The sequence below is a fragment of the Phoenix dactylifera genome, chromosome 5 (assembly GCF_051530095.1).
Source record: "Phoenix dactylifera cultivar Ajwa chromosome 5, Ajwa_hap1_PhDact_Kaust_v1.1, whole genome shotgun sequence".
NCBI lineage: Eukaryota > Viridiplantae > Streptophyta > Magnoliopsida > Arecales > Arecaceae > Phoenix > Phoenix dactylifera.
The window spans coordinates 21,562,467-21,693,796 of record NC_143194.1 but is presented as its reverse complement, the minus strand read 5'-3'; the positions used below and the strand labels follow the sequence as shown (position 1 = coordinate 21,693,796).

The window sequence follows — 131,330 nt, the reverse complement described above, 5'->3', positions numbered from 1 at the left end:
TTTCCAGTTCTTTAATTCCCAACTAAACTAGAAGCTGGGCCATGCGGTTGTGATGTTCTTAGATATCAAATCATCGTCAGATTCATTGTTATCTAACTCATGACTCTAAAAAAAAATTATTTATAGCATTGCAAACTCGTAGGCAGCTAGAACTTAAAAAAATGAACCAAATCTAATTATAGAATGCAAGCCAATGAGAAAAGGGTTTGGTCAGAGTGGGAAAACTATCACCTACCAAGCCTGCCACGGTGCCCTCTTCTGCAGTATTTGATCTGCTGCTACCTGTGAAATAGCAAGAAATTGGACAGTGCCACACAAAAATTTTGTTTTCTCTGGCTCCCCTTCATTATACTACAATCTTTTTTTCCCACTATTTTATTGTCAAGTATGAAATTTTCCAGTTCTTTACTTCTTCGATTTTTTGATACTAAAAGTAATACAAGTTTGAAGAGCGGCAATTCATCTCCCTCAGGGGCACAAGTTTTTGTCTTTGGAGTGTTTAAGGGATTAGATTCTAAACTTCAGAAATACGTAAAATGTTATTAAAAAAAAATCTAAAATATGTGATTTCTTTGATAAACTTATATGCTAATGCCTCCAAAAACATTTATGATGAAGCAAAATTAACAAACAAAAAATTAAACCACCACCACTAACTGCAACTTAAAACATCATTGGTATATACAAATTTATGAGTCCATATGTCAAACATAATTCACAAAATTGACGAAATATTGAATAAGTCATGGATAGGTTTAATAATTTACGAAGTGTTTCGAATGTCGTAATTAGTTAAGAGTTTTTCAGTTTATCATTCCCACTACCACCTTCCAGTTTACTAACTTCATGAAGATTGTTTCTCATCACCTTCTAGCCTTTGGATATAATCCCATGACCCTCCATAGTTACATGCATTAGTTTCTTGGGATTCATCTCTTAGCACAGCCTCAGCTAGAGGATCATCAAATATCCAAATGGCAGGTCATTGGATTCTCTTATCATGTCCCAAATCAATACCTGCTCTTCAGCTTGTAGGTGCATTTGATGAGGCACGTAGAAATGTTTGGCAACAACATGAGGTTGACCCCCCAAGCTATTTGGCACCTTCTAATGCCACCTAGTGTTCAATATTGTTGCTGGAAATTGGACCCGGGGTCGGCCGCGAACCGAGAAAGAGGAGGAGCTTCGGTGGGAGAATCGACGGACGGCGGTTCGTCGTCTGGCAGCGTCCTCCCGGGGGGGGGGGGGGGGGGGGGGGGGTTGTGAGCGAGAACGGTGGGCGGTGGATCGTCAGCGTGCGGCTCCTTCCGGGGGAACCTGCAAGAAGCCGGTGGCCGGGCTTTCCGGCACCGGCCCTCCGATGCCTAAGTCAGAGGGAGCCAATGTGTTCTTGGAGGAAATAGTATGAATCAGAGTTTTTTTTACCTACCAGCCAGCCAGCCCCCTCTAAAATGGAGTGGTTCTCCTTTTATAGAGAGGTGCTGGATTACCTGTGAGATGATGGAGCGAGGTCGTCGTACAGTTTGAGCATGCCGCACGATCAGGCGAATTAATGCTGTAGTGGGAGACCACATCGGAGTCAGGAAATTGTCCCAGCTGATTGAACACTGCCGTGCTGATTTGCCATGGAGAACTGGAGATCCGTAGGCAGCAGGCGACGTGCGCATTAATTGTGGAGTAAGTTGGAGGTCTGGAGAGGCCACGCGTGATGATTGTTGGCGGTCGTAGCAGGGTATGGTCCCTGGTTGATATGCCATGGCGTGGCCGGCAAGCAAAGCATGGTGCGGTAAGACTGTTGCAGGGCATGGCCGCAGCATGTGGACGAGGTCGGCCTTTTGAGGTCAGCTCGGCCTTCTATGATTAGCCTTCTGTGCTCGGCAACCTTCTGGATGAGCTCGGCAGCTTCTGTGCTCGGCCTTCTAGGCCTTAGTCTTTTGAGCTCGGCAGCCTGGATGAGCTCGGCCTGGATGAGCTCGGCAGCTTCTGTGCTCGGCCTTCTGGCCTTAGTCTTCTGAGCTCGGCAGTCTGGATGAGCTCGGCAGCTTCTGTGCTCAGCCTTCTGAGCTCGGCTCGGCCTATGAGCTCGGCCTGGATGGGCTCGACAGTTTCTGTGCTCGGCCTTCTGGCCTTAGTCTTCTGAGCTCGGCAGCCTGGATGAGCTCGGCAGCCTTCTGAGCTCGGCTCGGCCTGGATGGGCTCGACAGCTTCTATGCTCAGCCTTCTGGCCTTAGCCTTCTGAGCTCGGCGGCCTGGATGAGCTTGGCAGCCTTCTGAGCTCGGCTCGGCCTATGAGCTCGGCCTGGATGGGCTCGACAGCTTCTGTGCTCGGCCTTCTGGCCTTAGTCTTCTGAGCTCGGCAACCTGGATGAGCTCGGCGGCCTGGATAAGCTCGGCAGCTTCTGTGCTCGGCCTTCTAGCCTTAGTCTTCTGAGCTCGGCAGCCTGGATGAGCTCGGCAGCCTTCTAAGCTCGGCTCAGCCTATGAGCTCGGCCTGGATGGGCTCGACAGCTTCTGTGCTCGGCCTTCTGGCCTTAGCCTTCTGAGCTCGGCGGCCTGAATGAGCTCGGCAGCCTTCTGTGCTCGGCGGCCTGGATGAGCTCGGCAGCTTCTGTGCTCGGCCTTCTGGCCTTAGTCTTCTGAGCTCGGCAGCTTGGATGAGCTCGGCAGCTTCTGTGCTCAGCCTTCTGGCCTTAGCCTTCTGAGCTCGGCTCGGCCTATGAGGTCGGCCTGGATGGGCTCGACAGCTTCTATGCTCGGCCTTCTGGCCTTAGTCTTCTGAGCTCGGCAGCCTGGATGAGCTCGGCCTGGATGAGCTCGGCAACTTCTGTGCTCAGCCTTCTGGCCTTAACCTTCTAAGCTCGGCTCAGCCATATGAGCTCGGCAGCCTTTGTGCTCGGATTTGGGTGCCTTAATTGTATTTGTAGGCTGGTCTATTTTTTTCCCAACACTATCTTCTGACTTCCGAGTTCGAGCTGCTTTTTGGCTCGGGCGGAGGAAGTAGGACAGTCGTCGATCATCCTGTAATATAGCCAAATATGTATAGAGATGTACGTGCCAAGTAGGGTGTACCTCTAATGCAGTTGGAGTTAAGTGCTCCAGGTTGACTCAGCGGCCTTCTTTGGCCTTGTCTGTTGGCGATCGAGCCGAAATCGAGCCGAGCTCGATTAGTCGATGGAGATCGAGCCGAGCTCGATTAGTCGATGGAGCAAGACGTTAATCCTTTAACTGGGGGATCCGAGCTTAATCGAGAACCCGATCTTGGAGACATACGGAAGATGGACTTCATTCGTTGGCGATCGTGCGCCCTTATTCGGAGCGGGGCTACGTTGGAGATAGGGATACTCGTAGGTCATTTTTTAGATTCTCCGACCTGAAAATAGATAAAATATTGAAATTATTTGAAGCCAAAGTGGCGTCATGTACCTTTTGGAAATATTTTGATGGCTCTCGAGCTTTGAAGTCCCTCAAGACTTGGTTCAGCACCGGCCTTCTTTAGCTCGATTTTCTAGGAGGTGTTCTGCGCTTGGGCTTCTGAGCTCGGCGGCCTGCTGAGCTTGGCCTTCTAGATGAGCTCGGCAGTCTTCTGAGCTTAGCAGCCTGCATGAGCTCGGTCTACATGAGCTCGGCCTGTATGAGCTCGGCGCGGGCTTCTGTGATGGCGTCGCTCTGAAGGGGAGCAACGTCGCGAGCGCTGTCCTGAGGACTTATGCCCGTGAGGAGGGAGTACATGCTGGTTTCTTGCTTGCTGCCGGAAGACAGAAGACTTGGAAGGACAATGAAATTTAATGGGGTTGTACCCTTTGTCACAGAGGCTTACAATCCTATTTTAAAGCTCCATAACTCTCCTTCTCAAGACCTCAGCTTTTATTTCTTTTTCCCTCCAACTCGTTGGCGTGAGACTTGGACTACTTCTCACTGGTTGCCCCCACATACGTCATTGGAGCGGGAGCCATGCCTGATTCGAGATGGCTCGGGAGAAAGTTTCTTCCTCTGCTTAACATGATCCCGTGGAGGCGGCACAGGAGGGGCCTCCACTTGTTGCAGGCTTTGGGTTGCAATGGCTAGCGCTTGGACTTGCTGCACTAGCGCATCGAAGTGCTCGAGTTGGACTTGTGGAACTTGATCTACCGGAGATCTTGGTGATGAATTCTGGATTGAGCGTTTGGGACTTGGAGCATGATGCTGAGAGGCGTTAAAGACTCCTCTGCTCCTTAGTTTCATGGCCGCGACTCGGACCCTTCCTCTAGTGCCAACTGTTGCTGGAAATTGGACCCGGGGGCGGCCGCGAACCGAGGAGGAGGAGGAGCTCCAGTGGGAGAAACGGCGGACGGCGGTTCGTCGTCTGGCGGCGTCCTCCGGGGGGGCCTGTGAGCGAGAACGGTGGGCGGTGGATCGTCGGCGTGCGGCTCCTTCCGGGGGAACCTGCAAGAAGCCGGTGGCTGGGCTTTCCGACACCGGCCCTCCGATGCCTAAGTCATAGGGGGCCAATGTGTTCTTGGAGGAAATAGTATGAATCAGAGTTTTTTTTTCTGTCTACCAGCCAGCCAGCCCCCTCTAAAATGGAGTGGTTCTCCTTTTATAGAGAGGTGCTGGATTACCTGTGAGATGATGGAGCGAGGTTGTCGTACAGTTTGAGCATGTCGCACGATCAGACGAATTAATGCTGTAGTGTGAGACCACGTCGGAGTCAGAAAATTGTCCCGGCTGATTGAACACTGTCGTGCTGATTTGCCGTGGAGAACTGAGATCCGTAGGCAGCAGGCGACGTGCGCATTAATTGTGGAGTAAGTTGGAGGTCTGGGGAGGCCACGCGTGATGATTGTTGGCGGTCGTAGCAGGGTATGGTCCTCGGTTGATATGCCATGGCGTGGCCGGCAAGCAAAGCATGGTGCGGTAAGGCTGCTGCAGGGCATGGCCACAGCATGTGGACGAGGTCGGCCTTTTGAGGTCAGCTCGGCCTTCTATGATTACCCTTCTGTGCTCGGCAGCCTTCTGGATGAGCTCGGCAGCTTCTGTGCTCGGCCTTCTAGGCCTTAGCCTTCTGATAGAGATCAAGGGGCTGGCCGAATGGTTCAAGCGGATGTCTATACTTAACTGTTATTTTGTTGATGGCTCGGCAATCCACACACATGCGCCATGTTCCATCTTTCTTTGGGACTAGGATGACAGGAACCGAACATGGGCTAAGACTTTCTCAACATGGGCAGATTTGTTATCCTTCCAATTAGACTTCCATGTGGAACTAGAAGCCAAACCCGATTTAGATCCTTTGGACTTGATTTGCTTTTCTATTTTGATGGCCTTGTGCAACAGCTCCTCCATCTCCACATAGTGTTGCAATTCAACCACATCAGCAACCTCTTTGTTTAAGCCTCCAATAAATCTTGCCATGGTAGCCTCTCGATCTTTCTTGGATTAGAATACAAAATTCTGACTTATCAAAGGGAGTGATCAACCTTTGTGGCGTCTTCAAGGATTAGGGTTTTAAGGACTTAGTTTCCTTAGAGTTCTAATTTGATCTCCTACAACTTGTTTTTCTAGCAATCTCGGGGCAAGTATAGCAAATTGATTCAAGGGTTCCTAGGGCAGGTCTCCTAGTGGGTTCTTGTCATTTTCTGAGCTCGGCAGCCTAGATGAGCTCGGCCTGGATGAGCTCGGCAGCTTCTGTGCTCGGCCTTCTGGCCTTAGTCTTCTGAGCTCGGCAGCCTGGATGAGTTCGGCAGCTTCTAGGAAAGGAACCACCTATTCCGACCGGGGAGAACAGGCCATTCTACAGGGTGATTTCGAAATTGTGGAGGCTTGGTTCGATCAAGCTGCTGAGTATTGGAAACAAGCTATAGCGCTTACTCCAGGTAATTATATTGAAGCACATAATTGGTTTGCTCAGCCTTCTGAGCTCGGCTCGGCTTATGAGCTTGGCCTGGATGGGCTCGACAGCTTCTGTGCTCGGCCTTTTGGCCTTAGTTTTTTGAGTTCGGCAGCCTGGATTAGCTCGGCAGCCTTCTGAGCTCGGCTCGGCCTATGAGCTCGGCCTGGATGGGCTCGACAGCTTCTGTGCTCAGCCTCTGGCCTTAGCCTTCTGAGCTCGGCGGCCTGGATGAGCTCGGCAGCCTTCTGAGCTTGGCTCGGCCTATGAGCTCGGCTTGGATGGGCTCGACAGCTTCTGTGCTCGGCCTTCTAGCCTTAGTCTTATGAGCTCAGCAACCTGGATGAGCTCGGCAGCCTTTTGTGCTCGGCGGCCTGGATGAGCTCGTCCTGGATAAGCTCGGCAGCTTCTGTGCTCGGCCTTCTAGCCTTAGTCTTCTGAGCTCGGCAGCCTTCTGAGCTCGGCTCGGCCTATGAGCTCGGCCTGGATGGGCTCGACAGCTTCTGTGCTCGGCCTTCTGGCCTTAGCCTTCTGAGCTCGGCGGCCTGGATGAGCTCGGTAGCCTTCTGTGCTCGGCGGCCTGGATGAGCTCGGCCTAGATGAGCTCGGCAGCTTCTGTGCTCGGCCTTCTGGCCTTAGTCTTCTAAGCTCGGCAGCCTGGATGAGCTCGGCCTAGATGAGCTCGGCAGCTTCTGTGCTCGGCCTTCTGGCCTTAGTCTTCTGAGCTCGGCAGCCTGGATGAGCTCGGCCTAGATGAGCTCGGCAGCTTCTGTGCTCAGCCTTCTGGCCTTAGCCTTTTGAGCTCGGCTCGGCCTATGAACTCGGCCTGGATGGGCTCGACAGCTTCTGTGCTCGGCCTTCTGGCCTTAGTCTTCTGAGCTCGGCAGCCTGGATGAGCTCGGCCTGGATGAGCTCGGCAGCTTCTGTGCTCAGCCTTCTGGCCTTAGCCTTCTAAGCTCGGCTCGGCCTATGAGCTCGGCTCAGCCTTATGAGCTCGGCAGCTTTTGTGCTCGGATCTGGGTGCCTTAATTGTATTTGTGGGGTGGTCTATTTTTCCCCAACAAATATGAATATAGAGGAAAAGATGGGTACGTCGCTAAGGAGGTTTTTGGGTTGCATGTCAGGACAATTTTATAGAAGAAAACTGATATAGTGTTACTTTTCATCTATTATAAGCTGCCATCTAAACTAAATCAGTTGTATAAATGTATCTTGTTGTCACATAAGGATTGCAAAATGAACAGGATAAAGAAAAAGGAAATAAGGAGTAATCTTTTGAAATCCACTTCAAACACGTAACCATGCCAAGTGAGATAATTAGTTTATAATGCTTAGATTCTAGATCCCTTTGCATTATCTCTCTCTGCTCACAAGTTATATGTAATCTCAAAAACATCAATACAATGTGGATTATTTGATCAAAATTTAACAATTTCAAAACATTCACGATAGATTCCTCTCAAACAACTCATTTAATTTGATCATAGGGTTTTCAAAACAACTGATGCGATGCTGATCATGCCAACAACTATTAGCTGAGTTGGTTGGCACCTCACCTCTAAAGGCTTTCCCTTTAAAAGTGCCAAGATCTATTCAAATCGTGGGTACTAATCATAAGATTGCCATACTCATCATGACTGTATTAGGTATAAATAATACATTGCTAATAGATGTGTATTATATATGTGACTTAATTAGTTTCTCAATAGTTGCTGCGATGTCCTAAAATGTTATATATGAAAGAAAAAAATGTTGTTTTCTACATTATATACGCTTGTTCCTCCTCACGTACTCTTGTTATATTCAAAACGAACAAACGTTAGAAATCTTGAAATTTTCTAGTGACGCGAGGGCTAATTAGTCGTTGTCTCAAAGAAACAAAAAATTTAATCAGAGCCGCGCCACAGGCTAAGCAGGCGTATAAATATGGCCATGGACTGAACGACTGAGGAGATAACTTGGGCCACCACTCCCCTCGAAGCAGGGAACGATGGGAAGATCTCCCTGCTGCGACGAGGTTGGCCTCAAGAAGGGCCCCTGGACTGCTGAAGAAGACCAGAAGCTCGTGCAATGCATCCAAAAGCATGGTCATGGCAGCTGGAGAGCCCTGCCAAAACTTGCTGGTACTCTCTCTCTCTCTCTCTCTCTCAAGTACAGACATTATATATCAAATATTTTCGAATATTTCTCGCAGATACCTATGTAAAAGTCTTTGTTCTACCGTATGTATAGGACTCAACAGATGTGGCAAGAGCTGCAGGCTTAGATGGACAAACTACCTGAGGCCAGACATCAAGAGAGGGAAGTTCTCCTCTGAGGAAGAACAAACCATTCTCCATCTTCACTCCATCCTCGGCAACAAGTAATTCTCTCACGTTCTCTCACTTTCCACCAACCTTTATATTCCAGCCTTAGCCTCCTACGTACATTCGCCATGCGACACCAGTGACCAAGGGGGAACTCCATTTTTCGCATCTAGCTATTCTTTCATCTAAAGCCCGGCCGGCCGTCTCGCTGCTTTTGTTTCCTCAGGTGGTCGGCAATCGCAGCACACCTCCCAGGCCGTACCGACAACGAGATAAAGAACTTTTGGAACACCCATCTAAAGAAGAAGTTGATCCGTGCCGGCATCGACCCGGTGACCCATCGCCCAAGGACCGACCTTTTCGCCACCCTGCCCCAACTTATGGCCCTCGCTAGCCTCGGAGTTCCTCCCATGGACTACCGCTCGTTGGATGACCAGTTACGCGCAGAAGCAGTTCAGTTGGCCAACCTCCAGCGCTACCTCCTTCAGTCCTCGGCTGCAATTAATACTAGTACTGGTGACAACGATCTTGGCGGCATCACTAGTGAAATGGATCCCACAAACTTACCGAACCTGCAACCTCTTACTACGATGATATTGTCTACAGATCTTTCTCGTAGCCCTTTTGCAGTGGTTGATGCTCGAACTCAACTTCACCACTTGTCTGAGATTTCATGCAGTTTGGAGCAGTCTCCGGGCAATGATGCCACATCTATTTATTTTAGCCAGGGAGAGAGCAAAGGCCTTGCAGCACCGATGGTGTCTCCTCCTCCTTCAGCTCTTCCTCCTCTAGCTGATGCCTCGATGGGCAGCGAAGATGCTTGTAGCTCTTCGATCTATGGCGGGAGTGTCGCTGCTAATTCATTCTGGCCTGAGGTCTTATTCGATGAGCCTCTTTTGGCCGAGTTTGCTTGAGTTTTTTTTTTTCTTCTTTTCTTTATTTTCGGACAGTTTAATTAAGAGAGAGGTGCACGTCGCTTTCTGGTGTTGTACAGTGTTCTTGCTGACAATAAAGAAATGAATCTCTTTGCACATTTATGTACACACAAAAAAAAAAAAAAATGCCACCGTATGGATACTTGTTTCTCTGATTCTCTTGGCTTCCTATAGTTATTGGTTGATATCTTCTGGGGTTGCCAAGTCCATTCGAGATCCCTTCTTAATTTCTTGTGTCTTGCACCAACAACTATAATAATAATTTAGCTGCATTAAAATGATTTTGATGAAGCAGTAGTAAATTTTGTAGTAGTAGTGGTAGCAGCAATGCTGATAAATGATAACAATAATGTGTAGTAATCATAAAATAACAAGAATGGTGGAGTAATCATAAGTTAAGGGCATGCTCATTTGATATATAAAATTCTTGCAAATTCCAGCAACGAAATATATTATGAATCTATAATACCGCACTCAACGAAACATTGATAAAACATGCGAAGTTTCTGTTTTCTTTTGTGATCACCTCAATGCTCGCATTGGTTTATAACGTGAGGGTGCCAATTGGTTTAATTGATAAAGTCTCTTGTGACCTGGGTTCGATTCTACCCTTATCCCTCAAGTTGATCTTCAACCAGCTCTCCGCCATTCTAATTCGAAAAAAAAAAAGAAAAAAAAAACATCCCTGCAACCTTCAAGATCCCATAACTGTCTCCAATACCAAGAAAATTAGGACCTTTTTGCTCAATTATGTATTGAGGTCAAAATATTGCAGGACTTGAAAGTTTTCCTGCAACTAGTATTAAGAGGTCTATGATTAAGATACTTCAAGAAAGAGGCAACAGTATTAAAGAATAAGAAGAGAAGAAACAGGCCATCTCAGGCAGTTAAGTAGTGAGTTCACCTAGTTTGTCATTTCAAGAGAGTGATTTGAGACCACAAGAAATAATATGAAGGGGCCATACAGATTAAGTAGGCAGATCTCATTTCCACCATCTATCAACACGATCAATCATAATCCCAATCAGACAACATGGGGATGTCTAAGAACTACTTAATGTTACTCCATCTCCTTCATGGAGAGCAATGGATGCACTTTCTATGCCCCTAATTCAAAAAGAAACAAAGTCCCATTTTTCCCTAGCGAGCAGGTGGAAAAGATAAACTTCACCTGCAAGGGACTAGCTACTAAGAGAGCCTTGCAAGCCCAGGAATACTATATTTACTTCCATTTTTTTTAAGCCTGCAGGAGGTTTCTTGCTTATGAAGTGACAAGCATAGCAACAAAGGAGCTGTCAAATGAGAAGGCCATTCAAGGGTAGCTTGTGCTTGGATTGAATTTGGCTTGCTACACTAGTAAACGAGCTCAGCTGAAGCTAGGTTTGGCTCACTTTAGCTCATCTCAATCAAACTCTAACATCTGAAAAATTAGTAAGTCATATATTATTTAGTTATCATTTATTACAAAAATGCTTAATCTGTTTCGATCATAAGGCTAATATATAATCACAGGAATTTAGCTTGAAGGGCATGTATGAATACCCTGAGGGACCTCAGGCTCTCAGCAGATTTCTTCAATGAGCTGGGAGCAGTTTATGATACCCAAAGGTATGGTGTGAAAGTTCTCCACATAATCGGTGGCGACAAGTAGGAAATGTTTGGATACGAGCTGCAGCACAAGGGATATTCTTCAATCTGTGAAGATTTAGTATTCATGCAATGGCTTGCACTGTAAGATGGTCTGATGGCTCCTGCTGTTCCACAGACCAACTCCTATTCATTATTTTGTGTAAGTCTTTGCATCCCTACAAGGCAGCAAAACAGCACATATACATGCGTACTGCTTGGGTTGCACAACACAATTCCATGATTACCAACAATGTCACACCTATTCACATACAGGATTGCTACATAAATAGAAGGTAGTATGCTACATAGTTAAGCCAAATCTTGATTTTTTTTTCCCCTTTTCCCTTTTTTCTGTGCTTCATGAATTTAACATATTGCGATGCCGCTGCAATATGATAGAAATATGGTCCATTACTGGAAATTAACAGCTTTTGTTTTGGCTATATGATAATGTCAAGACTGAGTTTTTTCACAAAAAGAAATGGTTCTTGTTCCAACTGAAGAAATAAGCATGTGCTTGAAGCAAACCAAGAAGCTGTAGATCCCTACGTAGTTTTACATAGTATCAAACATGCATGAGCTTGAACAATTGCGGCGGTCATGGAGGTGAAAATGATGATGCTCAATTCTAAGGAAAGAAGGCAATAATGGCTCAATTCCCATACCAAAAAATCAAGTATATAGTACAGCAAATACACTTTCCAGAGAGCGTAAATTATGCAGCTCTACAGCAGTTCAACTTATGCTTGGCAACTGCAAAAACAGAAGAATTAGAATTTGATCATTTGCAAGCACTTAAGAAATGGATATCATTCGATGGCAAATTAAATAGCATTTTTAAAGTTAAGGTTAGAGTAGAACAAATGAAGGTCGTCCTTCAAACTTTGGAAGACAACCATTATTACTTCTTAGTATCTGGAATTGATTAAAGGATCAATAATAAGCAGTTCCAGAATGTTGCTATCAAAGACTTGAAGCTAACCTCCCAGAGAGCTTGTTTGAGGCAATTGCATTTTGCCATATTAAAATATCCAACAGTGAAGGAGACAAGTAAATCTCTCTTCTCCTTCTCACTGAAACCCTCAAAACTCATTTTCACTTTATTATCAAATGAACAAGATGATGCATCAGCATCCACTATACATGACCACCTCTGATGTTGCATGCTCTCACTCCAGCATAAACTTTCTGAGCTATTCCAAATGGAGGGAGGAAAAATATTTGATATGGTGAGAAGAAATGAGCAGTGTAATTACCCACAACTGAAAAGTTTGTAAAGCCTTCAACATCCTCCACCAAGCCTCTCGTAGAACAAGATGTACCCATGGTCAGTGTTGCTCGAGTACTCCTGTGTAGACCCAAAGAAAGTCTGTATAGTGGACTCATCAATCATCTCCACATTTTCATCATCAAAGAACAGCCAATGGTTATGACTTTTGACCAGACTAACATAGTGACCATGGTTGGGCCCACTCCCAACATGCACCACAACTGCAAAGAGAGAGTACTCGCAGTCTGCATTGTCAATGGTGTTGCTAAGCTTCAGCTCCAGAGGAAACACAACATGATATGATAGCTTCTTGTACCGGCTAAGCTGCTCAATGTACTTGAAGCGCTTGAGATGGATCACTAGGATGTTTGGTGGCTGCTTTATCTTCATCCTCTTCTGGGCTTCTTGCAAACTGCATTGAAGAATAAACAGGGTTTAAGTTTAACGGGTCCCACTTGTCAAAACTGAGAAAAGTAGCTAGTAACACGCATGCATAAAAAAAAGGATTAGTATTGAAATTGGAAGAGTATCTAATGAAATGAACAATAGTTTCAAATCTAATATACTGCTATTCACTTTTATAAAATTTCACATATTATGGCCAATAGAACACAGTTGCAAACTTGCAATTAAACAATTTGGCAGTTCCACAAATAATATAGGAACTATAGTGCATGATGCATGATTAACTCAAACTCCAGGAAAATGCAGCAATTATTCTCTCTCTCTCTCTCTCTCGCACGCGCACGCACCCCACAAAATGCACGTATACATGCATCCACATATACATGCGCTCATTACATATACAAGCATTTTCAATTCTCATATAAAATTCAAGCTAAGGTTACTCTGTAGATGATAAGAACAATTAAAGCATCAGGGGAAAATTTGACATTCAAACTAAATCAACAATTTCTCTTGACCAAATTGACCTGGATAAATATAAAAATAATGTCAAAAAAGATGGAATATGCAAAAATAGGTACCTGCAACATTTGTCACAGAAGAACTTATCCTCAGCATTTAAAGTCTCTGTTGAGCTGAAATTTTTGAGACAGCTCGTGATTGAACTATTTTGCTCAATGTCAAGGCTTAGGTCCAAAAAAGTTTCATCCCTTGCAGTGACAGTTTCACACCGTAAGCATCTTGTTTCATTGGTCAGTATGCCCTATACATTTGAAAGTAAATGGTCATAAAAAAGAGACAGCTACATGAATTACATCAAAGCAAACATACAGAGCATCAGAACACCATAACTCAGGAACTAGGATGAGTTGCTTGATTCACCTGAAAACATTTGTGCACCCATGTAGAAACTGGCTCTTTTCGAACACCATTGCCTTGAGGATGGTTAAGCCCATTTGCAATCTTTTCTGATGATGATGAGGTTTCAGGGGAAGCTTTTGCAGCATTGGACTCTTTCTCCAGAATATCAACAAGCTCATTGAGCAAGAAATTTAAAAATTCATGAGCATCCTACAAAAAGAGGAGGAAAAGGTTCTGACATTAGCTGAGCGACTCTCAAAATATAACAGAGTAAGCAATAGGAGGCACCATAATGAGCCATAATATTCTAGTGTCAAACTTAGAATAAGCTAATGCTGGACATATGTCATTCCATGAGGAAGGCATTTTTAGAAGTCCTCAATAGATTCCATCTTTCTATATACTTTGAAAAGAAAGAAAAATGGACAAATTGCTGGAAGAAAAAAGAGACTAGAAGTATGAATGTCAGATGGTCAAAACAATTATAAGGGTTATAACTTGAGCTGGCTAAAATAAATCACAGGGGTCACTACCTCCATGCTACTTTAGACTGGAGACAGATGAGTTATCTAGTGGAATAACGACAATTAGGACAATTTACTACATGCAGGCATTTAAGATGCTATATTGAGGCTCCCATAAACTTTGTGATAGTATAAAGTAAGGAAAAATCAAAACCTTTATGACTAAGCATTTTGTGATTATTGACTATGAATCAGGAACAATCATTATGATCGTTCTAAGATATTCAGCTTAGGTCGCTACAATCAATATGAAATAGAGATAGGCAAGAATATTATTATTCATAGAAGCAAACAAATTTTGATCACCATGGGACATCCTGCCTTGTAAGAATATTCCGAAGACTGCTACCATGTCCATGTCCTTTTGTTTTCAAACTGGATTACCTGGTGCATATAGCTGCGGAAAAGCTCATTTTGTTTCTTCACTCTTTGCACAAAACGCTTTGGAGCAATAACGCCAGTTTTCTTCTTCTGGGAGCTAATCTGCACAGAGTAGCAGCCATATATTAATCACAGCAATACCTTCTACCTGGTTACACATGTCATAACATTTTCCTGGTAACACTACAAAACATCAACTGTGCATAGAGATGTCAAAATTACATCAGAAACTAAAAATTTTCATAACAATCTAAATGACAAGTTCAATTGATTGGGTCACCACTTTAACATGATAACAAACAATTGAAAATTTTAACTGTGCAACTTATATAACCTATTTGTGCAAATAAGGAAGCACAAGAGGATTGCAATAAGATTTTTCTTTTCTGTTCTTGTGTATCCATAACCAACACAAGCAGAGAAAAGGTAATGGGAATACATTAGAGAATAGTTCAATTTAAAAATACATGACTCTTCTATAAATTAGCAGGAAGCAACATCTATAATGCACTTCTTCTCATAGAGAAGTAAACAATTTTCTATCCTCATCTCATGATCCACAAGAAAGAAATATATGCACCAGCAACAGCACTGCCGTTCAGCTATTCTTTGATCATCTTTGACAACAGATTGTCCGATTAAAATCATTTTTTATGAGTCGAAATTTCATAGTGCCAATAGTGCCACAACAAGATATTAGCCAAACCATAATATGAATGCTATTAGTGAAACACGCTGATATTAGAATTTTATACTGTGGCTACATTAATAAGCACCCTTACTTTTACTTAAATACAAAGAAAAATCATTTTCCAATTATTACAGTATCTATAAATAAGAAATTCAAAAATTAGATTGCAAGCATGTCTAAAATAGCATCTTCAAACAAACTCTGATGTTGCCACACAGGTAATCTAAAGATAAATATTCCAAGCAAATAATAATAGTTTAACTGCATCAAAATGCAAAAAGCCGTTCTTCTAAATCCAGGACAAAGTACTGCAGAGCCTATTCAAATAAAGGCCCAAAACTTACTGCATTAGTTTTTGAAATGACAGAGTAAAAACAATCAAGAATCCACTAATTTATAACTTAACGATCCTAAGTGAAGGGTACAATCATTTCTAGCAGCAAACCGGTGCAATTGAGATTTCTTGACATGGAGCAGATAAATCCTGGATGAAGGAGGAAACACTAAGAAAACATGGAATAAACCTATGGAACAATTACCTGAGTGAATAGATCAGCCAAACATGTCAAAAGATTATCTTCTGCTTCTCCCCCACTTTTGTTGTTTGCAAAATACTCCAGTAATTGTTCTCGGAAAGGGAGACAAAAATAAAGTGCCTGCATGAAAAAAATATTGCCTTTGTAGTATATAGCCAATTGATCATCAAATAGAAACAGAATAAAGCTATACCACATAAAGATCAATATAAAAGATTTGCTGTGTAAGTCCTATTACAATTTTAAACTTCGCTCATTTCGATTACTCAAGTACTTCCTTCAACTAAGGGACACCACCCTTGAAAGCTGCTGATTTCAGAGAAAGAAATGCAAAGTTGAGATGGAATATGGTTTGTGGATATAGTTATGGTTATGATTGCGTTATGACTTCCCCTATTGCTTCAGGAACCACATGGAACATTTAAAATAATTTTGACAAATAATTTTTTCAAGAAAGCATGTGCAAATTTGTTGCCGATGATCACCCTTTCTCAATGTCTAGAGAGCTAGCTCCTCCACTTTTTCCTTTACCATGTCATGACTCACAAGTTTTTCCTAAAATCTCCTCATGAATGGAAATAATTCTCATACATTAAGACAAACCATCTAAGCCCAGAAAAGCAAATAGATATGACAGAACATGGCACACATGCTATGTGGATGACAAAATCTATACCTTAGGACCAGGTACCTTAATTCAGGACTCAACACATAGACAGGCGCACTATGGGGAAAATTACCGAGATTGCTACACTAATTTCCACTATCTTCAATCAAGTATACAAGAAAATAAATAAACCAAAGAGACAAGACAATTCTTAACATCTAGGGCAATGTGATAAAGATAGAGAGGAGCATCTGGGCTGTTGTGTGACTACAGAGCACATACCTCTGAGATAGAAGAAAAATTTATCAGAAAGCAAGAATGCCTACAAAGTTGCAGTAATCACAATGTTAAGCAAATAAAGAGAATCCATGCTCCTAAGTCGAGTCTCATGGAGGTGAGAAGGTTGAGGTAGCTTCATGGTAAAACAAGGAAGAATAAGATCAGAAACAAGTAAATATACTATTGGTTGAGGATAAAGGTGTTGAAAAATCAAAGAGACAGTATTTGCATGTTCTACGAAAAGTTGAAGAGGACCTGACAGCAAATAGGACTCGCATATGTGTTAAGGGTCAGGAAAAAATGTACTAGAGAGTAGTTCTAAGGCAGGTTTGTTTGAAATTATGAAAAAGAAGTTGAATAAGTTGCAGCGACATTGCCATAGCCCTAAAAAGAAATGTGTGGCAAAGAATATTCATGGAATTGAATAGAAACAGTTGGCATGAGGCTTATAAAAGTTACAATTGCATCTTGTATTACAATCATTTATGTAGATTTACTATGCCTTACTCAAATATGAGGTATTCATACATTGAGAATCTTAATACAAATGTTTAGCAAAAAGTTTCCACTAAATTATTCACCAGCTACTCCATCATATCAACTTTGATCATTTTGTCATTATGAAATTGCAATTGCATCGACATAAAACTTGAGGATCTATGTCATGTATCAATATATCAATATCAGCAAGAAGTGTTATTGCAGCAACTAATGAAGGCACTAAACATGGGCGCAAGAACAAGAAGAATACTGTTTCCAACTTCACTTTTGGTGGGACCAGACACTTGTGCTGCGCTTAAGAGCCATATTGCAGTAGGAAAATGCACTGGAGGCGCAGTTTTGGCTACTTCACATCAATATAGAGCTTCCATATGCAAAGGCATGGATAACATGTGTCTCAAGGCCATAAATCCGAGCCAGAAACATAAAGAGCAGACAAGTTACATGCAGCGCTAAGAAACAGGGGAATGCAATGCTGATGCTGAGAAACAAATTACCAAAAAAAAAGGATAAGGGTGATCATTTTTAATATCATCAAAAAGACCACAATCATAACACGAGCTCCTAACAAGCTCCACAAACATCAACAAGCCTATAGAGAAAAATATACCAAATCTCTAACTTCATTTCCTCCCAGAACATTTTCACCCCAAATTCGGCACTTTCTAAAGCAATTCCATCAAACGCAACCACATGCAATGAATCCAGAGAGCAGAAAAATCGGGGGGAAAAAAAACGAAACTTGATCAGGGTCTCGATGTCGCATGACGAGGAGGGAGCGAGACCAACCTGCAGGACGCTGTTGCAATAGCAAGTGTTGCCGAAGTTCTCGAGGCCGAAGTAGCGCTCGCCTTCGGGGAACTGGTCTCCCAGAGCCTTCTCGAGCTTGGAGCCCGCGGCTCCCATCACCATCCAAGGCCTCCTCAACGCCGCCAAAAGCTCCACCACCGGCGCCCGATCTCGATCGAAACCCTATCCCTAGACGTCTTCCATCTCTCTCTCTCTCTCAGCGGCTCCCTCTCCGTCGACGAAGAGAAATGAGGGAGGATTGTTCGGCGATTCTTAGGGTTTCACGGTATATTCTTCTTATCTGTTGGCAATGGCGATCGGGAAAAAACAAGAGAAAATAATAATGGAAAATGGAAAGTGCTTGTATGTTCGCGAGAATACACCGTTGGATCACCAATCACACAGCTCTTAAGGCGCTTCGAACCCGCCATTCATCCGCCTGCACATATATCAAAGCAACAAGCGGATGATCCAACGGTAGGTTCGCTCGAAGGAAGGTGAATCAATTAAACCGAATGAGCGGCCGAGGGACTGGCTGCTGACGCGGTATCGGAATTCAAGAGTCGGTGGAATAAAACCCTAATTCAAAAAAAACATTAAAAAAATAATTTTTATTTTTTTCAGTATTTCTAAGTGGCTGATTTGGACGGTTCGAAGCCAGATCTACTCATATAGATGGTGATTGGATACTACTTGGATTAATAAATATGACATTGAACTAACCCATATAGCATTGGGTTCATAGCCATAGGTCAGAAGGATTGATTTAATCGATACATCTAGATTTTAAAGTATTATTCAAAGTATGCATGTTATAGAGTAAAGGAATAACTAGAAAACATCTATCAATATGTCGATATCATATCCATCCATATTTCAAAATTTATTGGTTTATATCAATCCAGACATCAAACGATCAAAATTTTTTTACAGATTAATAAATCAGTGACGGCCAAATGCCTCTTACGAATTCGGATCTTGCCCAAGGGGAAAGCCATGGCTCCGCTTCGGGGAGTACTGGTTTTGACCGGAAAAAAGCATCCCCTTATTCCTGTTTTAAACCCGTTTGGCCGGATAAAAACTTATTCTAATAATCCAATCCCTATTCCCGCTTTATTCCTGATCCGGAATAGTTTTTTTTTTTTCGGTTTCCTATATTTAATGGAGGCTCCGCCGCCTCCTGGTTCCCAGGGGAGATCGAGCGAGCGAGCGATTGAGCGAGAGAGATCGAAGAGATGAGGCTTTTGACTCACAACATGCTATCGTGCAACATAAAGGGGGTGAGCAACGGATTCCCCCTTCGACTGGAGGCGGAGAAGTGGGTGGAGAAGGAGGTGGAGCTCAACGCCGACTTCCTCCGCGGCATCTTCCCCAAGATCGAGTGGAAGGCCCTCGCCGGCGCCGCCCGTGCCCTCGGCTACAACGAGCTTCCCGACGAGGCCGACGCCTCCATGCTCGACGCCGACGACTTCCTCCGCCGCTTCCACCACGCGCTGCTCGAGCTCCATGTCGAGGAGGGCGCCCTCGTCTGCCCCGAGACGGGCCGCCGCTTCCCCATCAACAAGGGCATCCCCAACATGCTCCTCCACGAGGACGAGGTCTGATGATTTCCTGCGCCGCTGGACTAGGGTTAGGGTTTTAGATTTCTCTCTTGTGCGAGGAAAAATTGGGTCCAAGTTCTGATATTTGGGGTCATATTTCTGCGTAATCGAATCTCTGGTGAACCGTATTAAAGGAAATGAAATCTGGTTTTGATCTCCAAATTTGATCCATCTTATGCTGTGTATCTCTGATTTCTTGGAGAGTGTGGCGGTCTATTAACAAAAGGAGGAGAAGCAAAAAACCCTAGTAGAAAAACCCAGCGTTATTATTGTTATTATTATTTCTTCTTTAACAAAAGGAGGAGAGTGTGTCATCATAAACTTTGATGAAAGTCGCAAGCAATTTTACTGCATACTGAAGTCGCAAGAACATAATAAATAGGATATCAAAAAATTTAGTGAAGAAAATCACACTAATTATAATCTGTATGTCTTCATGTTATGGTAATTACAATGAAGTTGATAATGGATAGGCATTAACTATATTTTCAGTGTTCAAACAAAAATTTCTCTGCTAATTAAAAACAAGCTCTGCAACAAATAACCACTCTCTCACACTCATCACTCTCTAAAGTCGCATAAAGAGCAGGTTCTCAGGGTGATTGCAGGACTCCTTCCTTCAAGAACTTCTGTGCAGATGGCAATTCATCAAGCACCCTCCTTGGCTAATCAAAAGAGCTCACTGGTGCAGAGACTCTGGAGATATATATTTTGGATCAGATACTGAGCCTGATATTATGATAAGGGCTTGAAATCAAACTACTTTTTCCTACTTCTTCTGCCCTCTTATATGCTGCAGATGGAAGGACTGCCATAATTCAGACATCAATTCTTCTCTGTTTAGTGTATTGCAGGCCTTATATAATAATGATATCTGGCTACTATTGGGTCATGCTCTATAATCAAAGCTGGCTCACACTACCAATCATATAAATTTACAGAACTCTTCTCTGCTGAACTAGCAACGTTCACTACTTGGCATTTTATATCATGCTCATCATCAGATGCAGGGTGGCACACCAAACATACAGTCAAGGATGTTCGAGTATTTGAAGAAGAACACCGACCGCTCTTTCCCCTGCATAGCGTGCATGATGATGGCTGATGCGAAACTAAACACAACTACATCATCTCGCTTTAGCTTTGATGCTCGAGGGCAGAGTCCAGCATCTACCATGCATGTGAAACAAGCTCGCAGTGGCTCGGGCTAGGCAATATAGAGAAATCTCAATACCCCTACTCTTCTTCTCAATTAGCAATGCCAGGCCAGTAGGAAACTGTCATAGAACAATTGCTTCAGAACTGAAAGAATCCAGGTTTGATGCATGAGATAAATAATTTATACAGTTATGAGGCAGCTTCTTACCGGCCCCATTGCAACCAGTGGAATATTGCATCTTTGAAGAGTTCTGAAAAGCAGGCAAGGCCAAGCCTTGCAAGCAAAATCTGGAAGTATGATTTTCCTATATATCTACAACCATCAAAAAAGAAACTATAGCACTGAATGATAGCTAACTAGACTTCCAAATTTTGATTTAATACTGCATGCTTTTCACTACAAAGTCACTAGACTTTCTAGGTCGGGTGGTTGCCATGCCTCTAAACAATTATTCCAATTAACTCTCTTGCTGATGGTACATTAGGAACCTTTGTTATAAAACCAGCATGATTGAAAAAGATGTTTGAAAATGGTAAATCGGAAGGTGGATTGATGAAATAATTTTCTAAATAAAATGTATTTGCTTTGTCTAAATGGTAAATTTCATTATGTAAGATCCACAAAATTATTGGTGGTTGGAGGCCGTGCCTTTTGTCTAGCATGTAATGTAAGCTTATGCTTGAGAAGCAAAATGCATACCTCATTTTACTTTCTAAATCATATATCATTGATATAGTGGTGAGTTGAATTGTAACAATCCAGGACCTCACCCAAATAGCTAGCCGGAAGGTATTTTTTGGATTCCATAGACCTGTATAAATACCGAAGATCTCTTTGGTAAATAACTGATGTGGGACTAAACACACGCCCGCACGAATCCTCATATATTCTCTTTGTTGAAGCCCTGACGTCCTCGTCAAAATAAGGGTTCAAATCCATTAAAATTTAATCACAAGTACCACGATCGGCCCATGATCAGTCTTCATGAACCCGTGTTACAGTGTCTCCTAATCCACAAAGGTTAAAGGCCAAGTTCGCTCTGATACCATATGTAACAATCTAGGACCTCACCCAAGATGGCTAGCTAGAAGTTTTTTTTTAACAACCCAGAACCTCACCCAAACTGGCTAACCATAAAATATTCTTGAGTTTCTTAGTCCTGTATAAGTACCCAATATCTCCTTAGCGAATAACCGATGTGGGACTAAATACACGCCCGCACAAATCTTCACATACTTGCTTCATTCAAGCCCTGACGTCCCTGTCAGGCCAAGGGTTTAAATTTATTCAAATCCAATCACAAGCACTACGATCGGCCCATAATTAGCCTCCATGAACCTGTGCTGCAGTGCCTCGTAGTCCACATAGGCTATGGGCCGAGTTTGCTTTGATACTATTTGTAACAACCCAGGACCTCATCCAAAATAGCTACCCGAAAGGTATTATTTGTAACAACCCAAGACCTCACCCAAAATGGCTAGCCGGAAAGTATTTTTTGGGTTCCTTAGTCCTATATAAGTACTCAAAATCTTCTCGGCGAATAATTGATGTGGGACTAAACACACATCCATACGGATTCTCACACAAATAACAATAAAACATAATTCACAATGTATCTCAGCTAGGCATATGATAAATATCGCAGGCATCTAGATACATCCCTTTGTTCTCCAAAATTTCTAGCTGAAGAACCAGTGCTCAAACAAACCAAGCCTTCCTGAAACACAAGAAAGCATTGCCAAATGGAATGCTGAAACCTAGGACTGCAACTTCCCTAATCCATGAAGGCAACACCTGATTGAGATAAATGTACAAGTTCAAATGAAGCCTTTGGTGAAGAAAGGAATTCATGTTGATATAATGGACATATATTTGTAATATTCTTTCATCAATGTAGTTTCTGTTCTTTGAAAAAAAAATCCATGGTGGTATTGATGAACACTGAAGCCGTGGATGTAAGAACTCGTGCTTCCCAAGGCAGGTCTCATGTAACCAGAATTGAACATTTCCAGAGTTACAAGTTGCTGACTTGAACTATATTTCCTATCAGGGATTTGTTATTATAATACCTAAAGAAGAAATTGCGGAGATACATTTGCAGAGTCACTACATTCTTTTTTAGTTCAACCAATTCTCAGATTTCCAAAAAAAAATGAAGAAAATTGACTACAGGTTACAGTCATATCTTCTGCTGTATTCAGCAGATTAACAGAAGTCTGATACAATGTTAAATTTTAAAGATGAAACTTACGAGTTCTTGCAATGAAGCTGTCTCATTCTTTATAGAAGCAGGCATAAGCTGCACTCGAGACTATTTTCATAACTAGTGTTCAAAGGTAGAGTGAAAAGAACTTGTCAACTAAATATGAATTAGTCAATCATGCAACAAAAATCACATATAAATGTTATGGATTGATGTCCACTGAATAGCAACTATGAAACTAGTTCCCAATCCTCAAAGCATTCCCTAAAAAAGAAACCAAAAATAGTTTTCTACCTCTTGCATAATCATCATTTAAATCACATATTTCCCAGATAGTTGTTTCTCATCATAAAACCGCTGAAAAAGGAAAAATTGTCATGTAAATAGCAAATGCAAGTCATAAATATGAATAACTGGAAAGAAGTTTAAGTAAAGACCAACCAGGCTAATGAACAGTGTTGGGGGAGTGCAGCTTCCCCCCTAGTACATGAGAACCTCGTCGTCAGAGGACCGCATGATGGCCGACCTTGGGCGGCCGAGCTCGGCGTCCGACCCCGGAACATCTGACCCGAAGAGCTCTCGACCTCGGAGGTCTGCCCTCGTCGCCCACCTTCCGCGGTTGCGCCCTTCCGAAGTCCGGCCAGGGGCCATACCCTCCCACCGCCTCCAGCATTTAATACGCACGATCTCTGCCAACCCACGGCTTACTCAACAATTAATGCATATCTCCGGCTTACTCAACAATTAATGCATATCTCCGGCTTACTCAACAATTAATGCATATCTCCGATTCACTCAACAATTAATGCGCGTGGCTCCTATTACCTAACGGATCTTCAGCCTTCCACGGCAAATCGGCTCGGCAGCGTCCGGTCGGCCGTGACAACTCTCTGATCCCGGCCTCACCTCCGACATCAAGGCATTAATTCACCTGATCGCGCACCAACTCAAGCAACGTGCTAAGTCGTACGGCGACCTCGCCCTATCACATCACAGGTAATCCGACCCCCCTATAAAAATGGGACCCTTCTATCCCAGAGGGGGTTGGGCTCAGAAAAAACTCAGCAAGAATATATCTTCCTCCGCTCTTCTTCTTAAATTAAGCCCCCCTCTGACTTAAGCATCGGAGGGCCGGCGCCAGAAACCCCGGCCACCGGCTTTTTGCAGACCCCCCACAGAGGACGCCACTCGCCGACGGATCGCCGCCCGCCAGTGTTCGCCGGAGCTCCTCCTTCTCAGCCGACGGCCGTCTCCGGTCCAATTTCCAGCAACAAACAGTATATGGAGAGAAATAGCCTAGATCTTGCAGTACCCAGAAGACTTTTCCCAGAATTGTATACGGCCTGTAAAGTACGTCAGGAATATGTAATTAACACAACTGTCATTGAAATAGTGTTTATTTACCACCATTTTAAGTGTGTTGGGTACTTTTTTCTTTCTCTGTCTTTTTTTTAAAATTTTGCCGTTCAATTTCTGAGGGTACTCTGAGTTGGAGGACATCGCTATAGCCCCCAGGCAAGCTGGAATCTTGATGGTTGGTGCAGCAACATATAATAGGTATTTTAATTCTCCTATCACTTCATATTTGAGACATATTTGATTGAATAGATTGAAATAGAATGCATTTAGTTCATGACTTGATTAAAATCAAAATCGAAATCGAAATAAGATTTGATTACGAAAGAAGAGTAGGGATTAGATCCCCTGGCTCCCGAATCAGAATAGAGATGAAATTCTCCCCAACCAAATAACTACTGGAATGGAACCATTCCTGTTTCGAATTCGACTCTACTCAACCAAACAGGCTCTCGAATCCTAGTGGCTGATAGAGAAAATGCTAAAGCATAAACCCAAAAACCTTTGCATGATCAATACAGTATCCATCGGTAATATAAAAAAACCAATTAATATTGGCGTTTGCCGAAACGTCCGGGTATGGTCACACAGGAGGCATGCATGCGAGCGATCCCATGACAACCAGTTACCCCTGGTACGTCTCACACCAGAAAACAATGGACTCACTCGGCGGGCAGAACGCTGATAGTCTGTTGGTGAACCCTCTTCAGCGTGGCACATTGTTAAAAACTTGATTTAGAGTCGAATCCAAACATAACAGCTCTTGGAACAGAGTGAGCTTCTGCAGTCTCCAGTGCCTTCCCGCCCCACTTCAATTCACGGAATTTAGCGGTCGTGTTTCTTTCGACCCAATAATAAAGTCAAAGAATGATAAATGATTACTGCAAACAAAGACCAGACAGCGAGAAAAATTAATCCAAAGCATCCATATCTATAAATAACTTCATCCCTAAGTTGCATACAACTAGTGCACGTATATACAGCATATTATGTCGATCGTCCGTTGCAAACCCACGAAGCAGATTATTTACAGCAGCAGTTGGAAGGTATACAGATGCAAGCCTTCGGCGTATGAAGCCAAAGAAATCTCCGCCACACTAAGCCGTGGGCATGAGCGTGTCATCCTGCCAGAGCTCTTCCAGTTCAATCATGAAATCATCAGCAGCGGCCTCCTCTGACTCCTTCAAAATTCTATCTTGCATGGCCTGTACAAATAATTGCGAGGAATGTGAAGTTTCCATAAGGCGAACCACAAATAATAGATAAAATAGTTAACCTAAGATAAGATCAATTTGTAGGCAGTAAAGTCATCACTAAGCATATTGTATCATACTGATTTAATACTGATGCACAGTACAGGGGTATACCGATATTCGGTATGCCGAATCGGTCTTTGTACCGGACATACCGACAAGATGGCACCGGTACAGAACTCGGTACCGAGATGGCGTACCTTGCCAACAAATTGGTCCACCAGTTGACAACCCTCTACACACAGATGCCGGGTAGTATTCTCATCATATTTCTCCAAAAAAAAAAAAAAAGGTGCAGCATATTCGGTGACTAAACAGCTACCAGACATTCTGAACTGTAGTTGCAACACTGGCAGGTAGAATGGGTTATACAATAAATATTGTTTATATAATATAAAGATCTTATTAACCATACAGCACTGTTGTTATAATACAAACATTAATTTTCTGTATATAAGATACAGCAATATGTTGATATATTTAGTATTATGCCATTAGAACTGATTATACCATATAACATTCAGTTGATACATGATCTTATAATGATAAGTGTATTATAATAGCATGATTATATACAACTTTAATCATATTGGAGATGATATTTTATGCCATTGTAATTTTATACCTTGACATATACCGACTACAATATATGAACTACACTACAATATAATAATAATAATAATAATAATGACACTATGCTTTTGAGAGCATTTGACTGTAAATAATTTCTGGTCAAAAACAATGGACCTCTCCAAATGAAAATCAGCACCATTGACCATAATTTAAGATATATAAAATACTTAGAAACAGAATTTTTTTATTGCAAAATCTCTTGCCTAAGCATCAAAAAAAAAAAAAAAGAATGGTAGAAATATACCTAGAAAGAGAAAAAAATATAATCTATATATTTTCCAATTCTAAACCATTGATTTTGATCTAAATATTTTAAAACATATACGAATTAATTTTTAGATTATTTGAATGTTTCTAAATTATAGATCAAATTGAAATATAATATCATACTGTTGCAATAGTCAATTTTGTTTCTATTTGACGCATGGGTGAAAGACCTCGAAAGATATGTTACCTGGACGCTTATGCTCGCCTCCTAGAATCCATGTTGGACATGTATCCAAGTAAAATACACATCAGATACTTGGACACTTATCAAAGTTTATTAATTTTAGTTTTTAGAAATTGGTACAGTTGATTCCTCCAACAAATAGTTTGACCCACTATAATAATGTTTAAAGTAAGGTTTTTTTTGTTCATTTTAGAGTTTGATAAAGAATATATATATATATATATATATATATATATATATATATATATTAAAATAATCTTACAAATTATCATTTTTTAAAAATTCTTAAGATAACTGGGAAGTTTGGATAAGGAACATGTATACCGGAAAATCTTAACAAATAATATCTTTAATTTTTTTTATAAAATAATTAAATGTGCATATTTTAGTTAAAGTTATTTTTTCTATGCATCTTCGCATCTCTTTTTTCCCCTCTTGCCAAGTTGGACACTCGGACACTTATCTGAATCCAATTCTCGTGTTCATATGAATGCAATACTACTCAAAAGTGCAATACTACTCAAAAGTGCAAAATTTTTGGTTTCTAATCAATTTAAATGTTGTAAATCATGATCAATGGTACCAATTTTCATTTTGAAAGGGCCTTCGTTATTTTTGACTTGGAAGCATTTGGAGCCAAATGCTCTCACAAGCATCCCATCCTCCCTTACTAATAAAGAACCTTACCCTTCTTATAAAAAAAAACTCTTATTAATAAATTAACATTACTGTATTATTAATATTAATACACATAATTTCCACTACAATAGAATGCTATATCACATACTATTATCTTGATTTAGTACATTGATGAACTAATAGTACATCAGGTAAGATATTTTTATGAAAATATAAAGTATAGCAATAACAACATATACTACAACATTAATATGAAGTAAAAGAAAGTTATATCGTTCTCTCTCTTTAGTTACATATAGCCAAACAATGCTATTCTTTATTGCACACGTACAGTTACGAATCTGATATGTTAAAAAAAATACTAGTTTTACAACCAAAGGTAGCTGCATCTACACGATTCCTAATACTGCACAGTGAACAGTCCCTATTGGAAGCCCAGATTGCACAGAGACCAAGCCAATACTTAAAACAGTACAATCTATAATTAGGCCCAAATCCATAATAAACTTAATGGAATGGAAATTACATGAACAATCCAAAGTTCAATACTTAAGGAAATAAAATAGCTCAGGAAATGAGAGAACAAAATGCTACCTTGGACTCCTGGAGCTCAGTGACAACATTTAGAAGCCTACGGTATTGATCTCTTGCTTCAGGATATTGAACCATGGACTTAACCCTTGCAAGTGCTTTCTGTAGCCTGGCCTCAGTCTGTTTTCTGCCTTCTTGCAAGAAGTCATAATCATCCTCTTTAGCTCCTTGGTTTTGCAAGGTAGGACCCTCCAGTTGTCCTTCAGGCCGGAAACCACGCAATCCGCTTCCTTTCCGCCTCCACCGCAATATAGCTTTCTCCACAATCAAAACAGACCAGACGATCTTTTTGTACTGTTTCCTCACTTGGTATCCTCGTACATGGGCCTAGTCAGCAAAAGGAAGTGAGAGTCTGAGATGAAAAATATTATTGACAAAAAGTTAAATATATTTTGATAAAAACTTATGTATTCTGTGTGATAATGAACCAGAAAATAGGGCAGATAAGAATTATACAAACAGTATTAGGTACCTTGTGAAAGCACAACAGAAATTTTCATTGAGTTGTCAGCAATCACAAAAAGAACACGAAAAAAATAAATCACAGTTAGTATAAAAGGAAATTTAATTTAACATATAAGGCATAAAATAGCTACTTAATTATTTAGAGCTTCTGATATTTCAAGCATTCTGAAGACCACTGAAAGCATGGCATATTCTGAATATCATTCTATCAAAAGCTCCAGTTAAAGGAACATATTTTAGACAATGATATTATAAAATTAATAAAATAAAAACTAACCTGTTTATAATCATGTGTGAAGCTAATATTATTATGATTAAAAAAAAGGCCCTTTGATCACATTTCATGGTAATACAAACAATAAAGTAAAAATCATGATCTTCATTTCTATCATTGTTTCCATGAATAGTTATAGCTGTCAAAAGGAGGGTGATGGCAATAGAGTTCAGCAGCACTTATGAATTAAAAGTTCAGCAAGGGTGGTGACCTTGGTCACAACTGGAGAATGTAATGGATTTTAAGCTCAAACAGCCATCCTTGTCAAAAGGTTATGTTCTAATAAAATGCAAAATAGATACAAGGCACGCGTAAATATAACGCATGGCCCATACCACCTGGTAAGATGAACCAGGCTAACAAAATCTTGTTTGCATGGATATCCAAACAGCTAGACAAAGGAAGTACATCTTTCCTGAGTAATATAGGTGGGTGAAGGGATGAAGTTTTGATTTGCAAACCTTTCTAATTACTTCAGCCAATCAGATGATATTTTAGTCATGAAATCAATATTGTTGCATGAAAGAGGCAAGAGCGAAATTCCTAATAAGAAAGGCATAAATATACTTATGGCAGAATTACAAACTTCAAAACAGTTAGAAGCCCAAATATCTAAAGATCTTAAACTAAAGTCAGCAAATGCCCCACATAATCAACAACATAAAAAGATGAGAATTGCTGACCTACAAGAATGTGGTGAAGGCAATCAACAAATAAATAGAAAGAGTCAAGAAATAAAAACAATTGCAGAGACTAAAATATGACTATGGTGGAGACGGAAGCTCACTGGATGCAGTTCTTGTCCAATAACATCAGTGCAAAAAAGAAACAGTGACAGTGGTTAATCAAGAAGGTTTGCAAGGGGGACCAATACATATTTGACAGCCCAAGATACTTGCATGACAGGAAAGTACAACTTGATTCACCTTCCATCGACCACAGAAGCAATACATGATGACAAGTTCTATTTAATTGTACTGGCAATACAGTTAGACATGGATATAATAAAGGAAGCATGATTGCACTGCCTATTAGAAACACTTACAAATTAGTCCCTGACTTACCTATCGCTTTATGTTGATGACATGTTAATTGATGTGACTTTGACTTTGTTGTAGTCACAGGTAAAAAACAAAACTTTAGGAGCAACAAAGAAGATTTAGGAACAAAAATATTCACAGATGTAAAAGAAAAGAAAAAAAAGCGAGCCTAGTGCGTGAGGCTCCCACCGTGGCGAGGTCTAGGATAGTTAAATATATGCATCCTTACCCCTATATGAGGAGAGGCTTTTTCCATGTTCCAAACCCTTGACCTTTAAGTCACAATAGAGCAACCTTACCACTGAACCAAGGCTCGCCCTCTCGGGGATGTAAAGAAACAAAAGTTATAATCATCCCATACATATCACAAGGTGGTGGTTGTTTTCTTTTTGACTAAGGTGATGATACGAACTTACGAAGGGTACTTTTACCATGACAAGAACAATGGGTGTCAACTCTGTCAAAGTTTCGACAATGTTGGTTAACCATACACTAAGTTATTACATAGAATCCGGGTTTGGATTCACGTTATAAACCAAGGTGCATTATTTGCTCCAAAACCATGTGTTAAATATTAATCATTTCCTGTTGCATTTTCATTAAAAGAAAATCTCCAAATAGTTTCATAGTCATATGTAGGACTTCATCTCAGTGGTTCCATGTGTTTCGCATAATCAGAAACCCCCTCCCCGCAAAAAAAACAAAGGTAAAATTTAAATATATATATATATATATATAGAACAAACAAATATGCACCTATTATTTATCCGTGATTTTTCTAAATGACGGAAGTAGTTGATTGTGATGCAGCTGGCTCGAGTGTTTCCACCATCTGAAGCCTTAGCAGGCACCAATAATCAACAGTAAAACTCCACAAAAATATGACTAGTTGAGTTTCATGGGTACAGATGGTTACAATTAGATCTATTGCTGGAACCGCCAATCTTATTCCAGGTATACCAGTATGCACCATTAAAAATCAGATTACCAACCAAGTTAGTAGAAGATATAAACCATCTTCTGTTCATGAGTTTCTGAGCATCTAATATTTCAGAATACATGAAAAACAACTCATATAATTATTCCAGAATGTTACTACAAAGAATATTCTTCAATGTGTTTCACTAACTTGATAATTTTAGCAGAAGATAAAAAAGGCTTCTCGGGTAACAAAAATGGCAAGAAACAAAATAAATATACAATATACAGGAAAAGGAGACTGAAGCACAGAAGACAAACTGAAAAACTTAAAAAGAATAGTTTTATAAGCAAATCGAGTAGGTGGGTCAATAACAATGCACCTGGATCTTAACAATACGCTGCCGAATGATCAAAAACTCCTTTCTTCCTTTCCACCCTCTAAACTTGTTTTGTATACGAATTGCAGCAGCATGCAGAGGCATATCATGCTGTCCTGGTTTGGCTGTTTTCAGAGATATGAGAGAAAGAGCACGCTCATCTGATATTCCACATTTGTCATCTCCATACTCAATGACCTTCTTTCGGTGGAATGAATGAACTCTAAAAACTTGATAGATCCGAGCTGCAGCTAGAGAAGCATTGCGGACAGCACTCAATGAATCCTTCAGTGAAAGTCCAGCCTGCACATCTCCATCAGCAACCTGAATAGCACTCTTTGCTGCAACATCTTCAACATCTGTAATACCAGAAATTTCTGCTACATCACTGCCTTTTGACTCTTTTAAAGTGAGAGTCGAAAGATGGTTAGTCAGAGAAGACTCTGCCAGAAAGCCAGCAATGCCCTTGTGCCCATTTGCAGATGCTAGATCTGCAGGTGTTCTCCCGGTTGGGAACTCAGGAGTAGGATCTGTTAAAGCTCCAGGAGCTGCATCCAAGGCAATGAGGGCAACAACTGTCCGCTCCCTGAAAATAAAAGGAGAATAAACAGTGTTAAATATCAATATACACCATACAGCAAGAGTAATAATGACAATGACATTTCAAGGGTCCTTACCTGCCATAGTTTGCTGCCCAGTGAAGGGCAGTCCACCCATGCACATCTCTGAAGTTAATACTTACACCTCCAGTTATCGTTGGTCTTATAGCCCAATCATAACCAAGGGCAGCTGCCAAATGAAGCACACCCTGTCCCTCCTTATCCAAAACATTGGGGCCTTTACCCCCTTCCACTACTTTGTGAAGAAGCCACGAATGCAGTTTCTCTTTCATTAATTTTTCAAGTAACTGGTCCTTTGCATTGTCAGGAGAAAACCCCTCATGAGTTAGCTTGACCAGATTGGACCACTCGTCGTTAGCTTCCATCATCAGTGAACTAATTTTATTCCTTAAATGAAGATTCTCCTTGGCGCTATCAGGTACAGCTTTTTGGTGGTCAACTGGTCCCAAAGTAAGCAGCTTTTCCAAACGTATATGAAGACACATTTCATTTGTATTGTAACCATAAGAATCTGAAGCTTCCATATATTGAGCATCATTTTCCCGGAACTCAAATTCCCGCACTTCACTACAAGCCAATCTGTTGGAGCAGGTGACATAAAAAGGAACCCTTCCAGATTTATGCAATGGAGCATGGCAACGAAGAGTTCCATCTGTTAAAATCTCAGCTGGAACTTCAATTTCCCCAAACATGCATGACCATTGACATTTTTCTACATCTTCTTTATTCTTCAAGAATGTTCCAGTGATTAAAACCTGTCCAATTAACAGAAGACAATAATTAGGAGAAAGTTAAATGCTATTCTACTTTTACAACATCTATTTCCTGCAGAGGATCATTTAAAATTTCAGGATCTATTAGATCATTCGGGAAGAAATAAAATTAATAATAAATTTGAAAGATCTGAACGGACATACCTTAGTCTCCATGCCAGTGTATGCCCAATTAGGAGTGAAATCAATTATACTGAAAAGTTGGTCTTGGGAAAGTGAGGGGTTCATTATATATGCATCAAAGTGCTCACGATTAGACATGCTAGAATCTTCAACAACACTTTCACTTTCAACAGTGTTCCAGTAAAGCCCGGAACTGGGTTTCATATGCGAGTCATCTACTTCTCCAAGTTCATTGCTCATCCATCTTGAGAAACTGTCATATTTCTTTAGGCCTTCTCCTTCTATATTAGAGAAATCTAATGATGCCTGTGTTATAAGGGAAGGGGCATTGACATTTTCCTCTATAGACGTACCATGTTGCAGATCCACATTTGGTGTAACAAGTGGACCAATGTCAGCATTAGAAAGCTGTAATAGAAAATATTTTTGCATCAGATACTTGTTAAGGTCACAGTCGTTGATTACACTCAACTACAACAGTAAATTTCTCAAAATTCATGCAAAGACTATTGCTGAGCAACAATGACTATGCCATGAGGCAAAGAATCATACAGTGCATGAGAATGTTCAGTGAAGTACATGCAAAACAAGAGGCCCCCGTATGTCTTCTTTAACACCAATCTCAAATCTCAAAACCTTAGGTGGGTTATTCCCAAGATATCTCCACAAGAAAAAGGCAAACCGACATAATGCGAACAATAATCCAATAATAAAAGGGTGAACAACGAATTTGTAGTGTAACAATATAATGAAATGCTCTGTTGTTCCAAAAAAGCACCCAGAAACAGCTGTAAACCATGGTTAGGATAGCCAATGGGACAAAGTTGGAAAAAAGGTAGAGATGCTCAATTCCAACGTGAGATGAAGATGCATAAATGAGGGAGCACAAGAAATAGGAGGAAGTGCAAGCAACGAACAAACAGATCATAACAAGGCGATTCTATAGGTCCAGATGTGTGCTGAATTGGTACTAATGGAAAATGACACAAGGTGCCAGCTTATCAAGCTGGTAAAGTCATTTGGCAGTTGGACCAACCATGGGATTGAATCTTGCCTTCACCAGGGTTTGGTATAGGTATTTGCGGGAGGGCTACCCTACTATTGAGTAGCTTATTTCCTATGGGCTCTTCTACCACACAGGAAAAAAAAAAGAAAGGACAAAAAAAGGCCCTCACCAGGGAAGAAATACAGTTATGGAGACAATCCAATTAAGATTGTTGCAAATGTGGTCTGACTTATACAGGTTGCAAGCTACAGAATAAATAACCATGCCAAACTTGGAAATAATGACCTAAGCAGCATAGGACTAAGGATTGATTCAGTTGGTATCTCACTGAAGTTGCAATATGGACAGGTTATTAACACCACTGAAAGTAAATAAGGCTAGTCATCAACGTCAGCTGACAAAGTAGTCAGAAGCTAAGAGGCATGAAGTGGCATTATAGTGTTGCAGACAAATTATACTAGATACTTCATGACAGAAATGTTACAGATGCAACTTAAAATATGGCCCAAACCATAGGAGGGCCAATTTAAGTACATATCATAAAACACCATCAGAATGCCCAGAGAATAAATTCATAAATTTGACAGTTACTAAATCTTGATTCTCTCTGTTTTACTCAAATCCTTAGACCCCCCTCGTGCATCAGTGTGTGCTGCTTGTTTTTTGAAAACAGTTTGCATCTTATTAGTTGAGTTTAGTGTTGTTTTCTTCTTTTCTTTCACCGGCATGAGCCACCTCTTCTTTTGTCCGGAGAGCTCAGCTCCGCCGAGCCAAAAGGAAAGAACTGCACTGGAGCTACCAGCATAAGCATTCATTCCTGCTGCATCCCTGTAGGAGCGGCCAGCTCTGAGTCCAGAGTGAGAAATTTGGGAAGACAATCCTCCACGACCAGGAAACCTGCAAGTAGGTGTATTCTGAGAACTACACGAGCTCTTTTGGCAGAAAAGCAGAAAAGTCTTTCTTTCGTCCTCCACTCGCTGGAGACTATGGGGATCTGGGATTTGAGAACACTGACTGACGGCACTCAACTGAAGGGACTTCGAGGCAGGTAGATAGTGAGCCATATGAATTTCCATTTGATGCTAGTCTGATGATGGTGTATCACTGACCACAATTTCCATAACAGATTTCATTTCTATCTTTGCATGCATTAAAGAAAGTCAAACATTTCTATTATCTAATTTTTAAAGTTCTGTGGTGGCTTCTAAACCTTTGATGGTTCAAACTGACATCCTTATTTAATCTGAAGCCATATTAGGGCAAACTGGAAGTTTAACCTTATCAGACATAAATAGCTGAAGTACCTGCCACAGTGATTTGTCTTGAGCACTGGTAACATCCACTTGCTTGAACCCAAGGTCATCCGTGTGTAGTTCCCCAAGTGTTGAAGTCTCAAGTCTAAGATTGTCCTCCACTGTGGCAGACTGTGTAGAAGCAACTGCTGGGTAGAAAGATGGTGCTTGGAACCCTGTTGTACAATGTTCCAGGACTTCATCCCATGATGTCAGGTCAAATTGTGTTCTGGGCCCACTAAAGGTTAATCCAAGGCCTGTTTCATCAAAAACTCTAGTTATATTCTCTTGAAGAACTGAATAAAAGTCTGATTTAGGTTCTGTAGCCTTTGTTCCCTGAATATCACCTGAAAGACAAAAAAATCCAAACCAAGGCATTCTGTTAGTATGCCATCTATAGTATAAGCCTTGAACTGAACGGCAACAATGCTTACTGTCATTCTCACATTGGTTATTTACGGAATCAATTGGAACATGAGGGTTCAACAGACGAACATCCATCACAGGTCCATCCCCATGCTGCTGCATCTCAAGGAAAGAGTTGTATCTGGAACTTGCTTGATAATTATCTGCTGCATCGAATTTCGCTTTAGATACACTGAAAGAAAGGGTGCATGATTGAAGTACGAATCAGTGAATCAATAAACAGTGTAAGATGATGCACGACAGATTCAAGAAGGAATGAGTAATACCAGATTCAGCATCTTCATATTCTGAAGTGTGTGTACTATTTGGGCTTTCAGCACTTGTAGTTTGTGAAGGCAGCTGGCTATGATTTGTGAATGAATTAGAACAGACAGGACTATCCAGATTGGCAACTTGAGCATTTTCGTCGACATCTCTAGCACGACTGAAACTTGGTTTGTTACCCTGAAGAGCAAAATTCTACATCATGGCATGATCTATGAATGAATCAAAGTGAGTCCCTATTACATAAAATAAATGCAGACAAATGTATCCTGCTAAGCCAGCATCACCATAGCAATATCGGCATTTAACATTTTGAAATATCCCACTAGTTGAACACTATTACCTAAGGTTTTAGGTTGGAATAGTTTTCATTTCAAATGAAAGATAGCAAATATAATAACGAAGAGAAATTATACGATAATATAAACATCTTCCATTAACATGACAACCAACACTTTTTACAAAATTGGATGGCATGTAAAAGTTCTATAATAGCTTTTCATAATCCCACTGACATGCAGCCTGCTACAAATGTTAATAAATTTTAAAATTTATTTGTGCGCTGAAAGCCAAGCAATTTGCTATGACAAATACTTGATTACGAGAGTTATCAAGTGTTCATCTTTTTTCCCTTTTGCAGTTTCACATGTTACAAGTGGAAGATGTTTGGACCAAGAATCCACTGATATCTAATGCGTTTTCTGCTGCCAGCTCGCTCTGGCTCTCCCCCCCCCCCCCCCCTCTCAACAAGAAATGTCACCAAAACGATTAGTCAATTGATTTGACAACATTGCTTGGCTGCAAGATCCACCGAACCGGTACCGAGACCCATGCCAGTCGGCTACCAATTTAGTATGGTACCGGTTCAGTACAAGATAAACCAGGCAGTTCACTCCAGTTCAACAAACCATGATTCAAGCTTTTTAAAGAGGTGGGAGGATCCGAACGGTTCAAACCAGTGCGAACCGAGCGGTTCGAAGAGGAGGAATTTCGAAATTTAGGGCCGAACTGACCTAGTTACCCACCGGTTCGGTTTGGTACGGGGTGAACCGAGCGGTTCGGCATACCTTGCTTGGATGCTTGGTCCATCAAAACCTAGGAACTAAAAAAATGTTAATTTGAAGAAAGGCCATCAATAAATGGGGTGAATCGAGCATGTCTATACATGAAGACATTATTTATTACAAAATTATTGATCTAGAAATGGAACAAGCTAAGTAGCTCAATAGTAGAACTTCTAAAAAGAAGTTTGCTAAATATGAAGAGTTAAAACCCCAAAATAAGCATTCAAAGAGGCATTCTAGTGACAGGTTAAAATAAAAGTTTTATTTTATGCAGAAAATGCATGAGATTAGCTAAAAGATATCCCATCAGATACAAGAAGCCTCGAAGAGATCAATGTTTATTATCACAAAATTAGTAGAGTAGTGGTTCGCATGCAACACCATATGAACAAATATATACAACCTAAGGGGCTTGGTGAAGAATCCATGCAAAACAAAAACAATAAGGATGTGTTTATTTCCAAGGAAGTGAGAGAAGTGTGACAATTTTAATGTGTTAAAACTTAAGTTCTGCCGGTTGTTTTGTTGAAAGTTAGTGCATAGCAAGTGTAATATCTAAACACTATAATTATCGTTAATTATTGCCAATGATTTTCACTTAAATATTGCTTAAGTCGTTCATCTATAAGGAAAAATGAGTGAGAGAGAATGAGTGGCATAAATCCTCTGCCTTTTCACTCAGAACTTGACTTGCAAGTCCCCATCCATCCAGAGTCGAGTATGGCCTTTTTGGGGGAACAGTGGACTGGGAAGTTGAGTTCCGAGTTCAAGCTTGTTACAGGAAACAAATAGTTGGAAGTGCCCACTTCCAACTGAAGTTAGAGTTTGGGCCCCTCAGTTATCAGTAAACAAACACACCCTAAGAACAAGAAAATGGAAAGAAGACCATGACCATGGAACTCAAATTAGTTTCCTTAGGCTGTAAAAAAGATAAATGCAAACGGAACTTGTATGATATCAAAACTGAACATGATAACATGCAAAAACTGAAGGAGAGGGAACTTAATTATAACCTTGACTTCAAGATAGTGTACGAGAACAATATGCATGTAATCCCTGCAACACAAGATAAATTAAATGATTAACGTTGTCAAAGAAGTAGGATAACACTCGGAATAAATAGGTGATCATGTGCACTAGATGTCATTCTGAATATTTTGTCTGTATGTATTTTCATATTACAAGAAATTAATGTAAATAAACACAAAGGTAAATTAGTCGAGAGCTAATTACAAACATGCACTAGAAAAATAATAAAAAATGATCGTGACAAACTCTTTTGCTTAATTTCAGGGCCAACAGGCCTTAAAAAGGAACATGAAATTTTTTGCTTAACTTCTGGTCAATACCAACTCTCCCACAAACTACTTCATGCCACTATTCTAGGTTTTATGCCATTGGAGGAAAACCTAGAATAGTGGCATGAAGTAGTTTGTGGGAGAGTTGGTATCGATCAGATAGCTTACCATAGATATCTGTTCAATTATTATGTGAACAATGCAATGCTCACTCTCCCACACTTATCTACATGAAACTAGTCCATCAAAGCCTGCATCAACATGTTCTCTCAGAATTAACTTGAACATGCAAACAATCAGTATCTGAGGAGGAACCAATGAAATAAAGCAAAAGACAATTTACTAACCAGTTGCCAAATAAAAATATAAGAAGACCTAAATTTATAATAGGAATATATAATAAGCTGATCCATTCGTCACATCATACAGCATTCTAAGGAACTGATGTGGTAACAATAATATGAATTGTGAAAGAGAAAATTATAGTAAAAAAAGGGCAATTGTTTGATTAAATAGAACGACAAAAGTTACAAGAGATAGTGTACAAGGAGGTAATAAAGTGATTATAAGTTCCTTATATTAAAACACTAAACAATATTGCCTCCATACTCACTCTTCCAACATCCAATAACTCCGTCTTTGAAAATTTTCGTTTTCTTCCCCATGAGCATAGTAGCAATGTAGAACATCAATACTTCCAGCCTGAAAAATGTAGACCATATCAGCTTTCTTGCATCCATTCATGACACTTGTACTAAAACATCAAGAACATAATCTAGGATAAAAAGCATATATTCAATCACAGAATCTTGAAACTTAAGCCATATTTGCATAATTTGTCATAAAGCAATTTGTGGCAAATAAATATTTGACAAATGAAATATTTATACCAGAATAGCATTATTTAAAAAATTAAAAAGATAGAGTTAGATAATTAAAGACTTAAACTGCTCACACCAAACAATATGTGCATGCACCATGCGCAGACACATTAATACTCAGATGTGAATATGCATGGCAAATGCATGGATTCCATGACCTATGCAATGAACTTCTAAGGACCAAGGACAATGTTTCAACATCAATGGCCATACAAGACCCCCAAACAATCAAGAATATATCTTTATAGAAATACACAACAACAAAGAATACAAACACTCATCTGTTCAATAACTATAATCAGCAAGTTTTCTCATCTGTTCTTCAAGCTAAGCATGGACAAATGCATGATTCAGAGTTTACATACCTTTAGTCTTTCATGAGCTTCTTTCACAGTTTTTCCATCTTTTTTCTTTCTCCAGTTATGGCCATCCTTCCGGAAGTATCTCAATACTTTCCGATCAAAAAGAAAAAGTGAACCACCTAGTGCAAATACATGCCAAGTGAGGATCTGCCTGAAGCAAATATTTGACCAAATAACACACTGTAATACATAATTCTTTAGTTGATAATCATTTCATATCAGTCTCAGGAGCATTTACCCTTCAAATACTAATACGTAATACCTATTCTGAGCTTTACCAAGAACAAGAATTTAAGCAATATAACAGCACGTCTAACAACAGATAGACAACTTGAGAAACAAGAGAAAGAAACCAAAAACAACCATATCCAAAACTGAAAATACATAGCCTTTTATTAGATTATGGTGAATAAATTTTGAAACGCTGAAAACATTTGAATTGGCATAAAGCATTTGCTTTTCTTTTATATGTATCAATTCATTAATGCGTGCAATTATTAGTACAAATGCCCGTACTCGACTAATGCCAGCCAACTGATTACAGAAATGGCCAGGATGATGCAAAAGGTGCAAATAACCCTGAAATGGTGAATAATATAAGAGGCATCGACATTCAATAAAAACACAGTAACCTGCTGATCTGCCTCGTAGAACAAAACTTATAATCAAATCCTAAACAGCAAATATTTTATTCAAGTGCAAATGCTGATCACCATAACCACTTCTAACGAGTACTGACCCAAGCTTCCAGCTAATAGACATAGGCTCTACCAATAAACAAATTGTGCCCAATCTAATAATATCTACAAGTAGAACAGAAAACAAGAATTTTTGAAAGGGGGGGCAGGTTGAGTACAAAACAATCATAGTACATCTGAGGAAAGTCAAGTAATAAATTAAGTCTAAAGATATGCTTATATAACCAGCATAAATACATTATATGCCTATATGCATACAACTATATGACTGCATGTATAAATGCAATTGTAGATGCATGTGGATGCATTTGAACAGACAGATATATAAATTTAATTTTAACATCATGTATATGCATCAACAAATATGTAAAAAAAAAAAAAAGACCAGAGGACTGGATATAATACATAGAGGGCTAAAAGTTTTACAGGATTCAGGAGAAGGTAGATGATTAAGGATAAGGAGAAAGGGAGAGGAAGAAAGGTTGGGGGGAGAGAATATAAGAGCCTCATAAGCAGGTACAAGATTCTAGAGAGCTTTTGAAGATTTTGGCTACTAAGCAGGAAAAAATCATGTTTTCCTACTGTTGCAAAAGCGTCAGCAGGAAAAATCTAACTGAAGTAACAATGTTCTATAATATTCATAGTAAGAAACAATGAACCTCCAAATGTGGAACTTTGTTTTGTGATTTCAATCATCCAGTCATGTAGCCAAGAAAAAATAGTGATTTTTCAAGCATAAGTAAATAAAGTTCATCTCATGTTTTTCAAAATAGATGATGCATGAATTTAGATCTCTTAACAAGTAACATAACAGAAGCTGAAATTAAAGGTCATACTAGAAGGTTTATTTGGCGATTCTGGGGCAATGCGAAATTTCTTATAGTTTCGAAGAATTTCACAAATTTCTGCAGGGCGTAACCATCGATGTTGTGCTTCCAAAAGTATCTGCTCAATATCTGTACATCCACAGTCAGTTACCAGTTTAGTGCCCAATAAATAGATGTTAAATGAGAGGCCTAAAACTGAATGAAAATGATCTATCTGCATGGTCACTACAGACATGACAGAGTCAAAAGAATAAAATATTGACTATTAAGCAAAATAGCAAATGATTCTTTACAACTATAGTGGAAACTTTATATAATCACTCATCAAGAAAAGCTAACCTAGAATGGAGACTTTGGCAATGCAACAGATAATAATTGCTCATGCATGAAAAACGCATAGCAGCAATTAAATCCTGAAAGCAAGGTTATATGCGTATAAAGAAAGAACTTTTTAATGAGGGAACAAATGCAGATATTATTTATATCAACATTAAAATGTCTTCATAAGAGGCTCTTTTATCAAACTAGTCTGATGTGAAGACCACTTAACTCGTGCTTGTCTGAACCAAAATATAAGCTCCCGGCTTTTTACGTCTATATGTCAAACAACAATAGAACAAAACATACAGATTAAAATTAGAATGCAAGAATAAACTTAGTGGCAGTTCTGTCACCTAAAAAGTTCTGCCTCTAAGCACAAAACACACACACACACAGATTCTAAAAGCTAGCTCTATTTTGTCATTCCATTGGAGTGGGGAAACCTATTATGAGGTTTCTAGGTTCTCACAAGATCTTAGAAGCATTGGTATTACTCCATTTGAATTTTCAAGGAAACAAGAGTGCAGATTTCTTAGATGATCAGTTACATGAGATAAACATGTCGATGTTATGGAGACTGATAAGCCAATACTATTAAATGTGTAATGGTAGAGCATTTTAAATGCTCATATAACAGTGATCAAAGGAACATGTAATCTCCACTGCAAGACCATAAAATGAAAATTTACATACAACCTAAACATGAAGTGTTATGTAATTTCAAAGAAATATCAGTACTGTCATTATCAAGAGACTTAAATATGCATGCTTAAGTAATGACAAAAGAGTCATTAGGAGGAAAAAGCCCCAGCTTAAGTATTATAGATATAAAGGCAGCAACAGTGCCAAAACTTGCACAAAAGGATAGAGTGCTGAAGCTCAAATTATATTACTTGAATAGGTATAACAAATTTTGAAAAGCATAGTTCTGAGACACATGATCCAGTATATAAACATGTTTCCATGGGCAATCACGTGATACAAGTTCCAAAAATACATACAAAAAGATTATTGTACTTGATCCTTTATATCTATCAAAGGACTATATCTTACAGATCATTAATCAAAATTTATCTTCATACTGCCATCCATTGCACTTTTCAGAAATTATTTTCCATCATTCTTTCCCTCATGAAGGAAACTTCTCTCCTTTTTTTCAAGAAAAAAAAAAGAGAGAGCTAAAACAGCAAAATCATCATGGCTTCTCAAGGTTGGTCCGAATCCAACCTGACTAATAGGATTCAAATCATTGATGTTCAGCAGCCATCAGAAATACAGTTCTCTAAATGATAACATAACATCTTTCGTGTTTTCACTTACTGCAGAATTTCGGCCTCCTCTAGTAATAAATGTCAATAGAATGCAATGCTGACAACACTTTAGGATGAACAAGCATCCAGGTTTTACTCCATTCAGACCATCATATATACTGCAAAACTCATGCTTGATCTAATCAGCCATTCCATCCAGACATATTCATGTTGGTTAACAAAATACTCATCACAATTACACTTAAGTTTTCGTTAATGATTTTTTTGACGCCTTCAGTGCGATTCAACCATGAATACAGGACCTTCTAATATTTATTTTTTTAACATGAAATCACACTCTACGTCAATAATCATACTTATAAACTATTCTTAGTTTGAAACTCCAGATATCTCTCACAGACTTGCACCGAGAATATTTCATAACCTCTACAACATACTCAACTGCATCAGTATAGTTGATTATATTATTAAAGATACAGATGCAAGGTCTTGTACACAGATTTTGAATCAGACATACAAATCTTTGCATCAAATTTATATCAGAATATATTAACAGCAACCATAACTAACATTTTGTCTCATCTATTTGGCATCTCTATTATTGTTTCTCCATCAGTTTTTAGTTAACACCACTTCCTCCACCATAAGAGATTTCCTAAGCTCCTCTCATACTACTTCCATTAAGTCTCTGAAAGGGTGAAAGTGGATTGGATAATATCCGTCCGGATCCATTTTCGTATCCGAATATATCCGGATACGGATAGAAATTTGAGCATCCGACTAATATCCATATCCGTCAAAGAAAAATGGATATGGATAGACAATAATCCGATCTGTATCTGAATATCCGATTCCATTTGTAACCTATTTAATTTTATACAGCACTCATGAACTTTTAAGAAAAATAAATGGATGTATTAATATGCTATTAACTTGATTTATCATCCACTTAGTACTATATTTAATTTTGTAGTCATAAAGTTTAATTATCCAATTTATATCCGTATTTATATTCATACTTTCGATATCTGATTTGTATCCATATCTGTTTAAAACAAATATGGATATGGATATGCTAGTATCCAATCCGATTTCAGCTCTAGATCCGATTTCAGCCCTAGACTCTTTAATCTGACCTCCATACAGAATGAATAGACCATGTAAATGAAAATTCTTTTACTACATAATATATACACCACCAACATGTCCGCTATTTTTTGTTCTCCTCAAAAAACCCATCGCATAATGCCAACCTGAACAAGCTCCTAGAATCTAATACATATAATACTCCTAACTTCTACCACTAGATATGTGAAAATGATCACAATGAATGACTTAGATTTATAACTGTGATTCCAAAAGACCAAAAATACATAAAACAAAACATCAACCCCACTAATTGTCCTTGCACGTAAAAAAGATCTCATCAAAATATCAGCATGTAATATTTAATTTTTGACATATTAAATCATCTACTGCCGTGTAAAGGAGTCACACTACCAAAGTCACTGATTTTCCACAATAAATCAGTTCGCTGCTACACCTACCGTTCCTTTTCAACAAATAAGAAAGAAGAAACAGATCATCAGATCACTCCAAAAACACTACTATAAAACACCAACTAAGAAACGTCCGCACAAGATACGGAAACAAAGCAAGAACAAATCACCGATCCCCCTAAAACCACTACCAAATCCGTCAAAACCGATACGAAAGCCCAACGTCAAGATCGAAAATTTCTAACCTCAGAGCAACAAAAAAGGGCAACTAAAAACTAGCAGAATTTTCCTCCAATTCTCACCTAACTGAGGAGTCAATCCATACCGCCGAGCATCCGCCATCGTCTCACCAACAATTAATCCCAAAACCACGACTCGATCTCAAAACCCTAGCTCTTCTCGCATCAGAACTCGAAGAGCCAAAGCCGAAGACTGCAGCGACAACAGCGCTGGATCAAGTAGAATTCCAGGCTAACTTGAAGGAATCGGGATCGACGAATCTTCCGCGAAGAAGGAATTTCAGGTCAGAGATTTGGAGAGATCGGTATTCTTGTCAATTTCGGAAGGACATATGAGAAAGATTAGAAAGGGGAACCTTCGAAGAAAAGCCGAGAACAGCCGCCGAGCTGGACTTCGGGAAGAAAAAAGAAAATCGAGACGAGCACTAAAGACGACATGCTGTGTGCTTGACGAAACTACCCTTATCGCACCGGCGATATTACGATCTCCCCCCAATCTCGTCCTGTCCGCTCGTCCATGGCGTCAAGGAGCGACGGGATTTATGGGTGGAGGACATGTGGTTGGGGGTGGATCGAAGGGTAGAGATGGAGCCGCATGGAGCGAAACACGGCGTGGGGTTTATCGGGATAAATGCAAGGGGTTAGTGGTTCTGGTGACCGGACAAGTCGTTATTAGGTGACGGGCAGCTGTTGACCGAGACCGAGAGCATCCAATAGCGCCCTGCCGTCTTTCATCCGATTGGATGCGGTAACCAGCGGTGAGGATAAGGTTGTTATGGTCAAGGCGCATCGCCGTCCATCCAAAAGACTGGGACAGGCGGCCGATAAATGTACGCCGTGATAAACTGCCTTCCGTAAGAGAAATGGATACACTATTCCTAAATTTCTGGGATGATATTTCTTGTTTGGTTTATGTTATCCCCGAAATTAAGGGATCCCGGAAGTGGAGGGCAAGAGTTTTCCTTCATCCCAACATCGTTATCGCATTTCTATTGCCTTCCTTCCCACATTGCCCACAGCCTACCGCATGAGTAATGGACTAATGGGTGCCGGTCTCTAAACGGAGTCTTTGACTTGTTTACGGGAGTTTTATGGATTATGATATTCTTTGTGGACTTAGGATCCACAGTACGTGCAGCCTTCTAACAAAACATAAGCCTTCTTATACCCAAGAAAGACAAAAAAAAATAATAAAACAAAAAACAAGACGTGGGCCTTGAAAAAAAAAATTTGCTATTCATTGCCAGACGTCCCGATCGGTCTGCCATTTTGTGTGGCAGTTGAGAATACCATTCATCAAGCCTCATTTTAGTTCAAGAAAAACATGGCATAACACAATATTGGATAGCATTTTTCATATAGTGTCTACCAAAAGGAGTAGAATATAGTAATCATTTTTAGGAGATTAGGTGTAGAGGTCGCTATCTAACTAGGGATGGCAATGTTTACCTTGATTCAACTCATTAGAGATTAGATTGAGTTATCTATTTAATAAAATAGTTAGGCTTTGGTGTGAATTTTTGACCCATTTAATGAAGATGTTGCATTTGGGTTGACAGATTTCTGATCTATATATATTTATATCCGAGCCTATTTGTATCTAGCTTGATCTGTCCTAATTGCTACTCCTTTATATGATATTTCATTTTTTCTTGGAGGGATGACTATTTGATAGTTAGGAAAAACAAGCACAACTCAGTTGACCCTTCATAGTTATGTTGGCAGATTTGTTCTCCTCCAAGGTTGAGATGGACTTGGGTTGTATCTTTAGCACAAAAGAATGATTCTTTTTTTTTTTTTTTTTTTTTTTTTTTGCGTGAATCCACTATTGGATCACCTATTACATAGATCTCAAAACACTTGGAACTCTAACATTCATCCACCTGCAAAAATCTCAAAGCATGCAATAGGCGATCCACACAAAAGAAGGTGAATCCTTTTTTTGCACTAAAGATATAACCCGAGTCCAATTGAGAAGACTTCCACAGATGCCACCATGTCTCAATTGTTTATTTTCATTTCTGCAACAACTATGATTCTATTGCGAAACAAAGCATCCAATTTGAAGTGACGGAATGGCTGCAGTCAAAAAATTCTACAGCTAATTGCACTGTTTTCATGAAACGGGCCCTGCACCAATCAAATACATATATAGTTCTGTATGAAATTCTCCAGCAAAGTTGTCCATAGAATAAATCCATATATCATTATAAAACAAGGGGGTTCGATTCCTCTACAGTGCATAAAAAGCATAGGGCAGTGCAATTGTGAATGAGCGCCTTCTCATATTTAACATTCTAGCAATAGTTAGGATTAGTTGTGAAATGTAATAGAAGGAAAGTTTGAGAGATAGAGGTAGGACGGGATGGATTCAGTTTTCTCGTATCCTTGACGTACTCTCTTCCTTCTATCAGGTAGAGGTTGTATCATTTGCATGAAAAAAAGATAATCTTCTAGACTCTACAAAGCGACCAATGAGTGATCCAATGGCAGGTTCATGCGAAGGAAGATGAATCCTTCTTTGGCACGAAAGATACAACGCAACTCTTCCTCCAAGATTCTTGGGGAAGTAAAAGGAAAGGAAATTCCGTTCTCAAACCTGCCGGTTTTATCCTAGAGTTCAGCTCATGGAAATAGAACAAATTAGATGAAAAGTTCTGAGAGTAGCAGGTAGAGATAGAGACTCCACTCCAGCAGTCCAGCTACTCATGCAAACAGCTGCTGCCGAAATATCATTGCAGGAAATCCCTCAAAGAGCTCTCATTCCTCAAAAAAATCCATTCTATTTCCCTCTCCGTCTCCTCTACCAAAACAACCAAGATCTAAGGAACTGACGAATAGAAAACTAATAAAAGAGGAAAATCTTTACAATTCCATGAAAAATTTTGCTCTCTTTTCACATGTTTATTTTCTAGCAAAATGTAAGAACCCGAGGTGCTGGATTTGGCTATGATTCAAGTTTTTGCAAAAAATAAAAAGAAAAAAATAGATGAGGGCGCCACGAGAATGGAACTGTCTCGGGGAAGAGGAGACCCTTCTGTAACTGTTATTTTCAAGGAATCCTCGTTGCTCATCAGGAACTTTTTTTTTTCGATTGAATCACCGCTCGTCAGGTTACCGGCAGATATAGGAGCCGTTGGATTAAGTATCCATGCGGTGGCACTCATCCATGGTTGCGCTAACTTTTTGCAGTGCAAAATGACCATAGAGGATCCGATCCCTAAAAAAGAGATTTTGAGGAGATATTGCATTCTTGAAAGAGACTTTCACCACTAAGGAATGAGCTGGTATAATATAAATCATCTTCCAAAAGTTATATAGCATACCAACATGGTGACCAGAAAAATCTTAATGGACTGATGAGATATACTAAAAGTTGCAGAGCATACCAACATGGTGACCAGAAAAATCTTAATGGACTGATAAGATCTACTAAAAGTTGCAGAGCATACCAACATGGTGACCAGAAAAATCTTAATGGACTGATAAGAGCTTCTAAAAGTTGCATAGCATACCAACATGGTGACCAGAAAAATCTTAATGGACTGATAAGATCCCCCAGATTCTTAGCCATGGGCTGTCTGAATGGCAACTCAATGAAGCCGTCTACACTTCAACAGGCCAGGCCATCAGGTGGGTACGGTTTGACCACTTGCTCGCGCATTTGGAGCAATTAGAGAATATCTTTCTTGAAACTCATGCTTCCGAGATAGTTGGCCTCGAGAAAGTATTGGAGGCTGTGATGGCAGGGAACAAATTGCGCAATATATGTAAAATATGAAAATGGTCTTTGTGAAATATGCATCCAAACTTAATGTTTTACATTAATTGTCCTGTGCATCAGCTGAGCATTCTTGCTGACATCCATTAACAAAACTAGCTTAATAAAGAGCGAAGAATTAGGGGGCCAGGACTGTCCTCACTAATAAATGTATGTGCAGGTGCAAGAATGTAATCGTGCAGTAGTGACTCCACCATATTCCTCTGACATTAAAATTCACAAAGGCAATGGAGTAGTGCTGACGATTTCATAAATGTTTATTCAAATAAATCCCCACAGAGGAAGGAAACAGTCTTCGGTAAACAATTAGCTGCTCAAACTACACCAGCTAGAGCAACTCCAAAACGCTTTATCTGTGGAGGGCAATTAGCCGGTGCTCATTCTACTTTCAGAACTATCTTCATGAACTCGTATACAAAGTAACTAATGGAAGCAGAGGGCAATACCTGAAAGGAGAAGAGGAGATTAGTTGAAAACCTAGAAACTATCAACTGAAAATTTATATAGAGATGATAGAAAACAAATGAATCAGTATAAATACCTGTAACAAGCTGGGAATCAGGCCAGCGTACAGTGCAGGGATGCCCCCTTGCTCAACTATTTTTGCAGCCGTAGCAAATGCATTTAGTTTTGTTGCCTGAACCTGCAATTGCAGCTGTCGCCTGACCACCTCAAAAGGATATGTAGCAGCCTCAGCACAAGCACCAGCAATGGCCCCATACAGTAAAGTCCTCAGGGGACCCAGCTCTAGTTGATCCAAGGCATTCACATCTTCACCTTGATGTTGCTTCATCAGAGATATCCGCATCTTTCCTTCAGGTGAATGAAGATAAGATGACTTCAATATATCGTAAACACCATAGAAAACTGCACCAGAAGGGGCCATGCTCATAAGAGAAGGTACCAATCCCTTGTAAAGAGAAAAGAACCCTTCAGTTTGCACCATGTGCTGGAAGACACCAATAACACCGCCTAAAGCTTCCCCTCCAGGTGCTACCATCTTTGTACGGATCTGGAATTGTAAACTTTATGTAAATAGACACATTTAAGAGGGGCAAAAGAAAAGGGAATCGCAGAAAGAACATGCTACCTCTTAAACCAATGGTAATGATATTGTTCTCAGAAGAGACTAGCAAGTTTCAGATTGCGCTGCTTCATGAGATTATCCCCAATATTATTTAGCTAATGCTATCTAACAAATAACAACCAGGGCAATTTTCTACTAATAACCTGGTTACTTCTTGTCCAAAATTGGGAACAAAGTGCAACAGTTAATCCACAATCCTGACTAGGTAAATACAACCAAATGAAACATACCGTGTCCATTGGCAGACATAGTATTGTAGCAGTAATGCCAGCTGCAGCGCCTGCAAGGAACCTTTCGAAATTTGTTGTTTCTTCATTTCCAGACATTTTGAGAAGTTGTTTCCTATATGTATCATATGCATAGAAATTTACTGCCTTAAATGGAGCAGTACGAAGAATGTTGACAAAATTGCCTCTCCAGAAGCCTTTCAGACCTTGTGTGGTTGCAATTTTATGGACAAGTGCAAATAAATTCATCTGTTCACCACGAACTATATACTCCAACTTTAGTCTTTCAAGAGGAGCAACAAAGGTTCTGATACACCAGAACAACATGTTCAGGAAAGATAATATAATGGTGACATCAACCAAAAAGATGTCTTGGTTTTAATATCATTAACACATAGGACAGAGCAGAAATTCCTTCAAGAAGTAAGTGATTCGGTTCCACAACTAAATAATAGATACATTATGTAATAACCGCGTCAAAAGCTCAATCCCATGGAAAATTTATATATGGAACAGAAAACTTGCTAACATGTTACAGAGTCTAAAAAATATCCAGAACATAGGGTTCAAAAAAATTTCTAAATTTACATGAAACAAATATGCAACCTACAAAATTGATTCACTCAATGCCCAGCTAAACATTTAACAGTTAGTTCATGAAAATTGCAATTTTTCTAACTAGAGGAATTCTGTTAAAAAATGAGGGAATCACATGCAAACAGTATTTTGGAGAATTGGTATCAGAAAATATCATGAAGTTGTTTCACTAAAATGATCAAATAAATGTAGAAAATGTCATATATTTACAAGCCTAAACAAACATCTAAGAACCTGAGACATGGGAGCAAGTATTTGCCTGTATAGCTCTAGAGATTTCGCATACAGGACCAAAGTTCATCTACTACAAATATTTTGAGTCTTAATGACTGAAAAACATGTAACTATCGTAGCTCTGCCTATCATTGTGCTCACTCAAAGCACATACAAGGATTCATTGTTCTCTCTCTGAAACAACTGGATCACTAATGATCTTCATGACTCTAAAAATAATATGGTATCACATCCAATAAAATATCCAACAGATTGAGGAGATGACTTCTTGTTAAACTTTAATACATGCTATACATCTACCAAAATCATCACAATCAAGTTTTTGAAATTTGGTTTTGTTTTCAATTCCCCTGCATAAAGTTTCTGTTTGGGCAGTTTTCAGCGGTTTCACTCAGTTGCCACTGCCAGAACCAGAAGCAGATGCAGGAGTATGTGCTGGTGCAGGTGCATGGAAGCATATATTTTAGGAACACTTTTAGCAAGTAAGTGTTTAGGAAGCAGGTGCAGGTTCAAGATTCTAGGAAGATTCTGAAACAGAAACATTACCCTAGGTGGAAAATTCCGGCTACAAAGATTTTACTCATTCAGAATTTCAGTCAAAAAAGTCAGAATAAAATCCAGAAAAAAGAAAATGAGAAAAAAAAAGACACAAGCAATTTATTTCATATCATTTTATTGTATTTTGAATTATCTAGTGTCATAATCTGTATAGTTCAGAAAGTTTAGAGTAGAAACTAAATTGTACTGAAGCCAAATGAATTACTTTTAACAGAAAAGTATACCAACATAACTAGTGGAAAAATTCAAAGGACTCTACTTAAAAATTAGGAAGAACGGCCCCATAGATCTTGCTTTCTTTTACCATTTTTAATCACTTAGCAATTCTTTTTCTCAAAAACAAAGATAAAGTAGAAAGGTTAGATTTCTTTACCCCTTGAGATTTTGACTCTTGTATTCATTGTTGATTTTTGTCAATCTACTAGAATTTGGTAAACAATTCTTCTTCTACAACTAACTTCTTTTTTTTTTTTTGAGGAATAGGATGGAAGAAAACCAACTGAAATCGGGGCAAAGGTGAGATCAACTTAATTCACTGGCTTCCAACTCCTAGCAACTTTACCAACTCAACCTATTGGTACCATTTTTTGCAAGTCATTTTGTGTGCGCTACTTCTTACAAAAGTAACAAAATGTGCCTTTCTTTTCCTTGAATGTGTATTAAGATATATTTGTTCTCCCAATGCTTCACATAACTCTAGTAAAACAGCAACCCATCATTTAAACCATTCCTTCTAACAAACTAAGAACTCGATGAAAACTGTCGGGACATAAGCTTCCTCAATATTCGGTGTTATTGACACAACTCCTCTGGAGTGAAATAATGCACCATTTGGGTTTGTCCTATTGAATAAGATTGCATATACAAAATTATATGCAATGAAATCCAAGTCATTTTCAAGATGGCAATTTGATAGCTGTCTGGACAACAGAAACTTAGAAGTCAAATGGCTTTGCTTTTTAAATACTTCCTTAACTTGAGCTAAGTAAGAAACGCACAAGGGTTGAAAAGGGAGATTGTTGCATTTGTACTTCTCAATCCTGTTGTTTCTAATAAACCATATCAGTAAGAGGATGAAGGAATAAAGTAGCTACCACCAGATAGTTGGCAATATGGAGTCATGGAACTCAAAAGAGAAAAAAGATGGAAGGATAGAGAGGATCAGAAAGAATAGTAAAAAGTTGGGTATTTATTGCAATAGCTAATATTCATAATGGAATCCTTTTGTATTAATTAAACTAATACCTGAAAGGTAGTTATGAGAAACAATATATGCAGCAAGAATTCACAGAGAAACAAAAAATAACTTGCATCCAAGAGACAATTTCCTCCAATGTATTTGTATACAAAATATAAGAAGAAAATTGAACTATCAGCCATATTACAAGCACTGAAATACCAAGGATCAAAGAGACCAGGGATGCTCACCTGAATACTCTTAATCCTTTTATAGTGACTAAAAATTCTTATGTGCTACACAATCACTAATATGAACTTGCACAGACCATGACATACTTGTCAATTAGGTTTATCAATTCTTGATGCAAGTACGTCAAAACTTCTTTAATATAAAAAGCCTAATTTACAATGCCAACAGCAGAACATGACACATCTGCTACAGATTCTCAGGTTACAATTCTTAGAAAGTAGTAGAACTCTTATAGTTTAATTGTACATTGGAAGGATCCTATAGTACTCCAACCTTTTCATTCCTCCTCGAAGAAACCCCTCCTTAGACCATTCATACAAAACCTCAGACTTGCAATCGAAAAAGGTAAATGCTCAAAAGATGCAAATGTCCACTAGGTTAATACTACTAGAAGCAAGACTGACTAAAGACAGACTCTTTTGATCATCAGGAAAACATGAATTATCTAAATACGATGCGAAATGCAACTGCGACATTGCAGCCATCAACAAACACAAAATGCAATTCTTTTTTAGGAACAAATGCTGACATATTAAAAATAAATGTGCAGCAAACTACAGAATTTCTTTATGTCATCCAAGCTAAATAATGGAAAACATTACTCAGCATCCAATAATAGCTATAACAGGATAAGTAATGATAAAAACCACCAAACAGCTATCCCATACCTCGAAACCATTGCGGCCACAGCCCCCGCCCACAGATGCTTGGTGGTGTTCATGGCGCCAGCTCCGGCCCCCTGCGTTCTAACCTCCTTTTTCTCCACCTCCTTTAGCACCACCTCATCCACCTCCTTCCCCTCCAATGCCTGCTCCTCCGAACTCCCCACCCCATTCTGCCCCAAAAACCCCTCCGACTCCCGCACGAGCCCCTCTCCTCCCTTGACCGACAAGCTCACCGACAAGAACTGGCCCCCACCCACCCTCCCACGCCGGCACACCCCCAGAACGAACTCCCTCCGGCGAGAAGCCACCAAGCTAACGACCGAGGCCGCCGGATTCGCGACCGAGATCGAGGAGACGATGGAGTTGGGGACGGAGGAGTCGAGGAAGAGACCTCCCACGACGAAGACTGCGGGGTCCTCGGCGGAAAAGGGGATCCAAGAGGGGATTAGGGCGTCCCGGAACCAGACCTCCAGCGGCGGCATCGCGAAGGCGGGATCGAAGAGACAAGAAAGCTAAGATCGATGAAAGAAGGGAGGGGGTTGGAGTCGGAGCAGGAGAGCGTTTATAGGGTTAGGGTTTTTGGAGCGGAGGGAGGAGTCGGGAGGCATAGAATAGGAGGGAGGGGAGTTTGGGGGGAGAGGACAAGGGAATGTGGCACATATTCTCAATTCTTTATTTCTCTATCGGGAATGTATTGTTCTTTGATAGTGGCGAGGATGCCGCATAGCTTCCATCGCCCACCTTGTGTATGTGATTATGGCTTTCGGCGTCTGAGACAAGCAACCGGGCTGCCGGCGGGCGCTAACGTGCGCAGGGATGTGGCGGAGTGCCGTGGTAATTGGTCTGGATTCACTAATGGCCACGGTGTTTGACTGTTTGGTGGTTGGGCACGTGCGGTACACGTGCGAAGTACATACTTATCCGGCAATTAGTGAGAGGGGCACGTTTTATTTGTGATAAAATTGTTGCTTATTTTTTTAAGTAAAGTTTTCTTCGAGAAAAAGTGTTATAATGATATATGTTTAAATATCTTTAACCAACTTGTTAGGTGTTTCAAAGCCCAATCCTGCTAGATATAAGCAAATAATTAATTAAGTTTTTTTTAACTAATCTTATTTCTCTAGAGTCATAATCATTTACATTCCTGAATGCTAATTTATATGACAACATTGTCTCTATTACCTTGTGTTAGTAAGAGGTTGGTGCTTTATTACAAAACCCCACCATAAATTGTACCAACATCATGGATTGAGCTAATCCACTTATATTTTATGATTGATCATAGGCAACCATAATTGGAGGACTGGCCTTTCCCAATTCAATCTAAACTGGCCCTCCCTTGTTCAATCCAAACCGGAGAGGATCCTAGCATTATCTAGAAAGTCTTTTTTGATAGAACATTTTATTGAGGGATTATTCGTTGGGCAAAAATGTTCGGATGCCTCGAATTACAATTACAAGTTGCAGTTCAAATGCCAAAAAGTCTCAATATTTGTAATTGAAATTGATCGCAGTTTGAATTACAAGGAATCTTGCAATTGAAAAAGTTCTTTGGAAAAAAAAAATAATTCTATAGATGTATATAATGCATGATATAGAAGGTTTTTTCAACACGAACCGTGATATAAAAGTAATTTGACAAATAAGTTGAGGAGCATCTATGCGTTGTTAATCCCCGGTGGATAGGTTTATTTGGGCTTTGGAAAAAGAGTGGTGGGAAGAATAAATGGGAAGAAGTATTCCTATTAGTGACAAACAAAATTTCATGAAAATTTAGCTGCAACTTTGTGGTTATTTAATACAACCTTCTTCTCTACCAGGAACCCTAGTTAAGAAATTCCATTTCCATCTGTATGCACAAAATTTTCAGACATTGCAAAATCCTGCAGAGCTAATCCTGATATAAACAATTGAGATTGGCCATGAAAACAGATTGCAGCATCAAATCTTCTAGCCAATAACAAAAAAAAAAATCTCAAGTTGTTGAATTAGTGCTAGCCGATGGTAAAGCAAAGAGAAAAGCAGGTTTCATATTCTGTTTGCCTGCCATTCCTGGCTTATCAGATAAAAGAAGAGACGTCCAAGATACGTTGGTATAGGAGTAGTTAGTGATGTTTGAAAGAATGGGTGATTAGAAGAGTTTCATCTTTTCTTACATCCAGTTTCCAAACAGGAATCGGGAAATTCTTTTTGAGCAACACAACACTTCTCAGAGAGGAATCTGAGATAAGAAATTGGAAGACTACCCTAACTACACCAGAAGTTGGAGGCTAATTGCTTTGCATTTTTATCTCACCCTTATTAACATCTAGAAACCGCTTGCATGGCTTTGGGAAGGCATGAAAAAAAAAAAAAATCGGAAACAATCAGATCTAACATATACAGGGACCAAGAAAACCAACTCAAAGCCCTCGGAAAGAAAATAATGCAGATTTGAGGCCAAAAAATTGCTTTTAATCTTTAAAACCTTTACAAGCTAACCAATATTCGTTCCATCTTTTAATCTTTTATAAGAACCAAAATCTCTCTTTTCCAATCATCCCAGACAATTCTTCTCCCTTTTCCATCAATTTCACATTTTTTCTCACGGTAGACAGTTCAAATCAAGCTCAAGAGCAAGAAGAAGCAGAATAGCCCCTCATCAAAACCCTAACTGAAATCTCTATATCAGCTCCATCCAGATCAAAACAAGAAACAAAGAGAAGCACAACATCATCGCCAGAAGTCCAGCATGAAGCATTACCTCCTTCCCAACGAAGCGCTCCAATCGCCGCCTCCTCGCACGCTCCAGGACCAGCTCCGTCCTCAGATCCGCCGCGTATCTCCACAGATCCTCACTCTCCTGATAAAAATATTGGGTGGTTCCAAAAGAGCGCAAAGAAACACTAGAAAAGAGGAGAAAAGGGGGAACCCAAGGGGGTTCGGGGAATCACCGGACGATCCGCCGCCGCCGCCGGAGGCGGTCCGACGATCTGGCGGGGGGACGATCGGAGCTCGGCGAGCATGGAAGCGACCCTCGCGCATTGGATCGCGGTCTGGAGCTTAAAACTAAGCTCTGGTTCGCCGTCCTTCTTCCCCATCTCGCGCCTCTCTGCTCTCTCTTTCTCCAAGGACGCCGCTAGCGAGGTTCGACCCTGTTTTAAAACCTTTCGGTTCCCGCGTCTTAGTTTTTATTGTTTTCACTTTTTTTCACTTTTAGCTCCAAAAATAGACCGTAAAGTTTTTGAGTGTTTTTATCTCATATATCAGTTGTTACTGATCGTTACAGCCATCATAATAATTTTTAAATTTTTGAGAAAACAATACTTTCAAGTTCTTCTAAGAAGTTGTATACATAACTTTTCTATACTATGTTGCTATGTATTATAATAGTTAGTCATACTAAAAAATATTCTCAGTGCTCGAAAGCTCAGAATTGCTAACTTGCCAATCTGATAATGAATTGAGTGACCGATTCATTGTGGTTAAATTGCACCAACCTCTCCTTGTCACCTAGAAATAGTATTATTCTTCTATACTTTGTGGAGCCTTATAGTATTACTAATGAAAATAATCAGTTTATAATGGGAATGGTACCCTCTATTTGATAGTTTCATCATTCATCTAATAATACCATTTATTGCATATGACTTCTGCTTTTAAATAATAGTTTTTTATAAAAACTTGTGTGTACATGGCAATGGTTCATCTTCCTTAAAACCTTTCAGAAACATGTTCGATTTATGATTTTTGTTTCGAAACCAAGGGGCGGTAAAAGTAGCATTTTCGCCGTTAATTAACCACTAACCTGGTATATATATATATATATATAGCGCTATAAAAGGGAGTTCACACTCATTCTAGTGAGATGCTTATGCACATGTAGCAGCATCCTCTTGCATAATTTAGTCTGACATTAAACCATCATTTTCATTGTAATTGGAAACAACAGTCCTTTAGTGGTGTTTCTTTCTCTCTCTTTTTGAGAGGTTTTATTTTCTTAAGGGCTATGCAAGACTACAACTCACCTTAGGCTTTCTCTTATGGCCACAAATAACCAACCTGATCTTTTCTCGGTAATCTTGAGACAAGTCCAATTAGTTTCCTAGGAAACCATGATCATGGCAACTCAAGCAACTTGCAAGTGTATCCTGTCTCTTGACCAACTTCAAAATCAAGAGGTGCTTATCAAGAGTATAAACTGATTTGCATACAGGTCTAAATTCTACCAGGTTCTGCCACCAGCCTTGCATTTCTTGCTTCCACCTACATGACATCCATGACGAGCAAAATCCTATCCACCTTTTAACTATGCCAATTTGAGAGTAGATTATAGCTCATCTAAAGATTATTTCTGGAAGACAATCCCTAAGGCGTTTCATACTATAGTGTGAATACATCCAAGAAAATCAAAACACAACATATCCCTAAAAGCTCTAAGCATTTGTGTCTCAGTAGTCCAGAGTACTCTGCCAGAGCTATCAGCCATAAAGGAGGTCATTCATTTCGCAGTCCGTTCGCCTCTCGGTACGTGTTTCACCCCAATATTTTAATTGCATTAGATAGAGTCATGCTTATCATTTTTGGACGAACACCGGTAGCTTGGATAACACAATCAGTAGCAGTGGTTTTAGAGGAGCCACGAGCACACTTTGTTAATGATCTCACATGCATTCCATCTTTCCGCCCAAGTTAGATGACTTAGTCATTCACGTGAAGGCATCAACTTTAATCACAATGGTTTTCTAAATCTCCATGTTTGGTCAATTCACTTCTAAAATGGATTACCCATAGTTACATATCAATAATTTCCAAATGTTGCCCCGCTCAACATCATTAAGATCTAACATCTGATTTGCAAGTTACTGCAATAATTTATCTTTCTTAATTTCACGCTGAAACTTTCTTGCATTATTTTTACTAGTCTTATGGAAATGAAGAAGTTCATATAAGTTATGTATCTTGGCTACAACATCAGAAAAACAGCAAGTCAGTTGAGATGCCATAATTAGAAACACTGACTACATCATAATGATACCATCCAAACTAAGCAGCATTAATTGGACTGCTCTACCTCACCTAAAAGATTGAGAACTCATTACTCCTACATGCAGGTGCAAATGGGTCAGGTCGGATCAGATCTTGAGTGACTCCGACCCGATCTGGTTTCTTATTCAGATCCTAATTTTGGACTGAGACCTGACCCAATTAAAAATTGTGGCACCCTTTAATAAAAGAAAATGGGGTTGCCACAACCCCCATGAATGAAAGTGAGCTTAAAAATAGTGGTACAACTTAGTACACTGCTGATAGAGCTCAGATTCATCGCGCAGCAAGCCGACTTGCATTCAGATATCCAAAATGAAGGCTTACTCTTATGGGAAAAAAAAAAAGCTATTGGAAAGAACAAGGGAAACCAACCATATTCTACCAGTAAAAAAGCATTTATAACAACCAAATTTGCACCTTTATGTCAGAATAAAAACCTTAAGTAGACATTGTTTTCAGCATCAACCATCTGTTACCTAAAAGTGGAAGGTGAATCTATTACACAGACAATACTTGATATCTAAGCTTACCACTACCAAACACATTTCTATTTGTATATTTACATCACCCTAGGAAGCCCCCACTCTTTACATTTCTTTATGCTCCTAGTTTCATGTCTTTCCTTTTTCCTATTTAGATAAAGGCCATGAATTCTCTATCTTAATCCTTAATCCTTGCAGCATAGAAGCTTAAACCCTGGCTTAAGCGACCTCGATGAACTATAACTTGGTGGGTGCACAAACTTGCAATTCGGGCATGATGGGGTGGCCTTGGACATCATGACCAACATGTGGCACCGCATGCACACCGCAGCCACCATCTCCTGCTGCTCTGTCTCGAGGGACGTCAAGGACCTCGACAAGCTGCCGGAATTATCCCTGGAATTGCAGCCCTGTTTGATTCGCTCTTCTCCACTGATGTGGCTTCTTGGGGGCTCAAACGTGAGGTTGAGCTCGAGGTCTAGGCTTGGACATGAAGCTGGTGGCTCTGTGCTCTCTCTAGGATCTCTATAGGTCCTCCTGTGTGTCCTGGTGTTATAGAAGTGAATCTGGCCTGACTGCAATGACAAAATACTACTTTATCCCAAGCACGTTATCCTATGCTATAAAGTCGAACAAGAATAATGGATTTGCACTGAAGTTAGAATCTTCTAATTGAATTCTGCTGTTAAGAGCTGTATGTTGGAAGATAGAATTATCGATCTACAGTACCTTGATATCAAGGCATCGTTCCCATTCCAAGGGCAAGGGAGAGTCGAGATGGAGATCGACGTCCTCGGCTTTCGACGACTTGAGCTCCTTTGCGAAGAAGTTGTCGTCGCTCTCTTCACTGTATTCCCTCTTCCTTTTCATCGATAGCGGGTTCTCCAGGTTGGAGTATTCCTTTTCCTCTGAAGAGAGGGCTGCTTGCAAGGACACCATGGTTTCTGATCAAAAGAACCGAGCACTTCCTCTTCCAAACTCTCTCTGTCTCTCTCTTCCGTTGTATGTAACCTTCTACCTTCTCTGTTTGTGTATGTGGTGGTGGATATTGGACTGCTTTTATAGACTATATTAGGAGGCCCATTTAAGAACAGAGAACTGCAAGCAAGTATCCAATAGAGAAAGCCATAAAGAACACAGGGACGGGCCCACAACCCCTTCCTTCACACCTCTAGGATCCAGTCACCACCCCTTTCGCTATCCCTTCACATGGTTCTCAATGGATGCAGGGACTTTCTAGTTTCCCATCGTATCACATGTCGCAAACCACAGGCACCCAAAAAAAGAGGGGAGTGACAATTCCCACTTAAGCAGAGCCATTTGATTAAATCAGAGGGGGATATTGAGCCTCTTTGAGCGAGAGGGAGGAGGGGGTGAGAGAGGGTGCACAAATTAGAAGGTGACACTAAATAAAGGAGAAGGGTATACGGTTGTGAGTGGATTGAATGCTATGGCGCTTCCATTAACTCCAACTTCCACATTCGCATCGCCTAAAGAACCCAACTTTAAAGCACCCCAACATCCCCTTTAAACCCTAATTTATGAGAAGCACGCCCCGTGAAATAAATAGACACCCTCCCCTTCTCCTTCTAATAAACCCCCTCCTTAAATTCCTGAGGGCAGATTTCCCAATTGCCCCATCTAATTAACGTAAAATTAATGCTCATGCCATTGATTGCCTTAAGTCTTGTTTTTCCCCCTCAATTCAACCCTCTCACCTTACCTATTAGATATGGCTGACGCAAGAGGAGGGATTTTCTAGGATGCATTTTATATTTGATTTTCTGATGAACGATTGTGATGGCTTTGTTTTTTCCTATAAATATCTTTTCTCAGGCAATCATGTGAGAGATGGATGCATGCATGGATGGATTGGATATACAGAGAGAATGCATGCATGGATGGATATACACACACGCAAAGAGAGAGAGAGAGAGAGAGAGAGAGAGAGAGAGAGAGAGAGAGAGAGAGAGAGAGGAGGTCAATGTTAAAAATCTATACCAAATTATTTGATTGGACCAAATTTCGGTTCAATTGAACTAGGCGTGGCTTAGGTAGGCCAACACCATGAATGTAATGGAATTGAACTTGATTTTGAATCATCTAAAGAATTTGTTGATTTGAATCTAGATAGACATAATCTATACCTATTAACTAAAATTAATTTAAATATGAAATAAATTCAATTTATGTTAGTCAAAACCTCCGTGAATGCCACTAATGGTATCCATTTGCAAACTAGACTGAACGGATAAGAGCAAAATATAAAATCTAGCAAATTAATTTGAACAATTGGTAAAAATGATTGAAATTTTCAGCCATACAAGATTTCGAGTGTTTATCCATTCTAATTCTAAGAACTATCATTGGCAGTAGCCCTACCTGAAGATCCTACTTCTTACCATTGAGACTCGGTCTAACCGACACACCGAGTGGGAAAGATTGTTGGAGGGCTCAATGGTTAGCTGCTTGGATTGTGCAGCACGGTGATGCATCTGAAACCGTGCTGAGAGGTTAAGGTTGCGTCTAGGATTCTGATCTATCATCAAGTTCAACTTGAAACAACAAAGACGAAAAAGTTCTCTTGCTGGAGAATGTCTGGCAATGAACCCTCTAATACCTAAGTCAGAATAACTCTCAAAAAATAGTAGAGGTTTAGAGAGCGACAGCACAATGGTTAGCTAGAGCTCTAAAGCACTTACCTAGAAGGTTCTTCTATGAGCAGATTATATAGGCGAAGGCCAGCGTCTGTCGTCGTAGTATTTAGGCACGTAGATTGGTCGTGCTTGGCACGCTATTGCACGTTTCAAGGATTGCGTGCGGTCATTTCGCACGTGCATTACATTTCGTAGGTGCGGTTTAAGAAAATCACTTACGATCGTGGCTGAGGTGCTGCCAATTGTGAGGGGATTTTGAAATTCAAAGGCTTACACGCACACTTCTTAAGCCTGCCACGTGGTGGATCCTGATCGCCAGATTGGAGGCTTTCTGAAGGATTTTGATTAGTCAGTCTTCCATATAAATTGTTGTCGATCGTGGGACGTATCAATAACATACTTTGATATTGGTTGTTTTGAGAAGAAATACGTTGCAAGATCTCGAGTAAACCTTGCGCAAGTCAAATATTTTTAAAGACAAGATACGGATAAAAAATACCCGCGCTACCGAAACTAGCTTATGTGAAGCTATATAATATTCTAAGAAAAAGCTATTATAGGCATAAAATCATCATGCATATCTTTTCTTCTTTATGAACGGATACATCCTTGATCAAAAATATTTTTCACTACAAATTAATCATAGTCAAACAAAACATAAAAATAATTTTGTGGCATAACCACATTCCTATTCCAGAAACAAGTGCCCAGCTAGTAGTCTTCAGGTAAGTGCCACATTCTAGAATGGAGGCAGGGAAAGTTCGAGTAAACACCAAAAAATGGTAGGATGGCCCGTAGACCCTCGGAAGCGACACTTAAACAAACACTTCTCGAGCCTACCACCTAAAAATGAAGGGTATATCCGGAACTGCGCAGCACCGGAGCTAGGTTTTAGAAGAGCATCCACGGCCAGAGCCGGAGGCAAGCTCCTCGACATTAAAAGCTGGAAGAAGACGGTCATAGGTCATGCGTTCGAGTCCACCTGCCGCCATTAACTCTCCTTGAATTCCTCCTTTAATGCTGGCTTCAAGAGAGAGCCTTCCTCTTCCTCAACAGTCATCACTCCCCCTCTCCTCACCACCGGTCTCTGTTAAATGCCAACACCCACCACCTCTCTCTCTCTCTCTCTCTCTCTCTCTCTCTCATCTTGGTGCCCTCTGGACGTTACCATGGGAAGTCTAAGCCATTGCATGGCATGTCGTCTTGGAATAAATGTTGCAAGCTACCCCATCCCCAAAAAGGGTGCTCAATGGGAGTGCCCTCCTATTCTAAAGGTTGGGCTAGCCTTCTAAAAAAAGTTTGTTGGGTCGCAATGGGTTGTACGTATCCTGCATGGTTGCATTCATATCAGATGAATTTGTGTTTAAGTTCAGTTCTCAATTAATCCTTGCTAGAGTTGGACTTGGTTTTTCCTCTGCAATATGGCTAAATGAAGAAGATGATGATGGCGACGACTTGAATTTTTTTTTTTAAATTTTTTTTGCATTAATATTCTTCTAAATATCGAATTTTGTATGAATACCATCCCAAAATTGATATTTGCATATATGTCTTCATGAAACACTTGTTTTTGCTATTCTATCCCTTTTTTTTTATCTTTATTTTCGCATATATACCCACACCATCTAACGCTGTTAAAAAATTAACGGTTTTAAATTAAAATGACTAAACTATCCTTAATAGGTAGATGTACAAAAATAAACACTTATAAGGTGACCGCGATAGAAAATATAAAAGTAATTTCATAATTTTATTTTATTTGTAATTAAAATAAATATGGTTTTTATTAACGGTGTTAAAAGAACCATTATATTAGGGACATTTATGTAAAAATAATATTTTATGAGGGTACCGAAATAAATATAATTTTAAGAGTGTATTTATGTAAATTTGAATTTTTAGAAGAATATTCATGCAAAAAAAAAATCCACATTATTTTGGCCGGTATTGAAGAATTTAAGACCTTTAGGGAGGGTTTGTTCTTGTCCAATCTGTCAATGAAATCCAACTTGAATTGGTTGATGTATTTAATCAAGATTGGTGACTCATAACTGCAGATAGGTCTTAAATTTGGATACTCATGGCATTAACAACGTTGCAAAATTTGTTGTGCTTGGAGACTAGAAAACAGTTAGGCTCAGTGATTTGAAGAACCTACAAAACGCGCTCCAAGAATAAATGTCAAGGGTTGGTTGTGAAGCTTTCCTTGAATTGGTGGTTGATATATCCAAGATAGGAATGCTGTGTGTGGACATAAAAAATGGTTATAGCCTGGCAGTTTCAAGTCTCTTCAAAACCTCTTTAGCTGGGAAAAATATTCAATGCTTAAACATTATGTGGTGTATTATCAGGTCTCTGATGTGAGCAATTTTTTAAATATTATTTTTATGAAATGATTACCAGCACCTAAAATTAAAGAATAAATATGAGAAACTTGTGTGTGTGTGTGTGTGCATGCGATGACCTTGAGTACTTGTTTCAAGATTTCCTCAAGGTGTTTTTGATGAAAGCTTTAGTGCATATACTAATAAACTGTTTTATGCATCCACTGCTGGAGTCTAGTAGCCCAAACCTTGGACATTGTTAATTGTCATCTTAACTAGAGTACACAATATCATATTTTTCTTTGAAGTTGATGGAATTGTGAGGGTGCCAAGTGCAATTGGTAAACTTGGCAATTGATACCTAAGGATCTAGGTTTGAGTTGCATCTTCATTTCGATTTCAATTAGAATTTCTCTCATCTTAGTTCTCAAAAAGAATGATGAAGTTGGATAAGAATTTGTGAAAAAGTTTATAACCATTCTCCTTAATGGATTACAATGAATTAATTAACTTTTGCAAGAGAATATTTTAAATACCTAAAGGAAAGTGCTTCAACCTCATCAAATAACTTCACTAGATGGTAAATTGGTCTTTAAGCTTTCTTCCATCAATTTTTTATTCAAAGTAGGGTCCCCTAAACCATTGAACTTTTTCACTTTTACAGTGACCCAGGTTGTCTTCGTTTTTTGGAGCCCCCACCTCCTAGCTTTCTTAAGATGATTGTTGACGGCCGTGTGTCCAATGGTGGAGAGAGAGGGCGGACTTTGTAATCAGAGGTCACGACTCAAGACTAGTTGTGGCCAGGGGACGATGTATCTTCGACACGACTATCATCGGAACAAAGCTGAGAGCTGCCTGGAAAGGTCTCACTTATGCGAGGCTTGTCCTTGGCGTGGATTGTATCTATGTTGAAAAAATTCTGTTACGGTGTCGAATGCATTCAAGGCCAGTATAAGAATGATGACGGACAACCGCTGCTACGGAACATACACAAGCTATCGAGAGGATATGGCACCTTCTGGACTACTTATGTTTACTGGGAGGCAAACAGAGTTGCAGATTGGGTCACCTTCTTTGTTGCCCAATATTTGGGTGGGGTTCTTTAGAAGAGTCATGCGACTGATCTTCTTCCTCTTCGTCAATTTTTTTTCTGACTTTATTGATTGTACTCATGTAAGAATAGTGTGAGTCGCCATTGTATCAAAAAACTATATATATTGAATTTCCAGAAAAAGCGTGGCGGAGCATCAGCCACATCCTTTAAATAATTAAATCTACTATGCAGGATTGGATCATTTTGATATGACTCAATTGCAATGGTTGAATTATAAAAATAGAAAGGAATTAAACAAGCCAAATATTCATCTAGGAAGACGTCATAATTGAAATCAGATTTAGAAAGTAATCTTCAAATATGCACCTAAGGATACTCCACCTTGTGCAATATGACTCGTTTTCTATGGCTAAACAACAAAAATCTTTTTCTTAACCAAATATTCCAAGAGGCCAATAATGCTGCAATATAACAATACTTTAAACAATTCCTCAAAGGAATGGATCACTAAATACCCTGATGCAGTGTCTAAATTGTTAGTTGTCGATAATAGCTCCATCTACTATCTAAATTGCTAGTTGTTTTTTATTGTTCTCGTCGTCGTATTTGTGTGCTTGGTAGCCAAGTTTAACTCTTACAGAGAAGGAACAAGAAGAGGACTTTTAAGCTATTATATTAGCATATACATTATATTTTTTTGCAGATTCAGCTTGCAAGAAATCTATATAATATATTTTAATGCAGATTCAGCTTCTATGTGCACTCCAAGTTACAGAATGTGGAAAAAATTAATTTTATTTCAAATTAATGTAGAACCAAGGAAGAGAAATACAAAATTTTGGCATGATTTTTCTGGTTTTACCCATTTTATAAAAATGAGGAAAAAAGAAGAATGAATAGAAGGAAGAGGGTTATACTTTGGATTTGGGCTCAAAATCAGGAAATCTTCCCTCTCCCTTTTTCATCATAAAATCCACTAACTATTTTAATAAAGTAGAGGAAAGGGCCACAAGATACCTTCTTCTCTATTATTAAGATCTGGAAAGGGCCAAACCGCCTTGAACCGCTCTGAATTGAGTGGTTTTGCTTGTTTGGGACCAATTCAAGTTCTTTATGGATGGTAATAATTATTTCAATCCGGTACCATGTTGGTTAGGTTGGTACATTTGAATCGGATGATTCTGATCAGTTTTGCATGTCATATTGTATAGGACTTAACAAAAAAATGATGAGTATGGAAGGACTAACCTTATGGTCAAATAAAGGATCGGGCTCATCGATTCCTTTAGAAATTAGCTTCGGTTTGCGGAAGGACAAAATGCAATTGTTTTTAAAAAACATCTGATTGGTGCGCTGAAGGGTGAGAGATGAAAGAAACGGATCCTGCCATTTATTTTGCTTATTATATTTGGCTGGATAGAAATGCTAGAGTCTTCGAAGATAGGAGGGCATCCCTAAGGTCTGTGGTAGAACGGGCTCTCCTTCAGGCTATGGAGATCATCGAGATTGCTGGGTCTGATTCATTTCAGGTAGCTGGGGACATCTGGGACCCCCTCTTCGCTGCTACATTACCTAGGTTTGCTCTTATCTCTTGGAAGCCTCCACCCTCTGGCCACCTTAAGGTGAATTTCGATGGAAGCTTGCCCGCTGGGGGTGGGAGTATGGGAGTGGCATTTGTGATCAGAAACCACTGCTCTAGGTTACTTGCTGCGAGAGGATCTCATTCTTTCGAGGATTCAATTTTTGGGACGGAGCTCAGGGCTACATGGGAGGGGCTCTTATATGTAAGACATGTACTTGATGCCGGCTGTATCATACTGGAGGGAGACTCAGTCTTGTTGATTAAGTGCTTACGGAAGGAGGGGCAAGGAGAGGTTAAGCACCTGCTTCTAGGGCATATACGACGTATGCTGCGGAAATGCCATGTTGCCCAAGTCAAGCACGTATTTCGGGAGGCGAACCAAGCTGCGGATTGGGTCGTTTCATTTGTTGCTCAGCATTCTGGAGATTTTCTATGAACCCTGCAGTCCTCTGTTCCTTCTGATTTATATAGTCTTCTTGATAGTGATGTAGCTGGCTGTGCTTATGCAAGAGTAGTGTGAGCAGCCGATGTACCAAAAAAAAAGAAAGAAAAAGAAATGCATCATCGTTATCATCAAAGAACTGGATCAATTAAAAAGATGGGTGTATAATGTATACTTCATCATCATCACATCATCAAAGTGGGTCAATTAAAAAGTGGGTGTATATTGTATACTTCCGTATATCACACCACCATGAATACTTTCCTTCACGTGCTCAGGTTGGAAGAACCGGGTCCAGAATATCAGAACCCCAAGCCAAGCTGCAAATTCCTTGCTCGACCCGGGTCCAAATATCAACCCGGATCAATTTAATCCAACGGCTGGTAATCCACGAGAAATACCGACCCCACCTTGACGGCTCTGATGAGTGATGGCCGTTCCCATGCATCGTTTGTGAGTGCGCGCCGGTGACGTGAACCCACGCGTTTTGTTTCGAAGGGGTCGTTCGACTTCCGCTCGCCTCCTCGTGGGTAGCGGGAACGATCCGCGAGTCGGATCGTACACCACGTACCAATCTCACACTCCTCAAACTCGCCACGTCACATAGATTGTAACTCACGCTCAAAGTTTCATTTTTTTAAAATACGATTCTACTATTTGCTGTTTGAACCAATACAGCTAATCCGATCCTGGGATGGCGGGTACTCGTTCGTCAATATTTAAAAAGAGGAAGGCTTCCATCGATCTCTTCTTTTTTCGACACTTTTGCTCTCGTCTTTTGGATCGGTGGATCCATTCTTTGTCTTCTTTCTAGCCGTCAGAGATCGAGAGAGGGAGAGAGGGAGAGGGAGAGAGGGAGAGGGAGAGAAACGATAATGGCGGTGGTATCGGCCCTAGCGAAGTATAAGCTTGTCTTCTTGGGGGATCAATCCGTGGGGAAGACCAGCATCATCACCCGATTCATGTACGACAAATTCGATATCACGTACCAGGTGATTGATCCCTCAACCAATTTGTATTTACTCTTTGATCTTGTTTGGGTTGGATTTTTAAGAATTTTGGTGTTGTCTGTGCTTGATCTGTTCTTGATTTGGAGAAAACTTGCATGGATTTGGAGGGGCAAGGGATTTGATTGCTTGATCTTGGGTTTCTGGAGGTGCGGTTTGTAGTCTGGGTTAGGCGAGGGTACGACTTTTCCTTTGGATCGATACAAAATTCTTTTTATTTACAGGAACTGAAGTTGGATCTCAGAGCCTTTGAATTGGGCGACTTGGGCTTATATATAATCAAAACGTACTCAATGCTTAATGGGATTTCAATGGCAGTTATTCTTATATCTGGTTGAGACTGAATTATAATTTCCTGTTGGTTTCTTATTAACACGTAGCTCCAAATATTCTTAATATTAGACATCGTTATTCTTGTAAATGCCTTATGTGCTATATGTTCCTAAAAATGATCCTATATCTGTTTGTTTGAATTGTAATATCTCTTTTAATAATCAAGTTTTTTGTCTACCGGCGCAAGACTGTGGAATTTGATCTGGGAGACTTTTGCACATGCCTAATCTGATATTCTGATTTACAAGAAGACACAAGACACTTTTTTGAATTATATGCACTGAAGTTTAGATCTATATCTCTTACAAAAGTTTGGCAAGTTAATTCCTCGTAGTTTTTTCCCTAATTCTGATTCATTTTCAAACTCTAATAACCACAGAGAGGACCATATTGTATGGAATCAGGCCTGTCTAACTATTGATCTTGTTGTTCGCACTCAGTCACTAGATCAAGGATGCCAGTGGATACATTAAATGGAAAAAGAGTGGTCGTGTGAGCATTTATATGTGATCATGGACACTAAAGATTCCAAAATCATCCTTAATGCTTAAATCTTACAAGAACTGCCTTCGCAAAATATTTTAAGGATCTTCTGTGGTTCTTCCTTTAGATATTTAAATTGATCATCATTCTTCTTTTTGAATCTTTCTTTTGGGCATCAACGGTTGAGTCTAAGGCTCATGCTTGTCTAATTGTTCCTCCATTGGATTGGCTACATCTTGAGTCAGTAGAGTATTGTCTCCTCTCCTGTATTATCTCTCTTTAATACGTTGGAAAGACAAAATTCTTTCCATAATGAAAGTTATCTCTCTTTAGGTGTCAATTCATCGTATATCTTGGTCCATAGTTATCTATAGAAGCTGAAAGTACCTGGTGCCTTCATTTTCTTGTTTGAGTTATAATTCATATTTCAAATGATTTGCAGGCTACAATTGGGATCGATTTTCTGTCAAAGACAATGTACCTTGAAGATCGTACAGTCCGCTTGCAGCTTTGGTAAGATGTCGGTTTCTCGTAGTTTCTCCTTACAAAATCAAATTTACCCTATTTTGGATTACATTACAGTTCAACAGAAACAAGCGTAAAATGTAATATAACTATTTCTGGATAAAACAGACAATGGTGTTTGATATATGAAGTAAAGTGAATTATACTGGTTTTGCACAAAACCTGAAGGAAATAAATTGTGCAAAATCATATTTTGATAGCAAGAAAAAATTATAATCACAAAAACGATGAAAACTCATGCTTTCTATGTGCCGTGTTCTGCTTGACTGCCCTAGTATATCCTGTGGACCTTGCCTTTTTTCCATGCACTGTTCTTACTTCTTGTCTTTCCACACAACTTATTTTTCTGCGTTCTTATGTATTTTCATTGATATTATTCTATAAGTTGATTTATCAAAAAAAGATGACAGCTTAATACTTTGTGGACAATAATTTCATTCTCTAGAAATTAAGTGGTAGAAGTTATGTTTTATGGTTTTATATCATTTTAGTCCTTCATGTTCTGAGTACTCCTGTGACTAGAAAAAGTGTTAAGAAGTTCTTTGCTTGTTGTCGGTTGAGTGTGTGGCCGTAGAGTTGTTGGAAATATCTCTGTTAATAATTATCTAGGCAACTTTCTACCAGGCCTCATGGCAATATAATTTTTTAATGTAACGGAAATTGTTTTGTAAGTTAAAAAGAAGTTCCTTCTGGAGTCGCCCCTATATTTTGCTAGCAAGTGGATTGCTGTAATTTGGGGTCAAATCATTTATAAGATCAAGTTATCCTTCTATTGAAGTTCAATAAAATCTGTATGTCCTAGGTCCTTTTGTTTATTCTTTTGTTTTATTTGCTCTTGTTGTGCTCTTTCTCCATGTTTCTGCATCACCATTACCTACTATATGTTAGTCTGCTACTCCTCTTTCATTATTTTTGTTGTTATTAAGGTCAAAATATGGTTGCGAGGTTGCTAATCTACTTTGTGGCTGAAATAATCTTTATTTTCATTCTTATTCTCACTTAGTTTCCCCTTCAAGTTTAAGAAAGAGTCATGTTGCATGTTATTTGCTAGTGGTTTTGTTTTTATTGATGACAAACAACAAGATCAAATGCTAGATCATGACGAAATTTTTATTGGGTTAGATTTCAAATATTAGTTAAGCTAATATATTGTATTTGTGATGTAATGATATGCCAGTACATATGATAATAAACTAGGGTCCAAGACATATGGTCTGATGACTATTTTTATAACTACAAACAAATTGAAACATAAACAATTGCATTCGCTAGACATGGGTAGGGTGAGTGAAGTGAATATATCTTTTGGAGCATAGAGTGATCGGCACATGGAGGTATGAGTAAACAAAAAATATTGAATTTGGCAATAAGTTAGGTTGGCAATGCTACAAGGTTTAGAACATAACCAAAGTAGAGGGATCAGTTAGATAGGACGAACATCAAAGAGGAAAGCATTAAGATGCATATGTGGTATGGTTAGGAAGGATAGACACAGATGTTTATATTACGTATTTCATAGAAATTGCACAATAAAGGATAATGTGATGAAGAATCTACTCAGATTGTTTTCTCTTTTTTTGTTTTGCTGAGAAAAAGGTTTCGATCACATTATTATGTGCAATGAAGAAAACAAGGAGGGCTTGGTTTTGCTGAAGAGAAGTAGGGGGTTGTGGCTACAAAAGATTGGGTGGAAATTATAATCAAGTATTTGAGAAAACTTGCATTTACGTGGGTTGTAGCACGTGAAAACAGGTGGTGATAAGGATGCTGAAGTCTTGTTGGATATGAACAAGGTAGATCAAGTGATTATGCATGCCTTCAAACTCTTAACATTATTGTTCCACATGAACATAAAGATGATTTCTTAAGGTAGTTGCAGGGTCTAACTACTGATCCTATGCGACTGCCTAGCGACCATATGTTTATGGATCAGTAATTTCTATGATATGGCATCAAATGTCCAACTGTAAATAAAAACTGCTGCTTATATAATGGTGCAAGCATACTAGATTTTTTGGCTGCGAGGACAAATTTCAAGGTCCAATTATTTGGCTGGATGAGACATTCTGCTGTTTGCTTATATATACCTACTTTTTGTCTTTGCCAATTCTGGTTATGAATAACATGCTACCCATTTTGCTATTTTTAACATGCCATTTTTTAAGCCAGAGAAGGAAACTTAGTGTTTCTCTATCAGGGGCTGCAATCATTTATTCAAGAGATTAATTCAAGTTTCTGATAGTTTGTGGTTTATACCATCAAAAAAAAAGATAGATCATGTTTTAGCTATTTAATATTCTTGCCTTTTTTTTAGAACAGCTATTCTCGCTTTTATCCATCTAAAAAGATGTATATTTTAGCTTCTCCATTTCTAAGTGAATAGAAGACAAATAGAAGGAAGGAGGAATGAGGAATTTCTGTAGTCTACATAACATCCTCTCAGTGCCATCTAATCTGCAGGGATACTGCTGGACAGGAGAGATTTAGGAGTCTTATTCCAAGCTACATCAGAGATTCTTCTGTTGCAGTAATCGTTTATGATGTAGCCAGTAAGTTATATTGTATTGTTTTCTTTCAACGGTCTTCTCACATTTCAGATGCATGTCCTCAGATTGTCTAGGACATAGGATCAAATAGACTGGAAACTAAGGAAAATTGTGGCATAAACTTTTTGAACCATAAGTCAAGCTGTCTATTAATATTATTATTTTAGGATGATTAGTTTCTTTTGGACTATAATGTTTGACCAAAGTTTGTCATTTGTGAAGTGAATCTCCTCATTGGGCTTCTTTCATGTCTTATCAATTTCCTGGTTACCTTGCTACCCATTGGCTTCCTATTCTGTCTCATTTTAAATAAAGGATATTTCGATATTCTCTGTTTTCAATAATATAGGTCTAGTAAGAAAAAAAATTAGAATTTTCCAGAGTCATGGTTTAAGGTAATGGTAATTATTTATGTTACAATTGTCGAGGCCTTGGTAAATATTCAGAAATTAAACAATCAAGAAACAACATTTTCATGTACTTGGACAGCTAAGCGATGTATTTACGTTCAAACCTATCTCTTTATAAATTGAAGTACCAGTTGTTCCTTATCCAAAGATATCTTTATAAAGCCCTTGCCTGGGCTTATTTGAAGAAAAGCATATATTCATTCTAACCTCAGTAGTCAAAGCACAATGGCTGCCCTACCTCTAATTGGTCTTGATGATGCATATAAATAAGACACCATGAGAGGATTGTATATACTCATGACAATGTCAATCAGAAAACAGTGTTGGCCTTTTATACAGCAGAGTTCAATTTTACATTACCTGCCTATTTATTAAACTTGCAAGCACAGAAAGAAAAGCTACCTCCAATTTCACTACGAATGAGACTGTTTGGACGAGAGTAACTGTGACAACTGGGAGATGCTGTAGGTAAACCGTGGAAATGGCTAGTATGATGTTACGAATCTGGAGTGTGCCCCAGGTCCCGCAATTTTTTTTGGCAATCAAAACTTCATAAAAGGTTTTTTAGGTTTCTAAATCACATTTGTCAAGATTCTTCCTTCACATCATAGCCAGAAGTTTGGGACTGGTCCCTTTAGGGTTGCAGGTTGTTGTTTATCTTTTACACAAAATATTTTGAATAATATAAAAAAAAAAGCTAGGCAGACTTATGAGAATGGTTAGGCAAAACACACTCCCAGAAGGAACTGTACAAAGCAACTGCCATATCCAGGAACATTCAGAGAGAGTATTTATTTGCTTGTAGCTATTTAAATAGGCAATGTTTATCAATTACACAGAGTGGAGCACATAATGTTCCCAAATATATTGTCAAACCATTTTCCTCACAGCATAATCGGTCTTGTTTGTCCGTCCTATTCAAGTAGGATATCAATCTGGATACACAGTAATATACTTCTTTTTTGCAGATCGGCAATCATTTTTAAGCACTTCAAAGTGGATTGAGGAAGTACACACAGAACGAGGTGGTGATGTTATTATCGTCCTTGTAGGAAACAAGACTGATCTTGTTGACAAAAGGTGAAAACTTACAATATCTTAACCATTTCTTGGTTTGGTTTTGACTATTTTAATAGGTTGAAGTGTCACTATTCTTGTAACTTTTCTCCCCCCCTCAAGTTCTTTGAATCTGCCCCATGATGTGTAGTTGCTAGCTTTCAAAGCAACCTCTGGAAATTGCAATAACCTGGCTCACTATAAGTTTTTCCGTTTGACCGATTCATGTTTTCTAACGAGTCTGCTAGTTGAACAAGTTCCAGAAAAGATGTGCGCTCAGTTCTTTAGTAATATATACCTCTGTGAATTTTCTCGTGGTAATATAACACGTAAAGGTGCTTGCACAGCTGGAAATGGCCGTTTTCCTTTTCGCTAGCTCATACATTTAGTCTGAACTGTCATTTCAGCCACTTCATTCGACCGAAGACAGGTTATCATCAGATTATTAAATTGTTGAGCCCATCCTCATTTTCTAACTTGTTGGCCTTAGCTTACATTATGTGATTTTACTTCCATCTTTTTAATCTGTGAATTCCATTACATTCAGTTATAATTGCTGTTAATTTCCGAAGTTCTTTGCAACCAACCATGTTTTCTGCCCCTGATAACAGGCAAGTTTCTATTGAAGAAGGAGAAGCCAAGGCCCGTGAATTTGGGGTCATGTTCATTGAAACGAGTGCCAAAGCAGGCTTCAACATCAAGGTGAATCCCATCGGCTTCACTCTTTTTTTTTTTTTTTTGTTTCCAGTGTCGCCGACCTTGTTCCTGATGTCGAAGGGAAAACTGAATAATTGCAGGCTCTCTTCCGCAAGATTGCTGCAGCCTTACCAGGGATGGAGACCCTTTCTTCTACCAAACAGGAAGACATGGTTGACGTCAACTTGAAGCCAACCGTCAGTGCCTCGGAGATGGAGCAGAAATCTGGAGGATGTTCGTGCTAGAGATACACTTGCAGGGTATACGTACGGGCAGAAGGAGAGTTGGCCAAATAGAGTTTTCCAAAGGTTGACACAGGTGCAATTTCAGGCTTTGATATACATGAGGCTGGAGAGGAGTTGTTCTTTTGGATTTTGTAGTCGGTCACCAACTGATCTCCTCAGTTGATGCTCCGGCATTCTACTGCTCCAGAATTTGTTGCTTTCTTTGGGTCACATTTGCATTTGCATAGCAAAAGTCATCTCTTTGATTTGTTCCATTTTCTCCTTTCCCACAACTGGTGGCTTTGTTGAGGCACGGTATAAAACCGTCCCGTGACTCTCTTTCTTTCGTTTTTGGGCCGGGAAATAGGAAGTATTTTTAGTATAAATCTGACGTTTACTGGTAATATACCGTGGTCCAACTTTTATCTGTTGTTCCAACCATTCTAACTCTGAAGCGTGACCGGCGATTACATTATTTGATTGCCAAGGCTTTATCATTACTTCTTATACTTGGTACGGTGTTTAATGAACTCTATTCCGATAGATGCATGATTTTTAAAATTTCTGAAGCTGAAACGTTTTCCCGTGTGCACGCAAAATAGTGATGACTTGTTTGAATTTTCACCTTAGAACATGCTAATAATTCAATAACCTGTTCCAACAGGTTCAGGTGTGGATCTTAGAAATTCTCTCCCATGATTGCTGTAGATTCTTGACAATGCAAATGAGGGTCTTGCTTAACTCCTCTTTGGTTAACCGAACATCTAGAAATAAAAACGAACCTGGAAGGGCAGAGCTTCAAAAACTCCAAGGAGATCTTGGTCTTAGATCCTTCTCTTGGATCCATATCATATTTTTCTCTTAATTGACTATAATAGACACATTATTCAATCAATTCAGATTACCAAAAAGGAAAATGTGTTAGTGAAGAGAATGAAAAGTTCGACATAACAAAGTGCAAACAACTAATAGGTCGATAATGCAATTGAAAAAAAAAGCATTCAATTACAGTTGAATTTACAGGTACGGATACTTCCAACATTCAGACTATTTCTAAAAAGTGATACTATTAAATCCTGAGGCAGCAAGTTGATAGCTACACTATGCTTCTGCATTAAAATTGAAGCATCTTAAAAGCCATTAGATAGTTGTTTGAGTGAAGTAATGTAAGATTGGATACATCATCCAGTCTTGTTTGGTGCCACATCTGAATAGCTTGGAAATCCTAATTCCAAAAACCCAAAAAGTTGTGGGACAAAATTAGATACCATCCAACGAAAGGCTCAAAGTAGAAAGTAGATTAACATCCATGCTGCGAGAGACAGGCATGTGACCAGCTAAGCACGCTTCGGAGGCACATACTGCACGTTGTTATCAGCACAAACAGTCTGCATTTGTAGCAAGAATGCAGTTGTGGCTGCTATGAGTACTCATCCTTCAATAAATAGCAACAAAACAACAGAACATGGTAACTGTAACATCATAGAAACATGGATGTGAAATACCTGGTATTCTTCTGGAAGCTCCTCTGAGACCGCCAGAGTGTAACACCCAGGGATAAACCTTCCTGCAAAAAGTATAATAGATTTCTTTGTCAAATTATTCAGGACATGACTAATCAAAACTTCAGAATACTAAAAACACTATCAGGGAAGAACAAAGGTTTTTTCTTTTCCTTCCCTTGTTTTATTGTTAAAGGATTTGGGTGTCACGATTTTCTTTATAAAAATGGTAACAGAATGAGAGGAAGAGGAGAAAAGATGGAAGAGAGCAATGAAAGTTATTTACTGCTTTTTTACTTCTATGTGCGTGCATGAGTGCCCATTGGAGAGAGAGGCAAGCGAGGCAAGGAGAGGATGAATGAGAAAAGGCAGAAAAGGCGGAAGAGATACATGGTAGATGGAGATGCGACACAAGGAACAAGCATGATGGAGGCTGGATATGGAGGTAAGGTAATAGTTGGACTTAGAAAAATGGGATTTTAGATCACAACCAACACATTCTTGAGAAAAATATAGGTGGTCCCTCGATATCTCATAAGCCCTAAGATTGTGTTTTACGAGATATTGATTTTATCTAAAACATGGCAAAAGCAAATAAAATCATGTTCTTTAAGATCTTGTTTTTCCAAACCTTGCAACCAAACAGGCCCTTAAATATCCATTATTTGATAGACATGCCCTACCAAAAATTTCAGTGGAGATCATAAAAAGAATTTGAATTAGGACCGCAGGTGGATTAAGATAAAAAATGTAATCGAATTGGAAATCAATTCAGTTCTCAAAAAATTTAAAGTTAATTTAAATTTGGACTAGAACTCAATGTTGTGGCCAAGTTTATAATAGATTATTTTATAGCAAAAAGGAGATGTACTAATGTTTAAAAGTCAGGGATAGTTGAGAACAATGTCAGAACAAAGCTGATTCTCATAAAAATATATTTTCCATATAATTCTCATATACTTCTGTTTCTTATGATAAAATTTTGTAAAATTAATTTATCAACATCAGTGTTGGATTCAAATCTTGGTAAAAATTAAAATAATTAATGGTCAGAGACAAAATATAAAGTGATTAGGGTGAAAAATTACAAGCAAGGTTCTTTAATATTATGTTTTGGATAACTAAGGTTTATGTAAACATAGAAACACAAATTTATACTGCAAAAGAAAGTACCATGTTCAACAAGCATATGAATCATTAGATCAAAGTTTTCCGTACCGGTCAGTATTGGTACATACCGACCGTACCAGTACCAAACGGATATGTGATACAAGGGCGTACAGACACTCGGTACACCGAAGCAGCTCCCATACCGGTATACCGACACTATAATAAAATGGCACCAGTACGGGATTTGGTACTAAAACGGCAAACCTTGCATTAGATAGTCATAAATGTATGTAACACCTATACACAAAATATAACTACTTGGTTGGGATATATTCAATTGTTCTTTGGGTCTGTGTTGTAGGGTCCACACTGAAATTAATGAAGTTTGTTTAGTTGGATCAGTGCAAAATAGAATAAGAAAACATTTATAAAAACATAATGGAGTGACATTCAAGTTGTTTTAAACTTTCAATATGTTGAAAACCTGATATGTCAGGATAACAATTGCAGAGTTGTTATGTTATGTTCTAAAACCCATACTCAGCACTAAAGGTAGCTTAGGAAAGTAAACAAAATGTTGGACATGCAAATGCAACCACTAAAAGTTATATCAGCATGTGTATCGGCAATCGTCAAAGCATTAAAACCCTGGAAATAATTTATCATTGTTGCATATGCTTAATCCAATAGGCAAGTGTCAGCCTCTGCCGTTAAGCATCATCTTACAAAACAAGCTAGGAACATAATCGATGCATTATCAAACCTTGCTGATTATGTAAATCTCAAGTTCAAGTAATGTATAGAACACTAAGGATTTATCAATTCAAACTCAAAGATATGCTTATCAATATGAAGATAGCATAAAAGTTACAATAGGGGTGAGATTATGAGCATGTAACCATGTCCATGCAACTGAAAAGAGCCTCCAGTAGTAAGTGTTAAGAGACCATATAATGTCCTTGGAACTCAAATTGCATGGTTATAGCAGTTAAACTTACCAATTCTCAACCAGCGAGCAGCCCAGCTTCTACTTGGATCCATGACTGAAATTATCCTGCAGTACAGGAAACAAAGAATCGCTTAATTTCCCGTTATTAATCATCTTCACCGAAAGTTTTTGTTTCACAGTATAATTACTCTATTCAAATTTGATACTGAAGGAACTCCAAGAAGCTCTGATTAGATGGAGTAGGCCTTTAAGACAATGTTAAGAATTTCTCCACACACATCTGCAGTCTTATATTCCTCAAGATAGGTAAATGATTTGGATGAAGCCTAATAAGTATGCTTGTCTCTAGTTACCAAGATTTGTGTACAGAATCCTGAGCCAAACCAGTTTTCCTACAAATCCACCATAGGAAAGGGAGATATGGGATGCTAGTGCTACTGAGCCCCAGAAATTCCTTCAAAACATAGTTAATCCTACCAATTTTACACATAGCTAGAATATCTTTAAGTATACAAAATTCAGCCATACTCCAAACCAGGGATTTAAAAAGAACCGACTTTTATCTACCTTCAGGTGAATATAAATTCTTGAAAAAAAGAAAATATAACAGAAAAAGATGATAAAAAACAGAAGATCAGCAAGAACCCACCCGGTAAAATTGGGAGTGGTGCAGTTTACGACATTGTCATGCTCCTTGTCCATCTCCAAAAAGGGGCAGTTTTCACAGCCTGACTCTCTGAACTGAAACGGATCAAAAAACCTAACCCTAGCTCGGGAATCGATAGCAATCGGAGAAAAGAAGCACCGAATCGACGCATGAGAGGGAGAGAAGAACACCCTAAGTACCTGATCGTAGGTCTTGACGAGACGGCAGCGAAGGCAAGCCCGGAGCTCGTGGCCGAAACTCGTCGGAATCTGAGCGAAGCTCGGTATCTCCTCCGGCGAGTAATCGCTTCTCTTCCCGCTCCCCATCTCTCCTCTCCTCTCTCTCTCTCTCTCTCTGTGAGGAGAAAAGTTATGGAGTAGAGGATTGAGCAGAATCTCTGATCGTAGCTTTGAGAAGAGCTCTCAAAGTGTAGGGGCGCGAGGCGAGAAACCCTTGCGGGCGTCCACCGCAGTTTATCGTGGTGCGGATTACCAAAACGCCCATAGATTTCGGTGCAGTGGGAGGGCAGTTTCGTCATTTAGATCCGAAACGCCACTTTTATCGGTTTCGGATCGGCCGACACGAAGGTCTCTGGTATCATCGTTTCCCGTAAGATAAAAAGAGGTGGGAATGGACTCGTGGTATGGGTATCATCAGATAGATATGGGTCGTTGGATTAACATCGGATGACTATGAGTAACTCTATATTATTTGGTTCCGGCACATAATTAGGGTTATGGTAAGTTACAACTACATATTCTGCTAGGTTCAAATTCTACGGATTTGGAGAAGAAAATACTTGTAAAGATCTAAAACTGGGACAGGTAATTGATAGAAACCAAGGAAAATTACATGCTCCAACTTGCTGCAAGAAAAAATGTTATAATTCTAGCTTCATGCAACTCCTTTTGCGAAGTATCTTCAATAAATTGCTAGAAGTTTTCAAGATACACCATAATATATGTATTGCCATGGAAATATTTTTCTGATCTTACCCCCATTCCATGAGGATTGCTGGTTGGAGGACTAGCCTCCAACCAAGAAGATATGCTTGATCATGGAGAGTTTGCGTACCTTTGAAGCGATGTGGATGCATGAAGCTGAAGTTGTTCGCTCGGTTTCGTTGGCCGATTACAAGATAGATTCAACTTTTCAGTAGAAGCTCTGGAAAAACAAATTGTCAAGACCTGCCAATTGTAAAATTGATAATTGTAACAAGAATTCTGTTTAAAGAAAGAAAATATACTACGTAGTACGTACACATCTTCTACCGCTGATCAACTTGTGAAAGGAAGTTTGGGAATGGTTATCCTGGTCAAGGAAAATATCAGCTGAGTTTTCGAAACTCCAATCTTTGCCAGGAATGGTTGTATAATGAATAAGACATTAGATTTGCTTCAATACTAGATGCTGATATATACTGTAGTCCGGCAAATAGTGAGGTAGGTGGGGCGCATCAAAGCACTGGAAGAGTATTTGTAATCCCCCACAAAAAAAAAAGCACTTGAAAAGTATTCCACCAACCTGAAAAATGCATGGCTGTGAATGCTAATAAAAAACCACCACAACAGTGATGCTTCTTTCACCAATCCTATGAGGGTCAATGGAAATGTTAGAGCAGATTGGATCGCAAGGAAGAAAAACAAGTAAATACTGAGTCCAGTTCCAAATTCAAACTTTGAAAGGACCTATAAACCCTTGTACCAAAAAAAGACTTATAAACCCCTCTTGCTTATAAAATTACATAAAAGTATATTATTCAGTATAATTATTGCATATAGGACTCTCACATACATAAATTAAAAAGAAAAGACACAAATACATGCACCAAAAAGATATTCCCACATCACACTGATCTTCAACACTGTGTCCCCAAAAGATATTCCAATGTAGCATACCAAGAAATCGTATAGAAGCTGGTATTTAATAATCAAGGAGCTGATACTTAAAGCGAACTACCTCTGGATAAGACTGGAAGAATCTCCGGTGCAGAGTAACAGGATAGGAGCTGAAAAATAGTTGTCCAGCATGAAACAAATTAGGTGTATAATCCCTGCTTTATAACCAACAGCAGAAGTTACAAACTAAAGCCGAGTGCACACAAGAGCAGCATCTGTTAATGACGCGATGCAGCAAAAAAGCTGAGAATGACTCAAATCAAGCTAGAATATGGATCAAAAAAACGAACATGATTACTATGATTATGGAGAGTGGCCTGTAAAGAACTTTTATAGCTTAAGACCCTGGTTGTAGAGTGGTAGGAGCCTTTGCTCGGTCAGCATCAATCATTGACTTGATATAAAAATGAACCTGCTCTATACGAGGATCGGACCATAGAACCTGATGCAACGTATCGGAAGCCCTGCAAGAGAAGCATGTGCATTTATGCCTCAATTTTATGTCTGATAAGTGTGCTAATGTATTTGAAAGTATGCAAGCAATTGAGCCTGAAATGTGCATTTTTATAGTCTCTAATCCAATCTCCATAAAATATACGTGGAAGTTGAACAAAAGTGGCCTAAACATTACATAGTTAATAATCTTGTTTGAACTCAACAAAATGACTTTTTGATCATTAAGCATGCAAATTATAATATCCAAGAGAGCACACCATTTCCATCCCAAGATATCGGTACCCGTCAAATGCTCCTGGTGTAACATATTCAGAGACTGGCATATGATGCTTTGATGGTCTCGTGTACTGATCAAAAGTCATAACAACAACTCCAGCTGCCCTCACTTTCTCCACAACCCAACATTATCGAGGTCTTTGTTAGAGTGCCAGGAGGAGCATATTCTTTTGCCATTTCAAGGACATCAATTGATTGATTGAGGTTAGCACGATGATCTTACACCATGCTCTGCAGCTCTTCAACTGTCTCAATGTTGCGAGCGAAAACATCTAATCCAGATTTTGCAACTCTCTCCACACAGCTGGAGTCTCCTCAAAAATCGGGAAGTGCATGAACATTAATTAGAAACTAAGAATGCAGGAATTCAAAGGGCGGTTATAAATCTTAAAACAAAACTACAGTACGATGTGGCTTTTATTTTGCATCTAGAAAATGAGCGGAACATATAATCAGTTGACAAAGAATGGGATAAAGCATCAAGTATTTGAAGACTGTAAAGGAACAGCAGGTTTTCCCTTTTTCCCCCCTTTATTTGAGGGAAAGGGAGGGAATCCCACCCTGAATTTAATTACCCAGGCTCAGACCTTGAATATGCACCACCCAAGATTTAAACCTGGATCCTCTGCCTCTTGAGCAGAAGGGTGCTACCACTGAGGCAAAACCCAGTTCACAGGAACAGCACATTTACATGACTCACAAAAACATACGTCCACAGCTATTTTCTAGAAGAAGAGGCAATCAACAGCACAGGGATTTTTTTTTCTCAAGTGCATTGCAGCATGGCAGGAATTTTTGTATGCATGAAAAAAAAATAGTTCTGCTCTCTTTCTCTTCCTCTCCTCCCATTAGTGATGTACCAAAACAATTGCAAGAGCATGAAACTATGGAGGTCAGATAAGTCAGTAATGTGACTCAACATTATTAGAAAAAATAGAGAATGAATGTGATCGTGTATACAACCCAATACATTCACATCCTAGATGTAATTTAGTTGTCTATTAAGATACCCATTCTTGTGGATATTAATAGGAAGGCATTGACTTAAGCTTATGAAAAATGGTTGTCCTCTAAATAACAAGGATAAAAAAAAATGGCTCATACCAAGTGCTTCTATTAGCATGTTTGGTTTCAGAGACTTCAACTTGTGCACTGTTTCAGCAAAATGTCCACTTCCTTGACCAGGCAAGTCATCGTGGTGGACGCTAGTGATCACCACATAATCCAAACCCCATAAGGCAATTGCTTCAGTAACATTGGAGGGTTCATTTGGATCTGGTGGAGGGGTAGTGCGTGATGTCTTTACATTACAAAATCTGGAAAGGTGTAAGATAGAAACATCAGGCTTTAGGATATCTGGAAAAATAACAAAAAATCAGTCTTTGCAGGTTATGTACCAGCAATGCGAAACCAGATCAATGACAGAATCCATATAATATTATCTCTAACTGCATTCCAAGCTAACTTAACTGTGTACCAAGTTAAATTAGAACATGGACGAAAAGAACACATCTCAAATGAACCACAAATTTGAAAAAATAGCTCGGTATCAGACCGTACCAGAAGATATTCGATCGTGCCGGTGGAAGAGTTAATTCCATTCATCACTCTATAAACAGAAACATAAAATGATTACTTGCTGAGATGGGAGTTAGCATAACATATTATGGATAGAACTTGTGTGATTCTCATCTGAAACTTCAGTAATTGTTCAACCAATTCGAACACCTAGATAGAAAATTTGTTACAAAGCCAATGCAATCTTCTTAAGTGTACACCAGCGATATAGACAAGAACATCTGCAGACTGCACATCCACATCAGGCAGATTTGTGATCCCTGAAGGTCTGCATGCTCGTGGCCACCTTCTACCTGACTTATATTCATCTTGATGCAATCCGAGATAACTGTGTGCCAGGTTATCATAATGAAACTGCCAAGTTAATATTCCCTTGCCGGCTTATTCCTGCAAGGAAGACATATATTCATCTAGAACCAAATTGTGTGCCAGGGTAACTGTGTACCGAGCTCTAATAATTGTGTGCCAGGTTATTATTCGTGTGTGCCAAGGTGACTTATATTCATCTTGCTGCAATCCAAGATAATTGTGTGCCAGGTTATTGTAATAAAACTACCAGGTTAACATTTTTGTGCCGGTTTATTTCTGCAAGGAAGACATATTCATCCAAACCCATATTGTGTGCCAGGTTAACATTGTTGTATGCCAGGATAATTGTGTACCAAGCTCTAATAATTGTAAGTCAGGTTATCGTTCGTATGTACCAGAGTAATTTAACTGTATGCCAAGATGACTTAACTGTGTGCTAGGTTATATAAACTGTGTTCAAACCTTGTTTAACTATGTGTCAAGCTAAATTCGAACAAGAAAGACAAAAACGCATCATAATTGAGCCACAACGTCCAGCAAAATTGCTCAGCATCGGACCGTATCAGAAAAATATTCGAGCGTGCTAGTGGAACAGTTAACTCCATATATCACTTCATCAACATCATTGTACTTACAAAGTACATGGTAAACAAAAACTTAAAATTTGTACTTGTTGAGATGTGAGTTAGCATAACATATTATGGACATAAACTGTGTGTCAGGCTATATTAACTGCATTACAAGCCTTCTCATACAAAGCTCGGATCCACCTCCACCATCGGCTAGCCCTACCCTCTAAGTGGAAACTTGCTAGGGTCACCCGATTAGCCCGTGGAATGCCATAAACATCAAAATATTGATCCGCCTTGTCTAGCCACTCATACGGGTCTCCTCCATTGAACTTTGGAAAATCAATTTTGGATTTTCTAAGCCCTTCTTCTCTGGGCCGCGGACCCCTATAATCATCATCTTAACTGTGTGCCAGAAAAACTTAATTGTGTGCCATGGTATATAAAGTATGTTCCAAGTCTTATTTAACTATATGCCAACCTATATAAAGTGTGTTCCAAGCTTAATTATGTGCAGTAAAACTTAACTGTGTGGCAGGCTATAAAGTGTGTTCCAAGCTTACTTAACTGTGTGCCAAAAAGACTTAACTGTGTGCCATGCTATATTAACTGAGTTTAAACCTTATTTAACTATGTACGCAGTACATGCTAAACCGATTCTCATCTAAAAATTTAGTAATTGTTTAACCAATTTTATCACCTATCTAGAAAATTTGTTAGAAAGCCAATGCAATCTTCTTAAGTGTAGTCCAGCGGTATAGACAAGAACATCTGCAGAGAACACATCCACATCAATCACATTTATGATCCGTGAAGGTATGGATGGCCGTGGCTTGCTGCCTGCATCAATAGCAAGAGGGAGAACACAAGTATTCATCTTGCTGCATGAAAACGATATAGCCAGAGAAGATGGGATCATAGCGAGAAATAGAAATTGACAAGGTGCATGGAAACATAAGCAATATACCATGGACTTCAGCTTATAGAGATGATTGGCGAGTGAATGGGGATGTTAACTGTGTTCAAACCTTGTTTAACTATGTGCCAGGCTTACTAAACTGTATACCACTTAACTGTGTGTCAGGCTATATTAACTGTGTTCCAAGCTTACTTAACTGTGTGCTCATATGACTAAAATGTGTGCTAGGGTCACTTAACTGTGTGCCAAGCTATATTAACTGTGTTCAAAACTTATTTAACTGTGTACCAAGATAAATTCGAACTTGGACGATGAGAACGCATCACATTTGAACCACAAAGGCCGATAAACTCCTCGGTATCAGACCGTACCACAAAATATTCGAGCGTGCCAGTGGAACATTTAACTCCATATATCACTTTATTAACATCAATTGTGTACAAGAAATTTCCACAAACTATGTGAAGCACTTAACTAGGTGAAAATTAAAAGTTTCAGATCTTCATACCTGCATTTGTCTAAGCTTGGTTCATTTTCTGACAGAGCCGAACCCGAACTGAGCTGTTGCAGAGCCGAGCTCAAGTTGCGAGTAAGCTGCTTGAGTTATTTGTAGGCCTAGAAAGATATCAAGGAACATAATAATACCCAATAGGATCTTCTTATTATATGACATTGCAGGGGCAGCCTCCTCCAGCAGCAGAAAGAGATCGTCCTTGCAATGGCCCTCTCAGCCGTTAATGAAGGAGATTCACGATCAATGACCATTGGCTTATGCTGCTCTTTTCCTGTTGGGTATCACCTAAGGAGTATGAACTGAGTATGGTTATACATGAAAGGTACTTGACACACCCACATTTATCTTCCAAGAAATCCAATTCTTGCACCCTTTAACAACTTTTGTCGTACGTTATATGTGTACAGTGGCGTGTAAAGATTTGATTGTTGTCCAACTAGTTCGAAAGAAAAGCTTTACATGAAAATGTTACTAGCATTGCATGTGATTGTGACTGGAATTCCTTAATAAAACAGTACTTCAAGTGATGATGAATCTTTTATTGTTTTAAAATCTCCGCCGTGTTTATGTGCACAAGACAAAATTTTTAATTAACAATCATGTACATGTTGTGAACCCTAGATAGCATTATCAGATATTATTTCATTATTACCTCTGCAAAAATCAAGTATAATATGCTTATATTAATATCTGATGCTTCTAAAATCCACTTATAATATGAGTACTAGAGAGCTACATGTGTTATAAATCATATGAAAATACCTTTATTATGCAGTTATTTGATGCTGGGCTTGTGGGTTTACATGGCTCATGAAATGCATTATCTTTCCGTAACATGATTCGCCATTTAATCAGGCTTGCCTACTATGCTGTATCAAAAAAAAAAAGCATCCATTTAATTGTAAAATATTTATATCTGCTTTTATAACCCATTAAACCATTATATTAGCTAATAAGAATCAGCATGATGCAGCTATCAACAATGTATGACTTTGAGAAGTGTTAGGCTTTGAGTAGTATGTTTGTCTTTTTTTTGTTCTCTCTCTCTCTCTCTCTCTCTGAGTATTTTAGTAGTATTATGACCGACAGATGGCTCACAACAATCTCAGATCAATGTGCTCTGATCACAGGTGGTGCCAAAGCTATGTTCAGGGAGGCAACTGGGTGTCAGCTTAGCCTTGTTCACTTTGTCTTCAATTTTCTTGATGGTCCAAGCAGGACACTTTCTTGTAAAAATAAAACAGTCATATCAGAACTCTCCAAAACAAATAAACCATGGACCAATAACATCAAGCAGTGTTGATGCCCACATTCATGGCACTAGAAAGACGCTAACTTGACAAATTAGCTTCATGACAGATATTTCAGTAATAGGGGCCTAAAAATTTCATGAACCTTAATGTTAAGCAGCAGATAATCAACCCAGAGGCCACCATAATGAAGCAAAAAAAATTAAGGATGGAGGGAACTATGCAGATCATAATTCTCGCTATCAAGTGGAGCAAAATAATAGGAACAGGCTTGGCTTAGATGCCCACAATATCATGAAGGATCACAAAAATGTCCCCTTTGATACATTAACATGCGTGACTCTGAAATGAAGTTATCAGAGGAGAAAAGATGACAGCTGACTTTGCTGATCTCCCAAGCTTCAGAGAGAAACCTGTGTCAGAGATATGGCAGGTGAACTTTTTCTTTATACCCACAACTGTTGACTCGAAATCATGTAGTTCATTTGTAATTCGAAGAAGTCCACAAGAAGCCCCTTCTCTGACCAAGAAGTGCTCTATAATTTCAGTATAATTTTCCACTCATGCTGTCTTAGAATCAGTAAAAGCCACAAGATCAACAAAGAATGGCATCTGGGAACAAGTTCAGATGCGAAGATTTAATATGAAAGATGAGACAACTCAAAGCCCGCACATTCTAAGGTGAAAATTCAAACAAGGTAGCTAGAAGTGGAAAACATAAGGTTAAATCTTTGGTTTTCCTAGTGTTCAAAATATTTCAATTGAAATCAGCAGCTAGTGAGATGGGTGATTCAGTAAGATGGCTGGATTTAAATGGTCGGGTCATTCCCAGTAGGTTTCAGCCATAATGAATACTTACTCAAAAGAAACAACTGCAACACAAGTTTCAGAATCTCAGTCCAGTTAGACCAATTAATAATTAAAAATATTTCAATAAATTTTTATTCACAAAAGGCTTTTCATGGTAACAAAAACCTAATGAAATGAAATGACAGTGTGTTTCAAAGATTCAGCAGCAAAACTAGAGTTAGTGTGCTATACGTGCAGAGTCAACATGGAAATTCGCCAGCCAAAGTGAGAGGATAAGGTTTTTAATATAAATCATCTTGTAAAATTTAACAAGCTGAAGACCGTCAAGCATTTGACAAGCAGATCGCTTGACTCAACAACTTGGGGAAGGGAAAACAGGCATAACGAGCTTATATAATTACTTTAGACATTGTCTTCTACAAGGAATGCAGAGGACATCAAGTTTCAAAGGGTACAAATTCTGACAAGTAATTAACTCTTCTAATATTAATCTTTAAGATGAATTGCCACATTACTATCACTATAAGTATGAACAAATAGTGTGATGTTCTTTACTGCTGAGGCAATATCATTAAGTTGAACTAGCAATAATAGGAATCTCCTCAATATGTTCCTTCCTATGTAAGCCTTAAATCAACCTGTACTATGAAACTATGATTACAGTGATCTACTTGTTGTCAAAGACTTGTCTCAATATTATGGATCATTAATCTCCAACCCTTTGGAAGCATTGTCTCTGGTGGGACCACAGAAGCAGGTCAAATACTTTGACATAAATGGATGTGTGTGGCACTCCAAAATAGCACTCATTCAAAATGGTGTTTGACATAATTACATAAAACAAGCTTCAGAAGATTATGAGAGCATAGATTATGAGAGCATTCATCCAACAACCCACCCAATTGGTGTACTTGAAGTCATCAAGAAGACAATGAATCACGCAAACATGGCGGCATGGAGGCATCAAGAAGACAATGAATCATATCAACCTTCATCTTCCCTATAATCCTGCACATAAATATGTACTTTCTTTGAATCCATTTCCTTCAATATTCTGAGAAACAATTCTCAAGTACCAATCCCCATATTATTAGGCCAGTCAGTCCCATATCACCATGCATCTAATCAGTGATTTAATAATGTGTAGGGACTATTCAGCTTAGACCCATGAAGTCAACAAAAGGAGCCTAAATACACTGAAAGTTTCAATGAGGAAGAAGTTGAGCAAATTAATCCTCCTTGAAGATGAGATATTTGAAGCTTAGTTTCAGTGCTTGCACTTTACAAAGTAAAATGTTCAGTAGCCCTAATTAAATTTTTGACTTTGTAGTTCAAATTGCGCGGAGGACCGGTAGGATGAAGACTTATTTTGTAACCTTATGTAACACATGCGCAAAAAATCCAATTAAACGATTCTTCTTCATGGGTTTGCCACCAATCTGCTCCTAAACTAATACCTAAATTGTAGAAATGACCTAAATGATAACAAATATATAAAGAAGCATGCATATGGGCATGGATTACCACATAAAATAGAATTAAAATCAATTTTACCTGATAGACAGAATTGAGACTTAACAATATTTTCAAAGTATACATGCATAAAACAGTTTTTTTAATCATTAACTTCCAATTTTAACATGGTCCATCTCTGACTAGCTGCAAAATATTTTATAATTTATGTTATCTTCTACATCTGAACATCAATATGATATCACAGTACGATTTTTGCCATACTAACCAGCAAGCTTAAAATGATAACACCATTTGTTATCAAAACAGTAATCATCATGCCAAATAGATGGGAATAAGCTTGCTATAATGCTATTTAACATTTAGATTTAGAAAGAAGTAGAAATCATAAAGCCTGTGACAACTAGAATTACTGTAATATGGCAAAGTAGTTGATCCTGTTTCGAGTTACTTGGATTTCCAGGTCTAGGGGTGGATTTCAAGAAAGTATTGCCCAATCATGGAGCTAATCGAATGAATCTCATTTTCCAATATCCAAATCCCTGTCTCTGCATCAAGAGTTATTGATCAATATCAAATTCTATCTTCCTGTACAACTTTACCATTCCCATACGTACTGATAACAAAAAGATTTAAAACTTACAGAAACCAGGATGCAGTATATCCAAGAAATGAGATGGATGGATCCTATAAAGTTCAATCGCCCATGATCTCATGAGCCTATGGCATCAACATGAATCAATGAGTTGGCATTCCAACTCAAATTCCATCTACAATTTGATAAAAAAAGAATCCAGTCTTGTGCGAATAAGAGGAGTATTCCAACCATTGTGACAGCAAAATGCCATATTCCATGAATTCCCACAGCAGAAAACTTGCATCTCTAACTAGAAAATATACCCAAAACCTTATCAGCATCTCACCCAACACAAATATAACAGAATTTAGAAAGCTCCGTGCATAATACATCAAGTATCATAAAACGAAACAGCAAGTCAGAAAATATTTTCCCAAATCCATAACGAAACAAAGAGTCATTTTTCTTACAAATTCGAAACTATTATTTAAAAAGGTGCGAACTTTCTCCTTACTGATCAAAGCAAAGCAAAGGAAAACAAAACAAACTACTTCGACGACAGGCGCATGCTACTCCAGGGGAACCTGCTCTCCTCCTCGGCCTTCTTCCCCGCCCCACGCCCACGACCACCACCGCCCCTCCGCCTTCCACCGCCACCGCCACGCCTCACGCGCCCGCCCGCGTCCTCCTCCTCGCGGCGCTCGTCGAGCCAGTGCCTCCGGGCCTTTCCACCATCCTCCCGCTCGACGACGGTAGGCCTGGACTTGGCCTGCGCGGCGGCGATGAGCTGCCGCTCCTCCTGGATCAAAGGTATGGGGAAAAGATCGGGGGAGACGGAGAGGGGCGACCGGAGGGTGACGTAGGCCTTCTTGTAGTCGGGCTTGGCGGCGAGGAAGGGTCCGCGCTTGACCTTCTTGCCCTCCATGTTGAGGGTGCGGACCTCGGCGACTTCGAAGCCGTAGAGGGACTCGAGGACGCGGCGGATCTCGACCTTGGTGGCTGAGGGGATGGTCTTGAGGGCGATCTCGCGGATGACGTCGAAGGGCGGCGACGGCATCAGGAGTTTTATCGGCAAATTCGCGAAGTGGATCACCCGTCGTCCCAGACGGCTCCCCATCGTCTTTCTCCTTCTCTTCTCGCTATCAGGCGGCGGAGAGGGTTTAACGTGGGGGCGCGAGGTCGGATCCATCTTAAACGGGTCGAGTTTCCCCACGGTCCGGTTCAGTCCGGTTGGGTCGGTGCCAACGGTTTTTTTCAGTGGGTGGTATTACTAAATGAGTTCCCTCTCTCTCTCCATGTCACATTGCCACTGCTGAATGGATATGTAGAAGGCCTACAGTAGCCGCCGAGCTACAGAGAGGCAAACAGTATTGTAAATTAAATGAAAGCTTATGCGGCTCAGCACCTTGGAAAGTTTATTTGAAAGAATTACATATCTATCCCGTCTTTGTTGCATTACCTTTTTTTTTTAATTTTGTGTACTGTATTCACATTTGTTGCGTGTGTGAGCCGCGGATGTTAAAAACGAGAGTTAGAAGGCTGAAGGACAAGACATTACTCCCGGGTCTCTTAGGCCTTTTAAGGACAAGACAATCAAAAGCAAGTTTACTCAACAAAAGTTGTTGGAAGAAACCGATGTCTTTTAATTGAGGGCCACCTAAGATCTTGTTTGCGAAAATCCTGCCAGAACCAGCAAGATCTATCAAGATGGTTCAGAGAAGGAGAAAGATAGGGAGGCATGGGAGAGGAGGAAGCAGGATGCGAGTGTGTTGTGCTTGCCTGTAACTCTCAAGATCATTTCCACCTTTTCTTCCTCTCTGCATGACTCCGCATGCTCTTCCTCTCTCCCCTTTTCTTCGTCTCCACATTCTCTTTCCACCCTAACCTGTCGAGTCTCGCAAGGTTTTATTAGACATGCTCCAAGGTTGAGAGTATCGAGATCATACTAGCTTCCAGCAATGGGCTCTTAAATTAATATTCAATGATCGGGCTTTCAATACTTGGCGACTATGGATTAGATGGGGGCGAGATGTGGTTCAGAATGGATTAAGGGGGGTAAGGTGTGGTTTACATAGCATCACTCTAGCCCCAGATGAAGATCCAAGTGGTGAAGAGTCACCTGATTGGGAGATTGAGGATGGGCGGTCGATCAGCATTTTGGAGGACAGATGGCTGGCTGAGGTAGCATTGCAGGGGTGGCCCACCGAGATTGACCATGGTTGGATGGAGGGACGTAGAGTGTGTGCCTTATTTGCCCAGGAGGAGCGGAGGTGGGACGCGAGTCTTGTTCGACAGGTATTCGGGGAGCACCTTGCTGAGCGCGTCCTAGCTCTGCTGATCCCGGAGGGGGAGGCAGTGGATAGGAGGGTATGGAGCAGGACAGGTAGGACGACTGTGAGAGTTCGGGACCTTTTAGCGATTGGTAGAGGGCCCTCTGCGAGACAGATGGACTGCGGCTGGATTTGGAGGATGCACATTCACCCCCGAGTGGCCTTGTTCCTGTGGAAGGTGGCTTGGGGGTGTTTACCTACTAGTGGGGTTTTGGTGAGACGGGGAGTGAGGGTCCCAGCCGGATGTGGAGCTTGTCAGGCGACAGAGGAGACCATCTATCATGTTCTTTTTGAGTGCCCTAGAGCTAGTCAGATATGGAGACATGCTTCAGTTCAGCCTGACCAGAGGTAGTTGTGGGCGTCCATTGAGAAGTTCCTACGTCACTTGGAGGCCTCGGTCCGGGGGTCTGTACGAGAGGAGAGGGGGACTCGTGATGCCTACCTGGCCTATCATTGTTGGCTGGGGAGGAATACATGGGTTTTCGATGGTGAAAGCCACCATCCGAGGTTGGTGGCGGACCGAGCTCTACGGCTTGCGGCGGAGATCACCGGCTCTATTGAGGCTACACCTACTGGGTTGGCTAGGGACATCTGGGGCCCCCATTCTGCTCTTGCAGCGTCCAGGACGATACTTGTATCCTGGGTGCCCCCACCCCCTGGCTTTCTCAAGGTGAACTTCGATGGCAGCGTATCAGCGGATGGGAGCTGCGGAGGTGTGGGATTTATTATTAGGGATCATGACGCCAGACTTGTGGCGGCAGGTGGACGCAAGATTTTTGACTCATCAGTGGTGACTGCAGAGCTTCGGGCGGCCTGGGAGGGTGTCTCCTATGCGAGGCGGGTACTTGGTGCGGGTCACATCCTTCTCGAGGGGGACTCGACCACGGTGGTTGGGTGGATCCGGGAAGGGGGGTGCTCAGTCGAGGACCGGCCGCTGCTTCACGATATCCGTAGAACTTTGGGGGAAACTGTCTCCTACCAAGCCTCGCACGTATATCAGGAGGCAAACGGTGCGGCTGACTGGGTTGCTTCTTTCGCGGCCCATCATTCGGGAGGTTTTTTTTGGATAGGCCACGAGGCTGTGCCTTCGTCCTTGCGTAGCATTTTGTTTTCTGATTTTGTGGGCCAGCTTCACGCTCGTCATGTGTGAGCTGCCGATTTACCAAAAAAAAAAAAAAAGAGTCATCTGATTGTTTATAAGGTTGCACGAATCGGAAAAATAACGGAGCAATATCTTCTTGGACTGGGCTTTAAATGAAGGAGCTCGGCCTTTCTACCGAAAGAAAACTTCGTGACGCCAGTTGCTAAGCTGAAATTGGACATGGATTTGGGCTTAATGATGGACTATTAATGGAGTCCCATATGATTTCACGCCAAGGCCCCTATGGATAGCCATAACATCGACAAAGCAATGCGTAACATACAAAACAAGTAACAAGAATGATTAAGAGTATCAGTGACAGCAGTCTACCATTTCATTACAACCATAACAATTGTATATCCCTTTGGTACTTGATGGGTCCCAGAAAGCACCTAATTTGGCTGACACGATAATGATTCCTTTATTGCATGGCTCAATTTTGCACACGTGGCACAAGAAACAAAACCAGCACATACTAGCTTAGCACAACCATCAGCTAACTACATGTTAGTGCACCCTAATTATCTTTGGGACATACAAATATATATATATATATATATATATATATATATACAGTGTTTTATGGCTCGCTTAACTTACCACTAAACTATTACTATACATGGTTTTGGGCAGTCTACAAATAAATGATAGTTCTCGTGGAGAAAGTGTAGCTGGAGCACCAAATTTCTTATAGTTGATCACCATCCGGCAAGTTCAAACTTCTGCAATTACCAACTTGCTTTTGAGAAACAAATAAATCAGGCAGCACAGCCTGGTTGCTGACAGGAACACGGCCCTGTTCATTCTGTAACAGGTGAGAGTTCGTAAGCGAATATTCATATGTTTGAGCATCATTGTTATCCAAGACGAACAGTCAAGAGTCAAACTTACAATGATAAGAGACTCAAATGATAAGGCATAATCAGCAGGTCCTGTAGGAGGGTCCGAAGGCTTGTGGAAAAGTAGATGAGCTATAGATCGATCAATAGGATTTGTTTCAGTCTCAGCATTTGTAAGTTTCGGACACCTGCTAAAACACAAGCATCAAATGAACAATTGATGGCAGATACGAAGGAAATAATGCATGTTGCTCTCAGTAATAACTTCTTATTATAGGCAAATCCAAATAACTTTTTGTAGTGATAAACAATTTATTAAACATTTGGCACAAGGATGCTGTCAAATAATTCAAATACAATAGTAATATAACAGTCAATGCTTGAATCCAAACTCATTGGTGCATGCAAAATAAAGAAGCATTAATTTCATTTAGTTAGTTTCTATTTATAACTTCAAACAAATTGCCTCAGATGCTTCGATCAGATGTACTAGTAACAAGAGTACTGAAAAAGGAAGGCGTTAGCACCTGCCCCAGCTAAAGATAGGATTTTTTAAAAAAAATAAATGATGTAATAGAAGAAAAGGAATGCATTGGTGTTATTCAAACTCTTATCAGGATGGGGGTCAAGGTGGTCAGAAGTGTAGTTTTTTTCAAAATTATTTTAGGTTCGTAGGTTGACAATCACATGAGCATGCAATCACTTTCAGAAATTTTAGATCATGTTAAATGGCGTGGATACTAATTAATGTCCAACCATGTATTCTAAGCTGAGGTCATAACCATATTGGTTCTGTCCTAAGAAAATTGAAGCCATTCCACGTTTGAGGGTATGACAGCTCGTCACCACCCAGCACCTTTAGCCTTTGGCAACAGATCCCAGACACCAACTTCCCTTGCTGATAATTGAAATCAACTACCACAATACCCACAACTAGCAGGAGATTGAAACATTTGCCAAGTTGTAAGCTCAATGCCCTCATTGCCATCTTCAACGAATTCATTGCTGCATAGTGGTCATCATTCCATTCATATGACGATTTTGGCCAAAGGCAATCTTTTTCTAGTAAGAAATGATTGTGATGGATTCAAGTGGTCCATAGATCTTGCTGCCTTATTTGCCAATTGCTGGGGCCAAAACCCATTTTAGTTCATATTAAAACATTTTTTGTCTTCAGTCAAAACAATACACCTTCCCTCCTCTTGGTTCAATTGATCACTTCAATTGACCGTGTATGGATTTTAACCTAGCTCAAGGCACAGGAGAGCACATTACTTCAACCATAATTGCCTATTCCACCCATCACCATGAGCAAGGTCTCATTCAAACCAGTAAAGGAGGTGAATTTGGTCAAAATGATATTGGCTGCAACCATCAAGTAGTGGTGATAGCAACCACAGTAGAGCTTTTGAGGGATGCATGATGATGTGGGGTTAAGACTGTTGGCAGCAGCAATGATTAGGTTCAAGGATTAGCATGAAAAGGGGATGGTAATTGAAAGTAAGATAGGTATGGGCATAAGAAGGAAAAGGGGAAGGGATGGGTTTTGAAACTTAGAGTAGGCCTTAGGTGGCAACAAAGTTGACAAGATGGAATGTATCTAGCAGTCGGGCTAGCAATGGGATAACTAGGAAGATAGGATGGCTTAGGTGGGGCCCCATGTTGGGTACCAATTTAACTTAAGGGCATAAAGGCCATAATTTAGTTATGTAACCCAAAGCAATTAAACCCTATAAATTTCAATTTTGAAACTTATAACAGAGTTTTCCTTCAATGTTTAGAAAGATTGCATGCATCATGTCACAAAAATGAAACAGGGCAAGTCTTATCTGCACCATAAATGTTAATGGAGGAGTTATAAGTGAATATCCTTTTTCTTTTATCATAAGAATACCTACATGTTTTTGTAGTATGCATTGGGCTTGGTATTTGCTACATGGACTTAAAGAATGACGTCCATCAAAATTTTTTCCTCTAAAAATCTAGGTTTTAAATACCATGGTATGGTTATATCCCTTTTTCACGATAAACTGGGTGTGCTACATCCCTCCCCGTCCTGGCAATCGAGATGGTGGGGCATCCCAAAACATGCTCTCTTAATAAAATAAACAAAAAAAGTCCTGTCTCTCCCAAAGCCTCCACAAACATGTTTAGCTCATGATTTTTCTAAACCAGGGGCAACATTGAAACTTCAGCCCCTCACAAACCATCCATCGCTGCTATAAAATCAAGCTTACATCCATTCAAGTCCCCGCTCCCCCCCCCTCCCCGCACCTCCACTTCCATTGCCATGTCCCTTTATTTCTCTCTCCCTTGCCACTGCCTCGAACATCTAATGCTGGCACCAATGCCCCCTCTTCCTCTCTCATCGCTTCCGTTGCTTACAGAGGACATCATTTGCCAGATGTAGTATGCCATCAACTCCTCATCCTTCTCCTCTTCCTCCTCTCTCTCTCTCGTTTCTTCCCCTACCCCACACCGAAGAAATCCGCCCTCGCCAAATCTTAGAAGGTGACAATGGTGTTGGATTCAGGGATGTCAACCACCTAGATGAGGGAATGAACGTGGGGTACAGAGGGGATGATAGAGATGCCCATGTGGCCTTGCTGGGCAACAAGGATTCTTCATGAGGAGAGATAAGCAGGATAGGGGGTTGAATCAGTTTGTCTCGCTTATGGTCCTGATGCTCAAGCAGGACATGCACAGGAAGAGCAGGATGCGAGGACCCCAAGGGATTGGGGTCCTGATCTTGATTCCAAATCCCGGTTTCTCACAGGAATGGGTTGGAACATGCGGGATGGCCCCCCAACCCAGCAAGATTTATAACATTGCTGAGAATAATAATGGGAGCCCACCTTGTAGTGGTTTGAAACTAGAGCAAATAAGAGAGTGGTGCCAACCAATAGACCAAAGTCCAATAGGTAATCACCCAATTTATTGATTGACCAAGTTGAATAAAAAGCAAAAAAAATTTAGTATGATCTTCTTTATTATCTTTTGCATAATCTTATTTGTCGTTTCTTGAAAAGAGAATCTGCAACATTCCATTACATCGCATAATGCTTCCATGAGTCTCATGTCATATTTTGGCTTTTATCTGAATAAGCTTTCCTACTATATAATCCCAGCATTCACATATAATTTAAATGCTATTGATGATCAAACTTTAAAAACATATTAATCAACATTGACCTGATGATACATTAATAGCAAATAGTACATAGTCAAATGATGAAATCATCTTGAAATTATCTTGTAGATTCCTGGAAGAGCTCAAAATAAGCTAATGGTTCATAAGATCAATAACTGGAAATTAGATCAGGAAAGAACCAATCAAAACTTCAAGGAGAAAGGGTACACTAAGCATTTAGAGCACAGTAAGCTACAAGCAATCAAGTCACAACAAGACAACAAAGAATATTATTGAAGTCCATAAAGCATAAGCATTGTAAATAATTTTCATGTCAAAACTATAACAAGATTAGCCATACCTGTTTGATGTTGCTGTACTTTGAGTTACTCTTGCATCTCTACTCTCTCTGCTGCAATTGCTTGCGTTAGAGAAAATATGCCTTTGTCTAGCACTCTTTGCCAGACGGTATAAACTATCTCTAATGCACCGCTTTGTTCTAACATCCAACTGAAAAATAAAAATGGTAGAAGTTACCGGCACTACTGCAGATATTTTGTGCACATACTTCCACAGAGATTTATAATTTTAGGCTAAAAGAGAAGAACCTTTCATTTCATTAACAAATCACGATTATTACTTAATATGAGAGCATTAAGTAGGGTGGCATTCAATGTAGATAAATTGGTAGATACAACACGTACATATGCAGCAGATAAATGCAGAGCTTCTTCGAAAGGAAAGTAATTCCCAAAACTACAATAGGACCCATCTTTAAAAATTAAACAATTAGTTATTTTAAGATGCACAACTTTAAAAAGAGGGAAAACATTTGAAAAGCTAAGATTTAAGGTCGCAATGTATTTTCTAGCAACAGAAAGCAAGTACCAAGTTAGACAGAAGCATGTTGTAGTATTAATATACAACAATAGTGTATACAAGAAATACTTGTGAAGAGTTGGGGTCCTCACATTGAATGTTGTAGATGAAAGTGTTAGGTTCAGAGAAGCAAGAAGCTAAGATAACTAAAATGTGAAATGCTTACTAAGCTAAGATTCAGTGTAAATATAAACATGAAGAGTATAGTCACCGAGCATGGTGAAATACCAGCAAATGATACAAAACAATATCACACACTACGACATATATACACTCTAACATGAATTATATTCTAAGGCTCAATGTAGGTAGCTATACCTGATCTACAACATCCTGAAGCTGTTGAAAACTGGTAGCCTCTAGTGAGATGTCATCAGAAGAAACGGTTGTCATGAAAGAGTTCTCCTGCATTATAGAAGAATCCTTGTCGATGGCTGAAAGTCCTATGCTTCTCTCTTCTTGTTCACTGCTGCATCCTTTCTCATGTTGAGATCTGTGATGATTTTTCATAACCCTGGTTTTACTTGTGCATGATGTTTGCTGATGCTTGTGGTCAACGGTCAGTGAACCATGTAACTGCTGTTTATGTTTCTCCATTTTTTCCCCTTGTGTCATTGTTGGAGGCAAAGATGATTCCTTCGGTAACCTCTTTATGTATTGGTAGGAATCAATTGTGACATTATCTAAGACTCTATCAGAAGAGGAAAGATCAGTATCATTTTCAAATGCATTACTCAATGTCCTCAATGTGAATGGAACTTGATGTGTAGGAAAGTTGTATTCCAATTTCGAATGAGGATTAGAAGTGTGCATGTAACTTGATGAAGCAGATCCCAAGAGATGCTTCGGCTCCAACATACATTCAGATGGCCATGTTTCAGCAGCTGAAATAGCAGAAGAGGGAAGCTTCCGCTCTGCAAATGGCTGGATTATTTTTTCTTCTGACAAGTACTGGCTTCCAATCTGCATTATGTTCATATCAATCAATAAGATCAAGTTTAAAATAAGTGAAGAATACAAGATACATGGTGATTTTCATTTGAATAGTTTCTAGGATCACAAATAAAAAAAAAAGTTGGTTATGGAAGGAAAGCTTCAATAACAGATGTTAAATTAGCATTATAAAAATCAAGTTGAATAATATTCAATTAAAAAATTTTGGCAGCTCAGTAGCATGCCATTAAAGAAATTGCTTTCATCACTAAGTTGCAGAAAGGATGAAAATTCCTTTTAAGAATGCTAGCTATCCATTTCTAATAATCATAAGATATAAAAATTACTTAATATAATAAGAAAAAAGCTCAATAAATTGGTTTCAAGCACAAAACAAGAGTCCCTGTAATGCTCTTGCAGTCCATTTTAATTCCAAAACTTCAGGAGAGTAGAACATATAGACCATAGGAAATTTGGTATCTCATAATCGAACATGTATATTTGATTATTCCATGCAGATATGGTAGTATTTTCCATCACTACTTAAAACAGATGCAACATAGACATCACGTGGCTAAGATAAAGGTATTAATCAATGCAATAACCTACAAGTGAAAACACATGCATGTCTCAACTATGATTTTCTATTGTTGCATAAATTTCCAACAGTCCTCAGTTCCACAAAAATGAACTCAATTTTTTTGTTATTTGGTTCAACTCATCCATCCAACATTTAATAGGTTATGTCCTCTTATAATATTAGATTTAATGATTTGAAGATGCCAATGGATCAAATAAGATAATGCCATCAGCCAAATTTTTCACATACTCTGTTTCACAACGTCATACAAAATCAATGGGATATTTGCAGTGTAACAAATGGAGTACCAACATGATATTTAAATGTCACATAATCCATATTCCTTATTCCCTTCATTTCTTTACAACATGCATAAAAGCTTGGAGCAGATGAAAAAGGCATATTGTTGCAAGAAGTCCTCCCATGAAGCTGCCAAACAGCTAGCCCAAGGATGAGAAATAGGAGACTAAATTCATCAGATTACACATAAGAAATTGTTGAGACAGCACAAATCAGCCCATCATTTTCCATGAGAAAGATGGAACCAACAATCCAACAACATGGGATGAATGATGGTTGATGAAATAATGATCAGAACTGATGATAGTATGGAGCTAGAGAATACGTGAACTCTTCAAGACAGCTCATCAGCATATGGAGCACACGTTATGTTTATAAGCATGACTAGTAGAATCAGTATAGAAGTAGCCCACCTGCTATTTATGAAGACTTCTTCCATCAGATGGCTACAGTACAATGCATTTGACATCTGGTAGTCCAGTTGCCAGTTCTGCTTGAGCACAAGATGAGAATGAATCATAAAATCCCCAGTTGCCTACAAGACTAATGTCCAAGTAGACAATGGGGATGTGGTGAGCTCTCAATATTTGACATCAGGTAGGCCAGTGACTACTTATGCTGAGCACAAGATGAGAATGGATAATACCATCCCCACTTGTCTACAAGACTAATCTCCAAGGAGCCTATAGGGATGCGGTGAGCTCTCAATCTGTCCATGGGATCAACCAGCCTGACATGTAGTGGGAAGTGCCAATTACAATATAAACCATTTTGGCAACATCTAGCCTAATGACCTGTGTGTTCATTATGATTCGTGATTCGATCTCTTCATGGGATTAAACCACATATAACCTTTATTGCTCGGCCATAAATTGTGGAAACAGAACAAAAAAGGATGATTATATGGAAGAGCGACTTCTTAGAATTGGCAATGAGATCAGGGAAATCTATGGAAACTTACATCAGTTATCATATTAAGGTCCTCAGATCCGCTGCAAGTCTGGTTAAGAGCTGATAACTTCATCTCAGCCCTCTTATCATACAACTGGAACAAAGATATCAAGTGGCTATCAGAAAAATACATTTAAATGTAGAATTATTTGATTCTACAGTTCTGCCAGTTATAAATATTCAATAGTGCAAATGCCTCAGAAGTTTCCTACATACTTCTTTGGATGCAAATTCATCTTCATTTCCAGCACTAGAATCCAACCAATCACCATCAAATTGATAGCCAACAGTAGATGAATTATCAATAACAGCAGATGGTGAATCAATTTCAGGCAAAAAGTTGGTGTTTGCAGACTGATGTTCCGATGAATTATTCAGCACATTCAAGTCTGAACATGAGGACTGTAAGCCTGAATCAAAAGTAATTTCTGAACCATAAATGGAATGTGACGAAGAGGGAAACCATGAGAGATCGTTTGCGTCATCTGTAGACCCTTGTCCAAATCTGAAATCACAGTTTCTCGAAAAATCAAAAAATACATACATGAATGAAAATAAAATTTGCGGTTGAAATTTAAAAACAATAAAAAAAAGAGACCTCAGACATAAAACTAAAATTCATCAAACTACCTGAACATGTTGTCAATGTCCTCAAAATTGCCAATATCAGGCCAGTCATAATATGCAAGATCATTCTCCCCATCTCCGTGTCCATTTTCCAAAAGGCAAGTATCTTTAACACCTGGAGAAACATTATCAAGTGAGAAATGGCAATCATTGCTTCCATCTGCTGAACCCCTAGTCCCAAGGATAGAATTTCCTGTGCAAAATATATTGCTACCTGGGTTCACATTGGAGCCCTTTGTGCAGCTATCAGAGACTTCAGCATCTTGGGACACCATTGTAATGGCATTGTGGATGCACTCAGGATCACAGCTTCCATGATTCATTGGAGGAACCAAATATGGTTTTTCTTTCCTCCAGGGTACAGTTTTAGCCACTCCACTGCTACCTGTGCTCTCTCCAACATTATTTCCTAAATGCCTGTAGGCATTACTGACAGCAACTGATTCATTCACCTTTTCACCATCTCGATGAGGCACGATAAAAACACCACTCTGAGCAAATTCATCCCACAAATTATCTACAAGCTGCACAAATATTAATTTACCAGTTTTCTACAGCTTTAACTATTTGAATTAACAACTGTTTCAACATAGATAGACAAGCAAAACTGACTGCAATAATTTTAAGATGATATCCTTATATGTTCTGAGTAGATTGATTAAACAACATTGAGTCTAAGTTGATAAATGTTTTTTAAGTTAGCATCAAAGTAGGCAGAGGATGGGGAAATTAATAGCAGATATTGAACACTCACTGTACCATAGATTAACATATAGTGCAATCCAGCCAAGCTTGATCAGGCCTCAGTATGATCAATCTTAGCTTGAAATCAAATTTGAGCCTGAAGGCCATTATTTGATCAAGTCCGATATCTAACCAAGCCAAGGGCACAGCTCATTCGATTGGTTTGATAACCTTAAATCAAGCTGAAACCAGCCAAGCTTAGGTCAAGCTTGGGCTCAGGGGCGGCCCGATACATTTGGGGGCCTAAGGCGAATCCAATGAATGAGGCCTTTTTTTTAATAATAAATTTTTTAATAAATATAAAATATTTAAAAAAATAATATGAAAATAGATAGCTATCAAGTACACTATTTCAATAAAGATACATGAATCTAATAAAAGTAGACAAAAAGTTTTCTCAGTTTAATATAATTTTTGAATGGAAACACAGAAATGTAATTGCCGGGCCATAAAACTGATTAAATAATTGAGATAATGCTGGGCAATACTGTTTACCATGTCAAGCAAGAGCAGGATAAGAAAAGGTCATCCTGTGGCACTTCATGGTCAAGGTAAAGAAAAGAATTTGTCCAGAAAGAAGCCTCTGTATAAAAGTCCCATCCCACCATCTCCCCTTCAAGTGAGTACCCAAGCAGCAACTGCAACATCACAGCACAGCAGCCATTCAACCCCCTCCCTCCTTTTCTCTCTCTACCACCCAAGAGGGGAGAAGAAACCCAGAGGAGAAAATTAAAAGAATCTCCACCCTCCAAGAACTCAAGAAGTCCATCTCCAATCCCTCTATCTTTCTTCCCGATGGCCCAGCTGGATCAGGAGTAATGTGAGGGAAGGAAAACCAAGACTAAAACCAAAAAAGAGAAGGGATGAAAGATAAGAGTGGCTTCAGGCGTGTATCAAGCCAACCAAATCCCTCCTCCTCCTCTCTCTCTCTCCACCCAAAACAAAACTACTGTCCCCAACTTCCCAAATTGCCTCTCTGCAGGCCAGGAAACTCTCCACCTCCCTTCCATCAAGGGGGAAGACTCGTAGCCTTCCATCAAGGGGGAAGCTCCTGTTCCTGTTTTCACATGGGGCCTTTGCTTCCTTTTGGTCACGCCTCCCGGAGGCCCTTCATTGGCCTGAGGCCTTAGGCGACCGCCTCGGTCGCCTAACGCTCGGGCCGGCACTGCTTGGGCTTAATCAAAACTAGGCTCAAGATTGAATTAAAGCTTGATTCAAACATGAATTAAAGTTCAACCTGATTCAAATGAATTAAATAATCCACAATCAAAGCCTTAATCTCATCTTAAGCACTCCATACATCAGCTGTTGGATATATCCAACCAGTTGATTACATATGCACTTACACATATATTACCTATATGCCCAATTTTAAGCATTATCAAGCTGAGATTGGTTGAGCTGGATCCTTCTTAGGCTCCTTCTCAGGCTTGGTCCATTGCCTTTTAAAATTGGCAGGGAAAATAACAGCTTGGAGCAAATCATAATGCATAAATTTTCTGTCATAGCATGCCGGGGGTAAATATAGCTCAGTAGGTAAGCTGTATCAAACCATCTCGACGACAGGAAGAATTGGTAACTCCATAAGTAAGATAGGCAAAAAATAAAGTTTATTATCACAATCAACAAACTGAGGAGCAAGGTGAGGAGGCTGCTGAAAAGTTTACATATCATGGTCTCTCCCTGAACTATGCTGCTTCACTTTTGAGAAATATTAGCAATTGGTGATTTCAGTCAATTACTTTTGGTGATAAGATCCCTCTTAAGACTTATCCAGCACTTGGTTATGATTTTTGGGTGTCATCTAGAAAAACGGCATCAAATCCCCAACCTATTCATTGACCTATTATTATCTGTCATTCATTCATAAAGATGAAAATCTGCAGAGATCTCTAAAATCATTCTGTTGTGATTCCCACCATGTGCATCCAAGCAATTTAGCACCACGGACAGACATCAGATAACATTATTGCAAAAATTACAACCTCCACCCCCAAACACTGGGAAGAGAGAGAGAGAGAGAGAGAGAGAGAGACTTAATTCCAAGAATTTACTAAAGCAAAGCTACCTTGCAAGAGCTCCAATCTGACATCCTCTTCATCAATCTATCCTGGGGCAAAACTGTACACAATTCCCTTGGATCTGATCTCATATTCGCTAGCAAGAAATAGCCTTTGATCTTCCCCTGCAATAGAAATCTTTTTTTAACAAAAATCACAAGATCACCCAAAAAACCGTAAACAAGTAACACAGAACTCTCAAAAATCTTCTTCACTCAGAAAACCAGCTCAAAAACTCCAAAAACTGAAGTTAAAAGAGGACGAAACAAACTATCAAACTTTTCAGAAAACCAATCATAAAACCACAAAAAAAAAAGAAAAAAAAAATCCCCAAGCCGATTAAGACCTAACAGCAGTCTCAGAAGAAACTTTTCTGCCCACAGAATTAGATCAAGAAATCCTGAACGAAGCTAGGGAGCCCCGGTTAAGCCTCGAAAGGAAAGTAAATATCCGGAAACGAAAAAAGAATCGAGACAAGACCTACCCCCAGACTCAGCAGGACCTCATCCCAGCAAAACCAGCTCAAGAACTCCAAAATCGAAGCTAAAGAGGCCGAATCCCCACCAAAATTCCGGAAAACCCTAATCCGAACGCTGGCTGGAGCTCGATCTTTCCAGAGGCTTCTTTATCGCCTTGGTCCTCAGAAGATGAGGGCTTCTGTACTGTATCTTTTTTTTTAATTAAAGTTATATATTCTATTTTATAAACTGGCGGTGGAGGGCTTCGACGGACGCGTGACGGTGGGGCCTGGAAGCCTCCAACTCGTGGACGAGAGCATGGGAGAGGATCCTATCAAATGACTAATTCCAATTGGCCGAGCGCTCGCCCAGAGCCTTCCGTATACGACACGTGTCGGGAGAACGGATCACGCCTGCGTGGCCTCTCCGTACTCGCTGGTGTAAAGTTCGGCAGGCATTAATTTTAGGCTGCGCTAATCCTAACCGTTCAATGTAAAGTTAAAGCGTTTTTTTATTTTTCTTTTTGAATGGGGCTTTTAAATACCAAATTTCAAACTAATATTCTTTCAAAATTGATATTTTTATATATATTTTCATTGTACAAATGCTCGCCATATTCAAAAAATATATATTTATATTTATTAAAAATAAAATAAAATTTTATAATTATGCTACTGTCTCTATTTTCTTTTCTTGCTATCAGGATCACGATCTATTTGTATGTCTACCCATTAAGAATATTTTATCCATTTTAATTTGAAACCGTTAATTTTTTAACGTCGTTTGATTGCATGGGTACATATGTAAAAATAAAAATAAAAAAAAAATAGTAAAACAAGTGTTTTACAAGGATATACATGCAAATATTAATTTTGGAAAAGTATTCATGCAAAATTCAATATTTAGAAAAATATTCCTACAAAAAACCCATATATATATATATATATATATATATCGTGCCTCCCATTTTTAGGCTAACAAGTTCCCCTTTCTTGTAATATGGATAGATCGAGTTTAAATAAAATTTCATAAAACTTTCTCTTCCAAATATCACTGGATTCCTAACCGAATTTAATATCCAACAATACAATTTTTTAATTTAGAAAAGTTTTAAGACATCCTAATTTTGAGGATTGTAAGACCTTGGTACTGCATCATTTCATCAAAATTCTTTCTTTCAATCAGCAAAATATTCACCGCATTTGCGAAAGGAGGGTTACTTACAACGGGTGTCTATGTTTATTGAGATTCATTATTATATGCCATTGATTGTATAATTAAGATCCTCTTTAATTTATATCTGGCTTGACATGCATTGCAATTTATATAAGTCATTAAAATATTGATTGATCTAAGTATCTAAAATTAAATTGAACTCAATGCACTTGAATCTTTAAAAATAATGGAGAATATAGAGATGCCATAGACTTTATATTGGCAACTATGCAAAATTAAATAAATGAATAACATTGTCAAAATGGTCATCTAACATCATTGATCAAAATCAATCCCGTTCAAGCTACTTGGTCTAAAAAGTATACAAACTTTAAGTTAATAAAAAAAAGAAATCCCGAACTTTCTTTCTCTTGCCTTATTACATATGATTCCAACCATCACAAACATAGAAAGAACATGACTATCTCTAGTTATCTTTGGCCGAAGAGGAGCTTTCAACTTTCACATCACTTTCTTGACTTTCAACTCCTACAAAATTGGTGCCTCGGCCTAACTCAAGGACAACCCGACCTAACTAGGAATTTCTTAAGATGTTGATGGAAAGAAGAATAGGTCTATAATTAGGCTAATATATGGTGGGCAATTTAGGGTGGCAATGCTTGACCTGTTATAGGTCTGGTTGGTTTAGTTGTGTAATAAAGTGATCGAGTTTGGATCTAGATTTTTAACTCATTTAATAAATAGGTAAGGTTTGAGTTGATAGATTCTTGATCTAACCAGTATCTATCCTGATCCGTATCTAGTCTGACTTGATCTGATTGCTACCTCTAGTACGCATGCCATTGGTATCCAAATTGAAAAGAATAAGTTGAAGTGGTTAAGTGGTTCATTGTCTTGACCATCAAAAACTTTTGCAACTATGATGCTGCCTTCTTGAGAGGAGTGGAAACTACAATGCTACACTACTAGTTAAAAAAATAAAAACTATGAAATAAATCAAAATAATTAAAAGACAATTGAAAATGTAAAAATAGAGCTTTTGGTCATTGATCGGTGTAGGGTCCTTTTCAGGATTACAATTTAGTGTGTGTATATATATATATATATATATATATATATATATATATATATATATATATATATATATATATATATATATATATATATATATATATATATTAACCATTAAACATATGTTCTTCTCTAGAATCGATGCCTGTCATATTTGGTTAAAATCACTTCAGCTATTTTTCTCTTAGCGGTTATCACATTTAGTTCTAGTCTCCAACCATTTATCTCTACTTTCCATATTCTTGTCTCTCGATAATCATCTCCACTTTTCGCATTTTGCTTTTGAATCTTTACCTTGTATTAGACTAATGACTTAGCTGCATGAACAACATAGTGTTAGAATTTCTCATAAGGTGGGCTTCTATTGATTATGGACAAATTTTATTTTGATTTATTATGTAGTATGGGCTAAGTTGTCATTTACGTGAATATTTAAGGAGCCCATAACTTATTTATCATCATATAGTTATTTTGGACCTTATTATTTTAGTTATATGGTGTAGTAAGTAATGGTGTAGGTCTGATTTGGTTAATAGTTCTATAATAGGTGCCCATTAGTACTACTAACTAGGCTAGATCCCCACTCCACTCCTATAAATATCTATCCGTAAAGAAATTCTAGAGTATTAAGGTCTCTACATTCATAGGGGGTATTTATCTTATTGAGAAAACAAGCATCAAGGAGGAGAAGGAGAGGAAGATCTATCTTGCTCTTGTGTTTTCTTCTTCTGCAGGATATTGCTACATCGATTATCAATGGCTTCTCAGGGATCTCGAGGTACTTTTTGATTTTTGAGTTCAATTTTTGCATATTTTTATGTTCTAATTTCCTACATAGTGTCTAGAAAAATCCCACACATAGAATATATTTGACTTTTAGTTCAAGTGTTCAACACTCAGCCTCTCAAATAGGTTATATACTTATGTTTGTGACTATTGGGCCTTTAGATGGGCCAAAGTCGGCAGCCCATCTAAAGACTGGGGGGGTTTGCGAAGTTCCACCACAGGCGGTTACAACCGCCTGTTGAAGAGGCGGCCCCCACGAAGGCGGTCGTTCCTCCTCACGTCCCTTCCAATGAAGGCTACAAAAAGCCTTAGAAACCCTCTCAGAAACATCTCTACCACTCCTCAATCTCTTCTTCCTCTGTGATTAGAAGCCGGATCAAGCATGATGTCATTGGAGTGGGAGGCCGCCGAGCCACCGAAGGAAGCACCTCAACCCTTCACAAAGCTAGGTAAGCCCTAATCCCTTTCCCCTACAATTTATGCTTTGTAGAGTAGATCTGGTTTTAAAAAATAATAATAAAATCAAAACGGAAAAGAAGGAATAAAGAAGAGAGATGAATAAGAAGGGGAAAAAAGGGCTTACTGGTGGATGATCCATAGTCGCTACCATCGTCGCTGCGAGCGTCGATCGCAGGCACGACTGCAGACACCGGCTGTGGGAGTCGGTCACGGTCTTTGACCACAGGCGCCGGTCGTTGCCCGACATCTCCTCCCCTCCTCCCTTCACGGGAGAAGAAAGAAGAAGAAAGAGGGGGAAGGAGAAGGGTCAGGAGAAGCTTCTGGAGAGAAGAAGAGGGAAAGAAGAGAAGAAGAAAAGAAAAAGAAAGAAGAAAAAAGAGAAGAAAAAGGAAGAAATTTAAAAAGGAAAAAAAAAGAAAAAGAAGAAAAAAGAAGAGAAGAGAAGAAAAGAAAAATACATAAATAAATAGTAAATAAATAGAAAATTAGGATAATAAATAAATAAAAATGAAATAAAATTATAATGTTAGCCCTATAACTAGGCTTGGTCCTGGCCACAATCCTTTTTAAACCTAACTAATTTGGGCTCGGGCTGAGCTTGGTCCAAGCCACAATCCCTTTTAAACCCAACTAATTTGGACTATTGGACTTAGGCCGACCCAAAGAAAAAGAGGGTATTCGGGCTACAGGCCTGGTTGTAAACCCATTATTTAGGTCATTGGGCCTGAATAGACTAACCTTGTAATTGGGCCTAAACTAGAAGTTAAATCAGGCATGAACCAGAAATTAAAATTGGGTCAAACCTGAATCAAAAATTCGGTCAGACCTGAAACAGAAATTAGATTAGACTTGAAACAGAAGTTGAATCAGGTTTGAATCAGAAAATTGAATCAGTCCTGAACCAGAAGCTGAATCAGATCTGAACCAGAAATTAGATTAGACCTGAACCAAAAACTAAATTAGGCCATGGGCCTGAACCAGAAATTGAATCAGGCTATGGGCCTGAAAATGAAATTGAGTCCTATGGATGGGCTATAAATGATTTTTATTAAGAAAAGAGTGTAAATAAATAGAAAGTAAATATGCAAGTAGCAAATAATTTGATGATATTACTAGGTATTAAAGAATTGTCATATGAACCTAAGACTTTGTGAGCAAATTAAGGTAAGTGACATTGACACAATCTTATTGTTTTCAAATACTTAATTAAATATGAAATGGCCTGCCAATGGGGAATAATAGTTGGCAAATATTACGGCCCTGTCACGGGTATAATAGTGACCACAGCTGCATTCCCCATCCGAGAGTATGGATTTCAAAGTGTGAATAATGGCAAGAATTTTACATGATGCATATTCATATTTATGAACTTGCATGATTGGGCATCCATTGTTTATGAGTAATTTGAATATATGCAATATGAAATACTTACTTTGTTATAATTGTTAATTTCTTAAATTAATGCATGGGCATGAAAAATATTATGCTTGATCTAGTAAAATTGTGCATTATTACTTATTGAGCCGTATAACTCACACCACTTTATTCTTTTTTTTCTAGATAATTAAGATTGCTAGGATCAAGGAGCTTGATGTACTTCAGGGTTTAGAAAAATTGAATATCAAATGTTAAAATTTTAGAAGCTCTGTACCGTTCCATTCTGATGAAACTTGTAATGACATTTGTAAATAAAATTGTTTATTTCTGTTATAAAATTTTAAGTGGCTTCGTGTTATTGTATGTATATATTTGCAATAGCACGACCGTGTCATAATCTAGATTCGGGGCGTGACATTTAGTGGTATCGGAGCAATAGGTTTAATCATGAGTAAAAACTTTAAATTTTAATAAGAAAAATGGGTAGTTAAGTCTTGTTCAATTAGATTTTGCATATAGAAAAGAAAGAAATTAGTTAATCATAAAAATTAATTTATATTAATATTTTAATAGGTGAAAATGAGCAGCAAAGAGGATGAAGTTTTAGCAAATATTGCAGCTAGAAGGAGAGAACCAAGAGTGAGAGGAGTTGCGATGTGATATAAGTAGTCCTATCTAACACTCTTGACTCTAGTAAACTTTGCTCTCGTCATGTTAAATCAAATCTTAGTGCTCAACCTAATCCTATTATCAAGATTAGAGCCTCTTACTATTGTTACTTAGCTATTGGTCCCACCATGTGGCCGCTATGTAATCGGCCTTTGGACTTCCAACATTGGTTAGGGTATTGTGTAAATAGGTTGTCTTAGTTTTTGACTCAACTTGGTTGAGCAACAAGTTGACTCACGAAAATTTTCAATTTTGATTGAACCCTCAACTTCTTGCTGAAGTGGCATGATGCGATACCATCTAAGCAAGTGATCGGTGATTTTTTCAAGGCAATATCATTATCTTATTTATTTGCAGCTATTACTTGTGATTGGCTCAAACAAATGATGAAATATTATTTCTATAATCCATGCATAGGATACCAGGTGAATTATGCTTTAGTGAAACTTAAATATTTTGCCCTTATGCAGTGTCAAACCGTCAATCAAGAGCTATATGCATTTTGATTTGATTATAAACTTAAAATTTAAGCTCAATACATGAGGCATGGAGTACTCTCAAGATGTAGCCATTGATATGTTTTAGTCTGGTAGGCAATTTCAAGCATTTAAAAGAATTTACATATTTTTCCAAGATATCATCTAGTTATTTGTGATTTTTATGAAATAGGTAATCACATATCAAGCTGTGTAAAACAAGTCATGCGGAAAATAAGGTGTAAAATCAATTTTTAGGTTATGTGATTTATTAGATTTTTCCAAAACAAGTTTTCAAGAGGATACTAAAATTGTATTTTCATAAAACTCAAACCTTTTGGATTTTGTTAAGCCTCAATTTAGCAAAGCTTGATAAGTATCTAAACTTATCACACAATTTCATTAATTTGAAATGAAATTTTATAATGCCCTTAAACAAAGGAGATAGGCAAATTGTGTTTTATTTCTGCAATTGTCTCAAGATTTTCCTTCTCTTTGGACTCTTCTTTTTTAAAACTAGATATATCCAAAAATGACGATGACTTTAAAAATTTAAAATTCATTTTTCTTACAAAAAGAATATAAATCATGATTTTTCAATTCAACTATTATATTTCTATGCTTGTTTTCAATACTTTCACATTTCATCTATGTTCTAAGGCTTATGCTTTTACTTACCAATTACGAGTGGCATATGCAATGCCTTCTAGTGGTTTTTAAAGAAAAGAGTCTCTGTTACACATGGATAAGATCAACTCAAAGGATGAAATCTGGGTTTGGATTATTTTCGCATCGCCTATCTTTCGCTATTGTTATTTATCTTTATTTACATATATTATACATATTATTGATCAGTAGGAAGTATTTTGATAAATGACCATGATCTTATTACACTCAATGCTTGTGATTGATTAAAGCAGAGTATTTCAGATCATCATGAATGCAATAACCACGTTTTCAGTGGGGTGCAGGCAACCTAGTATTATAGACATAATTTTAATTAATTCGGCATCCAGAATTACAGACTCCTGGCCCAATGGATAAGGCCTTGCTCCAGGAACCAGATATTCTAGATAGATAGGACCATTTTGTCATTATGGTAAATATCTACCCTACATCAGTACATTAAAACAAACCGACAGCGATAAAAAAATTTGACAACCATTTCATCCTCATGGTTAATGCCGATCCTACATCAGTACATTAAAACAAAATAACATATGAAGAGGTTTTTGGTATTGTAAGGCCCGTCTCAAGATCAAAAATGATGAAGATGGAAATAATGAGATTGTTGTATTTGGTTGCAACATAGTATCATTTTCACTTCTTAAGTCATCATCCACCCCAACAATGAGATATCTACCCTTAAGGTTAGGTATCCAAGATCGCTGTAGAATAGAAAACTTGGGTTAAAATTTTTGGACAAAAATGCCTCTCGATCTAAAAATATATATTAGTATATCAATATACAATTGATATATTTTATCAATATTATATATATATACACATTATATTATATTGAATTTATGATATATATATATATATAATATAATAATATATTATTAATTATATTATTGTCATATTATTATTCCATAATAATTTTAAATTATAGTACAAATATATCGTTATAATATATATTTATATAATAATATTATTTCATATATTACATTTATTTTTTTTAGAAAATAACATTCAAATTGCTCTTACATGAGTACAACTTGTCAAGTCAGAAGCAACTAAATGATACAAGGAAGGAAGAACCTCCGTGATACTAGTCCAAAAGAGCTCTTCAGAGTGCCAAACTACGTAGGAAGCGACCCAATCCGTGACTCTGCTCGCCTTCCGATACACATATGCTGCCTAGAAAGAAGCCAAACCCCTAACCAGTCTGCAGATCTCACAAATCAATGGGTGGTCGTCTCCGTATCAATCCGCTCCCCGCATTCAATGGATCACTGTAGAGGAATCCCCCTACCTTATTTTTCTAATTAGAATAAATATTATTATTAAAAATATGCTATAACTTTAAATATAAATATTAATTATATAATAGTAATTAATATATATTTATAGGATTAATAAATTTTAGAACTACTAAATATATTTTTATAAATATATTAATCATTAATATATTAAAAAATACTAATATTTTATTATACTATCTTTTATATGGTTAATCAACATATTTTTATAAACTATATCGGAGGTGATTTTGGTATTGTATAGTTAGCATTTTTTGATTTTTCATGAAATATCAAATATACTATTTATAAATATTTTTAAATTTTTAATTATTGAAATATAGTATATCAAATAGGATGAATGTAGATTAGATTAGGTTATTTTGGGATAAAAATCACATAAAATAGGCAGTAACAAAAAATTTTGCGAACCATTTCGTGATCATGGCAAATGCAAAAGAGATTGAGACCTAACGACATAGAATGGACAGCGACAGAAAACTTTGCGAAAAGAAATGAAAAGGTAGAAAAAGTTAGTCCTGCTAGCTACCCTACAACGGCACCGACTCCACACCTACAGGCTACCGCCGGGGCCCAGAACACAGCACCACATGTTATCTTGTGAGTGTGGGCTTGGGTGTCCTTTTAGGTGACTGAACTCTCGATTCCAATAATGATCCCCTCGGGCCCTCCGCGTGCACGGTGTGCTCCCTCGAGCCCCGCATGAACCCAAATGTCTGCGTCCGCGTAATAATCACATATGCGAAGCAATATCCACCGTCGATAGCCATTAGGCACACATGCTGACCACCACGTGTCTTTCAACGTCCGATGGACGGCTTCCGACGTTCCCGCATATATTTATCCATGCGCACGTTTCCGAAGGCTGGGCGGTGCCGACCTTTAAAACCCTCTTTCCTTTCCCTCCCTCCACCGCTGTCGTCTCCGGCTTCCTCTGAGTTCTCTCCGTCACGTTTCCGTGAGAAAGGATGTCGACACTCTCGATTCCCGTTTCCGTTCCGTCCCCCTACGACGACAGCGAGCAGCTCCGCAAGGCCTTCGAAGGTGCCTCCTCCCCCCCTCCTCCTCCTATGCGTCTTCTCCGTTTCCGATCTCAAGATCGCATCTACGGTTAGGGTTTTGATCGATTTTTTTTGGATCTCTTCTTGGCAGGATGGGGCACGAACGAGGGGCTGATCATCTCCATCGTGGCCCACCGCTCCGCTGCCCAGCGACGCCAGATCCGCGACGCCTACGCCCAGGCCTACGGCGAGGATATCCTTAAGGCCCTCGAAAGGGAGCTTACCCGGGACTTCGAGGTCTTCTCTCTTTCTTGTTTCTTCTCTCAAAGATGTCTTCTTTTTCCCTTCTCTTCTTTGATCTGTTGCTTGATCTGGGAACAGAAAGCCGTGCTGCTGTGGATGCTGGACCCCCCGGAGAGGGACGCTGTGCTGGCCAACGAGGCCTTGAAGAAGTGGTCCCCCGGGAACCGTGCGTTGATTGAGATCGCCGCGACGAGGACTGCTGACGAGCTGTTCGCGGTCCGGAGGGCGTACCATGCCCGCTTCAAGAGATCGCTTGAGGAGGACGTCGCGGCCCACACTAGTGGGGATTTCCGGAAGGTAACTCGCCGGGCTGGTCACTGGTCCTGTCTTTGATCTGATTGATCTGAGGATTTTTTTTTTCTCCTTTTTTTGGGTTTAGTTGCGTTGAAGTTTTGATTTTCAATCCCATTTAGGTTCTGTTTGTGTTGGGGTAGGAAAGATAAAATGAGAATATCGAGGTTGTTTATGTCACGCCCCGGATCCGGATCCGTGACACGGCCGTGCTATTGCCGACTACCGCCCACAATAGCACGCAGCCTCATACCTGGGAAATAGGGTAGTCAAACCAACCAAATCTTTTCATGTGTATTCATCTAGTACAACATGCTGGTCAGTACCCAAATACAGAGCTTCTACGTAGTTTATATACACAAAAGTATATACTTGCTTTACCCCAAAAGAAAGAAGCGCTAGTACCAAATTAACGTGTCTCTGGCAGCTATCAGTGGTGAGGATCTGAAAGAAAAAAGTAAATAAACGGATATGAGCTACACGGCTCAGTAAGTAATCCTGCATAATCCTACCGGATCAACCAGTAGACTAAACATGTAAATCAGGATTTTGAGAAGCTGACATGCATGTTTATCTAATAATCATCCTGGCATAATAAGTATGCAATTTAAACAAAGCAGTAGTGCAAATCACAAAATTTTCATAAAATATGCATATGAAACCGTGCCCCGGCATGCCGTGGTCCATTCTCTCGGATGCTACTGCGAAGTCAGACTCGACCACTGGCGGGGCCAGCTCAGTTACTATTCAGCCACTGGCGGGGCAGCTCAGTTACTATTCAGCCACTGGCGGGGCAGGCCCAATTCCAATTCAGCCACTGGCGGGGCAGGCTCAGTTACTATTCAGCCACTGGCGGGGCAGCTCAGTTACTATTCAGCCACTGGCGGGGCAGCTCAGTTACTATTCAGCCACTGGCGGCTCAGTCATTCTCAGTAGCATCTTTGAGCCCATTATAGTGCCTCTGGGGCTAGCTAAGACTTTATAAACTTACATGCATGATTAAAATATCAATATCATCAGGTTGCATACATAGCCATAGCTTCTGGGATCATGCAAGTTACTTATGCATTGTAACATATCATGCATGAAACATATGTACTTAAAATAAATGCTTAGGAAAACATTAATAACATGACATGATCCATAATAGGATTAGAACAGGTTACTTACATTCTTCACTAATCATGCATACAATTCAAATTGTATAAAAAACACTGGTTCATCTTATAAAACGTATTACAAGATCTACGATAGGATTAAGACAGATTACTTACTTCAATTCGCTTTCCAAATTGCTCAAGTCCAGGTGATAAATCCTTAATCACCTAAAACAACATAATAGGGATTACATTATTCCCTATTTATTTATTATAAAATCTCTTAGTTCATCATATTATGAATTTACTTGCTTGGATCCCATCCAAGGATCTAACCAAAGTCCAATTTGAAGCCTTTGGAGTTCGATTTAACACCAGATTGGGCCCACATGGGTTGATTGGGTTTTCAATTGAAGGATTGGGCCTCGTTTATAATTGGGTCCAACCTTTTCTAGCCAATTGGGTCCTCTGTCAATTTACTGGGCCTAATTTAGTATTAATTGGGCCTGCTGGGATTAACTCCACTCAACTGGGTTCGGACCCAAATCAATTTGGGCCTAATTTGGTTCGGATTTGACCCAATTTGCAGTTTGGGCTCGTCCAGACTTAGCACAATCTGATTGAGCTCGGATTTAGACTTGCCCAGTCTAATTGGGCTTAGGTTAGTCAAATTTGGCTAAACCCCCTCTTTTTATATTTTTTCTTTCTTTCTTTCTTTTTCTTTTTCTTTTTCTTTTCCTTTTTCTTTCCTTTTCTTCTCTTCTCCTTTTTCTTTTCTTCTCCTTCCCGAAGCTTCCTTCCTCCCTTCTTCTTTCATCCCGATCTCCTCCTCTCCTCTCCGACGAAGGCAGGACGGCGAGCGGAGGGGAGGATGGCGAGCGGAGGGGGACGGGCCACGACCGGCGGCGTCCGCGGCCAAGCCCCACGGCATCCCCGGCCGAGCCCGCGGCCGAGCTCTCGGCTTCCCCGGTCTTCTTCTTCTCCTCCGGCCGGATCTACGGCCTCTTCCTCCTCTCTCTTTCTTTCTTTCTTTCTTTTCTTTGGTCCTTCCCCTCCGGCACCACCCCATATTCTCTCTCTCTCTTACTCCCAAACCCTCTCTCTTCCTCTCTCCATTTTCCCCTGTGAAGGAAGAAGGGGGGTTTGGGAGGGCCGAGCCACAGTCGGCAGTGCCACCGCCGAGCTCGCGGCGTCCACAGCCGCGCCTGCGGCTGAGCCCACGGCCGCGCCTGCGGCTGATCCCGTCGGCGCGGGCGTCGGCTGCTGGCAGACCAAGGGAGCGGCCGCACGCGGTGAGCCCTGTTTCTTCCCCTTCCTTTCTGTCTTTGTTTCTTTCTTTATTATCTTGAATAAATCAGGAGGAGAGAAGGCAGGGGGCTTACCTAGCTTTTGGAAGAAGTCACGAGCCTCTCCTCCGGCGACGGAAGTAGGTTGGCAAACCCTCTCTCTCTTTCTCTCGTTCGGTGTTTAGGGGGGTCTGTGATTTGGGGTTGCCGGCAGAGGCTTAATTGATTATTTAGAGGATGAGACCCCCCTCTAAGAGGTCCCATCCTCTCCATTCCCTCCTGCTCCGGGACTGGCCGCCGCCTCCCCTTGTCTCCGGCGCGCCGGCAGCGGCTGTCAGCAGGGGTGAGGGTCACCCCTCCCTGTCGGTCTTATCCCTTCGTTTTTATTTCTTTTTTTTTTTTTTAAATATGATAACAGCACTGCCCACAGTGAAATTTGGGCCCAACCCTTAACTGGGCCCATTTCTTATTGGGCCTAGTAGGTTCTGGGCCCGGACATTACATCCTACCCCCCTTAAAATAAATTTCGTCCTCGAAATTAAACATACCTTAGGTTCTGGTTTTTTTAAAAGTAGTCAACCATTGAGTCATCCTCGAGATCTCATTTAGTCTCTCTTAAAATGCTTGCTGATAAGATTTTGGCAAATTCATGGCACCTCAAAACTTGATCCTTTCTATTTATGATATAGGAGTTCTTTTGATCTCTTCCAAAAGAAGACTAATCTTCCCACCTTAGATGCTATAATCCTTGGCCCGAGAAATTAATTGCTTTCGATTAAGTCCACACAACGGTCGTAATCGGGTTAATAGAAATAGGTGAGAGCATTAGCATCAAATACTTTTCATAATCTATAATCCTCTTTCTTCTCTTAACCCTGCCTACAATTTTATGATCAACTTTTATCCTAGCAAAACTTCAAACCCCTTTTAGATAGGTAGATCGAAGATGTCATGGCTAGGAGTAGGGAACATTTCAGGTCTAAGCCCAACCAAGGCACCATCCATCCGTTAATACTAAATTTAAGATGCTCAAAATCTTCCAGGAATTGCCACAGTAGAAAAAACTCACTGGTGAAATTATATAGCTGTCTCCAGATTATTCAGAGAATCAACATCTTAATTCTGAATAAGAAGATCAAGTTTCTTTGTCAAAATATCAACTTCTCTTGATTAACCGATCTATCACAAGATTAGATCATAAACGACTCTAATCCACTCTGGATAGAAATTCCTCGTAGTCTACTGACAACCTCAATTTCTTTCAATCAGATGGAGGGTTGATATTAATTAAAGAAACTCAAGCTTCAAGTTTAGGAGGACGGAGGTTTATATCAGCATATTCCAGATCTGAGATCAAAATCGATGATCTATTAATTCATGTCAAAAGATGCTAAGAAGTTTCTTAGCATGACATAAAACTGGAGAATCTAGGATAGCACAGTGCTATCCAGAAATCAGAACATTCTCCTTTTATTTATCCAAAAAAAATCTTACATTACAAGAAAACAGATCAAAACTTTTCGAATCAAAAGAATAATACTTCTGGCCAACTTAGATAAATAATTCAGATCACTATGTTTTCGCTGCGCATTCTGATCAAATTCCTTTGAATTCACAATTAACTTTTGATCAACATACTATTTGCCTACCAACAGAACTATTTAATCCTTCATGTGTATTTGCACTTCAAATCTTTCCTCCATCTAGATCGTATGTTACTTAGCTAGAACTTCCTTTTACCTTTTCATGAACGAGTAAAGAAAGGGTATCCCAACATAAGATCCCCTTAAATAAATAACAATGCTTTAAATAAATTTTTACATTTTCAGCAACTTCATTCATATAAAATGAGCCAAAAATATTCTTCAAGATTGGAAATTATCCCAGAATTTACTAAATGACTTCCAATCAAAATACCAATCTTGCATTGTAATTTGAAAAGATCTAATATGTCACATTCCAAGTAAACAAAGGAGAAACTCTTAAATGTCATTCTCAGATATATTTTCTTTCTATACAATAGTTTCATGCATAATTGTCATACAGATTTTAACCTCGAAGAATATAAAAGCTTTCCTTGTCCAAGCCTTAAACAACTTATGAATGAACCCTATCTTGCCATCAAAATAATTAACTTCAAACTAGAAGTATTATCCACAGTATCCGGTATCAAGTTAAACTTCCAAAATCACCTATATACTGATACACACTGTACTTTAATATTCCATGGCTGGTACTCCACTTAATATCAGTCAAAATATACTTTAATCATAATCCAAAATACAAATTACTCCATCGAGAAATCTCCAAACTAGCTTTTTCTTATTTTGGCATGGCTCGTTAGCATTCTGATTCAAAACACCAAAATCCTTAGTAGTCTTAAATCTTAAACTCTGATATCATACCTGTCACAATCATGCCCCGAGAATGATTTTGTATTAGCCTTAACTTCTTTCTTTTTTGTTGCTCATTGTCGTCTATCAAAATATTTATGTCAAGAAATTTTCGTGATTGACTGATGATACGACTAATAAAATCTTTTCTTTCCTTTCCGGTTATGCGGAATCTCACTAAATGAGACTTAACTACCCATTTCCTTATTAAAGCTTAAAATTTTTACTCATGGTTAACCTATTGCTCTGATACCACTAAATGTCACGCCCCGGATCCGGATCCGTGACACGGCCGTGCTATTGCCGACTACCGCCCACAATAGCACGCAGCCTCATACCTGGGAAATAGGGTAGTCAAACCAACCAAATCTTTTCATGTGTATTCATCTAGTACAACATGCTGGTCAGTACCCAAATACAGAGCTTCTACGTAGTTTATATACACAAAAGTATATACTTGCTTTACCCCAAAAGAAAGAAGCGCTAGTACCAAATTAACGTGTCTCTGGCAGCTATCAGTGGTGAGGATCTGAAAGAAAAAAGTAAATAAACGGATATGAGCTACACGGCTCAGTAAGTAATCCTGCATAATCCTACCGGATCAACCAGTAGACTAAACATGTAAATCAGGATTTTGAGAAGCTGACATGCATGTTTATCTAATAATCATCCTGGCATAATAAGTATGCAATTTAAACAAAGCAGTAGTGCAAATCACAAAATTTTCATAAAATATGCATATGAAACCGTGCCCCGGCATGCCGTGGTCCATTCTCTCGGATGCTACTGCGAAGTCAGACTCGACCACTGGCGGGGCCAGCTCAGTTACTATTCAGCCACTGGCGGGGCAGCTCAGTTACTATTCAGCCACTGGCGGGGCAGGCCCAATTCCAATTCAGCCACTGGCGGGGCAGGCTCAGTTACTATTCAGCCACTGGCGGGGCAGCTCAGTTACTATTCAGCCACTGGCGGGGCAGCTCAGTTACTATTCAGCCACTGGCGGCTCAGTCATTCTCAGTAGCATCTTTGAGCCCATTATAGTGCCTCTGGGGCTAGCTAAGACTTTATAAACTTACATGCATGATTAAAATATCAATATCATCAGGTTGCATACATAGCCATAGCTTCTGGGATCATGCAAGTTACTTATGCATTGTAACATATCATGCATGAAACATATGTACTTAAAATAAATGCTTAGGAAAACATTAATAACATGACATGATCCATAATAGGATTAGAACAGGTTACTTACATTCTTCACTAATCATGCATACAATTCAAATTGTATAAAAAACACTGGTTCATCTTATAAAACGTATTACAAGATCTACGATAGGATTAAGACAGATTACTTACTTCAATTCGCTTTCCAAATTGCTCAAGTCCAGGTGATAAATCCTTAATCACCTAAAACAACATAATAGGGATTACATTATTCCCTATTTATTTATTATAAAATCTCTTAGTTCATCATATTATGAATTTACTTGCTTGGATCCCATCCAAGGATCTAACCAAAGTCCAATTTGAAGCCTTTGGAGTTCGATTTAACACCAGATTGGGCCCACATGGGTTGATTGGGTTTTCAATTGAAGGATTGGGCCTCGTTTATAATTGGGTCCAACCTTTTCTAGCCAATTGGGTCCTCTGTCAATTTACTGGGCCTAATTTAGTATTAATTGGGCCTGCTGGGATTAACTCCACTCAACTGGGTTCGGACCCAAATCAATTTGGGCCTAATTTGGTTCGGATTTGACCCAATTTGCAGTTTGGGCTCGTCCAGACTTAGCACAATCTGATTGAGCTCGGATTTAGACTTGCCCAGTCTAATTGGGCTTAGGTTAGTCAAATTTGGCTAAACCCCCTCTTTTTATATTTTTTCTTTCTTTCTTTCTTTTTCTTTTTCTTTTTCTTTTCCTTTTTCTTTCCTTTTCTTCTCTTCTCCTTTTTCTTTTCTTCTCCTTCCCGAAGCTTCCTTCCTCCCTTCTTCTTTCATCCCGATCTCCTCCTCTCCTCTCCGACGAAGGCAGGACGGCGAGCGGAGGGGAGGATGGCGAGCGGAGGGGGACGGGCCACGACCGGCGGCGTCCGCGGCCAAGCCCCACGGCATCCCCGGCCGAGCCCGCGGCCGAGCTCTCGGCTTCCCCGGTCTTCTTCTTCTCCTCCGGCCGGATCTACGGCCTCTTCCTCCTCTCTCTTTCTTTCTTTCTTTCTTTTCTTTGGTCCTTCCCCTCCGGCACCACCCCATATTCTCTCTCTCTCTTACTCCCAAACCCTCTCTCTTCCTCTCTCCATTTTCCCCTGTGAAGGAAGAAGGGGGGTTTGGGAGGGCCGAGCCACAGTCGGCAGTGCCACCGCCGAGCTCGCGGCGTCCACAGCCGCGCCTGCGGCTGAGCCCACGGCCGCGCCTGCGGCTGATCCCGTCGGCGCGGGCGTCGGCTGCTGGCAGACCAAGGGAGCGGCCGCACGCGGTGAGCCCTGTTTCTTCCCCTTCCTTTCTGTCTTTGTTTCTTTCTTTATTATCTTGAATAAATCAGGAGGAGAGAAGGCAGGGGGCTTACCTAGCTTTTGGAAGAAGTCACGAGCCTCTCCTCCGGCGACGGAAGTAGGTTGGCAAACCCTCTCTCTCTTTCTCTCGTTCGGTGTTTAGGGGGGTCTGTGATTTGGGGTTGCCGGCAGAGGCTTAATTGATTATTTAGAGGATGAGACCCCCCTCTAAGAGGTCCCATCCTCTCCATTCCCTCCTGCTCCGGGACTGGCCGCCGCCTCCCCTTGTCTCCGGCGCGCCGGCAGCGGCTGTCAGCAGGGGTGAGGGTCACCCCTCCCTGTCGGTCTTATCCCTTCGTTTTTATTTCTTTTTTTTTTTTTTTAAATATGATAACAGCACTGCCCACAGTGAAATTTGGGCCCAACCCTTAACTGGGCCAATTTCTTATTGGGCCTAGTAGGTTCTGGGCCCGGACATTACAGTTTATGCATGGATTGGAAGATGATTATGTATTGTGTCCGGATTTCGAACTCTAGTTTTTATGCCGTGATGTTTTCTTTCTCCTCAGAATTGAAGGAAAAAAAAACCAAAAAGATTTGATTTTTCACTTTGGTTTTGGTTTCTTGGTCGTTTTTAGGAGGGTAATTAAAAGGAAGGTAGTTAAAAAATAAAATAAATGGTTGCTTATCCGCACGCATCAAGGTTTCTATAATTCGGTGTCCCGAAGGGTCACCATTATTAGCCATTACGATATACCGGATATAAAAGGACTATTTTTTGAATAATAATACAACATCTATTAATGATGCCATTATTGATCATTAAAACAGGAAATAATGGATGATAATAGTAAAATAACATCATTATTTGACAAAATAACAGCTCAGTGTAACTTAAGTAGTACCTTATTTAATTCATGGTGGAAAGATTACATAATGGTTGTTAATTATATTATATAATGGACCCCTGAGAATATTAGTGCCATTATACTGATTCGCAATCTCGGGGACCTTCAAAGACATTAGACGCTGACATCGTGCCTCTCATCATGTTTTGTTAAATTGAGGTCTACAGTAGTTTCATTGTGGTTTAGATTCATGGCAAGTATTTTTTTAGTGTTTGATGCCATTTTATTTTCCTTATGATCTTATTATTTTACGGGAGGAGGTAGAGCTTGAGAAGTTTTCAGAACAATTTTACTTCTGATTTTACTTGGTGAATTATTGAGCAATGCTTGTTATGTCCAGCTTCTTGTGCCACTCGTAAGCTCATACCGTTATGAGGGTCTTGAAGTGAATGCGTCACTGGCGAAGTCAGAGGCTAAGGTGCTGCATGAAAAGATAAACGACAAGGATTATGGCCATGAAGAAATCATTAGAATTCTAACTACAAGAAGCAAAGCACAACTACTTGCAACGTTCAATGATTACAACAATGAATTTGGTCATCCAATTAACAAGGTACTTACAACTGTTAAAATATTAAAATTATCTTTTTCTATATTATGGTTTATATTTATGCTCTGTTTTCATGGACTCTAACATGTAAGAAATAAGAATAAGTCATGTCACTGAGGTCCAATACTTGTGCTGGCTGAGATTTGTCTTAACTGACTTGCCCATAGACAGAACAACACATGGGAAGCCTCTATTTGGGGCCTATATGCCTTTTATTAATTCTTGATTTCTCAAATTTATTCTGAATTTTCTTAGGTCCTGCAATTTCTTCTCTCACCGGCGCACCCACACATATTTCACTTCCTTTTTTAAACTTTATGCATTCTTCACCTTAAGAATCCAGTTATATTTCTTTCTTTGAGAAAATATGGTGGGAATGCCAGCTTCAGGGTTCTGGGACCTCTCTCCCTAGTTCATGCACTGAGGACAGAGGTGCAGACCGGCGGACTAGCATAAGTCCAGTTATATTTATATATATGGCTATCATATTACAGCTTTAAATTCTAAAATTGCAATTGTAGTACCATTTTATGTACTTCATTAATATTCCATTAGATTTATCTTAGTACCATGAAGACTTCGACCTATTGCTCCGGATCCCCATTTACTAGGAAGACAAGAATCAAAAGGATCGAACTACCTACTCATTATTCGGAGGTGAATCATAGAACACCAAAAGCTTTGGTAGATTATGGACCTAACATCGGTCACATCCCTCACGACATAAGAACCTTGTAGATTTTGTGAATGCTGAAACCTCTTTCTTGCCTGATGTTTCCAACACATAATGCCACTCTTCGCCTTAAATTACACATACCATTATTGCCCGATTATCACCAAATTTAATTTGATAATTGCAGTCAAAATAGGAAGAAAAACCTTCTCCTTTTCAGTGGGAATATAAACAAAAGTAGGTGGGCAAAAGCTACAATGCACCTAAAGATGAAATATGCAACTGAACTCAGATTGCTGATTTAAACCTATACTGTTTCTTGCATTCTCAGGACTTGAAGGCTGATCCTAAGGATGACTTCCTCTCTGCACTGAGGAGCATCGTACGTTGCATCATTTGCCCTGAAAGATATCTTGAGAAGGTCATCCGGCTTGCAATCAACAAAGTGGGGACGGATGAGTACGCTCTTACTCGAGTCATAACCACTCATGCTGAGGTGAATATGAAACCGATAAAGGAGATATACTACAAGAGAAACAGCGTGCCTCTGGAACGTGCCATTAAAAAGGACACCACTGGAGACTATGAGGACTTCCTTCTTGCATTGATAGGAGAGGATGCCTAAGCTTTCTTGAGGTTCAGTACCTGGCATCTTGGTAACCCCGTTTATACCATCATGTCCCTTTTGTGTGTGGGAATAATGTCTTGGTTTGCCTCAGCGGGAGTGTTGGCTTGTTTTAGGTCTTATGACATGCCAAGGTGCAAATAATGTGTCTCTGTGTGCCTTGCATCAAACTTGAGGGATGCGTTTACTTATTTTCAGTTTTCTGTTGCATTGTTAGATGTGGGTTTTTTTATCCGCCAAGATGCTGAATATATGAATCCATCTTGTGTTTGAGCGATAAATGCATGTTTTAATAAGTTACGGGTACTGGAAGAAGGGTTTACTTCCTGTGAGGTTATGTATTGGGGACATGTCGTATCTCACAACTTAGAATTGTTTTCCAAACTTCTGGAGAAGACATCAAGAAGCATTACCGTTGCTTCCGAATCCTGACGTTGCTTGGTTCGTGCTCACAAGCACCCAAAGGTTTTGCAAAAGTTATTAGAAATTAGTGCCGGGCATGTCTCGTGCACGAGATGGGTGTAGAGTAAGGCTGCAAATCGGTCTCGTTGATCCATGACCCGATCCGATTTGCTGCTAACCAATTTTTTTGGGTTGGATCTAGATTTATTGAATGCAATCCGATCCGAATCTTTAAAATTATTTGGACCCTCAGGTTGCAATCTGTAGGGGTGCAAATATAAGTTCTGAAGCCATAGATGGATTAATTCGATCCGGATCTGAATATTTTTGGTTAGGTTCGGATTTGTTCGGATCTAAATATTTTTGGTTAGGTTCGGATTATACATGGATCCAATCTGAATGGCTTATTGGGTCAAAAATTATAGAGACGGATCCGATCCGATACGATATTCTATCGGGTCGGGTTTGGGTCTAAAATTAGGATCCGAACAAAAAATCGAATTGAATCGGGGTCGCCCATGATCTGATCCGATCCGACTTATTTGAACCTCTAATGTGGAGTTGTTTCTCTGGGAAAACAAAAGGTGTAGAAGTTTCATTTGTTAGATAGTCTGGAAAGGAGAAAGTACCGAAAGATAGGGCTGCGGTCACGATCGGAACGAGATCGTCCGGATGTATGCAGATATTGAAAGGAACAATGCTAGTTTCAAAAGCATTTTTACTCGGACTGCACAATTTCTTCAACAACTTGGGGGATCGTTCTTTCACTGCCCTATCTTTCTTGTGTCATTATTGCAAGTTGGTTTCACGCAAAATCGAACAGACGAATTTTACAGCTGATCAACGAGATGGTCTTCATATTTAATGCCATATCTTAAACCTATACAACTATTAGCGACGTTACGGCCCTAGTTCTCCGAGTTGTCAAATGCTGGCAGCACTTGCCGGATTAGCCTAATCTGGTGGCCGCAATGGTGGCTGTCATTCACCATTGTGCGAAAGTTTGTCCTCACATCTTTGCAGGAAAGCAATCGGCTGTTGGTCCTTCAACATGCATGAATGGGAAGGATATGGTTAAGATTGTAAATGAGTCGGGTTGATCTGTGACCTGACCGGATTTGATCCGACTCATTTTTAAGGATCCATGGGGCCGGGTCGGGGTTTCAAATTGGACCCATTCTATTTTTCGGCTCGAGTCTAAGTTTCCTGAATCTCGAACCAACTCGACCCGACCCATTATTTTTTTGGGTCAATTTTGGATCATTTAATCAACGACCTGATTTGACCCGACTTGAACCAAGATTATCCATTTTGGGCCTACAGACCCACAGCATGCAGGCCACTACCACAAGGAATTACCCAATCGCTCAGTTGTCTTCTAAGTTCTGAGTCTTCTCAATCGCTTCGACTACAACTCTTCGACATTGTCGCTCTGACTCCATAAGGTCCAATTGCTTTTCTCTCTTCAGTCTTCATTGCTTTAGGCTTTCAGCCATTCGGCTTTTCCTGTTTCCCAATCGCTTTCTCTCGATCTCCGTTGAGGCTGAGGACTATTTAGAGTGCAAAACCTTTCTTGCTTCAGGCTTTTCAGCCATTTCGCTTTCCCTGTTTCCCAATCACTCTCTTTCAATCTCCCCTGAGGCGGAGGACCATTTGGAGCCTTAACAAAAGTGCAAAACCCTTCCTTTCCTAATTAGATCGATCTCCCCCTTCATGCTTGTACAAAACCCTAGAGCTTGTAGTGATTCAACGAGTCTCTTCGGCGTCCGACAACTTCGACATGCTTCGTCCCGACTCCCAAGATATCTCCCTCCTCCAAAATCCTAACATTTGCAACTTGCCCTACCTTGTTCTCCTCCATCCTCTCTTTCTTCCTCCTCCAGATATTCCTCCCTTCTTCGGTTCTTCGAAACCCTAGGTCTTCCTCCTCGAGATATTACTCTGGGTCGGGTCCTTGTATAACCCTAGGTTTCAGCCTTTTTAGGATCCACCTTTGTTTGATAGGTTCGATATATTTTTGACTTGAATCATTCTATGGGCGATCGGTAGGTGTTTATTGGAGAAATCAAATTTTCTACTTTATTTTTGTTATTATTCTTATTTATTATTATTTAATTTTGCTATAATTTTGATCTGATTGTTTGTTGTTTGAGGTTTTGTGGTGATCGATATTTTGTTTTGCATGCATTGTATTGCCGGTAAAGTTATAGATGTCAGCATGCTGTGCTGAATATGCCTGATGAAATGCGTAAATGGGATGCATGTATGCCTTATTCATGTATTTTCATGTCAGCATGCCATATACTACAAGTTGTTTTGCCATAGCCCCATTCAGGCTCTCTATGATTCTGATTCTCTTTTAATTTGTTGCTTTTGTTTTGCACGTTGATTGTTCTTGTGGGGTTGTGGAATTTTTCGCCAAGGCCTGAATCTGAACTGGACTCAAACTGAACCCAAATTTTTTGGATTAGGTCCAGGTTATACATGGACCCGACCCAACTTGAATGACCCATTGAGTCAAAAATTGTAGCCGTGGATCCGAACCGAACCGACTGGACCCGATTTTCTATTGGGTTTGGTCTGGGTTCAAAATTAGAACCCGAACAAGAAATCAGGTTGGGTCGGGGTCACTCATGACTCGGTCCGACCCAACCTATTTGCACCTCTAAATATGGTGATGGTGAATTCAAGCAGTGGTTATAGTGAATTTAAGTTTTGTAGGTTCATGTAAATTGCTTATTGAGCTTGTTGGAATTGCATATATAATAGTTGTCAGAATCATACATAATCTCGCCTATTATAGTATGTACAATATTCGATATTACAATCACTACATATTGCATGCACAATCTTAATATATTAGCTCAGAGCAATCTCCAAAAATTATGGGATCTGACTGTCATATTCAAATTTAGTATTTGTACCAAATTATAGGATTTTGCTATTGTATTATACTATATCTGGTTCTTAGTATCTTTTCCATAATCATGAAATTTTATTGTTATATTCTACTATATCTAGGGGGCTCAACTTGTATATAAAGCATACTAGTACCATGAACAAAATAAGCAATTCAAATCTTAATTCTAATATAAATTTTTCATGATATTAGAACAGTTTTTTTCTTGATCACTCAACCCCTCTTTCTTGTTCTCCTATTGTCCTCTTGGTGTTCATTTTCCTTGGCCCTCTAATCTCCATTTGATAATCATCGCCTCTTCTACAGTTATTTTCAATCTTAGTGCTGATATAACGTCACTGTTTTTTCTCCACCACTCAGATAACCCAAGCATGATCCTGGTCTCTCAAGTCTTTACTGGTGACAATTATCTTCTATGGTGGCATGCCATGAAGACTGCTCTCTTAGCCAAAAATAAAATTGGCTTTATTGATGGCTCGCTTAAAAAATTTGATAAAAGTTCAACAACACTTGATGTATGGAAACGTTGCAACACTATGGTGCTTTTCTAGATTTAGAATGCAGTCCATAAAGATCTTGTGAGCAGTCTAATCTATTTTGAAACTACAAAAGAGTCATGGGAAGATCTGGAGGAGTGTTTTTCTCATGGTAAATCTACCCAAATTTATCATATCAAGCGAGATATCTCAATGCATATTTAAGATCAATTTTCTCTTGCTTCTTATTTTACTACACTCAAAACATATTGGGATGAAATCAATTATTTATATCCACTTACTACTTGCACTTGTGGTACAATGAAAAAGTTGAACTGGATCTTTCAACGTGAAAAGGTTTTTCAATTCCCTATGGGGCTCTATGACTGTTCTAGGTTCTAAACTAGCGCACACCCCGATAGAGCAAAATTTAAAACTATCACCTGATGTTGGAGAACCTTCAAATGATCCTGGATCATACAGACGCCTAATAGGTCGTTTGATTTATCTCACAATCACTCGTCCAGACATTACCTTTATTCTTCGAGTCTTAAGATACCTTAAATCATGCCCCGGCTTTAGTATCCTCATGGTTGCTTCGAACAACTTTATCTCAGTGCTAATTATGATATTGATCGGGTGAGTTGTTCCATTACTCGCCGTTCTGTCATAAGTTATTGTAGCTTTTTTGGTGATAACCCTATCTCATGGAGCACAAAGAAACAAAGTACTGTATCTCGCTCCACCATTGAAGCTGAGTATCGATCAATGGTCTCTACCACTTTTGAATTAATCTGGCTCCAAACTCTACTCTTTAACATGGTTATTCACCACCGTTAACCTATGTCTCTTTATTATGATAACCAAACAACATTTTATATTGCTTCAAACTTTGTATTCCATGAGTGGACAAAATATATCGAATAGATTGTCATGTTACTCCAAAAAAAACTAAAAGTAGGCACAATCCAGACCAAGTTCCTTCGAAGTGACAATTAGTGTGCTGATATTTTTACTAAGGCTTTGGGTCGTGATCATTTTTTTTATCTGTTACGCAAGTTGGGTGTTACGGAACTACACATATACCAACTTGAGGGGGAGTATTATAGTTGTCAAAATCGTGCACAATCTCGTCTATTATAGTATGTACGATATTGGATATCATAACTGCCACATATTGCATGCACAATTTTGGTATATCAATTCAAAGCAATCTCCAAAAATAATAGGATCTAATTGTCACATTTAAATTTAGTATTTGTGCCAAATCATAGGATTTTTCTATTATATTATACTATATCTGGTCCTAATATCTTTTCCATAATTATGAAATTTTATTGTAGACTCAACTTATATATAAAGTACACTAGTGCCATGAACCGAACGAGCCATTCAAATCTTATTTTTAATACAAATTTTTTAGCATATATTCACAGCAACTTCTGATTTATCTTCCTTCCTAGCCACCAAAGATATAGAATTTCCTGTAACTTTTTTGAAAGTTTAATTCTCTCTAAAGAAAAAAGGTGTAGATGAAAGCATAACCATGAAATGTGAAGATTACGTTTCTAAAGAGTCAACTTTAGTGGTGTATCTCCATTTCCTTGACTGATGCAACTCAAGCCTCCACCTCTCCCAGACTTACACCCCCCCACCTCTCCCCCTCGCCAATCAGCACTATGCGAGTTGACCACCTATGGGGATTTAACCACCAACAACCATGGCCGCTGACACCTGCGTCCACGGTAAGGGGGGACACCGTTGATGGAAGGCCGCCGGCCGCCGGCCGCCGGCGATACCACTTCTGTGATGGGCTTGCCCATTGGAATGCGATTAGAGAGGACGGGGGAATGGGATCGACGAGGAGTTACGGTTTCTTTTTATTACATGATGATGGGAGGTACGAGGTGCTTTTCTCTGTTGATAGCAATAATCACATACCTTTGGATCTGTCCAAGGTGATCTTTGACTCCCATGCATTTTCCCACCAAGCTATTCGGCTCGGATGGCTTATCTTACATCAGGGAAATACTGGCCGTTAAGCCCAGAAGGTCATAAGATGGAAATGGCTAGTTCTTTGTTAGATTACACTCTCCGCCGAACATTCAAAAGCTTTCAAGAAACCAAAGTTGATCAAGCAGGTGATTTGCTGTGGATACAACTGAAAAAATAAATAAAAATAAAAAAAAAATCTGTCATTGGTCATGCTCCCAACCACGTCAACGAAGTGAAAAGTGCAATCTAGAAGTCAAAAGACCTCCCCTGTTTTGGAATCAGAAGGCGCCTTCCTCTTCCTTCTCCAGTCAGATATGATGGCTGCAATGGTCGTGGAACCAAATGCCTTCACGTGCAATGCATTGATCAACGTTCAAGGAGGAAACATAGTTCATGCTCTAATGCTGAAGCAGGAGATGCTTGCTTGTAGGCTTTTTCGTGATGTTGTCACGTACGACTTACTGATTGCTGGTGCATGTAATGTACGTAGAAAGCTGATAATGAGAAAGGAAACATCCAATCGGGCATATGATGAGGGAACTTGAAATTTAAGATACATGCAGGGAAACTTGTATGACCAAGGTGAATGCTATAAGAAACATTGGGACGCGTCTAAAGGATAGAGCATTAATATGAAGATCTTGACATATTAGGGCTTCAGTTCTATCCATTTCCAACCCTTTATTTCATGCCGTCTGCTAAAGACCCATATTCTTATCACTTAATTATCGTTATTTTCTACAAATCTGCAACTGTATCCTGTTCTCTTCAGTGGAGGTCGGTTTGAGGCTCAGGATGGGAATTGTCCACTTGCTATGATGAGATTTTGTATGGTTTGAGATAATTTGCTCTGAGCTTGGACATATGGTTGAGCATAAGAAGATGGTGTAAAGGCAAGCAGCAGCAGCAACACCATCACCACCACCAACAAAAAAGGCCCAGAACCAACCTAGGAGGCATGAGATAGCTTTTTCTGCATGTGAGAAAAATCCAGGCAGTAAGAATTTTGCTGTGAGAGTTCTGATAAGAGTAATAGAGCAAATCAATAACGAGCTGGAGGAGTTGAAAAACTTAAAAGAATAGAGAAGCGAAGAAACATGAACATGATTCGTGTATGCAAGTTATGATGTACAAGGGCCATAAGCAGCAGAGTTTACAAGTTCGTAATTATCTTAATTACTCTATAAATGATAGTTAACTTGTGAGTAATTTTATTTTAGCTACATTTTAAAAATTTTATGACTAATCCATCATCAGGCATTTAAGCTATGTTGCTGAATAAAATGCTTAACAAAAAAAATTCCATGCACTAATTGCAGAGCCTTCCAGTAGAGATCATTCTGGCCTAGTTAGGTTCTATGTTTGCATCATTATGCTGCTATGGTTTGCAAATAAACTCAGGGGGTTAACTTCACCATTCATTTGAGAGGTTTGCAAATAAACACTGGACTTGATTGGAAGTGATGATGTTCTATTCAGTTTCTACAAATTATAAGGAACTCTCAAAACTGACTTCTGCAAGCATGACTTTCAGAACCCACCAAACACTTAAATCTGCTGCTTCCACATAACTCACTTCTCATAAATCACTTTTCCAACTTCAACAAGTTACAAACAACCAAACAGATCCCAAGGTTACCAAAAAAATTTCCAGAAAGAAATAATCACTAGCAATTAAAGAAATGCGTTTATCTCTGATAAAACCTTTTTTAGTAGATCAAAAGAACAAAGGAAAATAACCTCCTATATAGTATGCACAAAAGGTACAGTTACAGCATGTGGTCACTTCTAGGCAGCTGATTTTTTGGGCTATACTGCAGCAAATACTCACAAGAAATCAGAACCCCACCACCCTAACTACTCAAGGTATTATCAATACATTATGCAGCCTGTAGCTATTATTAATGGTACTATAATAAACAAAAAGAATCTATTTGACAACAACACATCTATTCATAACATCCATGCCTTCAACAATCTGAGTAAAATGAAACCAGAAAAAGGGTACTGACTCGACACTGATTGTTGCATGTACTAAGGGCGAGACTAAAGTCTGGACAATCAAGACAGCAGAATATTACAGCAGATATTTTATAACTCTACATATTAATTTGTTCGATCTCCTTGCAACCCATCTCACTTCAGTTACAGTTTTGGAACTCTAGATTCGCTTGTTCCAGCAACAACTGCCTTAAACACAGAAACTACAACATGGATCTTGCCAATCCAGAATTTGCATCACTTCTTTAGTCGAGAGAATATCCGCTTGCAGTATGGGCTGGTTCGGAGAATTGCTGCATGAGGACAAATGGCATCAACCAGTGCGGTATGAAGAGAACCCTGCTTTGAGAATAAAAAAATAATAAGAAAAGGATAGAATGTAGTGTAAGCTGCTTAAATAACTAAATCTTGCTGGTGATTCAAGACCTTGGCATTTTGAAGAGCCGATAGAATGACATAATTGGCATAAGGGTCTCGCAGTAACTGCTCAAACTGAGACACCGAAAGCAATTCTAATATGATAGTTGCCCGATCATCTTCCCCAAATACCTTGAGGCATTTTTCTACCACATGGCTGCTGAATTTTTGCATTGAGAGCTGTACATAATTTCCTTGAAATTGGAATACCAAATTTGCAATTACTAATGGACTTTTCAGGTCTAGGATGTATTGAACAACATAATTTCTGAAACAACAATAAGAAACACTGTAAGTCTGAGATCCAATGGCACAAAACAAGTTCATATATAACATTTTTTTTTAAAAAAAATATGGCAGAAAGGACAAAAACATTTATTCAATATATAAAAGATCTATAGAAGGTAAAATTAAGTAAAAAAACTTATAAACGCATTACGGTTAATATAAGCAATGGATTCAACAAATATAAGTGCTAAAACAATTATTGTTTCTCAAAATAGAATTTAGCAAAAATGCAATATTCAACAATTCTCTCTGCAAAATGGGCCACATGATGCTAAGCTCCCCGGTGAAATAAAGTTGTCTACACCTGGACTGATACAGCCAATTTTTAGGTTCATAAATTATAGTCAAGACATGGGACCAAAGATCACAATCTACTTCCATTCTCAGTGTGTACCCTTGTACCTTATAGCCCAAAGAACATTCTCTGATAAGACAAATTTAAACAAATTATACGCACATATTGCATTTTAAAACTA

The 131,330-nt window shown here is 39.4% G+C and overlaps 12 protein-coding genes across 28 annotated transcripts in view; 4 read left to right on the top strand and 8 right to left on the bottom strand.

Moving 5' to 3' along the window:
- The first annotated feature begins 7,811 nt into the window (after positions 1-7,811).
- On the top strand, positions 7,812-9,234 carry LOC103711283 (transcription factor MYB93-like). Its single transcript, XM_008797370.5, has 3 exons — positions 7,812-7,989; positions 8,099-8,228; positions 8,399-9,234. Exons 1-3 carry the CDS (start codon positions 7,857-7,859, stop codon positions 9,084-9,086), a joined length of 951 nt encoding a protein of 316 aa, XP_008795592.3. The 5' UTR covers positions 7,812-7,856; the 3' UTR covers positions 9,087-9,234.
- Positions 9,235-11,591: 2,357 nt separating this feature from the next.
- On the bottom strand, positions 11,592-18,097 carry LOC103711247 (ubiquitin carboxyl-terminal hydrolase 4). Its single transcript, XM_008797323.6, has 6 exons — positions 17,581-18,097; positions 15,408-15,524; positions 14,181-14,279; positions 13,294-13,482; positions 12,993-13,174; positions 11,592-12,418 (listed from the first exon to the last, which is right to left on the bottom strand). Exons 1-6 carry the CDS (start codon positions 17,701-17,703, stop codon positions 12,019-12,021), a joined length of 1,110 nt encoding a protein of 369 aa, XP_008795545.3. The 5' UTR covers positions 17,704-18,097; the 3' UTR covers positions 11,592-12,018.
- A 658-nt stretch (positions 18,098-18,755) lies between these two features.
- LOC103711248 (multifunctional methyltransferase subunit TRM112 homolog A-like) lies at positions 18,756-19,343 on the top strand. The gene has a single exon (XM_008797324.5). It carries the CDS (start codon positions 18,816-18,818, stop codon positions 19,182-19,184), a length of 369 nt encoding a protein of 122 aa, XP_008795546.1. The 5' UTR covers positions 18,756-18,815; the 3' UTR covers positions 19,185-19,343.
- A 5,296-nt stretch (positions 19,344-24,639) lies between these two features.
- Positions 24,640-44,020, bottom strand: LOC103711249 (calmodulin-binding transcription activator 3-like). 8 transcript variants are annotated; one of them, XR_015987108.2, is made up of 14 exons: positions 43,571-43,908; positions 40,187-40,306; positions 38,656-38,771; positions 38,023-38,111; positions 37,125-37,167; positions 35,050-35,227; positions 34,792-34,929; positions 34,370-34,704; positions 32,081-32,467; positions 31,221-31,918; positions 30,547-31,129; positions 27,470-27,793; positions 24,881-25,104; positions 24,640-24,780 (listed from the first exon to the last, which is right to left on the bottom strand). XR_015987108.2 is itself a non-coding variant. In XM_088721828.2 (14 exons), the coding sequence occupies exons 2-14, from the start codon at positions 43,608-43,610 to the stop codon at positions 24,997-24,999; spliced, it is 3,144 nt and encodes a 1,047-aa protein (XP_088577954.2). In that variant the 5' UTR covers positions 43,611-43,768; positions 43,864-44,020; the 3' UTR covers positions 24,811-24,996. The 8 variants fall into 8 exon arrangements, 7 of the variants coding, with proteins under 7 accessions (XP_088577954.2, XP_017699323.3, XP_008795548.3 ...); XM_088721828.2 differs by lacking the exon at positions 24,640-24,780 and having other exon boundaries at positions 24,811-25,104; positions 34,804-34,926; positions 43,571-43,768; positions 43,864-44,020; XM_017843834.5 differs by lacking the exon at positions 24,640-24,780 and having other exon boundaries at positions 24,811-25,104; positions 34,804-34,929; positions 43,571-43,768; positions 43,864-43,906.
- Positions 44,021-47,276: 3,256 nt separating this feature from the next.
- On the bottom strand, positions 47,277-52,929 carry LOC103711250 (putative mitochondrial adenine nucleotide transporter BTL3). The gene is made up of 4 exons (XM_008797328.6): positions 52,089-52,929; positions 48,606-48,909; positions 47,830-48,300; positions 47,277-47,734 (listed from the first exon to the last, which is right to left on the bottom strand). Exons 1-4 carry the CDS (start codon positions 52,565-52,567, stop codon positions 47,666-47,668), a joined length of 1,323 nt encoding a protein of 440 aa, XP_008795550.3. The 5' UTR covers positions 52,568-52,929; the 3' UTR covers positions 47,277-47,665.
- A 4,707-nt stretch (positions 52,930-57,636) lies between these two features.
- LOC103711252 (uncharacterized) lies at positions 57,637-58,652 on the bottom strand. Its single transcript, XM_008797329.6, has 2 exons — positions 58,325-58,652; positions 57,637-58,170 (listed from the first exon to the last, which is right to left on the bottom strand). The coding sequence occupies exons 1-2, from the start codon at positions 58,532-58,534 to the stop codon at positions 57,781-57,783; spliced, it is 600 nt and encodes a 199-aa protein (XP_008795551.4). The 5' UTR covers positions 58,535-58,652; the 3' UTR covers positions 57,637-57,780.
- Positions 58,653-66,442: 7,790 nt separating this feature from the next.
- Positions 66,443-73,477, top strand: LOC103711253 (ras-related protein RABH1e). The gene is made up of 6 exons (XM_008797330.5): positions 66,443-66,646; positions 67,920-67,990; positions 70,463-70,551; positions 71,927-72,038; positions 72,626-72,716; positions 72,812-73,477. Exons 1-6 carry the CDS (start codon positions 66,530-66,532, stop codon positions 72,953-72,955), a joined length of 624 nt encoding a protein of 207 aa, XP_008795552.4. The 5' UTR covers positions 66,443-66,529; the 3' UTR covers positions 72,956-73,477.
- Positions 73,478-73,890: 413 nt separating this feature from the next.
- LOC103711254 (transcription elongation factor SPT4 homolog 2-like) lies at positions 73,891-78,714 on the bottom strand. 2 transcript variants are annotated; one of them, XM_089930728.1, is made up of 5 exons: positions 78,402-78,714; positions 77,342-78,305; positions 76,545-76,600; positions 74,440-74,501; positions 73,891-74,322 (listed from the first exon to the last, which is right to left on the bottom strand). In XM_089930728.1, the coding sequence occupies exons 2-5, from the start codon at positions 77,677-77,679 to the stop codon at positions 74,272-74,274; spliced, it is 507 nt and encodes a 168-aa protein (XP_089786854.1). In that variant the 5' UTR covers positions 77,680-78,305; positions 78,402-78,714; the 3' UTR covers positions 73,891-74,271. The 2 variants fall into 2 exon arrangements, with proteins under 2 accessions (XP_089786854.1, XP_038984815.1); XM_039128887.3 differs by lacking the exon at positions 78,402-78,714 and adding an exon at positions 77,145-77,236 and having other exon boundaries at positions 77,342-77,597.
- A 142-nt stretch (positions 78,715-78,856) lies between these two features.
- Positions 78,857-89,150, bottom strand: LOC103711284 (Ribosomal protein L23/L15e family protein). 3 transcript variants are annotated; one of them, XM_088721821.2, is made up of 4 exons: positions 88,285-89,150; positions 87,645-88,080; positions 79,753-84,529; positions 78,857-79,503 (listed from the first exon to the last, which is right to left on the bottom strand). In XM_088721821.2, exon 1 carries the CDS (start codon positions 88,957-88,959, stop codon positions 88,318-88,320), a length of 642 nt encoding a protein of 213 aa, XP_088577947.2. In that variant the 5' UTR covers positions 88,960-89,150; the 3' UTR covers positions 78,857-79,503; positions 79,753-84,529; positions 87,645-88,080; positions 88,285-88,317. The 3 variants fall into 3 exon arrangements, with proteins under 3 accessions (XP_088577947.2, XP_088577950.2, XP_088577949.2); XM_088721824.2 differs by lacking the exon at positions 87,645-88,080 and having other exon boundaries at positions 79,753-83,945; positions 84,423-84,529; XM_088721823.2 differs by lacking the exon at positions 87,645-88,080.
- A 2,394-nt stretch (positions 89,151-91,544) lies between these two features.
- LOC103711256 (uncharacterized) lies at positions 91,545-102,959 on the bottom strand. 7 transcript variants are annotated; one of them, XM_008797336.6, is made up of 10 exons: positions 102,769-102,959; positions 102,293-102,409; positions 99,695-99,971; positions 99,484-99,595; positions 99,070-99,358; positions 98,864-98,947; positions 96,408-97,052; positions 95,572-95,720; positions 92,133-92,268; positions 91,545-92,046 (listed from the first exon to the last, which is right to left on the bottom strand). In XM_008797336.6, exons 2-10 carry the CDS (start codon positions 102,374-102,376, stop codon positions 91,930-91,932), a joined length of 1,893 nt encoding a protein of 630 aa, XP_008795558.4. In that variant the 5' UTR covers positions 102,377-102,409; positions 102,769-102,959; the 3' UTR covers positions 91,545-91,929. The 7 variants fall into 7 exon arrangements, with proteins under 7 accessions (XP_008795558.4, XP_008795556.4, XP_088577946.2 ...); XM_008797334.6 differs by having other exon boundaries at positions 99,695-100,004; positions 102,769-102,957; XM_088721820.2 differs by having other exon boundaries at positions 91,545-92,037; positions 102,769-102,957.
- An 8,645-nt stretch (positions 102,960-111,604) lies between these two features.
- Positions 111,605-122,636, top strand: LOC103711257 (annexin Gh1). The gene is made up of 5 exons (XM_089930727.1): positions 111,605-111,782; positions 111,891-112,036; positions 112,121-112,339; positions 120,848-121,060; positions 122,062-122,636. Exons 1-5 carry the CDS (start codon positions 111,707-111,709, stop codon positions 122,353-122,355), a joined length of 948 nt encoding a protein of 315 aa, XP_089786853.1. The 5' UTR covers positions 111,605-111,706; the 3' UTR covers positions 122,356-122,636.
- Positions 122,637-130,079: 7,443 nt separating this feature from the next.
- The window catches only part of LOC103711258 (uncharacterized), a 16,246-nt gene continuing 14,995 nt past the window's right edge, over positions 130,080-131,330 (bottom strand). The window contains exons 4-5 of the mRNA XM_008797341.6: positions 130,576-130,834; positions 130,080-130,488 (exon numbers count right to left, since the gene is read on the bottom strand). Of these exons, the coding sequence (XP_008795563.3) occupies positions 130,387-130,488; positions 130,576-130,834 (361 nt within the window). The 3' untranslated portion in view covers positions 130,080-130,386. The remainder of the gene's footprint in view (positions 130,489-130,575; positions 130,835-131,330) is intronic.

Excerpts from the sequence above, each read along its gene's own strand:
- LOC103711283 (XM_008797370.5), top strand. The coding sequence starts at position 7,857 with ATGGGAAGATCTCCCTGCTGCGACGAGGTTGGCCTCAAGAAGGGCCCC. Across the intron at positions 7,990-8,098 it reads AGCCCTGCCAAAACTTGCTG|GACTCAACAGATGTGGCAAG; the intron begins GTACTCTCTCTC and ends CCGTATGTATAG. Across the intron at positions 8,229-8,398 it reads CACTCCATCCTCGGCAACAA|GTGGTCGGCAATCGCAGCAC; the intron begins GTAATTCTCTCA and ends TTGTTTCCTCAG.
- LOC103711247 (XM_008797323.6), bottom strand. The coding sequence starts at position 17,703 with ATGGTGATGGGAGCCGCGGGCTCCAAGCTCGAGAAGGCTCTGGGAGAC. Across the intron at positions 14,280-15,407 it reads TGGCTGATCTATTCACTCAG|ATTAGCTCCCAGAAGAAGAA; the intron begins GTAATTGTTCCA and ends TACTCTGTGCAG. Across the intron at positions 13,483-14,180 it reads TCCGCAGCTATATGCACCAG|GATGCTCATGAATTTTTAAA; the intron begins GTAATCCAGTTT and ends CTCTTTTTGTAG.
- LOC103711248 (XM_008797324.5), top strand. The coding sequence starts at position 18,816 with ATGAGGCTTTTGACTCACAACATGCTATCGTGCAACATAAAGGGGGTG.
- LOC103711249 (XM_088721825.2), bottom strand. The coding sequence starts at position 43,610 with ATGGCGGATGCTCGGCGGTATGGATTGACTCCTCAGTTAG. Across the intron at positions 40,307-43,570 it reads TGGATTGACTCCTCAGTTAG|ATATTGAGCAGATACTTTTG; the intron begins GTGAGAATTGGA and ends GTGGATGTACAG. Across the intron at positions 32,468-34,369 it reads AAGACAAATCACTGTGGCAG|CTTTCTAATGCTGACATTGG; the intron begins GTACTTCAGCTA and ends TTTCTATTACAG.
- LOC103711250 (XM_008797328.6), bottom strand. The coding sequence starts at position 52,567 with ATGCCGCCGCTGGAGGTCTGGTTCCGGGACGCCCTAATCCCCTCTTGG. Across the intron at positions 48,910-52,088 it reads GTGGCCGCAATGGTTTCGAG|AACCTTTGTTGCTCCTCTTG; the intron begins GTATGGGATAGC and ends CTGGTGTATCAG. Across the intron at positions 48,301-48,605 it reads TATGTCTGCCAATGGACACG|ATCCGTACAAAGATGGTAGC; the intron begins GTATGTTTCATT and ends TTACAATTCCAG.
- LOC103711252 (XM_008797329.6), bottom strand. The coding sequence starts at position 58,534 with ATGGTGTCCTTGCAAGCAGCCCTCTCTTCAGAGGAAAAGGAATACTCC. Across the intron at positions 58,171-58,324 it reads AACGATGCCTTGATATCAAG|TCAGGCCAGATTCACTTCTA; the intron begins GTACTGTAGATC and ends TTGTCATTGCAG.
- LOC103711253 (XM_008797330.5), top strand. The coding sequence starts at position 66,530 with ATGGCGGTGGTATCGGCCCTAGCGAAGTATAAGCTTGTCTTCTTGGGG. Across the intron at positions 66,647-67,919 it reads AATTCGATATCACGTACCAG|GCTACAATTGGGATCGATTT; the intron begins GTGATTGATCCC and ends AATGATTTGCAG. Across the intron at positions 72,717-72,811 it reads AAGCAGGCTTCAACATCAAG|GCTCTCTTCCGCAAGATTGC; the intron begins GTGAATCCCATC and ends GAATAATTGCAG.
- LOC103711254 (XM_089930728.1), bottom strand. The coding sequence starts at position 77,679 with ATGACGAAACTGCCCTCCCACTGCACCGAAATCTATGGGCGTTTTGGT. Across the intron at positions 76,601-77,341 it reads TCGTCAAGACCTACGATCAG|GATAATTTCAGTCATGGATC; the intron begins GTACTTAGGGTG and ends CCTGTACTGCAG. Across the intron at positions 74,502-76,544 it reads TGCTCGCTGGTTGAGAATTG|GAAGGTTTATCCCTGGGTGT; the intron begins GTAAGTTTAACT and ends TACTTTTTGCAG.
- LOC103711284 (XM_088721821.2), bottom strand. The coding sequence starts at position 88,959 with ATGGATCCGACCTCGCGCCCCCACGTTAAACCCTCTCCGCCGCCTGAT.
- LOC103711256 (XM_008797334.6), bottom strand. The coding sequence starts at position 102,376 with ATGAGATCAGATCCAAGGGAATTGTGTACAGTTTTGCCCCAGGATAGA. Across the intron at positions 100,005-102,292 it reads CAGATTGGAGCTCTTGCAAG|CTTGTAGATAATTTGTGGGA; the intron begins GTAGCTTTGCTT and ends ATATTTGTGCAG. Across the intron at positions 92,047-92,132 it reads CATTTGAGTCTCTTATCATT|AATGAACAGGGCCGTGTTCC; the intron begins GTAAGTTTGACT and ends CACCTGTTACAG.
- LOC103711257 (XM_089930727.1), top strand. The coding sequence starts at position 111,707 with ATGTCGACACTCTCGATTCCCGTTTCCGTTCCGTCCCCCTACGACGAC. Across the intron at positions 112,340-120,847 it reads CTAGTGGGGATTTCCGGAAG|CTTCTTGTGCCACTCGTAAG; the intron begins GTAACTCGCCGG and ends TGTTATGTCCAG. Across the intron at positions 121,061-122,061 it reads TTGGTCATCCAATTAACAAG|GACTTGAAGGCTGATCCTAA; the intron begins GTACTTACAACT and ends TTGCATTCTCAG.